Source organism: Magallana gigas, chromosome 5 (assembly GCF_963853765.1).
Source record: "Magallana gigas chromosome 5, xbMagGiga1.1, whole genome shotgun sequence".
Taxonomy (NCBI): Eukaryota; Metazoa; Mollusca; class Bivalvia; order Ostreida; family Ostreidae; genus Magallana; species Magallana gigas.
The window spans coordinates 35,693,780-35,810,586 of NC_088857.1; the positions used below are offsets into that span (position 1 = coordinate 35,693,780).

Genomic DNA, 116,807 nt, shown 5'->3' on the forward strand with positions numbered 1-116,807 from the left:
TCTCCTTAATCTCTTTATCGGGGCCACATAACAAAATCTTTATGATTGAATTTTGTTAGGAACATCATTTTCAGCATCGTTTATTCTATATTGCTTTTCAAAATAATGCTTTTCAACATATTTGTTGATATTTGTTTGAGATATAAGCTATCAAAGTTTTGGATATCTCGCCCCTTAAAACGCATGATAAAATAATTATAATTTATTGTTAAATAAATGTGAGATGAACATTTTTGCTTCTTAAACATATTACAAAATATTTCTCAGTAAAGTGCTATGAAGGAAAGGCTTTAGAGCCCCTTTGGCCCCTAAATTTAAGGCCAGCCCCTTTTTCTTGACATCATGTGAAAGGTCTTTTAATATTAAATACATTTTCAACAACTGTGTAAAAATTCGTTACCGTTTTTAAGCTATCTGGGATAGGACGTTTAAGGGGCCGACCCCTCATTCCTTTTTTGGGACAAATAACGAAACGTTTATGGTTAAATATTGTTTAAAACATCATTCTAAGCATCTTTTATTCTATGTTGCTTTTCAAAATATCAGTTCTTTTCGTGATATATTTAATCAAAATTTTTGACTTCTGGCCCCTTAAAATCCTTAATTACGTAACGGATGGTATTTTTTTAATAATGTATAGTTTTATAAGTGCAAGATAGACATTTTTGCTTCTTAAACATATGGCAAAATATTTCTCATTAAAGTTCTATTGAAGAAGGACTTTGTAGCTCTTTTGGCCCCTAATTTGAGGAACTAGCCCCTTTTTCTTGATATTAAACGAAACTCCTATAAAAAGTAATTTTATTTGCTATATATGTTATGTTAAAATATTTTCAAGAAAGGAGATAAAGAACGAAAACCATTAAAACAAAATTTTCAGGTCCAGGCGAGCTCCGACGCCTTTGAAACCAAACAATTAATCAAAAATGCCTTTAGACACATTGACAATCTTGAAAATTTGAACCCAATATCTCTTTTCGTATAGGAGTAGATAACAGGACAAGCATGCCGCTAAAACATCGATATATCACGAACGGAAATGACGTCATTGAAATAAAAAATTACATAAAAGGTTTTTATCAAAATCTACAAGATCTAAAATTTTCACGAAAATCGGTCGAGTCGTTTTCAAGAAATCGCTTGTACAAAAAAGCATAACAAAAATAATAAAAGGGAAAAAACAATAAGGTCTTCCGTTGGAAACGGAATACCATATTAACAGTTATAATAATCATTATTATTAATTACAGTTCAAATGTACGAAATATGCATAAAGCTCATTTTTTTCAATAGCTCATAAATTGCTTTAATATGTATGAAACTCTGGATGGCACGAATACAGTCATAATTTTATCTCTTTTTTGGAAATAGAAGATTTTTAGGATGTCTTCATGTCCTCGTAATAGGTTTCTTGATCTGGACAATCAAGTGAAGTGTAAATCTCCTCAGCATTTGTAGGTTGCATCATGTCTTGAGCCTCTAACTGAATATCTTGTGCGTCAATGATGTTTTTTCTACGTCGGCTTTTGTAGATGACACATACAGCCATTATAAGCCACGTCAATCCCAGAACAAAGGAGTAAATAAATATAATAACAAAGATCGTATTTTCTCCATATGTCCTGTTCTCTAATCAAATAAGAAAATAATATATATATATATATATATATATATATATATATATATATATATATATATATATATATATATATATATATATATATATATAGTGCAGTTCAATTAATAAATACACATTTATATGAATGTCAATTCCATTATGTTTGTATTTGAAAATAGAAGCTTACGTTTTTCTTGATCTTCATATTTCGTATCTAAATAATATATGAAATAAAATGATAAATAGTGTGTACATGTTCAAACAATGCAGAGTTGTTGGGTACCTGTGTTAATGCTACTTTGTTAAGGGATGGCACACATTTAGTTTGATAACAAATGCGTTTTAGGTTTAATCTTTATGAAGATCTTTATTTTTTATTTGCGCGCACACACACACCCCCACTCACCCACCAATATTATATAAATTGTGCCTGTTTAGGAGGATAATTGTTGAAATTGACACCCCGAGAAAACCATTGTCTACCGACGCGAAGCGGAGGTGGACAATGGTTTTCAAAGGGTGTCAATTTCAACAGTTACCCTCCCAAATAGGCACTATTTATTTTATTATACTGAATGTCTTAATTTTTAAAGAAAATTATACTGCTTTTATACAGAAATAAAGTGAATTCTACGGCGAACCGGTTACAATTCGTTGTGTTACCCGTTGCCAAGTGTGTTGCTAACGCTGAGGGTAATAGAACGGATTACCAACTGCATCTAAACCAATCAGATTTCAGTATTTAACATAAAAGTATAATAATAATAATTACCGCAGGATTTTGTTGTAATGATAATGTCATCAATCATTATAGAAGTATTGCTGAATGGATTTCCAATGAAATGAATCTACAGAAAAACAGGTATATCTTGAAAACTTGTAAATAAATACATTTTTGTAAATATTATTTTTTCCCGTAATGTTTCTAACAAAGATTATTCATTGTTATTCCCGTAACATATGTATCATGCATATACCTTCATATTTGACATTGCATTCAAAGTAATCCGGGCTGTTGACCAGTCCTTTCCTTGAAACAGTCTGTCAATCAGTTGGTTGTTTTCTTTTTCTACTTTAATTCTTAACCTTTGATTCTCCTGATCATGAATAAAGTATTTCACCTGTAGGCAACTCTCCAGCTCTGAAAGCAAAGCAAAACTCGTGCCATTTTCACAAATCGCTTGCTCTTGAATTCAACCCACACAAAATTAAATTTTGGTTTAAATTGTGGAAAACGTACAGTATATGGAGAAAAATGAGCAAATTATCATCCTAAGACACACTGCATAGTGCATTATCAAACTGGTAATAATGCATGATTAATCATGTACAGTTACCATGTGAAATATTAACAGTAAACACATTAAGTATAAAGTAAAAAAAAATGTGTATGGGGGAGGTGGGGATGGAGGGGAAATGTTATTGATAAACAAGTATTCTTGACCTAAAACAAAAGTTGAGCTCAGAAACTTTCAACTTTTTCATAAGATTTTTTCTTTAGAGATATAACTGATAGTGTTGAAGGAGGATTTATGTATATGTGTTTCTGGTGATGCTATAATTCAAATTGTGTGGCCCCGTACCTTATTAAAAATTCCTTTTTACAAAAACAAGAATAAATGTTAATCTATTTTCTAATAGTATAATCAATTATATAAGGGATTGGGTTGGTAAGTGGTGTAGATTACTAGCCTCATACTCGTAAAAATGTCAAATTTCATATAAACACCAAAAAACCCAAAGAAAGGAATAATTTTTCAGGAGTAAATAAAACCCAACGAAAAAAGGTCCATAAAAATTAAATGTACATGCAACTTTTGTAGTGTCTTTAGGTTCATCCTTGCCATGCAGGCATACTGTATGTCTGCCTGTCGAACGTCCAGAATTCAAGAATATTTATAAGAGAATTTAATAGGGGTAAATGTGACCCTGCACTAACACCAGAACCTATGGCCCAGAGGTAATAGTTTAAAAGGGGAATGGTCACTGTTTTATTAAATGACTATATTTGATTTGAGCCTAAAACGGCCCCTTAAAATGAACATCATCATTTTACTGTCATTTTCTGTTTAATTTGTACAGATATACATGTATTTTTTTTTCATAATTTCCATTTTGGTACAAGTTCCCATATTCTAGAAATATGACATCAAAAATTGATCTTTTCCCGCCATTTTCGCAATTATAGCATAAAACGGTTTGCTTTTAAGCAGTTTTTCTTTCAGAAAGCATTAAGCACATGCTTGAACAAACCAAATATTTTCATTATCTATCCAAGACTGATAAGTGAAAAAATTGCTTGTTCAAAGCTGCGCTCTATATTTCCAATTCGAAAAGATTTTGATTTTGATTGAATTATAAAAATACCGTCACTTTTGACATCATATACTGCCAGTGAGTGCAAATAAATAAAAAAAATGGGTGAAAAATATATCATATCAATTCTCTTTAAAATAACATAATAATTCAATATACCAATTTTAATGTCTACAAAGCCAAACTGATGTATTTTTAAGGTGAATCTAATCTTTTACCTTCAGTTGTCAAGATATAAGCCAGATACAGAGCTCAAATCTGTCTATTTGGTAAACAAAAAAAACTTGTGCCATGTATTTGTTTACATAAACGGTAAATCTTTTTTCCTCAGATTTTTCTAGCTGCAAGTTGATAATGCACCTATTTAAACAGTTTAGGTTTTCAATTCTTATTTTGTTTTAAATAATGTATTTCCTATACCTAGACGTAGACAAACCAGGGCACGAACCAAGTTTACATTACAAAGAATTGAGAGCTCCCTATATTCCTGGCGCTAAAAGTTTGGTTGACCATTGAAATTACCTTACTTAAACACTGTATATATCAAACCTTAAAAAATAATTTATCGTTAAAAACACGGCAATTGCATAGTTTGCCTATTATATGTCCTGGAATATAACAGTTTTTAAAGAAGAAAAATGTATTTTTTTTTATGAAAATATCATTTTCCTGAAGGTCAAGATCTAGTAAATAAAAGGTGCTCACAAGTTAATGAAATTCAAGATATAAATTCTTTTAATGATGCCTCATAACAATATCTTTGTTTCATAGGGTCTATCAGGCTTAAATGTTTGGCAGACACAATGAAAAATCATGTTTCAAACAACCTTTTTCTATGAAATATGAAGGGTAAAAGTAACAAATCTCGGAGATTTGTCCATTTTTGACTAATGAAATATATCTCGAATGCCTACAATCTCTCCAAAAACGGCATTCAACAAGCTATTAACCTCCTTTTTTAGATGAGGTCAAATTGAATATAGGTACCGGGATTACTTTTCCTGTGATTATAAAATGTCAAAATATTGTTTTATTTTCTACATAATTCCTTTAAAGCCGTAAAATTTGGAAAACGAGTCATCAAATCAATTATGACGTCATAATGGTTCTAGCGCCAAAAGGACAGTCTGCATTCATTTACTAGATCTTTACCTTAAATCATGATTAGATTGACACCGTCCTGACACCAGAAAGCGAGACTCAGAGGTCATGAATTTTGATAGAAGCCTTTGTTCTTATTTTTAATACATTATGCAGCAAGTTTGCCTTTTAGATCTCCTGCAGGAAAACATTGTCCTTTTAAAACAATATATTTTTATTGGTCAAGTAGTTTACTAGCATAAGAGGCTTTAAATGCTCCAAAAGTACATCTGATGCTCAGCGGCAAACTTAACAGGTAGCAAAAAGGGATCTCAGGTAGCATAAAAGAACAAACATTTTTATTCCAGTAAATTAACCACATACTCACCTACGCTAACATTTTGAACAGAAAATAACAAGGAGCTGTTAGAAGATAGTAATGACTCCCCTGACTTCATGGTTTTCAGAAAGCGGTTGTTCTCAAGGTGAAATACATTGTCCATGTTTTGTTCCAAATTCTTTTAAAAACAGAAAACAGTAGACACGAACTAATTATATCAAGGAAAAAGGATGTTTTGGTTGTAGTAACGTAGCTTCTTTTTAAAAGCCCTTTTTGTAATAATTTATCAATTTCGTGGAACCTTATTAAGTACTGAGCATTTATGAAGTTTAATCATAAAGTAAATTGTGTTATGTGTACATGTTGTTCACCTAGTTTAGATTAATAACAATCAAGCTAAATATGTCTATAAAACAATGCCGCAGTACCTTTCATTTTACCAAACATAAACTTGTTTTTCATTTATGCTTTATGTATATTTTGCTTAAAAATAGGAGCTTATTCTTTAAGAACTTTATTTTGATGTGAAACGTGCTTTTATAGTTTTTTTTACATGCTGTTTAAAAAAACTCATTTTGATAAATAAAATGGACTCTTAATATTTAACAAATTTAAGATAGGTTTTTAAACACTAGACTATGTTACAATATTTAAGGAGTCAACTATTATATGAAATAATTATACTGAATCGTGCTCTAATTTAAGCCTCGAAATTTATTTTCTGACTCAGATATGAATTACACACGTTTGTAAGAAAATTTCAGTCATTGAAATAATAGAGTAATATTTCAGTTTGATTATCCGACATAAAATTGTAACTCATACTGTATTAGTATTGGTCTTGCACTTTAGAAAAAAAACGTTTCAAAACTGACGTGGATTGAAAAAAGTCAGACAATCGGATAACAACAGATCATGGAATCTTTAGTTTAAGGATATTAAATGAGATGGAAATCAAATGTAGAAGTTTTACGCAAAAATAAAACAAGATATTGTTTTTACAATATTTTTATTTATAATCTTCAAAAGTATTTTCATTTCTGTACTAGGGGCAGCTAAGTTGTACATAATTTCTAAAATTCATTTCCATCCCCAATACTCACTGGACAGCATTATAATATTTTTGGTTTACTGCTATACCCCATACTCGAATGAGGTTGTTATGAACAATTTAATACAACCTAACATACCTCTATGATTTCCCACTGCACTTGTTGCAGTTTTATATTGCATCGTTTCAAACTGTCAAACATATCAAATCCACAGAAATATGTGACGTCAATCAAGCCTGCAAAATCGTATCATAAACTAGCAAGTCATTTAACATTCTACGCTATAACGTATACGTTATAATTACCGGCCGCCAGAAGGCGGTCGGTTATATGATATGAAAATAAAATGTAGTCGTGCTTTGTTGCGGAATTATAAGAAGATCTAGTTTAACGACGTTTTAAAAAAAATATTCGATTTAATTGAAAAACAAATGGTTTGCAGTCGTTCTTTTGACACTTGCAATACTTTTTAAAAGTGAATTAGATTGACTTAATTGTATAAATTTCGAATTGACTTTATCTTGTTCTTTCGAAATATTGTTTAGCTTAAATACGAACCTGAACAATTCACACCGTTGTTGTAGATTCCATCTTTACACAAGCACCGGTAACCATGACAATACGAATATGCTGAATGACAATTGTCAAGTGATATCCGACAATTACATGTTTTTCCACTCCACCCTTGTTTGCACATACATGTTCCACTCTTGTTGTCACAACTACTTGAGCTTCCTCTTCTGCAGTCACAAACTTTTTCACATACTAGTCCAAATGTCCATGATTCACAACCTAGTGTTAACATAAAACAATACTTTTCTCTTCAAACAATTGAAATAACTAGACAAGATCTTCTTGCGAGCAATGAGGTATTCCGTCCAATTTTTTAAAGAGAATGTGACCTTGACTTTGATATTCGTCATAGAAACATGATATACAAATGGGAGCAGAGTCATAAATGCCCTTGAACATCTAAAGAATGCTTTTCAAGACAAATCCAATTGTTTTTGGAAAAAAAGGATCAAAAGTTTTGGATCGAAGTCCTTTTATATCTCTAATTATTTAACAATTGGGAAATTTTTAAGGTCATGGGCAAATAACTGCAAGATGAACATTTTTCCTTCTTTTTATAACATATAATAAAATATTCCGTTGTAAAGACCTATGTATGAAAGACACGAACCCTCTTGGTCCTTAATTTAAGAGACCAGCCCCTTTTCTTGATATGTAATGAAAGATCTTTTGATATTAAAAACATACTCTTATCTGATATTTCTATATCTTTTTTTATTGAACTTTCACATAGTATAAGCATAGCGCATAAATATAGAAATATACTTACAATATATACATATATACGTATGCATTTATAGTATTTATTTGATACATTCAATATTAAGATATAATGTATATTTATATATATATCAATATACATATTACAAATGTAATTTAAACAAGTGGTGGTATAAAATATATGTGAGTTTCTTTTTTAGAAAAAGAGAAAATTTTAAGATATAAAAAAGAGACAGTGATATAAATGAGAGAACGTAGATGGTGATGAACGTTCCAAACGTTAAAATATATCTTTTCAATGGGTGTCAAACGATGACAATTACAGATTTTCAGAAGCAAAAGTTTTTCTATAAACAGTCTTCTGATTACAGATTTCTTATATTTACATTTGACCTTGATGTTTTCATTTTGCTCTGCAGAATTTAATTGTTTTGTGAAAAGAATGACTAAATATTTTAACCTAGGAATATATCTATTTTCATATTTTTCAAAAAATTCAAACAAATCCCTAAAAACTGCTTTAATGACGATTTTAATATCTAGACTAAGTTATATTGTTATAAAACACTTCTATCCATTTTTAATTGAAATACTCTAAATTTAAAAAAAACAAATTTCCAACACACTGAATCGAATGCTTTTTCAAAATCAATAAGCAAGATTAGACCTGGTATTTGTTAATTTTCAGTGTAGTTAATAATATCATATGCAAGTCTGATAATTTCCCAAATAGACTACCCTTAACTAAGCCTGTTTGATCATTACTAATTAATTTTTCTAAAAACTGTTTAATGCGTTTTGCTATACAACCTGTTGCTATTTTATATACAACTGTTATTAAAAGTAATGGGACGCCAATTTTTCGAAAAATAATTTCGGTTTATCTTGCTTTGGATTACAAGTGATCATTCCTAACTCATTAGAAGTAGACAATTCGCCTATTTCATATGACATATTAATTGCTCTAGTAAAAAAGTATTTCAAATCAGACCAAAATATATTTTTAAAAACTCAGCTGTAAAACCATCTGCACCAGGGCTTTTATCATTTTTCATATTTTTTGAAAAAATTAAGGACTTCATTTTCCATTATAGATTCTTCGATACTTTCTTTTTCTTCCTCTGTAAGTTTTGTTAGGTCCAAATTAGTTAATTTCAAAGTTAAATTTTCATTTTAAACTCTTTTTTTTCAAGTTCTTATAAAACATTTTTGTTTCATTTAAAATATATCCTTGATTGTGCAGAATTTGGCCATTTTCCTTTCATAGTTTGTTTAATTTTTTGTTTACTGATAGAGTTTTGTGATTCTAAATTACAAAATTATTTCAATTATAACGATAATCTTTGATGGAATTTCGATGATATTACTATTTTTGTTTTCATTTTTTTAAATATAAAAATCCCAAATGTATTGGGATTTTACCTCTTAAATTTCTTAATTGCATGGGCAAAAAGCTGTACAAACAACACTTTTGCTTCTATAACGTATAAGGAAATATCAAATTTATCAGTATATATCAATATATAGATATTTAAAAAAAAAATAGAGGACTTCTTTTTGCCCCTTAGTTGAGGGGTCATCCTCTTTTTCTTGATATCAAACAAAAGGTCTTAACTTCGATACTAAACACATTTTGTTCAACGGTTTTGAAATTTGTGTTTTGTGAGCTATCTGGGAAAGAAGGATTTCGGGATTGACTCCTTATCTCATTATCGGTACTATTGAAGGAACTTTTAAGGGTTTAGTATTGTTTAGCACATCATTCTAAGCATCTTCTTTTCTAAATTGATATTCGAAATATTTGTTCTTTATGAGATATAAATGATGAATGTTTTTGACATCTGGTCCCCTTAAACCCCTAATAACCTAACGCAGACATTTAAGAAAGTTTTTATAATGTTTAGTTAAATACAAATAACTGTAAGATGAAAATTTTTGCTTCTTTAACATAATACAAAATATTTCTCAGTAAAGTGCTATTGAAGAAAGACTTTAGAGCTCTTTTGACACCTAATTTGGGGGACCAGTCACTCTTTTTTGATACCAAATGATAGGTCTTTAGATATGAAACACATTTTATTCAGCAAGTGTTTAGAAATTTGTTACCGTTCTTAAGTTAACTGAAAAAGAACAATTAGGAGCTGGCCTCTTATCTCCTTATCTGGGCTATTTAATGAAATTTTGATTTATAAATATTGATGAAAACATCATTCTAAGCATCGTCTTCTCAAAAATGCTTTTTAAAATATTTGTACTTTTTAGATATAAGTGATCAAAGTTTTGGATTCTGGCCCCTTAAAACCCCCTAATTACGTTACACATGAGAAAAATGTTTTTAATATATATGGGCAACGAACTGTTAGATGAACATTTTGCTTCTATAACATACCGTATATCAGGTTTTTTTTGCGTGTATCCAATTTCCGCTTTGTTCGCGACGATTTCCGAATCGCGGAAAGTAGATCAGCGTAAATTTGATACAAAGTTTGTTCATGTAATAGAGTTCTCCCTTTCCTGATAAAGGAAACAGGTAAGTACATGTAAAAGTACGGTGAACTATTTCAGTTAGAGGTACAAATTGCGGCATCGGAGGACAAGCGCCAGATAATAGATTTGTATAAGCCTCGTTGTTTATCTAATAATTTATTGACATAATTTAAACGGTCGCTTTCCTAGCGTAAACAGATGTCTAATTATACCTGAGCTACTGGTATATGTAACGGTACATGATCTATTTATTTATGACTCTGAAAATAATTATCGGTAATTATTTCACATTAAAGAAATCGTGTAAATGGTTTCATTGTCAAAATTGTTCATTACAAAGAGCGACAATTTAGATACTTTTCCCCTTTTACCTCACAGGTTTAAACAATCGTGAATTATGTTTACAATGTTATATTGAAATAGTGAACATTTGATTCGCGTAAATATTATATACCGTTCTATGCTCTGATTCGCGGAAAAAAACATGACGCGGAAAAAATCTGATATACGGTATTAAAAAATATCTCTCAGTTAAGTGCTATGGGTGAAATATTTTAAACACGTCTCGATCTCTAATTTAAGAACCCAGCCCTTTTTCCTGATATCAGACGAAAGCTTTTTATTAATCATATTTGCTCTATATTTTTAAACAAAATACTATAGAGTAAAGAGATAAACAAAGAAAACCTACAAGAAAATGACATCTTTATAATTTCAATTTCCGGGTCCAGGCAAGCTCGGACGCTTTTGATGATAGGTATGATTTTAGACCTTCATGCAAAATATCAGTCTTTCGTCTAACATCACTGGAAATTTCAAGGTTATATCAATTATAGTTTTAGAGGAGTACTGCTCTGAAACACGCTAAAACGATATCGCAAAACTGGAAGTGACGTCCTCAATAAATAAAATAAGGTTTAGATTAAGTTTCATGAAAATCGGTCGAAAAGTTTCCGAGAACTCGCGTGCACCAAATTTACAAGGAAGAAAAATAATATAGAAAAATAGGGAAAAAGAAACAAAGCAACAACATTAATGTCTTCCGTCGGAAACAAAAGACCTTAATAATAATAATAACTAGACACGATCTTTTTGCGAGCAACTAGTGGGTCTTCCGTCCGATTTTTGAGTAAATGAGATAAAATCATTCACTTTAAAGACAAAATTGTTAATCTCCGCAAAAAAATTAGAATTTTTTTTTCGGCACCCATGGCTTAAACCTGGGTCGCCTGGGCACATGTCCACGACTCTCATTTGAATGCTAAAACATTTGCCATGAAAATTTAGAAGTTAAAAAGCACATGCTAAGAATAATATCTGATTTTATCTTTAATTTCACTGAGATTTTTTTTCATGTGCCATCACATTTTAATTTGTTCAAATTTAGAATAAAACTCCCAAATTTAAAGTGCTGATTTTAGCAATATAATGCTATATGTATGTAAAGAAGCCAATGATGTGAATAATTTGAAATTTGTTTCCGTTCTTAAAAAAAATGTATATAATTTGTAAATAAATTCCATATATGAAATAACTATTGAAGAAAGTTGAAAATGTCAAGAAAAATTCTAAATGTCAAAAGAACGGGACAATCCCTATCAAAATATCTCCCTTGCAAAGTAAGAAAGTAGTCATGGAAATAACTTATGTTGTAGATGACATCTAATGTTGATGTATTTAAAATAAAACAAAAAATTCATTGACAAATAATTTTACACTGCAACGTCTTTTCCCCCTTAAAATTCTTAATTACGTAACAAAGGAATAAAAAATTGTCATGCATAGGTAAAAAACGCTACGATGAAGATAATTGCTTCTATAACATATGATTATAGATTACGGACATCATATCACACGTTTTCAAATACCAAAGGTGTAAGCAATTTCTCTGGTGTAGGCATGTCGTAGTTTATTGGCGAAATTTTTTAATTCAAAAGTTTAGATTTGTTAAGAGGAAAAAAAGTTTACAAAATGTTTGAAACTTTGTATCAATTATTTTTTTATAGTCTTAGAGTAAACTACAAGATATTTTTAAATGTAATTCGTATATATTGTTAATACAAATTAATCAATTGAGACTCAAATTAGATCTCAATTATTGAACTGTAACTTTTGTCTAGAATCTTTCTAATTTCTAACCTTTAATATTCGTCCCTGGACGACATTTCCCTTTATATCTTACATTTATCTAGACAAACAGTGGCGTTTTATAATAAAATACAATAAGGTTATTTATAGCAATAACAATCAGATATGAAAATGTTTTTCAACTAAGCCGTTTTGAGAATTCGCTTCCACAGATTTGCTCGATCAAAATAATGAAAAATAGTAAAAGGGGAAAGGAAAAAAATAATGAAGAGAGAAATGGTATTTAGCAATAAGCATACACATTGGTACACTAATGAGAAATCAAATGAATGAAATAGCGCCTTAAAATATTTTCTGATTGAAAAAATCTGCCCACGGTGGTAAGCGATTCTGGGATCCTTTAATGTGGTGTCGTACACCCTAACGAATACGCCACATCGCTTTATACTTTTCTGTGTTTCTAATATTCTTTCAAACTTGCTTCTAAAGTTAACTATAGACGGAAAGAGATACTTTCGTACTAAAGACCCTTAATTTCTTAAAAATTGAGATATACGATGTTTAATATGATATTTAATGAAGAAAAAAGAATATGATAAATATCAGGTGCATTTCCTGCGTTGAAGAGTGATCATTGAGAAAAGGGATGCGCAACATGCGTTGTCACTGACGCATACACACCTTGCTGTGTTTACCCGAAACGTGTGTGAATAAATTGAAATTGGTCTCCTAAAGAGGTTTTTGTTTTGAGAACATCATTTATGCAAATAAAGAGCTGAAAAGGGTGCTACTGCGTGCAATATAGATACGCTGCGTGTAAGTCTCGGCGTGAGCTGCTAATTTTGTATGCTAAAAGCGAACTTCATTACGATGTAAACAATTTATATTCACAATCTCTGTGTTTGCGATTGACACACAGAACACTTTAATGCATGTAGAAAATGTAAATCAAAATATTTAGCGAAGTTTGGGAAAACGGGAAATAGATAGAAAATGTAAATTAATTTTAAATGCAAATGGAAATCCGTAAAACAAAATTATTTCAATTGTCAGAGTTTCATTAATTACGTGTAAAACCAGACGGAGATTTTTGATTGGGGGGGGGGGGGCAACCCTCGAACATACGATTGTACAATCAGAATTTATACATTACGGACGGAGATTAGAGCATGCACTGCCGTCTGGACTTGATTTTTTTTGTAGGAGAGTATTCTTTTAAATTTATTATTGACTGACAGTTGTTTATGGTGTAAGGAGGACTACCTCAACGTTTCATTTCGTTTCATATTATGACTTGCGAGTAAGAATTATTTTCTAGAGGCCATGGCTAAAACGTCAATTGAAATATAAAAGAGCGGAATTATTCTAAACACTGTAAAAATTATTACAAGACTGAGGCCGTTCGCACGATCTCCACTGAGAATAACATGATGAATTAAGGCCGTCAATTGTCAAAGATGAAGGTCAACATAAGGCCTTTTTCTTAAATTATCTCTAGTGTTTTAGCATAATCGGAAAACGATTACAAATCTAATTTTAATGAAATCTGGATTTACATATTAGTACCAACTCTATATGTAAAAATAATGTTTAAAGCTCTTTAGGCCCCTTATTTAAAGAGTAAACCCTTTCTTTGGATGAGAATTGATTACTCATTTAATTTGAAGTTTATTTTGTTTTACAAGTGTTTAGATTTTTTTTTCATGATCAGTTCTTGAGATATATGGAGAACAACGTTAAAGGGACTAGTCCGTCATGTACTTATTGGGGCTGTATATTGAAGATTGAAAGGAAGAATTATGTTAAGAACAGAATTCTGAGCATTTTTTGTTCAATATTGCTTTTTAAAATATTTCTCCGTTTAGAGATATGATAGAGCGAGCAACTGGACGTCTAGCCCCTTCAAAACCCGAATTACGTAAGATTTGAGATAATTTTTAAATGTATAGGCGTATAACTTTAAAATCAACAGTTTTTCTTCTTTAATGTATTACAAAATATTCTTAGATAAAGAGCTATCAATGCAAAACATAAGACCCCTCTGAACCCTTCATTTTAAGGGCCAGCCCCTTTTTCTTGACGGCAAATGAAAGAAATTGGCTGTATAAACTTTTTTTGTTCTACACGTCTTAAGAAAATAATTCAGAAAAAAAGATAATGACAGAAAACTACAAAAAATCACGGCGATCCCTGCCGAGCTTCGGCACTTTATGCGTCAGACAGAATAGGATGCCAAATGGAACATCTACAATATTCTGACAATAATCCTTTCAACTCAATACCTTCAATGGTTTAGGAGTAGATCCATGGCCAAACCGACCCTCTGAAAATCGCTAAAACGTCAAAATCTTGAAACCGGAAGTGACGTCATCAATTAAAAAAAAAAACCCGGTATAAGGTTCGGATGGGTACATTGTAGCTATCAGATCTGAAAGTGTCATAAAAATCGGCCGAGCCGTTTTTGAGAAATCACGTGCACAAAATTTGTAAGAAAAAAATAAATGTGCGAAAATGCTCCCGAAGAATAACAGAAGGGTCTTCCGTTGTTAATTATGAATGTGGCAATAATACTCACTACAATGTCCTTGGAAAATTTTAAGATCGTCTAAAGCGATATCAGAAGTAAAGTCGCTACCTCTACGTCCTGTTACTTTTATCTAAAAATATAATTATTACAAATTAAATTGTGTCTATTCATCGAAAACATATAGCATAAAGCTTTTTTGACTCTAAGCCCTTTATAAAAACTCAACGTAGAATTGTCAGTTTAGCTTCCCAATCCATAGAAACCCCCCAACATTTAACAAATTATACAAATTAAATGTATACTCCTGCATGCATATTATTAATCATTGTTGTATAAAATTAACCAGAATTTTTTTAAATACTTTGTTTCGTATAAAAAATATTTAAAAAATCAACATGAAAACATACCATTTCTGCATTAGCCGGAAATGATACGAAACCTCGTTTCCATTCCGAGTCTACATGTCCCGACTGTGACCATCGGGAGATTTCTGATCCAGATTTGTCATGGATTATGACATCTAAATTTCCCATTTCACGTCCTCTCATGTGAAAATAAAATTGGAAGCAAGCATATGTTGCTAGAAAATATTAAAGATTACGATTAATCAAGAGGTTAAACTGTCATAAAATTTAAACGATTAAATTTACCCAGTTAAAAAAAACCAATGGTTAGGTTTTATTTTTATGTCAAAAATCAGTATAGAGATAACCCCCCCCCCTCCAGAAATTTGTAACTTGTTTTTATTTTCTCATCGGTATGACTTTTGCAAAAAGCAAGTGGATTATTTAACCAAATACAGAGAACATCCTGAGGCTTGCTGAGTTTTTTTTTATAGTCAGTAAGTACAGACCAGACACAATCTACAATAATTGGACTCCGAACAAACATGTTTACTATGTAGAAGCTATTTTATAGCTTCTTTTGTAGTTTAAGTTACTGTGCTAGTCTTTTGTTTTTATTTTCATATTATGTAATAAAGTTTTTAAGTCTTCAACAAGGGATTGGTTGTGCCAAAAACACGAACAATTATATTGTCCACCATTTGGGACAACCAGTTATTACACCAAAAAATAATTTATCGAAAATGTAACATATCTCTCTTGATATGAGCTGTTAAAAAATTACATTTTTGACGGACACATATAAAAGGAGAAGACAACAGCTACTTCTCGACATCTGGGTCATCTTGCTGAATCTTAACTTGATTGTATATTGCTATACCCCTGTAAAACAGTTACTATTTATTTTGACTGTTGGACTGAAACTGTTGGATTGGAACTGTTAAATTCGATTGTTAAAAAAGACTATTGACCGGTGACGTCATAAGAAGACTGTTGACCGGTGACGTCACATTCTGCGAAACGAGTTATTGATTAGAAGGTGTATAACAAAACAATTGTTGACTGTTTCTCGGGCAGCAGTTGGTCCGTCGGCCCCCGGCCTTGGACAACAGTTTGCGAGCCGGTCCGACAGATATACTGTTACCCTTGACACTAGTCAACAACTGTATTTTTGAAAGCATACGGTAATTGTAATCTAAGAACATCAATATGTTTGAATGGCTTTGTTTTTATTCTTACATTTTATAAAAAAAAGAGCCATTAATTTAGTTTCATATATCAATTAAATCAAAATATCGATTAAATCACATGAGAAGTGCAAAAACGGCAAGCCCTCTCACTGTCCGTTTAGTATTCATATTACATGTAATCAAATAGTATGTATATTAGACAACCTAAATTAGGAAAAATGACTATCAGCCCAATATTTTATTTATATCCCACACGATTACATGTATAGGGGTGCCCATGCCCCAAGTGCCTATAGTACATTGATATTTCTGCTCAAAATATATAGTGTGATATTGTGTGGGATATACTACCACAATACGACTTAACAATCGATTTTCAATTTCTTAAACATATTAAATATTATTGTTGTACGGAAAAAAGTCATTGTGACGCCACGATTCTCACAACAAAGTCCATTAAAAATAGGACGCACTTCAGATTTTCAACAGACTTTGCTTTCGATTTTCGACTTAGGTGGTCACACGGTACGATGAGAAAATCGGATGGAAAATCGGACACAAAATTGAATGAATCCTGTGACCGCACCTGTACATGCTTAGCCTGGAAAAGACTAATACAATGAAAGTATCCTATTGGAATAAACAAAGGACTGGGACGAAGGAAAAAGCCAGGTCATTGGGTTCGCTTTAGCGGAACCTAGGCAATCGTAGTGCAAACCCAAAACAAACACATCTTTTTGCAAAAACAGACCACAATACGAACCACGAGCAAACAAATTTCAAAGCTAGCTAAGGACCGTATTTGGTCTTACATTGTGTCCTATTGTAATTCAATAATGTATTTTGATGATTTATTTTGATAAATTTTGCGTGATAATTAAAGATGAATTGTATACTGTAAAATAATGTAAAAAACATTGATTATTCACCCATACAATATACTAACATGATTAGGTACTAACATGATTAGGTATTCATGTTCAACTTTCGAGTCAACAACTCCAACGTCTGCAGGCACGTATGTAAAATTTTCATGCGCTAGTATTATTATTTGGTCAAAGAAATTGTAGTTTAAAGGCTTAAGAGAGAAGTTTGGTTATGGTTAGGGTATTTGCCTAAATCTAGGTTCAATAAAGAGTTAAAGATTGTTGTATTTGCTAACATTGTTTGCTAAAAATAATGTACTGAGTCAGACTTGCTTATGGTACGTTGAAATAAAAAAAAAAGATTGTGTGCTTGCTCAGATTAAAGTTTGCTAAAGATATTTCCATCACTCCTTCATCCCCCGCAGACACGCCAGATGCTTCTGTATAAACGTAAAATTTCCCATCCTTAGCTGAATATGGTCCAGTATCATCACTAGGTGTTCCACGCTTAGAATAAAAATGATGATGTATTCATTTGACTAACATTAGCTAAATTACACGTATTTATCAGATTCTGTTCTTTTTGTAAAATATCATTTGATACAATAATTTAAAAGTGAATTCCAATTCAATGAATTAATTGTCATATTCCTCAGTTAAATTTTTCGATTCTCGCATATACCAACAGATATCTCGTTACATTGCATCATGTATTCACTTTCATTAATCATTTTATTAATTGAATAATTATATTTCGTTTTACATACACTATGCTTTCTCCATTTCATTTCCCCCTGAAAATCTATGGAACATGCTTTAATGTATGTTTCGAAGGAACAGGAATACAAAACAAAATCTTCGTCTGAAAAAAAACCCATGAAACTGATTACTGTTACCGGACACGTCAAAATATAAACCTCAATTCGTCAACAAACTATTGGAAATTTCATCTGAACGTTAAGCCGAATCAATTCTAAAAATATGATGTTATTTCTAGTAGAAACAAATATAAGGAGATTTATTCACCTTTACTGTTTGACTGACTAAATACAATAATATTGTATCTGATTTTATTATATGATATACTAACTCTTTGTAGGAGAAAATAGTTAATCTATGCAAGTAATCTCTTGAGAATTAGTTATTTTCATAACTTTTTTAAAGTGGAAACTTATTTGTAATGAAAGCAAATAATGTAGAATCAGCATACCAGTCTTAAATCTCATTATGGCATTGCAATGATTGATACTATACATAACAAATCAACGAAATCGTTCTTTTTTAAACACGAGATAAGGATAGTGTTTCAGAGAGAGACTGTCTAATGCACATGTTGGAGAGTAAATCTAACCTGAGCAGTTTGTAGGTTTGATAAAAACACCATCGTTACAAAAACAAGTGTTGGCATCACAGAACGAGTGTTCGTCACATTCTGTTTTCTCTTCACACGTACACTTAACGCCACTCCATCCGTTTTTGCACAAACATCCTCCGGTATCCGTGTCACATGATATAGATTTATTTTGATCGCAAGCACAAGATTTATCACATTGTGCTCCAAATGTAAAAGGTGGACAATCTGGAAGAAGAAGATACATATAAAAACTGACCTACGAAAATAATACATTTCAATACTATTACTTTTGTTAAAAACTTTAACATCTAGGCCAAAAAATTGAAGATAAAATTGTTGTATCACTTTTTGAGACCTTTTTGCACTAATTTTTCAATAGAAACAATTTGATAGGAAATTAAAACTTTCTGAATATCAAGATTTTTATGAACTCAATACAGTGGGTCTAGTTGTGTCTTCAGTATCTAATTAAAATAATAACCCATTGGGACCAGTGATGCATTTTTTTTTCGCAAAACGGCTACAATGGCATAATTCTTGCAAAATTTGTCTAAAATTTTCAGATCTCTTCAAAATATTTGCATGTTTATGCGCTGATGTTCAATCAAACTCTGTAATATTGATTTTTAAATGTGAAACAAGTCATACATAAAACGTTTCTTCAAAAATATTACCAGTTTAAAGTTTGCCTGCTTAAAGAAGTAAAATCAAATGCTAAGTGCAAAAAATTATCATTTATTGTGTGGTTTTAATGATTTTTCTCTAGAAAAGAGTTCTCGGCAAAACTTCTCGGTTTATTGACTTTATGTGAACTTACTTTATGAATGTTGTGTAATAATGAAATAATAACATGTTTGTATTATATAAATAAAAACATTGATAATTATTTTAAAGATAGTGGTTACATGCACAGTAAACTTAAAACGTGACGAGCGAGATACCTTAAGCTTCTATTCTTTTAAATTATTTTGATCCCCCTATGTGTTGTGTAAAGAAAGTTTGATTTAATGGGGCCCTACACTCAGTACCATGTGAGTTCAAATATGATACAATTGTTTTTAAATGTACTTCCTGACAATGGATTAAAATATTAAGATTTGTTTTTCTAAATAATACATACACTGATATTACAAGGAAGGAATATTTGCCAGTCGTACCATAAACCTTCGATTTTATATTTTCAGTACTTTGATTTAATAAACCGCCAGGTGGTTAATGAAATTGTATGAATTCTGCAGATATTGAATTAATTAGTATAGTAATCTAAGTAATTTAACAATTTAGGAACGTAAAATTAGCGTAAAACAGATTTTTCATCACTATTCACGGTGCTGCTGTTTTGTAGTTAAACGTTTTAAGGTAAATCCAGAGTCCGGTTCGTTTTAAATAAAGTGATTTATTTACGGTTAAATCTTTGGCTCACATCGATATTATCGATCATACGATCATTTAAGACGACATGTATTTGATTTAACGTATTGTTCAGATTTGGCTTGATGACTTTATTACAAACATACCTATTTTTTTCAAAAGGAGAGAAAAGCCATAAAATGGTCCAAAAACTTGGGGGAAGGGGGTACGTAACGGCAAAGGGGATGTGCTTCTGCACCCTTTCTATGTATTTTTGCCAGTTTGGCCCATTCTGCCTAATTGGTACATATCAGATTTTTTTCTCCAAAAAATTGCCAAAAACAACTTGTTTAACTTTATATCAACAATAGGGCAGTATACATGTTCAAGAGACCTTAATGCAAAAATAGCTGGTTTATTATGATAAACTTTTGGGGTTTTGTTAACAAAATATATATTTCTAAATTATTTTTTAAAAATGTATTTAAACGGTATAATTTTTTTTTGGAAATTTCCAAAAAATATGCAATTTTGTGATGTTTTGGAAGGCCGTATGAAAAATCTAACATTTTTAATATATATTTTAACAAAAATCAATTTGACTGTTTTCTTTTGATATTTGTTAATTGATTTTTCTTAAGTTATTACCTAACATGTCGTATTTTGGTGCATTATTTAATAAATTCTTCATTGTCAGATCATTCTTTATTTTAAAAATATTTTGTCAGTGTTAAACAGGAAAACAAACAAGCCAAAGTATAAACATTTCGGCTTTTTAAGTAAGTTTTATAGTTTTTTCTGTTCAAATATAGAGAATTTTTGTTTCACACAAATTGATGAAATTTCTCGATCTAACTTAAGATTCATGCATAATTGCAATATTACAAAAATGATCAAAGAAAAACGTGTATACCATTTAAACAAGAAACGTAATTTGAATCCACATATGTGATTATATACTGAACAATAAGAATAATTATACTTACTACAATGTTCTTTGTAAATTTTGAAATCGTCCAAAGCGATATCTGATTTATAGCCGCTACCTCTACGCCCTGTTATATTTATCTTAAAATATAAAATTTTATAGTATTTGTCTCTTCCAATTAACATAAAGTTGTGTACTAATTTATACGATAAATTAAACTAATTTTTTCCTCTAAAAACTGCAAATCTAACAGCTTACAGAACAAATCGTCCAACAACATATATTAAAAGTTTAGTCCAAAATTAGATATGCTAATTTATAACTATGAGAATATTTGAACTTCATTTATTCTCTTTGTAATCAATTTAGCATTTGAGTTTGAATAAACCATTCGATTTTCTGAAAATTTACTTTTCAAAGCTGTAATGTAGTGATAATTTTTATATTTCAGAACATAAAATTGTACCATTTCTGCATTAACCGGAAGAAATACAAATCCTTGGTTCCATCCCGTGTCTACATGCCCTGACTTTGACCATCGAGCGATTTCTGATCCAGATCTGTCTTCCACTATCACATCTAAATCGCCCATATCACTTCCTCTCATGTGAAAATAAAATTGGAAGCAAGCATTTGTTGCTAAAATATTAAGAATTGTCAATAAGACTAAACATAATTAAACATTATTATCATTATAACAATAATTGTTTTATCTTAGGAAATAGTGAAGTGAAATCATCATAGAAATCAATAAAATTACGAATATAAAGTTTTCAGGTAATTTGATTCATATTCTTATTCTCGTTTTTTTGTAAAGACCACCAAAACTATGCGGTATTGCGGACCTTGATTAAAGACAAAAACATCAGGAGTCGTACAAAGTCGTTCAACGGCAGCTATTGTATCCGGGCATTGATTGATGATATCGTGAACTTTTATGATTGTGAATACAATGTAGCTAATAGTGAATAAATAGTAGAGGAATACATGTTATGGACAGTTGCACTACGACGCATAGCATATTAGGTATGCTGACGAAAAAAGAAATAAGAACAGGCAAGTTGAGAACATGTGTCATTCTTAAGCTATTTTAACTCAGTAACGATTGTAAAATTTTAGGAATTATCGTAAGCAAAATGCAAACTAAATAGTTTTGTATATGTGTTGCTTTTGTGTTTTAAGAGTTATCTTTCTTTTGATTTTGTTTATAGTTTTTGCCCTTGTAGGGTATTTCGTCAGCCATGTTTGCTGATCTGTGTTTTTAGTTCAAGGCAATTGTGCCCTACCACAGTGTTAGTTAAATGTTTTTATTTGTCTTATGCATTGTGTAAATGATTATATATGAATGTAGGCTATCTTTTGATTCAACCTTTTGTATGCATAGTGTCTAATTTCTGCAAAGGAAGTGTTCAATGTTTTATAAACATGTACTGTACGTGGCTGATTTAAGGAAATCAATCTAAGGAAAGTTTTACTTATTAATTTTTTCTTCCATTCTTGGTAAGTGATTAAACTATTATCTATAGGTAATTTAGCAAGATATTTCTAGGAAGTTTGAATTATTTACACACTACCCCTATTTGCTCTAAAAATGTATTGAATACTGTTCATGTCATAAATCATTTTATTTGTACTCTATTGTCACATTGCTGTAATTGTATTTGTATTTTTCAGCTTTCTACCTTACACACAATAAAGGTTATACTACTGTCTCTGGGACAAAACAGTATACATAATATGTCCACGGATGCCAACGTTGAGTTTTTAAGTTTGTCGTACATTAATTTTGTAAGTTTTTGATGCACAGGTCCAATCGTGTTTCTCGAATGCTTCTCATACATATTGAAACACCTCGGCAATCTGCTGGAATATTATGCAGCTCTTTCATGTTCGGTAAACAAAAGGTGATTAGTTTTCACTTAACCTATTTTTCGGGCGATACAAAGACTTGTATAGACTTTTATAACGTTTGCCTCGGAACCCTGGATTTCTCTGCATGAAAAACGCATTAAACGTGTTTATGTTTTACATGAATCAAATTTAATTAGAAATAATTGGTGCGACTTTGAAAAGGTACTTGCTATGCAAACATAAAATTGCAATAAAAACAGTGTATTTAGTCATGCGTGCTGATAACACGTTGAGTTAGAAATTGGGTACTTGCTTAGATTTAAGTTTGCTAAGGATATTTCCATTACTCCTTCATTCCCCGTAGACAGGCCAGTTGCTTCCGTATAGGCGTAAAACGTCCCCTCCTTAGCCGAATATGGTCCAGTATTATCACTAGGTGTTCCGTTCTTAGAATTAAAAAAGATATCACCGTTGCATTTTAGAAGAGCGTATTAAAGAAAGAAGTATTAAAAAATCCAATAAATATTCATTTAGATAAAATAAAAAGCTAAAGAATTACAGAAGCAGTAAACATACACTATGCTTTCTCCATTTCATTTCCCCATGATTATAAATTGAGCATGTTTCAATGTCTGTTTCGAAGGAACACGAATACAAAACCAAAACTTCATCTAAAAAAAAAACCCCATAAAACTATTAAATGCTGCACAACACGGCCAGAGTATTTATATTCAAAATGGCAACAAACTGTAAGAAATATTATTTTGAACATTTCAACGAATCAATTCTAAAAATATGATGCAATTGCTGTAACAACAACTTTTTTCAATTACTGTATGGCTGACATCATAATTATATTGTTCTTGATTATAAGATTTTATTTCTTAGCTCAGGACTAGTAAGTAAAAGCTCTTTTGATAATTATTCTTTTCATACATTTACATGTACATATACAAAATCTTCTTCAACGCAACCATCATCTAAATGTTAAACACCTACGTAAATGTAAACGAATTCTCTAAAAAAATATTTTGGTTAAATGGAAACTAGTCTGGAGGAATTATCTCATTTTCGGTTGAGTCTTTAACTAGATTTATTTAAACTGAAACGAATGACAGATTAATATCAACAAAGATAATAAAATTAATTGATGTTTCTAATCAAGGAAGGGTATGTTTATACTTTATAGATGGAATTGATTGAGGGGCTTCGTTTACAGGGGATTGGATTGCAATAGTTACAACCCCCTTTAGAAATAAAGAGAAGAGATAGAGATTTATACTTGGTTATAATTTGAGTAATTGGATATTTTCTAATTAACTTTTTCGTCAGGCGATGTGTTTCATGTCAAAACTAAAATGAGAAATGTTTTGGTTAAGGAAATTAAAAACGACCAGTAACAACAAGAGGCCCAGAGGTCACATCGCTCACCTAAGCATCACAGTGCAACATTAACCATAACCCTGACTAAAGCAGATTTATTAAGTCCAATACATTATTTGGGACACTTTAGTAAAGTATGACTTGTTTAAAAAGATTTTTTTTGCATATAGATTTATGTTAAAAATGAACCCCTTTTGTTGTTCCAACAATTTAGAATCAAATTTATCATGATGACTTCTCATAATGTTTTAATATATGATAATATTATAAACTGTAGAATTGTTCTTATTAAAACAAATATTATTTTTAAATATTTTTCAATTATATTCCTATACTGGAAATATCCCAAAGACCCCCAACTTTGTTTAGCGTTATGTTTATAACAATTTAAAATTTAAAGAATATATCAATTTCAAAATTTGAAACCTCCTTAGGGCCCAATTAAGGGTGCAGAATTCAGAGTTTGAACGATTTAAAATGTACACTGTAACACGATGATTGCATAGCTATATTACATATGAATTTCCTTGCATTTTTAGTAGAAGACTATTGAAATAAATGAATTTATATATGAATATTGCGATGTCCAAACAGTTCTAAATTTTCTAGTTAAGTATGGCAACACGATTTTATAACCTTTCCTTGATCAGTATTATCTATAGTCTGTTTATGATGTTGAATGGTCTGATTTTGATTAGGAATGATGATATTAACAAACAACTTTGACAATTCTTTTTCGAATTAGAAATAAAGATATATACTTCATCAAAGTCTTTCCAGTGCATCGAGTACCCACTATATCTAACCTGAGCAGTTTGTAGGCTTGTTCAAAACACCGTCGTTACAGAAACAATTACTTCCCTCACAGAACGAGTTTTCGTCACATTTTGTTTTCTCTCGACAACTACACTTAACGCCAGTCCATCCATTTTTGCACAAGCATTCTCCGGTATCCTTGTCACACAATAAAGACTTACTTTGATCACAAACACAAGTTTTATTGCAGTTTGTCCCAAATGTAAAAGGCGGACAATCTGTGAAAAAAAGTATAAAAAGTATTTGCTGTAAAAAGCACACTTGGCTTATAAAGAAATGTAAATATTGTATAACCAATGCTACTTAATATTAAACAAGTTAAAATCTAGAGTGAATATCTATCTGTATAATTATAATTTTCTGTTTAGGTGTTGTCAATACTAGTTTATAAAAGAAAAGTTGGCATTTGCGCACAACCAGGTAATTCAGAGTCAAATGATAGAAAAAAATTATAAAATAACCATCTGTATTATATATTTGATATAAAATACAGAATTTTAGCGCCGCTGATATGAAGAAAGAAACGCCTTTAACACGTCCCCTGTATCGGATTTATACATGTATATATGGGATGTGATACAGAATTTGACATGTATTATTCTCTAATTAACAAGAAATATTATGGTGGCATTCTGCCATCCACATAATCCTAGTCAACATAGCATATCTCGTCAAGTCATGACAACTTTCTTTCTTCTTAACAAACTCCGACTTCTTTTTTGTCTTGTTTACATAAGCTATTATATTTTGTTGCGATAACTATTTCGACAAGATCATTTATCTTTTATTTTGACTAAAGTTTGTTGGATTTGCAAATGCTGCCATCCACAAAACGAGATAATACATGTATAAGAATTTCGAAACTCATTACTCAATTCCCTTACGTTTATAGAAAGGCCCCTCTGATATATATGAAAATATAAATGAAATATACCAAATTGCCCGTCAATTAGTGTCTGGTTAATTATCTTTTAATATTTGATCTTCAGTCGCAATTTCATATCTGAATCTGTAATTAACATGAATATATAAATATGCTGACTTAAAGAGCTTTAGACACCTTGAATGAAAGACAGATGACGCAAGGTTGATATTGAACTACATGTTAATAAAATTAAGTCATACGATTAAAGATTAGAATAATACTAGTACTTTTAAAAACCAATATCCAAAAAACTATTTATTATCTTTTGATTAGTTATGAAAACAAACAAATTCATTAAGATAAAGTAAAATTTACCAAAATAGAACAAAAGGTAAAAAGATGGTTATTTCAATTCTTAGCACAACACTTTTAATTTCAAGTAGTTTTTAAGACAGTGCAACTTTATTAATATGATGAAATGACGCAAAATACAGTGTATTAATGTGGAAAATAAAAATTAGCATAGTATATATTTTGAGGACGGCCTTATAATTTTCATTAATGATCTTCGATGTAGATCAGAGGTGTCCCTGGTAATGAGTTCTAAATGTCTATTATCAAATATCTTATCCCAACTTATCTTGTTTTGTGAATGGCAGTATTTGCAAATGCCACGAATTTTGGTCAAGATACAAGATAAATTATCGAGATTGCTATCCCCCAACAAAAAGTCGGTTTAGATTGAGAAACTAGATAGTTATCTCGATTTGACGAGATAGTTATCTTGACCAACGTGATATGCTATGTGGATGGCAGAAATATGCCACCATAAAATATATATAACAAATTATGCAAATATTTTGGAAACGATATCTTTCGATATTCAGTTATTAGGTAAACAGATGTTGCACTGTAAATTGGATATTTATACAGTGTAATTAATTAATTTTAGCGTGATGAAGTATTTTAATCAAAATCTAAAGAACGAGAGCGCAGTTGCATTCAATATAGGAACCCAAGGTTAGCTACCATTTAAACAAGAAATACTCATATCATCTGAATAAGGAAACGTGATTATTTATTATACTTTAAAATAATGATACTTACTACAATGTCCTTGGTAAATTTTGAAATCGTCCAAAGCGATATCTGATCTAAAGCCGCTACCTCTTCGTCCTGTTACGTTTATCTAAAAATATGAAGTTTGATATTGCATGTCTCTTTCATCTTTATACTGCCTTTTGACTATAGTTTGCCTATGAAAACGTCTTAAATAATAAATCATATTCACATACTGTAAATATTTTTCATAACACTTGTCTTTTCCCCATAACTCTTCTAAACTAAAAGATTATAAAATTAAAATGGCGAGGAATACATACATATCATTCAATTTCAATAAAGAAAGATGACACTTGGCATTATTAATTCCATAAACACAACAGGCCTTTTCTCTGTAATGGATATTTTTAACATTGTAATAGCACTAAAATGCTTTAAATGAAAAAATAAATGAAGTATAACTCAAAGTGAAGTCACAATTTTCTGATCTAGGTTATATACGTTATAGTTGAGCAAAAAATAGAAATTCGATTCTAAATGAAAAAAAGGTTGACTTATTTCAAACTTCCAAATTTGAGTATCCGATGTACATGTAGCTATTAGCGTTTGGTCTTACATTTCAAGCATGATGTTTACAATTTATATTGTTTATTTTACAAGTCGCTGTACAGTTTGGTACGGAAGCTCATTGAGGCCAGCTTAGCAGAAACAATAATTTCTTTTGCGGTTAAACGCAATAACGATTGCGTTTAATCGCAATCTTTTGCGTTAAATCGCAATAAGTTTTACGTTTAAGCGCAAAAGATTGCAATTAAACGCAATAACTTTTGCGTTTTAAACGCAAAGAACATTGCGTTTTAACGCAAAGGATTGCGTTTAAATGCAAAGTTTTGCGTTTAAACGCAAAAAATTATTGTGTTTAAACGCAAAGCTAATATTGCGTTTAAACACAATTATTTTTGCGATTAAATGCAATAATTTTGCGATTAAACACAATAATCGTTGCGTTTAAACGCAAAAGGTATTGGGTTTAAACGAAAAAGTTATTGCGTTTTATTGCAAAACTGTTTTTTAATTTGAAAATGACTTTTTTATTCAGACCGAAAGAAGAGGGTTATGTTGTTTGGACATACTAATGTTATGCAACAATCATCCGTCAATCTGTCCATCAAACGTAATGTTAGACATTTCTCGCTTTTCTCGTCGTGCTCTCTCCTCTATTTCTAATGGTTTTTCATATTGTTTCTCATAAATCGAATCTTAATTATTCAATAAAATCAAATAGTCCGCTCATACACTGTATAACTGCCATCCATAATGCTTTATTATATCATTGTCAAATGAAAGTGAAAATGTTTAAGTCTGGTCAATCTGTCAAAATTTCAGCAAAACCTCAAGAAAATTGCTACAAAGCTAATTACTACTGAAATCAAAGGTGTTTGTATATACAAATAACATATTAAAAATATACATTTGTATGATATGCGGAAAAAAGTTTTTTGGGGGTAAAAATTAAAAACATGGGTTTTCATTGAAAAATCGCAGAAATGTGGAAAAAATTAATAACCAAATTAAATCAATGAGTATCAATTTATGCTGTTTTAAAATGAAATGAGTTCATATGTACAACTGATTAAAGCGCTTTTACAACAAATATTGAAGTTATTTTGGGGTAAAAAATAGCATTTTTATTGAAAAATCGCAGAAATCTGGAAACATTTTATAAATTGGTATCAGCTTAATCTAAACTCCATTTTAAGTTTTATTTTGTCCGAGTAATACATGTAAAACAATTTCACGAGAAATACTTAAGATTCTTTGAGGTCAAATATTGCTTTTTTATATATTGTTATTAAAAAATTGTGTAAATGTGGGAAAAAGTAAAAACAATGTCAAATCAATTTGTAACGACTTTCCTTCACTCCAAATTACAAAATAGTATTTGAACAATTGAAATAATAACATAACATGAAACATTGGTCAAATTTATGGCAATTTTTTTTTTATTTTTTATTTTTATTTTTTTTATTTTTTTGAATCATGGTAATAAACAAATCATTAATAACCAAATCAAATCAATATGGTATCAGCTTATTTTATAACTTGATAACAAGATTGAATATGTACAATTGATGCAAATTGTTTACATCACAACCATGAAAAATAAAATGGAAATGGAATTAATATCCTTTTATTGTAAAGGAATATAACAGTTTTCTAATTTTAAATTTCGTTTTCACTCTCGTCATCAGATTCTGGATTATTTCTTGAATTGGAACAGTTGATTACTCTTCATTTTCCACATCGATCTGAACACGCTATGCCATTTTTTCGACAGCTACGTATACATTTCTTATTGTTGCAGTTGGTTTTACAATTACAGTGGATGATTTTCAATAGGAAGTCGGGTGCAGGTGGTTTTCACATTTCAATAGGTAGAAGTTTGCCAGTCCAACCCCATTCTGTAGGATCAAGATCTGCCACTGATTTGCCTTTCCAGTACTGACATTGTAAGTAAACTCGCATTGAATGAAATATGGCAGAATCATATGTTAGTGGAAGTGACTGCACTTGGACCACAGCATTCTTCTTAGATGACATTGTTTTTGTCGTGAACTTTCTCCATCTGAGAATGTCTAAACCCTCTAGCGGTACCCCACCATACAAGTTTACTAATGCTTCTTCTCCCGCCTTTATTATATCTTCTTTGCTAGAATTTTCTTGCAAAAATACAGCTCCTTGTGATTTTAGATAAATGTCAGTCATTATCTTTTTCAAGGCAGCAGGTTTTCCAATGCCATGCAAACGACTAGTTGTGTCACACCCTGTTAAAGCATGAATAAACAGGAGCTGACGACAACTATCACTTCCAAGAACTGACTTTGCTTTTGATATATCCCAAACTCTGTGGTTTTTCATTGACGTTTGTTTGTCAGTGGTGAAAAAGATTTGTCTGCCTTCTTTTGCATAATGGCACAGCTGAACTAGCAAATCAGTGTCTTCTCCATACGCAACCACTGTGTGATCGTCTGCCTTATCAACAGCTGTCTGACATATCAACAAATTTGCATCACCCTCACTTTGTATAGCTTCGATATTGCTCTCTTGCAGTTTTCGTACAAGGAGTTCAGCAAAGCGTTGCTTGCTTGATACATTCAGAAGAAAAGTTTCCTTCTCTATTCTCAGTGGCATATTCTCAGTAAAAGTGATTGTGTTTGTTTGAATTCCTTTACTGCGCCTCATGTGAGTAATATCTTTAGAAGACGTACCGATGTCACCATCCATTACAACGATGGGATTTTGAAAGCGCCTTTTGACATGATCAACATATTTTGAGCAAATCTGGGAAAATGTCTCGCCTTTGGACCATGGTATTCGATGCAGTAGAGATACTCAATCGATTACATTTAATAGATTTGTTGTTGGGAGTTCTTCAGCATGGCAGTCACCTGTACTCCATATAGCTTCACCAAGCAATGTTTTTGCTGCCTGCTTTAAAAGACCATTTGCTTCAAACTTTGATGACGGAAAGCTTGAAAGTTCATATTGAAACAACTCAGCTGTTGTGTTCAGTGTTTCTGATCCAACAGTTGTCAACCTCTGAAACATGAGCTGAGGATCAATTTGCGAGAATTGTGTGATATTACTGTTCGATGTTCCTTTTATATCAAAAAGAACCGCTTGATCTTTCCTTTTAAATGAAATTTCTGATACCAATTGTCCAGCCATAGACTGTATAATTTTTTCGCCTATACTCTTTGCAGCACCTGCATTTGCGTCGTTGTCAGCAATCATTCCGGTTGCATTGCCTGATTATATTTTGCTAATGTTGGCATAGACAAAAACCATTGCGCCCTCTGAGCTTCCCCCATTCCTCTTCCACATGTTAATCCGCCTGTAGATTTCATGCTCCTCATCAATACCTGCTCTATAATCAAATCAGTAGACAAACCTGACCAACACCGATCGGTTCTTCGTAAAACATGATTTCCTTTCATGAAATGGTTATATAACCCTGGGTGGACTCTGTCTAGGTCCTGCATTTGAGATAGATACAAATACACAGATTTAGCATACAGATTGTGACTTGCAGCTGCATAATATGGCAACATTTCCTGCAATGTGGAAAGATAAAGCTTCCAATCCCCTGTCATTTCTGCAACCAAGAATCGTTTCAAAATGGCAACCATCTCACTAAATAAAAGCCATACTTTTGCTGTTCAAGATTGTTTGATTTCATTTGTTTTGTCTTGAATGCGCTTCTCCAATGCAGTGAAAGCAGGATCATCAATAGCCTGCTTAACAGAAATGTCTTTCGAACACATGCGACTGTAAAACTCATCTGCTTTGTCCAAAATGGGATTTGCTTCCTCAAAGTCACTTTCAACTTCATCACACTGATTCATATCGAATATATGTTCGTTAAGCGTGCATTGCATCGCAGTGTCTAAAATCATCATTGCTCGAACTGCACGGGAAACTGCCTTCCCACTTAACATATGACTAACAGCGTTTGGGGCATATATGTGTTGTAGTATTTTTCTAAGCCCAGAGCCTGACATAATTCTACCGATGATGCCAATAAAACTCATCTCTGCGTGGAAAGCTCCCAGACGTACGACAACGTTGCTACATTCCTCAATATCATACAGTAACTGCTTTACAGTATAAGGGTTGATCAAACGTTATGATTGGAGTTCGATTATATGGTGAAGCTTCTTTGGAAACAAACATCAACGTTGAAAAATACAATTCAAATCACTTGGGTTCAAATCAATCATGCGCAAAAACGTTATATCTGAAACACTTTGATTATTGCCTTTTTGAACCATTTGCATCATCCCAGACCAACCGGGCAGAGATGATCTTAAAAGCAATAAAACATTTCTCAAGGTGTCGATCTTCCAAGAAAAGTTCATGCTTTTAAGAGGTCTCAGCTCTTGGAATTTAAGTTGCGTGAACGTCTTATGTTTTTTCCGCATTGAAGTAAAATAAGCTAATATGGCCAGATGCAATTAAGTCATCAGTTGTAACATCCAGGCGTTGAATGCGTAGAGGGTTTTTTCTAACCCGGGAGACAAACAAGATATAATCCCCATACCATGAAAGGTGTTATTTCCATCAATGGTGTCGATGTTATGGTCTACATTATCTGCTACAAATTGTAGACAATGTGATTCGTCTAAAGGGCATGTCTCTTGCTTTGATGAAATGACAGCAAAGATTCGAATTTCTTGACTTCAGATTATGATGAACAAAATCCCATACTGTTTTGGGCATCTATTAGAAACCTGGACCTAAACATATGATGCAGTTGCACTGGTAGTTCAATTTGAAGAGGTTCCATCACTATTCTTGGTCTTGTGGCTTGTATGATAGCTTGACCAATTGAATTAATTTTGGTTGATGAGACATTCTCAGAAGTTACTACTTTCAGAAATGATGATAAACTGTCTGGTAAATGACCCTATTTTGACAGAATATCCTGAACACTTGGATAAAATGTTTTATCTACCGGCATGTTTCGTATATCATTCTTGATCAGTGTTGCCGCTGTTTAATCAGAAACCTTTTATTCTCTTCGTCAGACTTAAGAACTGATTCCTTATAGAAAGTATGCAGTATGGTTGCGGCATTCTGGCGAAATGTAACTACATTTTCTTTGCCGTTTAATTCAGTTATTATGATTGAATTACCATAATGCTCCTTTAATTTTATTTTCATATGTTGATTGGAATATGCCTCATCTTCTGAAAGACTTTTCATGTGGTTTACTAGATCTTTGATATTTGTCTGTTTGTCGTCATTTTCTTCCAAGTATTTTGTCACTTGTAAGAACAATGTGTGGCTAGTATTTGGTCAACATCGTGAATAAGATGCATTTTCCTTACGTTTTGAAAACACCTCTGGCACTTTTTTCTCTGATGAAAAATTACCACCACAGGTACTGTGATAAACAGCATCAGCCGCATGAAGGTCCCTAGCAAATTCTATCCTACCTTTAACTTCGACTGCCCATTCGTCGTTTCTATCAGTGCATATCTGTTCTAAAGTTGATTGAAACTGAGTTGTTTGAACCGAGTGTACACCATGTTTTTTTTTCGTTTTGCATTAACATTTACCGGTTTTACCCAAAAAAGACAGTCTTCTTTAAAATGAAATTGCATTTCTGATCTAAGTGATTTGGATGGAATAGGGATTACCGGTGATGTTGACTTTCTTCAAACTTTTTATGACTATAGGATTGACATAAGTGCGTCGGCCTAGATCTTTCTTGCAGAAAACACACAAATCCATTTTCTATATTCATTCGATTCATAGTGTTTTAAGTTTTTAAATCACGTGAATCGAAGAATATTATTTTCAAAAAATTGTTTTATCCATGTATGTGCATAAATTTTAAATATAAGGCTTAAAGAATTATAAATCAAACTGAATTTCAAAAACTGCTTAACTTGTATGCGTATAGAATGCATAAAATTGTCACACGGCTGACCGTTGATGATTTTTTCAAACAATTGAAGGCGATTTCCCTTTCAATAAAAAATTGTTATTTTGGCATCTGTTTTGAAATATTTGATTTCAGATTATGGAACTTATGTTAATCTACAGTCAAATATCAAGAATCGGGCACTGGGTGATTGTTCTGGTGCGCAAGATTAGTTAGTCGCCTACTTGGTCTGAATTTATATCGTAACCTACTTACGCAAAGCAGCGAATAAAAAAAAAGTTACCTAAGAATCCAATTTTAATGAACTGATGTAACAGGAATGATCATTGCAGCTTATCTAATATCAATGACCAAGCTTTCACAGCGTCTCAGGGATTTGTGAAGTGATGCGTCACTGTCTTGTGTCATCATGACGTCATATTTTCTGTGTATGGAGGACAAACCGCACCATAAATTGAAATTGAAATTTTACGATTTGCGGTCACATTAAAGATCCTTTTTTCAACGTCTTCCGCAAATAATATTTTTGTATATTTTTAATATGTTATTAAGACTGTATTATAGTATAACTTAAAGCAGAAAAACCTTTTGTAGCAATTTTCTTGAGGTCATTTTGTATATTGACTAGACTATTTATTCAATATGACGGACTGATTTGGCATTTATTGTAATTGTTATATCACTGATTTGAATAAGTGATATCACCTATTACAAAAGTGATAGCATTTATTAGAATGGGTATTATCACCTATCAATCACCTATTTATCTTGTGATTTGAACAAGGGATATCACATATTTGGAAAAAAATGATACATGTATCACTCTTTGAGTTCGAATAGATGTAATCGCCTATTCATCAAATAAATAATTTTACTTTTTGAAAAGGTGATATCACCTATTCAATTTGGTAATATCTTGGAGATAATAAATTTTCATAGTATAGCACCATCAATGCAACTGTTTGTGCAAGTTCCATTTGTTTTAATTTGTCACGCGAATCGACATGCCGTCATTAAAAAGGCCCCTTAGTATAATGCTCTTTGCGAAGGAGTCTTTTCCGTTTTTTCAATTCAACTGTTTCTCACAGTCTAGATACCAAGTATCTGGCAAGCAAACATCACTGGTGCATCCATCAATAGCCATTTTGCATGTTATCATTTAGGAAGAATTTGAAAACAAATATAAGCAAAGACTTATTTTTTCTCGTGTATTTATTTATAGCGCGATCCTTCATTTAAGTATACGTTTGCTTAGAAGTGCCTGATGCTTTTAAGTTATGACAGCTTAATATTTATTATAAGTTAATCAAAGTGAAACCAGAAATTGAGTCTTTGTGATGTGTCAAGTGTTGCCATCAAATCAAGGACTTAGTACATATATTAAGTGTTTATATAAACAAATGAATTGATTGCGATTTAACGCAAAAATCAATGCGTTTAATTGAACAATCATTGCATTTAATCGCAAAATCATTGCGTTTAATCGCAAAATTATTGCGTTTAATCGCAAAAACTTTTGGTTTTAAACGCAATATTTTTTTGCATTTAAACGCAATATTTTTGCGTTTAAACGCAATAATTTTTCGATTAAGCGCAATACTTTGCGTTTAAACGCAATCCACTTTGCGTTTCATCGCAATACTTTTTGCGTTTTATCGCAATCTTTTGCAATTAAACGCAAAGTACATTGCAAATAAACGCAAAAGATTGCATTAAAACGCAATAACTATTTACTGAACTGGTCTCAATAAGCTTCCGTACTATCCGTTTTCACGGATCTTTATCTATACCCGAAAGGAAATCTGTTAGCCAAAGGATAATGAAATAAACAGATCGTTAGGATGGAGAAACAAAGCAAACATCGTTATGTGTATTGTTAACACATTATTTTAAATAACCATTGTGATATATTGTGTACAATCTTGAGTCTCAGGTTATACAATAACTGACGCAATAAACGTTTTCCGGTTTACAAACAGTACAGATTGGAAACGAAGTTATCATGGATAGTCCATTTATTTAAAGCTATTCACGCAATAAAATCACGAATTCTATATCTGTAAAATAAAGTTGCGTAAATTGAGAGAATTGTCGAGTAGTATTAGAGAACACCTCAATAAAAGTATTTCCAAAAAAATTTCATTCTGATAATAAAAAATTAGAATTATTACAATTAGGAATCGTTGCATTTTCATAGACATGAATGACTGAAGAGCAAAACCAACCTCGCATACCCGCAGAAAATCAAGAAATTGTTTTGTTTGGTTTATTACATGTACATATCTGTTACGATTGTGTAAGTGTGAATTTTAAACTAAAAAAGGTGAATTTTACACTTTAAAGTGTAAAATTTACAGATTAAAGTGTAAAATTTACATATTAAAGTGTTAAATTTACAGATTAAAGTGTGAATTTTACACTTTAAAGTGTAAAGTTTACACTTTTAAGTGTGAATTTTACAGATTTAAGTGTGAATTTTACAGATTAAAGTCTGAATTTTACATATTTAAGTGTAAAATTTACAGATTAAAGTGTGCATTTTACAGATTAAAATGTGTGCATTTTACAGATGAAAGTGTGAAATTTACAGATTAAAGTGTAAAATTTACAGATTAAAGTGTGAATTTTAAACTTTAAAGTGTGAATTTTACAGATTTAAGTGTAAAATTTACAGATAAAAGTGTAAATTTTACAGATTAAAGTGCAAATTTTACAGATTAAAGTGTGAAATTTACAGAATTAACTCTGAATTTTACAGATTAAAGTGTAAAATTTACAGGTTGAAGTGTGAATTTTACAGATTAAAGTGTAAAATTTACAGAGTAAAGTGTAAAATTTACAAATTAAAGTTGGAATTTTACAGATTAAAAAGTAAAATTTACAGATTAAAGAGTAAAATCTACAGATTAAAGTGTGAATGTTACACTTTAAAGTGTGATTTTTACAGATTAAAGTTTGAATTTTACAGATTAAGGTGTGAATGTTACAGAGTAAAGTGTAAAATTTACAAATTAAAGTTGGAATTTTACAGATTAAAAAGTAAAATTTACAGATTAAAGTGTAAAATCTACAGATTAAAGTGTGAATGTTACACTTTAAAGTGTGATTTTTATAGATTAAAGTTTGAATTTTACAGATTAAGGTGTGAATTTTACAGATTAAAGTGTGAATTTTACAGATGAAAGTGTGAAATTTACAGATTAAAGTGTAAAATTTACAGATTAAAGTGTGAATTTTACACTTTAAAGTGTGAATTTTACAGATTTAAGTGTAAAATTTACAGATAAAAGTGTAAATTTTACAGATTAAAGTGTAAATTTTACAGATTAAAGTGTGAATTTTACAGAATTAACTGTGAATTTTACAGATTAAAGTGTAAAATTTACAGATTAAAGTGTAAAATTTACACTTTAAAGTGTAGAAAATAAGAAAATGTGAAGTGTATATGTGGCACTAATACGCTTCCGTAAATACACTTCCCTATGCCTGTCTTAAAAGTATAACACTTGTAAAAACTAAAATTACCCTGAGGGGGAAAACATATGTCCAGTTATGTATATACGACCCTGATTGCTCATACACGTTTAAATTCAATAAAATTTTATATCGCGATCAAATTCAGCATTGTAATTCCCAACATAAAGGTAACTTTAATAAATAAACAAAAAACATGCGTTTTCAACGTCATTCATAATTGAAAATATTGCGTATTTCGCTTTAAAATCAATGATATATATTTCTGCATTTATTTAAAGAATGCGGAATCATTCATTGAGTATCATGAGGTGATCAAATATGGTCAGGGTGATCAAATCCAATAAAGCTCGAAAGGATTTTTGATAGATTTGATCACGTCCGATCGTATTTGATCACCTCATAATATTCAAAGAATGATTCCTTATTACTTATATTTATATAATTTTCAACAATTGTACTTGTATTAAATCATATATTGATGAACTGTATTGGACATTACATTACAAAATCAATGCTTAGTGTTATCACAAGCAACGACACTGTAATATGTGAATTTTCTGACATTATCTGTTTTATTATATAGAATGAAACTATAAAATAGTCAAATGTTGCAAAAAACTAACTTTAATTTAAGCTTGATGAGATGATAGAGTAGGGTAGGATGAATAGGATCTATGGAATAATTTCTGTTTACAATATGATGTATTGTTTATCTTTTTCCATACGGCATTTTCATCTTTCAATTCATGAATTCCTACCATTTCTGCTTGAACCGGAAGTGATACAAATCCTTGGTTCCATCCCGAGTCTACAGACCCCGACATCGTCCATCGAGCGATATCTGATCCAGATTTGTCTTCCACTATCACATCCAAATCGCCCATTTCACTTCCTCTCATGTGAAAATAAAATTGGAAGCAAGCAGTTGTTGCTGAAAATATTTTAATTTTTTTTTATCATAAAAGAGCTTTTATCAGAGCCATAATTTTAAAAAAACGCAGATGGTTTAGGTTCAATCACACAATCAAAGGAAAGTAATATAAAAATGAATGAACTAAAAATAATAAGATGTCACTTAAGGTAAGGTTTGCGACTTGCGTTCCTAGTTTAATTTTTGAAATTGTAGCAAAATTGTAATACCATTTTGTTCATTATATTAGAATATTTCTACTTACAAAATTCAAATGATTTTGCCGGACCCGTTTTATAACTACAAAAGGTCAAAAGGTCAAAGTCCATGACTTCAAACTCTCATATAAATATATATATATATATATATATATATATATATATATATATATATATATATATATATATATATATATATATATATATATATATATATACTTAGTAATAAATACAGGCATATGTGATACAGATGACATCCCACAACTAATATCGGCCTCCGGGGCTGATACAGGTTATCAGCCCTAGGGCTGATACGGATCCGTATCACACCCCTTGCGGAACTCCTCTGCCATTTTCCGTTTCGGCATTTGTGCATGTTTGCAGATGAAAAATGAAACATTTTTTGCAGTCGACATTTTTAAATGCAGTTAAAAATTCAGTTTTGGAACATTTAATTTTACTTAAAACACGAGGAAATTCCAGTTCTGTATCTACATGTTGGTAAAACAATAAGATTTCATATTTTTATTTAATACATGTGCAGACTACTTTCAGATAATATTTGAAATCAATTGGTTCAAGTTTTTACATAATTTATTACTAAGTATATAATAAATATAATAATAAATACAAATGTACCCTTTTTCCATATCACAGCCTGTATCAGCCCTCGACCAATATCACCCCTCAGGCCTTCGGCCCTCGGGCTGATATTGGAGTCTTGGGCTGTTACAGGCTGTATCTCTTTATATACAGCACAAAGAAATTCACCTTATTGGAGCCCAACCCTCCGCCCTGCCCAGGGCTTCAACTCACGACCTCTGGAACCCATTCTCCTAGCAGTGAGCGGCCACCGCGCTAACCACTACCACTCGACCATCAAGGCAAGACAAAAACTTGCTTTCGATGACGAACGGAACCTAGAGCGCTGGTCTATCTATCTATCTATCTATCTATCTATCTATCTATCTATCTATCTATCTATCTATCTATCTATCTTATTAAAACCCATTGTTGTGCAAATCTGTGAAAATTGACAAAGTGCGTGTGTCCTTTTACTTTTTCACGAAATACTACAAAACCCCATGACAAATTTCAAAAATTTAAAGTCAATTATTACGTCATATAAATATTGACGTCACATCTAAAATAAAGGGTAGTTTAGGTCACGTCACAATCAAGTTCTGTGTTTTCTACCTGTAACCGCAAACCTCACCTTAATAATTTTTCTTAGTACACGTATTTTCATCTAAGTCGCCATTACTACACTAAGAAATGTAGTATTATTAGTTTGCCTTAACTATATACAAAAAATAGGCATGGAAGCGCTGATTTGTAAAATGTCAGCAAATTAGTTGTTTAATCTTGTAAAATGTTCATGATGCTTGAAAATCACATGTTGCTAAATAGTAAATAAATAACTAGAGCCGAGCTCGTTGCAAAGCAACGAGCAGGTCCTCCGTCGCAACTTCGTGTCACGAAAGGATTGTCCATCAGTCTGATTGAAACACCTCCTTCTCCTAATACTTGTTAGAGCCTGACGGACCCTATATTGATAATAGGTCATCTTTACAGGACCATTTCTTCTTACCAATTAGAGCTTTAGAAAATTGATCGGAACTTTTCAAATGGAGACAAAAAAATTAATTCATGCCTGTTTTCTATGTAACCTTTATTGAGTATTGCACCACTCATTAAACAGATAAAGGCATATCTTTGCTAAGTAGGAGTTTATTTAGATTGTATTTAAATGTGGAGGTCAAGTGGAGATGATCAGTTATTGATACAGGTCTATCAGCACTGGCGTCGGAAGCAAATTTAAAGGGGGGGGGGGTTTAGACTAATCCTCAGAAATATTGAGGTAAACAAAACTAATTCCCCTAGCCCCCCGGTTCCGACGCCTATGATCAGACCATGACGAGTGTAAGGAGAAGGGAAATGGTTTTAATGAGACTGGATTATCAATATGATAATAGTAAGTTCCAAAAATCGAAAACGAGACTCAATTTCAAAGTATTATATTCATACTAGGTAAGTTCTTCGTTTAACTTGCTTCACGTTTAGGGTAACTTTAAAAATGACATCATATATGTACATGTATATAATTAATTTAATTATAATAAAAGTGTGTGTGTGGCGGTGGGGGGAATGACCCCAAAAAATCAATTTTCTAAACGTTAACTTAAGGGAAATTTTGGTTGCGAGAAAGAGTGGGGGGGGGGGCATTACTTCCACTGGACCATCTAAAAGGTACTGTTAGCAAACTCACAAATGATACCCCGGCTAAGAAAGAAGTCATTACTCACGTATTTCTCTATTAGAGAATAATGGATGCTTCTTTTTCTTATAGTGAGTCAGACAAGGCAGAGTATATTTACAGGTCACAATATCTTTATGTCAAACTTTAGCTTTTACTCATTTCCATTAATACAAGATATGACACATGTTTAATATGACTTTGTACATGTGCAACTGACCCTTGGTCAAGTTCATGACACATCATCGGTCATAAGGAATCTTTACATGAAATAGAAACTCCCAATGTTTCACCTTAAATGACTTAGGGACAAATCATTACACACTCTCAGGTCATAAGCAATCTTTGTGTGAAGTAAGAAATTCCAAAGTGGACCGGAAACCAATTTTGCACATTTCCTGCCAGTGACCTTTACTTGGGTTAAGGTCATGACGCTTCGTCAGGTAATGAGTAATATTTCTATAAAGTAAGAACACTACCAATGTTTCTTCATCAGAACGATATAGACCGGACACGACGGACGGACGGACGGACGGACGGACAAGGTGATTTTTAGTTACCCCCCCCCCCCAATTATTTTCGTCGGGTATAAAAATCCTGTTTGATCGTTTTATGCGGCACAAAAAACGACCTTTATTTTTCAATTATTTCTATTATATCACATATAAATATTGTGTAAAAGTATGATTTGTATGCACATTTGAGTTCTTCTCATCATCGTCGGAAAGGATAGGAAACCCTTGGGTTCCAATGATGTCTTTTCATTGACATTTGTCAATTTGCATCACTAAGTGATTTCCAAGTGGTAAGGTATCAAAGCTTTTGAGATGTTACATGTAGATACTGAATTTCTATGGATCTAAATTTAAGGTTAAAAAAACAGCACTTTTTTTATATAGTAAAACAAAATCTAAAATACTCGTACTCGTACACATAAATAAGAAGATATAGCGAAAGTCATTAAGACTTTATTTATTTCTTCTGTTCTAGACTTTTTCAGAGTTAACAAGCTACAAGTTAACAATCTCCCATTTTGACAAGTCAGATTTAAAATAAAATATTCAGCTGAGTGTTAAGTCATTTAATTTGCATAACAACCTCCTATTACACAACTTCAATGATTTTTTTTTATCAACGTGCATATAACAATAAGTAAAATCCCCAAGAACACATATCTATCGCAATTAAGTGCATACATTTTTGGGAGGCAAAAACGCTGCTATATTATAGTCTGCAAGTCAATTGAACTATGGTCTTTCAAAGAAATAAGAAACTGTCGACACTTACAATACTCTGATGATTTCTTTGACGACCGACTTCATTGCTTAATGTAGTCGTATATCATTACTTCTAATCATTAGAACAAATTTTATTTAATCTTTGACTTAAAACTGTTAACTTATACAACCAAAGACATAAATAACTTATTAAGTTATTTATGTCTCTGATAATTTATATTTTATTCTAACTATAGAAGTTTAGCGTGTTCAACAGGTTAATCTTTTAGCCACATTCTCAGATGACGATATCGCACCTTTAATGTGAGGATGATTGACATCGAATATTTAGATACTTATTGTTTAACAATTGATCACTGCAGTGAAAGCATACTTCAAAATGTTACTCAATTATATAACAATTGCTGATCTGCAGCGGGGGGGGGGGGGGGGGGCAATATTCTGAGCTATGTGCGCTGACGCGACACGAGATTTTCGGTCGCACGTGGAGCGGATTAAATTAGCATAGACTGACCGAATAAACACACGGGTGGGAAAGTGACACACATAAAAAAATTAACACAAGTAAAGTAGTCGCCAAAAATTGGTTTTCGCCACATTTTGAAAAAAAGAAAGTCCTTGCACTGTGATCATGTAACCGATAAAATCTAAACAAAACTTGTTTAAAAACTCATGTGAACATTCTTAAAATAATCACTGAATCCCTCAATTCCGGACAATTCTTTTATCGTGGCAGCCTCTATCGCATGTGTTAATTTGATATTTGATTTTTTATCCTGCCTTGAACGCTTGGAGAGTGTTTTATGTTCTAAATCCTCTCTCTCTCTCTCTCTCTCTCTCTCTCTCTCTCTCTCTCTCTCTCTCTCTCTCTCTCTCTCTCTCTCTCTCTCTCCTTTAGTGCAACCCAATGAAAATGTCCACTACTTCCTACGATATCTGTAAAACCTCTCAGCAGTATTTAGCGGAAATATTCGTAGGTAAATAAAAAAAATTAAGTTGAAACACAAGTCAATAAACAAATAGTTTAGATCGTACAAAATATCAATACACATGCACGTGTGATAACGTACATGTAGAAAAACATGAAGCTACCGCAGATCACTTGTCAACTCGCGCAGGATCTCCTTGGCTATGTGCGAGGGGTGATCATGCATAATAATAAGAAACAGTACGAAAACAATAAGGTCTTCTGTTGGAAACGGAAGACCTTAAAAAGAATTAGTATAAGGTCTTCCGTTGAAAACGGAAGACCTTAATTAGAGGATTTCAAGAATCTGCTTTTACACTACATACTATAGCACACATATTTCTCGACGAAAAATAAAAAGAAATAAGGAGAGAAACGCTGCCACCATATTTTAAAATGTGTTGTGAAAATTTATTAAACGAGTAAGATAGAAGACGAGGTACGCTGATATCTAATGTCATAAGCAATAAAATGTTAACGCTTGCCAAAGCATAGTTTTCAACCTGTTGAAATATCATGTAACTTGATCGCTTTTGTCTGACGGGTGATATCACAAGGGAAGTAGCATTTTCACAATATACTTCCTACTTATCAGTTACACATTTCAGACTATATAATAACCTAGAAGATGTTTAAATCGCTCGCCTCACAACATTAAATTTAAAGGACTACATGTGGGTGCGGTAATATGCATTTCACCCCAAAATTAATTATTTTAAAAAGCTTTAAGAATAAGGTGGCAGATAGTAGAAATCATATTGAAAATAAGTGTGTAAAAGGTTATCACCACAATGACGTCATAATGTAGAAATGACGTCATGAAAATTGTCTAATTGTCTAGTTTTTGCCCTTGTAAGGTATTTCGTCAGCCATGTTTGCTGATCTGTGTTTTTAGTTCAAGGCAATTGTGCCCTACCACAGTGTTAGTTAAATGTTTTTATTTGTCTTATGCATTGTGTAAATGATTATATATGAATGTAGGCTATCTTTTGATTCAACCTTTTGTATGCATAGTGTCTAATTTCTGCAAAGTAAGTGTTCAATGTTTTATAAACATGTACTGTACGTGGCTGATTTAAGGAAATCAATCTAAGGAAAGTTTTACTTATTAATTTTTTCTTCCATTCTTGGTAAGTGATTAAACTATTATCTATAGATAATTTAGCAAGATATTTCTAGGAAGTTTGAATTATTTACACACTACCCCTATTTGTTCTAAAAATGTATGGAATACTGTTCATGTCATAAATCATTTTATTTGTACTCTATTGTCACATTGCTGTAATTGTATTTGTATTTTTCAGCTTTCTACCTTACACACAATAAAGGTTATACTACTGTCTCTGGGACAAAACAGTATACATAATATGTCCACGGATGCCAACGTTGAGTTTTTATGTTTGTCGTACATTAATTTTGTAAGTTTTTGATGCACAGGTCCAATCGTGTTTCTCGAATGCTTCTCATACATATTGAAACACCTCGGCAATCTGCTGGAATATTATGCAGCTCTTTCATGTTCGGTAAACAAAAGGTGATTAGTTTTCACTTAACCTATTTTTCGGGCGATACAAAGACTTGTATAGACTTTTATAACGTTTGCCTCGGAACCCTAGATTTCTCTGCATGAAAAACGCATTAAACGTGTTTATGTTTTACATGAATCAAATTTAATTAGAAATAATTGGTGCGACTTTGAAAAGGTACTTGCTATGCAAACATAAAATTGCAATAAAAACAGTGTATTTAGTCATGCGTGCTGATAACACGTTGAGTTAGAAATTGGGTACTTGCTTAGATTTAAGTTTGCTAAGGATATTTCCATTACTCCTTCATTCCCCGTAGACAGGCCAGTTGCTTCCGTATAGGCGTAAAACGTCCCCTCCTTAGCCGAATATGGTCCAGTATTATCACTAGGTATTCCGTTCTTAGAATTAAAAAAGATATCACCGTTGCATTTTAGAAGAGCGTATTAAAGAAAGAAGTATTAAAAAATCCAATAAATATTCATTTAGATAAAATAAAAAGCTAAAGAATTACAGAAGCAGTAAACATACACTATGCTTTCTCCATTTCATTTCCCCATGATTATAAATTGAGCATGTTTCAATGTCTGTTTCGAAGGAACACGAATACAAAACCAAAACTTCATCTAAAAAAAAAACCCCATAAAACTATTAAATGCTGCACAACACGGCCAGAGTATTTATATTCAAAATGGCAACAAACTGTAAGAAATATTATTTTGAACATTTCAACGAATCAATTCTAAAAATATGATGCAATTGCTGTAACAACAACTTTTTTCAATTACTGTATGGCTGACATCATAATTATATTGTTCTTGATTATAAGATTTTATTTCTTAGCTCAGGACTAGTAAGTAAAAGCTCTTTTGATAATTATTCTTTTCATACATTTACATGTACATATACAAAATCTTCTTCAACGCAACCATCATCTAAATGTTAAACACCTACGTAAATGTAAACGAATTCTCTAAAAAAATATTTTGGTTAAATGGAAACTAGTCTGGAGGAATTATCTCATTTTCGGTTGAGTCTTTAACTAGATTTATTTAAACTGAAACGAATGACAGATTAATATCAACAAAGATAATAAAATTAATTGATGTTTCTAATCAAGGAAGGGTATGTTTATACTTTATAGATGGAATTGATTGAGGGGCTTCGTTTACAGGGGATTGGATTGCAATAGTTACAACCCCCTTTAGAAATAAAGAGAAGAGATAGAGATTTATACTTGGTTATAATTTGAGTAATTGGATATTTTCTAATTAACTTTTTCGTCAGGCGATGTGTTTCACGTCAAAACTAAAATGAGAAATGTTTTGGTTAAGGAAATTAAAAACGACCAGTAACAACAAGAGGCCCAGAGGTCACATCGCTCACCTAAGCATCACAGTGCAACATTAACCATAACCCTGACTAAAGCAGATTTATTAAGTCCAATACATTATTTGGGACACTTTAGTAAAGTATGACTTGTTTAAAAAGATTTTTTTTGCATATAGATTTATGTTAAAAATGAACCCCTTTTGTTGTTCCAACAATTTAGAATCAAATTTATCATGATGACTTCTCATAATGTTTTAATATATGATAATATTATAAACTGTAGAATTGTTCTTATTAAAACAAATATTATTTTTAAATATTTTTCAATTATATTCCTATACTGGAAATATCCCAAAGACCCCCAACTTTGTTTAGCGTTATGTTTATAACAATTTAAAATTTAAAGAATATATCAATTTCAAAATTTGAAACCTCCTTAGGGCCCAATTAAGGGTGCAGAATTCAGAGTTTGAACGATTTAAAATGTACACTGTAACACGATGATTGCATAGCTATATTACATATGAATTTCCTTGCATTTTTAGTAGAAGACTATTGAAATAAATGAATTTATATATGAATATTGCGATGTCCAAACAGTTCTAAATTTTCTAGTTAAGTATGGCAACACGATTTTATAACCTTTCCTTGATCAGTATTATCTATAGTCTGTTTATGATGTTGAATGGTCTGATTTTGATTAGGAATGATGATATTAACAAACAACTTTGACAATTCTTTTTCGAATTAGAAATAAAGATATATACTTCATCAAAGTCTTTCCAGTGCATCGAGTACCCACTATATCTAACCTGAGCAGTTTGTAGGCTTGTTCAAAACACCGTCGTTACAGAAACAATTACTTCCCTCACAGAACGAGTTTTCGTCACATTTTGTTTTCTCTCGACAACTACACTTAACGCCAGTCCATCCATTTTTGCACAAGCATTCTCCGGTATCCTTGTCACACAATAAAGACTTACTTTGATCACAAACACAAGTTTTATTGCAGTTTGTCCCAAATGTAAAAGGCGGACAATCTGTGAAAAAAAGTATAAAAAGTATTTCCTGTAAAAAGCACACTTGGCTTATAAAGAAATGTAAATATTGTATAACCAATGCTACTTAATATTAAACAAGTTAAAATCTAGAGTGAATATCTATCTGTATAATTATAATTTTCTGTTTAGGTGTTGTCAATACTAGTTTATAAAAGAAAAGTTGGCATTTGCGCACAACCAGGTAATTCAGAGTCAAATGATAGAAAAAAATTATAAAATAACCATCTGTATTATATATTTGATATAAAATACAGAATTTTAGCGCCGCTGATATGAAGAAAGAAACGCCTTTAACACGTCCCCTGTATCGGATTTATACATGTATATATGGGATGTGATACAGAATTTGACATGTATTATTCTCTAATTAACAAGAAATATTATGGTGGCATTCTGCCATCCACATAATCCTAGTCAACATAGCATATCTCGTCAAGTCATGACAACTTTCTTTCTTCTTAACAAACTCCGACTTCTTTTTTGTCTTGTTTACATAAGCTATTATATTTTGTTGCGATAACTATTTCGACAAGATCATTTATCTTTTATTTTGACTAAAGTTTGTTGGATTTGCAAATGCTGCCATCCACAAAACGAGATAATACATGTATAAGAATTTCGAAACTCATTACTCAATTCCCTTACGTTTATAGAAAGGCCCCTCTGATATATATGAAAATATAAATGAAATATACCAAATTGCCCGTCAATTAGTGTCTGGTTAATTATCTTTTAATATTTGATCTTCAGTCGCAATTTCATATCTGAATCTGTAATTAACATGAATATATAAATATGCTGACTTAAAGAGCTTTAGACACCTTGAATGAAGGACAGATGACGCAAGGTTGATATTGAACTACATGTTAATAAAATTAAGTCATACGATTAAAGATTAGAATAATACTAGTACTTTTAAAAACCAATATCCAAAAAACTATTTATTATCTTTTGATTAGTTATGAAAACAAACAAATTCATTAAGATAAAGTAAAATTTACCAAAATAGAACAAAAGGTAAAAAGATGGTTATTTCAATTCTTAGCACAACACTTTTAATTTCAAGTAGTTTTTAAGACAGTGCAACTTTATTAATATGATGAAATGACGCAAAATACAGTGTATTAATGTGGAAAATAAAAATTAGCATAGTATATATTTTGAGGACGGCCTTATAATTTTCATTAATGATCTTCGATGTAGATCAGAGGTGTCCCTGGTAATGAGTTCTAAATGTCTATTATCAAATATCTTATCCCAACTTATCTTGTTTTGTGAATGGCAGTATTTGCAAATGCCACGAATTTTGGTCAAGATACAAGATAAATTATCGAGATTGCTATCCCCCAACAAAAAGTCGGTTTAGATTGAGAAACTAGATAGTTATCTCGATTTGACGAGATAGTTATCTTGACCAACGTGATATGCTATGTGGATGGCAGAAATATGCCACCATAAAATATATATAACAAATTATGCAAATATTTTGGAAACGATATCTTTCGATATTCAGTTATTAGGTAAACAGATGTTGCACTGTAAATTGGATATTTATACAGTGTAATTAATTAATTTTAGCGTGATGAAGTATTTTAATCAAAATCTAAAGAACGAGAGCGCAGTTGCATTCAATATAGGAACCCAAGGTTAGCTACCATTTAAACAAGAAATACTCATATCATCTGAATAAGGAAACGTGATTATTTATTATACTTTAAAATAATGATACTTACTACAATGTCCTTGGTAAATTTTGAAATCGTCCAAAGCGATATCTGATCTAAAGCCGCTACCTCTTCGTCCTGTTACGTTTATCTAAAAATATGAAGTTTGATATTGCATGTCTCTTTCATCTTTATACTGCCTTTTGACTATAGTTTGCCTATGAAAACGTCTTAAATAATAAATCATATTCACATACTGTAAATATTTTTCATAACACTTGTCTTTTCCCCATAACTCTTCTAAACTAAAAGATTATAAAATTAAAATGGCGAGGAATACATACATATCATTCAATTTCAATAAAGAAAGATGACACTTGGCATTATTAATTCCATAAACACAACAGGCCTTTTCTCTGTAATGGATATTTTTAACATTGTAATAGCACTAAAATGCTTTAAATGAAAAAATAAATGAAGTATAACTCAAAGTGAAGTCACAATTTTCTGATCTAGGTTATATACGTTATAGTTGAGCAAAAAATAGAAATTCGATTCTAAATGAAAAAAAGGTTGACTTATTTCAAACTTCCAAATTTGAGTATCCGATGTACATGTAGCTATTAGCGTTTGGTCTTACATTTCAAGCATGATGTTTACAATTTATATTGTTTATTTTACAAGTCGCTGTACAGTTTGGTACGGAAGCTCATTGAGGCCAGCTTAGCAGAAACAATAATTTCTTTTGCGGTTAAACGCAATAACGATTGCGTTTAATCGCAATCTTTTGCGTTAAATCGCAATAAGTTTTACGTTTAAGCGCAAAAGATTGCAATTAAACGCAATAACTTTTGCGTTTTAAACGCAAAGAACATTGCGTTTTAACGCAAAGGATTGCGTTTAAATGCAAAGTTTTGCGTTTAAACGCAAAAAATTATTGTGTTTAAACGCAAAGCTAATATTGCGTTTAAACACAATTATTTTTGCGATTAAATGCAATAATTTTGCGATTAAACACAATAATCGTTGCGTTTAAACGCAAAAGGTATTGGGTTTAAACGAAAAAGTTATTGCGTTTTATTGCAAAACTGTTTTTTAATTTGAAAATGACTTTTTTATTCAGACCGAAAGAAGAGGGTTATGTTGTTAGGACATACTAATGTTATGCAACAATCATCCGTCAATCTGTCCATCAAACGTAATGTTAGACATTTCTCGCTTTTCTCGTCGTGCTCTCTCCTCTATTTCTAATGGTTTTTCATATTGTTTCTCATAAATCGAATCTTAATTATTCAATAAAATCAAATAGTCCGCTCATACACTGTATAACTGCCATCCATAATGCTTTATTATATCATTGTCAAATGAAAGTGAAAATGTTTAAGTCTGGTCAATCTGTCAAAATTTCAGCAAAACCTCAAGAAAATTGCTACAAAGCTAATTACTACTGAAATCAAAGGTGTTTGTATATACAAATAACATATTAAAAATATACATTTGTATGATATGCGGAAAAAAGTTTTTTGGGGGTAAAAATTAAAAACATGGGTTTTCATTGAAAAATCGCAGAAATGTGGAAAAAATTAATAACCAAATTAAATCAATGAGTATCAATTTATGCTGTTTTAAAATGAAATGAGTTCATATGTACAACTGATTAAAGCGCTTTTACAACAAATATTGAAGTTATTTTGGGGTAAAAAATAGCATTTTTATTGAAAAATCGCGGAAATCTGGAAACATTTTATAAATTGGTATCAGCTTAATCTAAACTCCATTTTAAGTTTTATTTTGTCCGAGTAATACATGTAAAACAATTTCACGAGAAATACTTAAGATTCTTTGAGGTCAAATATTGCTTTTTTATATATTGTTATTAAAAAATTGTGTAAATGTGGGAAAAAGTAAAAACAATGTCAAATCAATTTGTAACGACTTTCCTTCACTCCAAATTACAAAATAGTATTTGAACAATTGAAATAATAACATAACATGAAACATTGGTCAAATTTATGGCAATTTTTTTTTTATTTTTTATTTTTTTATTTTTTATTTTTTTGAATCATGGTAATAAACAAATCATTAATAACCAAATCAAATCAATATGGTATCAGCTTATTTTATAACTTGATAACAAGATTGAATATGTACAATTGATGCAAATTGTTTACATCACAACCATGAAAAATAAAATGGAAATGGAATTAATATCCTTTTATTGTAAAGGAATATAACAGTTTTCTAATTTTAAATTTCGTTTTCACTCTCGTCATCAGATTCTGGATTATTTCTTGAATTGGAACAGTTGATTACTCTTCATTCTCCACATCGATCTGAACACGCTATGCCATTTTTTCGACAGCTACGTATACATTTCTTATTGTTGCAGTTGGTTTTACAATTACAGTGGATGATTTTCAATAGGAAGTCGGGTGCAGGTGGTTTTCACATTTCAATAGGTAGAAGTTTGCCAGTCCAACCCCATTCTGTAGGATCAAGATCTGCCACTGATTTGCCTTTCCAGTACTGACATTGTAAGTAAACTCGCATTGAATGAAATATGGCAGAATCATATGTTAGTGGAAGTGACTGCACTTGGACCACAGCATTCTTCTTAGATGACATTGTTTTTGTCGTGAACTTTCTCCATCTGAGAATGTCTAAACCCTCTAGCGGTACCCCACCATACAAGTTTACTAATGCTTCTTCTCCCGCCTTTATTATATCTTCTTTGCTAGAATTTTCTTGCAAAAATACAGCTCCTTGTGATTTTAGATAAATGTCAGTCATTATCTTTTTCAAGGCAGCAGGTTTTCCAATGCCATGCAAACGACTAGTTGTGTCACACCCTGTTAAAGCATGAATAAACAGGAGCTGACGACAACTATCACTTCCAAGAACTGACTTTGCTTTTGATATATCCCAAACTCTGTGGTTTTTCATTGACGTTTGTTTGTCAGTGGTGAAAAAGATTTGTCTGCCTTCTTTTGCATAATGGCACAGCTGAACTAGCAAATCAGTGTCTTCTCCATACGCAACCACTGTGTGATCGTCTGCCTTATCAACAGCTGTCTGACATATCAACAAATTTGCATCACCCTCACTTTGTATAGCTTCGATATTGCTCTCTTGCAGTTTTCGTACAAGGAGTTCAGCAAAGCGTTGCTTGCTTGATACATTCAGAAGAAAAGTTTCCTTCTCTATTCTCAGTGGCATATTCTCAGTAAAAGTGATTGTGTTTGTTTGAATTCCTTTACTGCGCCTCATGTGAGTAATATCTTTAGAAGACGTACCGATGTCACCATCCATTACAACGATGGGATTTTGAAAGCGCCTTTTGACATGATCAATATATTTTGAGCAAATCTGGGAAAATGTCTCGCCTTTGGACCATGGTATTCGATGCAGTAGAGATACTCAATCGATTACATTTAATAGATTTGTTGTTGGGAGTTCTTCAGCATGGCAGTCACCTGTACTCCATATAGCTTCACCAAGCAATGTTTTTGCTGCCTGCTTTAAAAGACCATTTGCTTCAAACTTTGATGACGGAAAGCTTGAAAGTTCATATTGAAACAACTCAGCTGTTGTGTTCAGTGTTTCTGATCCAACAGTTGTCAACCTCTGAAACATGAGCTGAGGATCAATTTGCGAGAATTGTGTGATATTACTGTTCGATGTTCCTTTTATATCAAAAAGAACCGCTTGATCTTTCCTTTTAAATGAAATTTCTGATACCAATTGTCCAGCCATAGACTGTATAATTTTTTCGCCTATACTCTTTGCAGCACCTGCATTTGCGTCGTTGTCAGCAATCATTCCGGTTGCATTGCCTGATTATATTTTGCTAATGTTGGCATAGACAAAAACCATTGCACCCTCTGAGCTTCCCCCATTCCTCTTCCACATGTTAATCCGCCTGTAGATTTCATGCTCCTCATCAATACCTGCTCTATAATCAAATCAGTAGACAAACCTGACCAACACCGATCGGTTCTTCGTAAAACATGATTTCCTTTCATGAAATGGTTATATAACCCTGGGTGGACTCTGTCTAGGTCCTGCATTTGAGATAGATACAAATACACAGATTTAGCATACAGATTGTGACTTGCAGCTGCATAATATGGCAACATTTCCTGCAATGTGGAAAGATAAAGCTTCCAATCCCCTGTCATTTCTGCAACCAAGAATCGTTTCAAAATGGCAACCATCTCACTAAATAAAAGCCATACTTTTGCTGTTCAAGATTGTTTGATTTCATTTGTTTTGTCTTGAATGCGCTTCTCCAATGCAGTGAAAGCAGGATCATCAATAGCCTGCTTAACAGAAATGTCTTTCGAACACATGCGACTGTAAAACTCATCTGCTTTGTCCAAAATGGGATTTGCTTCCTCAAAGTCACTTTCAACTTCATCACACTGATTCATATCGAATATATGTTCGTTAAGCGTGCATTGCATCGCAGTGTCTAAAATCATCATTGCTCGAACTGCACGGGAAACTGCCTTCCCACTTAACATATGACTAACAGCGTTTGGGGCATATATGTGTTGTAGTATTTTTCTAAGCCCAGAGCCTGACATAATTCTACCGATGATGCCAATAAAACTCATCTCTGCGTGGAAAGCTCCCAGACGTACGACAACGTTGCTACATTCCTCAATATCATACAGTAACTGCTTTACAGTATAAGGGTTGATCAAACGTTATGATTGGAGTTCGATTATATCGTGAAGCTTCTTTGGAAACAAACATCAACGTTGAAAAATACAATTCAAATCACTTGGGTTCAAATCAATCATGCGCAAAAACGTTATATCTGAAACACCTTGATTATTGCCTTTTTGAACCATTTGCATCATCCCAGACCAACCGGGCAGAGATGATCTTAAAAGCAATAAAACATTTCTCAAGGTGTCGATCTTCCAAGAAAAGTTCATGCTTTTAAGAGGTCTCAGCTCTTGGAATTTAAGTTGCGTGAACGTCTTATGTTTTTTCCGCATTGAAGTAAAATAAGCTAATATGGCCAGATGCAATTAAGTCATCAGTTGTAACATCCAGGCGTTGAATGCGTAGAGGGTTTTTTCTAACCCGGGAGACAAACAAGATATAATCCCCATACCATGAAAGGTGTTATTTCCATCAATGGTGTCGATGTTATGGTCTACATTATCTGCTACAAATTGTAGACAATGTGATTCGTCTAAAGGGCATGTCTCTTGCTTTGATGAAATGACAGCAAAGATTCGAATTTCTTGACTTCAGATTATGTTGAACAAAATCCCATACTGTTTTGGGCATCTATTAGAAACCTGGACCTAAACATATGATGCAGTTGCACTGGTAGTCCAATTTGAAGAGGTTCCATCACTATTCTTGGTCTTGTGGCTTGTATGATAGCTTGACCAATTGAATTAATTTTGGTTGATGAGACATTCTCAGAAGTTACTACTCTCAGAAATGATGATAAACTGTCTGGTAAATGACCCTATTTTGACAGAATATCCTGAACACTTGGATAAAATGTTTTATCTACCGGCATGTTTCGTATATCATTCTTGATCAGTGTTGCCGCTGTTTAATCAGAAACCTTTTATTCTCTTCGTCAGACTTAAGAACTGATTCCTTATAGAAAGTATGCAGTATGGTTGCGGCATTCTGGCGAAATGTAACTACATTTTCTTTGCCGTTTAATTCAGTTATTATGATTGAATTACCATAATGCTCCTTTAATTTTATTTTCATATGTTGATTGGAATATGCCTCATCTTCTGAAAGACTTTTCATGTGGTTTACTAGAGCTTTGATATTTGTCTGTTTGTCGTCATTTTCTTCCAAGTATTTTGTCACTTGTAAGAACAATGTGTGGCTAGTATTTGGTCAACATCGTGAATAAGATGCATTTTCCTTACGTTTTGAAAACACCTCTGGCACTTTTTTCTCTGATGAAAAATTACCACCACAGGTACTGTGATAAACAGCATCAGCCGCATGAAGGTCCCTAGCAAATTCTATCCTACCTTTAACTTCGACTGCCCATTCGTCGTTTCTATCAGTGCAAATCTGTTCTAAAGTTGATTGAAACTGAGTTGTTTGAACCGAGTGTACACCATGTTTTTTTTTCGTTTTGCATTAACATTTACCGGTTTTACCCAAAAAAGACAGTCTTCTTTAAAATGAAATTGCATTTCTGATCTAAGTGATTTGGATGGAATAGGGATTACCGGTGATGTTGACTTTCTTCAAACTTTTTATGACTATAGGATTGACATAAGTGCGTCGGCCTAGATCTTTCTTGCAGAAAACACACAAATCCATTTTCTATATTCATTCGATTCATAGTGTTTTAAGTTTTTAAATCACGTGAATCGAAGAATATTATTTTCAAAAAATTGTTTTATCCATGTATGTGCATAAATTTTAAATATAAGGCTTAAAGAATTATAAATCAAACTGAATTTCAAAAACTGCTTACCTTGTATGCGTATAGAATGCATAAAATTGTCACACGGCTGACCGTTGATGATTTTTTCAAACAATTGAAGGCGATTTCCCTTTCAATAAAAAATTGTTATTTTGGCATCTGTTTTGAAATATTTGATTTCAGATTATGGAACTTATGTTAATCTACAGTCAAATATCAAGAATCGGGCACTGGGTGATTGTTCTGGTGCGCAAGATTAGTTAGTCGCCTACTTGGTCTGAATTTATATCGTAACCTACTTACGCAAAGCAGCGAATAAAAAAAAAGTTACCTAAGAATCCAATTTTAATGAACTGATGTAACAGGAATGATCATTGCAGCTTATCTAATATCAATGACCAAGCTTTCACAGCGTCTCAGGGATTTGTGAAGTGATGCGTCACTGTCTTGTGTCATCATGACGTCATATTTTCTGTGTATGGAGGACAAACCGCACCATAAATTGAAATTGAAATTTTACGATTTGCGGTCACATTAAAGATCCTTTTTTCAACGTCTTCCGCAAATAATATTTTTGTATATTTTCAATATGTTATTAAGACTGTATTATAGTATAACTTCAAGCAGAAAAACCTTTTGTAGCAATTTTCTTGAGGTCATTTTGTATATTGACTAGACTATTTATTCAATATGACGGACTGATTTGGCATTTATTGTAATTGTTATATCACTGATTTGAATAAGTGATATCACCTATTACAAAAGTGATGGCATTTATTAGAATGGGTATTATCACCTATCAATCACCTATTTATCTTGTGATTTGAACAAGGGATATCACATATTTGGAAAAAATGATACATGTATCACTCTTTGAGTTCGAATAGATGTAATCGCCTATTCATCAAATAAATAATTTTACTTTTTGAAAAGGTGATATCACCTATTCAATTTGATAATATCTTCGAGATAATAAATTTTCATAGTATAGCACCATCAATGCAACTGTTTGTGCAAGTTCCATTTGTTTTAATTTGTCACGCGAATCGACATGCCGTCATTAAAAAGGCCCCTTAGTATAATGCTCTTTGCGAAGGAGTCTTTTCCGTTTTTTCAATTCAACTGTTTCTCACAGTCTAGATACCAAGTATCTGGCAAGCAAACATCACTGGTGCATCCATCAATAGCCATTTTGCATGTTATCATTTAGGAAGAATTTGAAAACAAATATAAGCAAAGACTTATTTTTTCTCGTGTATTTATTTATAGCGCGATCCTTCATTTAAGGATACGTTTGCTTAGAAGTGCCTGATGCTTTTAAGTTATGACAGCTTAATATTTATTATAAGTTAATCAAAGTGAAACCAGAAATTGAGTCTTTGTGATGTGTCAAGTGTTGCCATCAAATCAAGGACTTGGTACATATATTAAGTGTTTATATAAACAAATGAATTGATTGCGATTTAACGCAAAAATCAATGCGTTTAATTGAACAATCATTGCATTTAATCGCAAAATTATTGCGTTTAATCGCAAAATTATTGCGTTTAATCGCAAAAACTTTTGGTTTTAAACGCAATATTTTTTTTGCATTTAAACGCAATATTTTTGCGTTTAAACGCAATAATTTTTCGATTAAGTGCAATACTTTGCATTTAAACGCAATCCACTTTGCGTTTCATCGCAATACTTTTTGCGTTTTATCGCAATCTTTTGCACATAAACGCAAAGTACATTGCAAATAAACGCAAAAGATTGCATTAAAACGCAATAACTATTTACTGAACTGGTCTCAATAAGCTTCCGTACTATCCGTTTTCACGGATCTTTATCTATACCCGAAAGGAAATCTGTTAGCCAAAGGATAATGAAATAAACAGATCGTTAGGATGGAGAAACAAAGCAAACATCGTTATGTGTATTGTTAACACATTATTTTAAATAACCATTGTGATATATTGTGTACAATCTTGAGTCTCAGGTTATACAATAACTGACGCAATAAACGTTTTCCGGTTTACAAACAGTACAGATTGGAAACGAAGTTATCATGGATAGTCCATTTATTTAAAGCTATTCACGCAATAAAATCACGAATTCTATATCTGTAAAATAAAGTTGCGTAAATTGAGAGAATTGTCGAGTAGTATTAGAGAACACCTCAATAAAAGTATTTCCAAAAAAATTTCATTCTGATAATAAAAAATTAGAATTATTACAATTAGGAATCGTTGCATTTTCATAGACATGAATGACTGAAGAGCAAAACCAACCTCGCATACCCGCAGAAAATCAAGAAATTGTTTTGTTTGGTTTATTACATGTACATATCTGTTACGATTGTGTAAGTGTGAATTTTAAACTAAAAAAGGTGAATTTTACACTTTAAAGTGTAAAATTTACAGATTAAAGTGTAAAATTTACAAATTAAAGTGTAAAATTTACAGATTAAAGTGTGAATTTTACACTTTAAAGTGTAAAGTTTACACTTTTAAGTGTGAATTTTACAGATTTAAGTGTGAATTTTACAGATTAAAGTCTGAATTTATATATTTAAGTGTAAAATTTACAGATTAAAGTGTGCATTTTACAGATTAAAATGTGTGCATTTTACAGATGAAAGTGTGAAATTTACAGATTAAAGTGTAAAATTTACAGATTAAAGTGTGAATTTTAAACTTTAAAGTGTGAATTTTACAGATTTAAGTGTAAAATTTACAGATAAAAGTGTAAATTTTACAGATTAAAGTGCAAATTTTACAGATTAAAGTGTGAAATTTACAGAATTAACTCTGAATTTTACAGATTAAAGTGTAAAATTTACAGGTTGAAGTGTGAATTTTACAGATTAAAGTGTAAAATTTACAGAGTAAAGTGTAAAATTTACAAATTAAAGTTGGAATTTTACAGATTAAAAAGTAAAATTTACAGATTAAAGAGTAAAATCTACAGATTAAAGTGTGAATGTTACACTTTAAAGTGTGATTTTTACAGATTAAAGTTTGAATTTTACAGATTAAGGTGTGAATGTTACAGAGTAAAGTGTAAAATTTACAAATTAAAGTTGGAATTTTACAGATTAAAAAGTAAAATTTACAGATTAAAGAGTAAAATCTACAGATTAAAGTGTGAATGTTACACTTTAAAGTGTGATTTTTATAGATTAAAGTTTGAATTTTACAGATTAAGGTGTGAATTTTACAGATTAAAGTGTGAATTTTACAGATGAAAGTGTGAAATTTACAGATTAAAGTGTAAAATTTACAGATTAAAGTGTGAATTTTACACTTTAAAGTGTGAATTTTACAGATTTAAGTGTAAAATTTACAGATAAAAGTGTAAATTTTACAGATTAAAGTGTAAATTTTACAGATTAAAGTGTGAATTTTACAGAATTAACTGTGAATTTTACAGATTAAAGTGTAAAATTTACAGATTAAAGTGTAAAATTTACACTTTAAAGTGTAGAAAATAAGAAAATGTGAAGTGTATATGTGGCACTAATACGCTTCCGTAAATACACTTCCCTATGCCTGTCTTAAAAGTATAACACTTGTAAAAACTAAAATTACCCTGAGGGGGAAAACATATGTCCAGTTATGTATATACGACCCTGATTGCTCATACACGTTTAAATTCAATAAAATTTTATATCGCGATCAAATTCAGCATTGTAATTCCCAACATAAAGGTAACTTTAATAAATAAACAAAAAACATGCGTTTTCAACGTCATTCATAATTGAAAATATTGCGTATTTCGCTTTAAAATCAATGATATATATTTCTGCATTTATTTAAAGAATGCGGAATCATTCATTGAGTATCATGAGGTGATCAAATATGGTCAGGGTGATCAAATCCAATAAAGCTCGAAAGGATTTTTGATAGATTTGATCACGTCCGATCGTATTTGATCACCTCATAATATTCAAAGAATGATTCCTTATTACTTATATTTATATAATTTTCAACAATTGTTCTTGTATTAAATCATATACTGATGAACTGTATTGGACATTACATTACAAAATCAATGCTTAGTGTTATCACAAGCAACGACACTGTAATATGTGAATTTTCTGACATTATCTGTTTTATTATATAGAATGAAACTATAAAATAGTCAAATGTTTCAAAAAACTAACTTTAATTTAAGCTTGATGAGATGATAGAGTAGGGTAGGATGAATAGGATCTATGGAATAATTTCTGTTTACAATATGATGTATTGTTTATCTTTTTCCATACGGCATTTTCATCTTTCAATTCATGAATTCCTACCATTTCTGCTTGAACCGGAAGTGATACAAATCCTTGGTTCCATCCCGAGTCTACAGGCCCCGACATCGTCCATCGAGCGATATCTGATCCAGATTTGTCTTCCACTATCACATCCAAATCGCCCATTTCACTTCCTCTCATGTGAAAATAAAATTGGAAGCAAGCAGTTGTTGCTGAAAATATTTTAATTTTTTTTTATCATAAAAGAGCTTTTATCAGAGCCATAATTTAAAAAAAACGCAGATGGTTTAGGTTCAATCACACAATCAAAGGAAAGTAATATAAAAATGAATGAACTAAAAATAATAAGATGTCACTTAAGGTAAGGTTTGCGACTTGCGTTCCTAGTTTAATTTTTGAAATTGTAGCAAAATTGTAATACCATTTTGTTCATTATATTAGAATATTTCTACTTACAAAATTCAAATGATTTTGCCGGACCCGTTTTATAACTACAAAAGGTCAAAAGGTCAAAGTCCATGACTTCAAACTCTCATATAAATATATATATATATATATATATATATATATATATATATATATATATATATATATATATATATATATATATATATATATATATATATATACTTAGTAATAAATACAGGCATATGTGATACAGATGACATCCCACAACTAATATCGGCCTCCGGGGCTGATACAGGTTATCAGCCCTAGGGCTGATACGGATCCGTATCACACCCCTTGCGGAACTCCTCTGCCATTTTCCGTTTCGGCATTTGTGCATGTTTGCAGATGAAAAATGAAACATTTTTTGCAGTCGACATTTTTAAATGCAGTTAAAAATTCAGTTTTGGAACATTTAATTTTACTTAAAACACGAGGAAATTCCAGTTCTGTATCTACATGTTGGTAAAACAATAAGATTTCATATTTTTATTTAATACATGTGCAGACTACTTTCAGATAATATTTGAAATCAATTGGTTCAAGTTTTTACATAATTTATTACTAAGTATATAATAAATATAATAATAAATACAAATGTACCCTTTTTCCATATCACAGCCTGTATCAGCCCTCGACCAATATCACCCCTCAGGCCTTCGGCCCTCGGGCTGATATTGGAGTCTTGGGCTGTTACAGGCTGTATCTCTTTATATACAGCACAAAGAAATTCACCTTATTGGAGCCCAACCCTCCGCCCTGCCCAGGGCTTAAACTCACGACCTCTGGAACCCATTCTCCTAGCAGTGAGCGGCCACCGCGCTAACCACTACCACTCGACCATCAAGGCAAGACAAAAACTTGCTTTCGATGACGAACGGAACCTAGAGCGCTGGTCTATCTATCTATCTATCTATCTATCTATCTATCTATCTATCTATCTATCTATCTATCTTATTAAAACCCATTGTTGTGCAAATCTGTGAAAATTGACAAAGTGCGTGTGTCCTTTTACTTTTTCACGAAATACTACAAAACCCCATGACAAATTTCAAAAATTTAAAGTCAATTATTACGTCATATAAATATTGACGTCACATCTAAAATAAAGGGTAGTTTAGGTCACATCACAATCAAGTTCTGTGTTTTCTACCTGTAACCGCAAACCTCACCTTAATAATTTTTCTTAGTACACGTATTTTCATCTAAGTCGCCATTACTACACTAAGAAATGTAGTATTATTAGTTTGCCTTAACTATATACAAAAAATAGGCATGGAAGCGCTGATTTGTAAAATGTCAGCAAATTAGTTATTTAATCTTGTAAAATGTTCATGATGCTTGAAAATCAAATGTTGCTAAATAGTAAATAAATAACTAGAGCCGAGCTCGTTGCAAAGCAACGAGCAGGTCCTCCGTCGCAACTTCGTGTCACGAAAGGATTGTCCATCAGTCTGATTGAAACACCTCCTTCTCCTAATACTTGTTAGAGCCTGACGGACCCTATATTGATAATAGGTCATCTTTACAGGACCATTTCTTCTTACCAATTAGAGCTTTAGAAAACTGATCGGAACTTTTCAAATGGAGACAAAAAAATTAATTCATGCCTGTTTTCTATGTAACCTTTATTGAGTATTGCACCACTCATTAAACAGATAAAGGCATATCTTTGCTAAGTAGGAGTTTATTTAGATTGTATTTAAATGTGGAGGTCAAGTGGAGATGATCAGTTATTGATACAGGTCTATCAGCACTGGCGTCGGAAGCAAATTTAAAGGGGGGGGGGGGGGGGGGTTTAGACTAATCCTCAGAAATATTGAGGTAAAAAAAACTAATTCCCCTAGCCCCCCGGTTCCGACGCCTATGATCAGACCATGACGAGTGTAAGGAGAAGGGAAATGGTTTTAATGAGACTGGATTATCACTATGATAATAGTAAGTTCCAAAAATCGAAAACGAGACTCAATTTCAAAGTATTATATTCATACTAGGTAAGTTCTTCGTTTAACTTGCTTCACGTTTAGGATAACTTTAAAAATGACATCATATATGTACATGTATATAATTAATTTAATTATAATAAAAGTGTGTGTGTGGCGGTGGGGGGAATGACCCCAAAAAATCAATTTTCTAAACGTTAACTTAAGGGAAATTTTGGTTGCGAGAAAGAGTGGGGGGGGGGGGCATTACTTCCACTGGACCATCTAAAAGGTACTGTTAGCAAACTCACAAATGATACCCCGGCTAAGAAAGAAGTCATTACTCACGTATTTCTCTATTAGAGAATAATGGATGCTTCTTTTTCTTATAGTGAGTCAGACAAGGCAGAGTATATTTACAGGTCACAATATCTTTATGTCAAACTTTAGCTTTTACTCATTTCCATTAATACAAGATATGACACATGTTTAATATGACTTTGTACATGTGCAACTGACCCTTGGTCAAGTTCATGACACATCATCGGTCATAAGGAATCTTTACATGAAATAGAAACTCCCAATGTTTCTCCTTAAATGACTTAGGGACAAATCATTACACACTCTCAGGTCATAAGCAATTTTTGTGTGAAGTAAGAAATTCCAAAGTGGACCGGAAACCAATTTTGCACATTTCCTGCCAGTGACCTTTACTTGGGTTAAGGTCATGACGCTTCGTCAGGTAATGAGTAATATTTCTATAAAGTAAGAACACTACCAATGTTTCTTCATCAGAACGATATAGACCGGACACGACGGACGGACGGACGGACGGACGGACAAGGTGATTTTTAGTTACCCCCCCCCCCCAATTATTTTCGTGGGGTATAAAAATCCTGTTTGATCGTTTTATGCGGCACAAAAAACGACCTTTATTTTTCAATTATTTCTATTATATCACATATAAATATTGTGTAAAAGTATGATTTGTCTGCACATTTGAGTTCTTCTCATCATCGTCGGAAAGGATAGGAAACCCTTGGGTTCCAATTATGTCTTTTCATTGACATTTGTCAATTTGCATCACTAAGTGATTTCCAAGTGGTAAGGTATCAAAGCTTTTGAGATGTTACATGTAGATACTGAATTTCTATGGATCTAAATTTAAGGTTAAAAAAAAACAGCACTTTTTTTATATAGTAAAACAAAATCTAAAATACTCGTACTCGTACACATAAATAAGAAGATATAGCGAAAGTCATTAAGACTTTATTTATTTCTTCTGTTCTAGACTTTTTCAGAGTTAACAAGCTACAAGTTAACAATCTCCCATTTTGACAAGTCAGATTTAAAATAAAATATTCAGCTGAGTGTTAAGTCATTTAATTTGCATAACAACCTCCTATTACACAACTTCAATGATTTTTTTTTATCAACGTGCATATAACAATAAGTAAAATCCCCAAGAACACATACATGTATCTATCGCAATTAAGTGCATACATTTTTGGGAGGCAAAAACGCTGCTATATTATAGTCTGCAAGTCAATTGAACTATGGTCTTTCAAAGAAATAAGAAACTGTCGACACTTACAATACTCTGATGATTTCTTTGACGACCGACTTCATTGCTTAATGTAGTCGTATATCATTACTTCTAATCATTAGAACAAATTTTATTTAATCTTTGACTTAAAACTGTTAACTTATACAACCAAAGACATAAATAACTTATTAAGTTATTTATGTCTCTGATAATTTATATTTTATTCTAACTATAGAAGTTTAGCGTGTTCAACAGGTTAATCTTTTAGCCACATTCTCAGATGACGATATCGCACTTTTAATGTGAGGATGATTGACATCGAATATTTAGATACTTATTGTTTAACAATTGATCACTGCAGTGAAAGCATACTTCAAAATGTTACTCAATTATATAACAATTGCTGATCTGCAGCGGGGGGGGGGGGGGCAATATTCTGAGCTATGTGCGCTGACGCGACACGAGATTTTCGGTCGCACGTGGAGCGGATTAAATTAGCATAGACTGACCGAATAAACACACGGGTGGGAAAGTGACACACATAAAAAAATTAACACAAGTAAAGTAGTCGCCAAAAATTGGTTTTCGCCACATTTTGAAAAAAAGAAAGTCCTTGCACTGTGATCATGTAACCGATAAAATCTAAACAAAACTTGTTTAAAAACTCATGTGAACATTCTTAAAATAATCACTGAATCCCTCAATTCCGGACAATTCTTTTATCGTGGCAGCCTCTATCGCATGTGTTAATTTGATATTTGATTTTTTATCCTGCCTTGAACGCTTGGAGAGTGTTTTATGTTCTAAATCCCCCCCCCTCTCTCTCTCTCTCTCTCTCTCTCTCTCTCTCTCTCTCTCTCTCTCTCTCCTTTAGTGCAACCCAATGAAAATGTCCACTACTTCCTACGATATCTGTAAAACCTCTCAGCAGTATTTAGCGGAAATATTCGTAGGTAAATAAAAAAAATTAAGTTGAAACACAAGTCAATAAACAAATAGTTTAGATCGTACAAAATATCAGTACACATGCACGTGTGATAACGTACATGTAGAAAAACATGAAGCTACCGCAGATCACTTGTCAACTCGCGCAGGATCTCCTTGGCTATGTGCGAGGGGTGATCATGCATAATAATAAGAAACAGTACGAAAACAATAAGGTCTTCTGTTGGAAACGGAAGACCTTAAAAAGAATTAGTATAAGGTCTTCCGTTGAAAACGGAAGACCTTAATTAGAGGATTTCAAGAATCTGCTTTTACACTACATACTATAGCACACATATTTCTCGACGAAAAATAAAAAGAAACTAGAGCAAAGCTCGTTGCAAAGCAACGAGTGGGTCTTCTGTTAATGTCGGAAGTAAAGCTCGAAGTTCCTGTAAGAAGCAGAGCTCTTTAGCCAATTACAAGAGTAACTAAAATAAAAAGATGAAAAAATCGAATTATTCCTGGTACGACTTAACAAAATCCGAATGATTTTAAGTACGAATTAACAAAAACCTTTTTGATTTCAAGAACGACTTAACAAAAAAAATCCGAATGTGTTCAAGTACGACTTAACCATTATTTTTGGTACGAGTTAATTTTACCATAAACATTACGCTATTTTTTAAACCAAGGACGCGGAAGCCAAATTTCCGGAAAAATCAATTTTTAAACCCCGATATCTCTGTAACGCATCGTCCGATTTTTAAACGGATTTCAGTTTTGTACTCAGCATGAAAATTACTGTAAGATACATACGTTTAATTTTTAAAATCAAAAAACATGAAAATTGAAAAAAATTGGTTTTGCTTCCGGTTTCGACCGGAAGTGTCCGAATTAAGTTTCCAGCCTTATGTCATAAGTAAAAAGGTAGTTCTACGTGCTCTGTAAATCTCATAGCTTTATCTTAAATCAAAAAGGAGAAAAGCTCCGGACAAAATCACTTTTTAAAACGTGAAAAACGTCAATATCTGACGAATTTGATGACGTCATCAAATAATTTTTACATATCATAGAGATCTTTCAAAAACACATAAAACCTGAAAATTTCAAATCAATCGATGCAAGCGTTTTTGAAATATTCGAGTTGGAAAAAAAATAAAAAGAATAATAATAATAAGAACTAGAGCAAAGCTCGTTGCAAAGCAACGAGTGGGTCTTCCGTTCATGTCGGAAGTAAAGCTGGAAGTTCCTGTAAGAAGCAGAGCTCTTAAACCAATAACAAGAGTAACTAAAATAAAAAAATGAAAAAAATCGAATATTCCTGGTACGACTTAACAAAATACGAATGATTTTAAGTACGACTTAACAAACACCTTTCCGATTTCAAGAACGACTGAACAAAAAAAAATCTGAATGTTGTTCAAGCACGACTTGACAATTGTTCTTGGTACGAGTTAATTTTACTTTGAACACTACGCTATTTTTTAATCCAAGGACGCGGAACCAAAATTTCCGGAAAAATCAATTTTTAAACCCCGATATCTCTGTAATGCATCGTCCGATTTTCAAACGGATTTCAGTTTCGTATTCAGCATGACCAGCTCTACAAACCTCATAAACATTTAAAATTGAATCGAAAAATTCGAAAATTCAAAAATTTTAAAACACTTCCGGTTTAGACTGGAAGTGTCGGAAACTAAATTCCAGCCTTATGTCCAAATAAAAACGATCAATGCTTCAACACAGAAAATTCCAAGTCTCTATCTTGAAGCATTTTTGAAAAACGCCCTGGACAAAATCACTTTTTTAAAATTTAAAAATTGACGTAACGCAAAAACGGAAGTGACGTTGTAGTTAAAAATTTAACATCTTTGAGGGACAGTGATGCTACATAATCCCTGAAAGTTTCATGTAAATCTGTTGAACACTTTTTGCGATATTAAGCTTTAAAAAGGTCAGAAAAATAAAGAAAAAGAAAAATAATAATAATAAAAAGAAACAATAGAATAACAAGAGGGTCTTCCGTTGAAAACGGAAGACCCTAATAAGAAAAAAAAGAAACCGTAGAAAAACAAAAGGGTCTTCCGTTGGAAACGGAAGACCCTAATAAGGAGAGAAACGCTGCCACCATATTTTAAAATGTGTTGTGAAAATTTATTAAACGAGTAAGATAGAAGACGAGGTACGCTGATATCTAATGTCATAAGCAATAAAATGTTAACGCTTGCCAAAGCATAGTTTTCAACCTGTTGAAATATCATGTAACTTGATCGCTTTTGTCTGACGGGTGATATCACAAGGGAAGTAGCATTTTCACAATATACTTCCTACTTATCAGTTACACATTTCAGACTATATAATAACCTAGAAGATGTTTAAATCGCTCGCCTCACAACATTAAATTTAAAGGACTACATGTGGGTGCGGTAATATGCATTTCACCCCAAAATTAATTATTTTAAAAAGCTTTAAGAATAAGGTGGCAGATAGTAGAAATCATATTGAAAATAAGTGTGTAAAAGGTTATCACCACAATGACGTCATAATGTAGAAATGACGTCATGAAAATTGTCTAATTTTGATAAATTGTTGTTTTGTTGCAAAATATGGTTGTTTTCGATGGTTTTTCGACTTGGAAACATCGAGTACACGCTTCCTCAAGTACCATTTTTAGTATAATGTGTAAAATTATAGGGTAAAAAAACATACGTTTAAATCGTTCTTGAGCAGACCTGCGCTCTAAAATTGGGTCATTTAGGTGACGTCATAGATAAACAGCGAATGGGAAATGATGACTAAATTCAAGATGAAAGTGATATGCATGCTCTGCACAATGATTTATGGAGATTTGAATTTTATACGACACTATTTAAAAATTGGTTAAAATTGGGGGCAGATGTTTACCATACCAGATATTGTCCTTTGTGTACCTAAGAACGTAATTAACGTGTTTATATTGTACACATATTATTAAAAAGAAATAATTGGTGCATCAATCATAAGGTTGCTCCTAAGCGTTTTTAAATTTGCTTAACTCCAGTGTACGTAGTCATCTGATTTTATGAGTTAAAAACAGTGTACTTATTCTTGCTTAAAACATGATAAGTTATAAAATTAGTATACTTGCTTAAATTTAAGTTTGCTAAAGATATTTCCATCACTCCTTCATCCCCCGTAGACCCGCCAGATGCTTCTGTATAGACGTAATATGACCCATCCTTAGCTGAATATGGTCCAGTATCATCACTAGGCGTTCCGTTCTGAGAATAAAACCGAGGAATGAAACATAATTTTTATTGGATAACGCTAACAAAATCACATTTCTGTTCCTATTTGTATAAATTTCGAAAAAATAATGTTCATAGGCGTCGGAACCGGAGGGGGGGGGGGGGCTGGGGGGAGGGCTTACCCACCCACCCCCCCACTTTTTTTGCAAAGTGAAACGTAACCATCAGGCACATAGCAGAATAGAGGGTTCAGCGCCCCCCCCCCCCCCTTTTTTTCGTCGGAAATAAAATTGTTCCTTAATTAACCTTGAAAGATTGTGAGAAGTTGGAGTCAAAGGCATACTAGCGGCCCCCCCCCCCCCCCCCCGCACGGATTAGGAATTTCATGACTTTGGAAAAGAAATATTTTGGTATGTAAGATTTATTTTATTGGCGTAATAGGTATACTCCCCCCCCCCCCCCCCCCCCCCCCGCCACGGATTAGGATTTTGATGATTTTTGGAATTAGGTTTTATTTTTTTATTTTTGAGGATTAGTTTAGCCCCCCCTCACCCCCCACCCCCCCCCCCCCCCACCCCCACACACACACACACTTTCAATTTGCTTCCGACGCCAGTGATGATTTATTCTATTATATTTGTAATGAAAAAGCTGCGCTCAGTATAACTTCAAAAGAGTGACATTCCAAATTTTTATTTAATTTCTTTAAAGTCATTGATCATAGCAGAGTAAAAAATGTTTTAGTAGATAATAAACCCCCCAAAAATAATAGATGCATTAAACATACACTATGCTTTCTCCACTTCATTTCACCATGGTTATATATGGAGCAAGTTTCAATTTCTGTCTCGAAGGAACACGAATACAAAACAAAAACTTCATCTGAAAAAAATCCATGCATAAAACTGTTAAATGCTACAACACAATCACTAACTCATTTCTAAATATTTAAACGCCAAACATTTTTAAGAATCATTTGTATGTTTGATAACTTATTCCAATCTGGAAAGATGTCATTAAAAATTGAAAAGGGGCTATATCTGCACATTTATTTTAATGCATTTTCCGTTTTTGTAGGAGAAATTTATTTGTAATGAAAGTGCAAAAAATGTTATTGTATCATGTTTTTAGTATAATAAGTTCTTAAGCAATATTAAATGTTCTGATTTAGGTTCGAAAAAAAGTGTATATAAATATTGATATTTGTTGAGGATAAAGATACTTACTCATGGAGTTTTTAAAAAAAATAAATTTACTACTGTAAACAGGGAAATATTCGCCCTAGTTTTAGTTTCGTCCCTTCGCCCTCATTTTCAGCGGGCGAATTGAAGACTGACCAAATTCTATGCCGCAAAAAATATTTCTGTTAACACATCTGAATTTGAACGAATTCAAGACTGGGCGAAGCTGTATGCAATTGAAGAATGGCGAAAATAACACGGAACGAAAAATACCCTGTATACAGTACCACCGCCACATAAATCTAACCTGAGCAGTTTGAGGGTTTGTTCAAAACACCGTCGTTACAAAAACAACTGTTGGCATCACAGAACGAGTTTTTGTCGCATTCTGTTCCCGCTATACATGTACACCTAACGCCAGTCCATCCATTTTTGCACAAGCATTCCCCGGTATGCTTGTCACACGATAAAGACTTACTTTGATCACAAACACAAGCATTATTGCAGTTTGTTCCAAATTTAAAAAGTGGACAATCTGTTAAAAAAAAAGCAATACCTGTTAAAAACACACTAGGTTTATAAAGAAATGTATATATTGTATAACCAATGCTACTTAATATTAAACAAATTAAAATCTAGAGTGACAAAGTAAATGTACCTTTGCATGTTTATGATTTTCTGATTAGGTTTTGTCAATATATAAAAGAGAAGTTTACATTTACGCACACCCGGGCAACTTAAAGTCAACAGTTAGACATGATTCTAAAATAACCATATATACTATATATTTGTTATAAATACATAATTTTTTGCGCCTTTGATATGAAAAAAGAAAGGCCTTTAACACGTCCCTTATATTGGGTATACATGGGATGTGATATGAAAATACAGATAAAACAAAATATTCAAATATGTTGAAAACCATTTCATTCAATATTCAGTTCTTAGTACTGGACAAGACAGATGCTGTACTGTAAATGAGATATTTATTCAGTGTAGTTAATTAGAAATAACGCGATGAAGCGTTTCAATTAAAGCCTCACGAACGAGATCACAATTGCATGTAATAGATGAGCCCAAGGTTTATTACCATTTAAACAAGAATTGCTCACTTCAAATGGATAAGGAAACATGACTATAAACTAAACTTTATAACAATGATAATTACTACAATATTCTTTGTTTATTGATTTTCGTGGACTTTCTCTAAGAGTGTTGTGTAGTTATGAGATAATAACATTGTGCTAAACAAATAAAAACGTTGATAATAATTTTAAACATAATCATCACGCGTGCAGTTAACCTAAAACGTGACGAGTAAGATGCCTTAATCTATTCTTTTGAATTATCTATTGCTAGAGGGTTGGATCCCCTATGTGTTGTGTAAACATGCTTGCAAGAAAGTTTGATTTAATGTGGTCTAACACTCAGTAGCACGTGAGTTCAAACTTGAAACAGTTGTTTTAAATGTAATTCCTGAGAATGGACCAGTATATTAAAAAGGTTCTGGAAGTTCGATAAATTAGATAAATTTTCTCAAGACAACAAATACATAAAAATTTTCCCACTAAGTTCTTGACTTTTTATTGAACAGTAAAATACATAAAGTTAAAAAGGACAGTATTATTCGAGATTATAAATATTGGAAATTGAAAATGATTGAAAGTAAGAATTTTATAACTGCACTAAAATCCAAAGGATCAGAAGAATATTGCGATCAAATAATCCATTGTAATAGTGTTCATTAAAAAAAAAAATGAGGATTTTCTTCTGTCTCTGATATTTGTAAGACTTGTAGAAATTATTTCTGGAAGGCTGTTTTCTTATGATGGACTCGCAGTGATGAATATTTCAGTATAAAAATAGAAATATTCGGCATGAACAAATATGAGACAACCTAAAGGTTCAAATAGAAAATAACTGCTACTATTACAACTGTAAGCATCTTTCTTTTATGTCATTTTTATGACCTTGATAGTAAATAAATGAGCAAAATTTTGAAATAAATATAAAAACAAACTTTATTGAATACCGTGGCATTGAAGGAAGTGTCCTCAACAACAAAGCATTTTCTGATAAAGCCGTTGGACTACATATCCCTTTTGCTGTATGAATATTTTCTAACTAGAAAATACAAGGAATTGTTTAACTGTTCTTGAGATATCTGAAAGTTTATTAGGGGCCACCTTTAAACTTCTTACCGGGTCCATGAACCAAAAATTTTAAGGCAGCATATTGATAAGAACATTATTCTGACCAACGTTTGTTCTACATTGCTTTTCAAAAAAGTTCTCCTTTCCGATAATTATGATCAAGGTTTGGACTTTTAACCCATTGCAAACCTTACTTATGCAATCTGTGATATAATTTTAGTACTGTATTGTTAATCAGCTGTACAATGAACATTTTTGCTACATAAGTACATGTAATAACAAATTATCGCTCAGTAGAGAGTTACAATAAAAAATAAAATAAAAAATCCCTCAAATTTTTTTAATACTGTTTAATATCCGAAACCGGGAAGTAACGTCATCATCTTAAAATATAAATCTCTGTTGTACACATGATGTTTTATAAGTCCTAAAAATTTGGTGCAAATTGTCGAATAGTTTTTGAGAAATAACGCCCCAAAAAATCAGAAAAAAACAAATAACGAGAGCAAAGCGTGTTGCAGACCAACGAGTGGCCTGGATCTTCCGGTAATGTAAAAAAGAAAAGCCTGGCAGTTTCTACTGGAAGTAGGATTCTGAAAAAAAGTAGCTATCAGACAAACAAAAAAATCAAATCCGAACGATTCTTGGGGCGACTAAACAAAAAATGAATTATTCTAAGTCTCAACAAATTTTTAAATAGTTTCTGGTCCGAGTTGACTTTAGTTTGAAATATTTACTTTTTTTTTCACTTTTTTCTTAACCAAGATCGCGGAAAAAAATTATCCGGAAAAATCGAGTTTCAAACCTCGATCCTCGCGATGAACATTTTGCTTCTGCAACTGATAAATTTTTTTGCCAATTAATCAGCAACTTTTGCTTTACATTTCTTAAAGCGGCACGGTGACTCAAAATATATGTTTTGCTTTTTGATTATGACAACGGAAATAAAAAGAGCTACTCAAAATTTCATAATACGGAAGGTTTCACGCATCACAAGTCATTACTTATCAATTTACAGGTCATTAAAGCTTATTTGGAAATTGCACATGTAAACAAACCGAGTTGTTTTTGACATTGGTTTAATGTCACGTGATTGCGATTTCTGTCTAAAAATAGTTACAATGGAATTGAAACACTGATGATGAAGAATTTGAATTTGAAGCTATTCGATGTCTGTAGTAAGAAATATGTATTTATAGAGAATGCATCTTGATAAATATATAGTTCTTGAAGACATCATGTTTCAATGAGAGGTTTCTGGCTCATGCTGTATGCCACGCTGCAGTATTTACATTCCCCTGCGCTTTGGCTATGAAGCGGAAGGAAAAAATCAATATTTTTGTGTTGGCCCAACGCGTAATTCTATTTTTCTCTTTCTAATTTGATGTATTTACTTTGGAACACCGTAATTTTTCAAAAGTGCATCTTTTCATATGATATATAAAATATGTAGAAATCGTGTAAAATCTCGATATTTGCTAAACCATGGGTTTTGTGCGTCACCATGTCCCTTTAAGAAAATATTCACACATCCAAAGATAATTCAGGAAAAGTAAAAAAAATTCGCGAAAAAAAACGGTGCCAATTTTCAAGCTCTGGCGAGCTTAGGTTCCTTGCACATTTTCCCGAAAAAAACAATTTTTCTACAGGATATTTGGGATTTCCAACCGGAATAAAAAGCTAGGGATTTAAATTCCGGTAAGATATGAACAAAACTCCCATAAGATTTTGAAATCCAATAGAAAATTTTAATTTCCAATGGGAAAACTACCTGTCTGAATCAAATTCCTACAGGAAATACTTTTTTCTATAAGAAATAAAATAACTATTATAATAGTATCATATGAAAATACTACAGGATTTTTAGCCGGGCTCTGTTGAAAGCAGAGTCCTGGCTATAGGCAGGCAAATCGCCAATGTTACTATAAATAGCACAAATAAACAAAAAACCAAACAGCGTCAAGGTAAAGCTTCCGCTATACCAAATAGTTACACAAAGAGCCACGTTTTGTCAAAAGTGTTGGCATTTTGTTTCTTTTTTTTTAAATTTCGAATGAATTGTCTATCTTTTTAAGTTTTCTTATTAATAACGTGTTTCTAAAACATTGCTATGCATTTTGGACACATACAATGCGCATGAATTTCCATAACTACTTTTTGCTGCGCGATGAAGAAACGGGGATTGAATATATAATGCCTGTTGCAAAATTCAAGACTGCAACTGTTGAAGTTTTTAACTTAAATAGACAGACATATTTTTTGTCTATAGCCGCTTACAAAATTTGGTCGCTCTCTGATGCTTTGCCGACATTAAAAGCATGAGAGAGAGAGAGAGAGAGAGAGAGAGAGAGAGAGAGAGAGAGAGAGAGAGAGAGAGAGAGAGAGAGAGAGAGAGAGAGAGAGAGAGAGAGAGAGAGAGAGAGAGAAAGAGAGAGAGAGAGAGAAAGAGGGATTTTAGTCTTTACTACACAATATGCATAAAGACACACCAAAAGAGCCCGGCTTTCAGTACTTCAGTACTTTGAATAATTTCCTGTAGGTCTATTATTTCTCCTATGGAAATTGATATTTACCAATAAATAATATGAAAAACTGTTCCCGATAATTATGGACCCGCTTAAGATGCAGTTTCATTTACAAAAAACATATAAGACCATCCTCTGGAGAGTATATAGACACTTTTGTTTTTAGTGCGTCAGGTGAAATAATTACCTAGAATCAAAGTACTGCGAGTACTGATAGGCAGAAACATGATTGTTATTAAAATTACTAAGCAAAATTAAGGTGCTATGGGACACCTGTCGATATTGATGTGAATAAAATTCATTATGACCAAAATACTCTTATCGGTTGAGTAATTTCAAAATTTTCAAAATACTTGTCCCAAAAATATATCTTAAATATTTTTGGAAAGGTAAAAGTTATAAAAGCCCCAGCAGGATTCGAACTCACGACTGACAGATTCGCAAATAATGCTTTAATCCTGTGCTCTATACTGTTAGATAAGAATTTCGGGAAAGTAAACACATCGAAAACAGATCGGAGGTCAAACATGAAAGTGTTTCATACCACCTTAATTGCATGATAAAAAAGCACTATTCTTTCCGTAAAGTAAGTTGTTTTCATGCAACCTTATCAGATGCAAAAGTCGTTGTTGGTAATGATTGCTTGTTTACTAGATTAGTTAAATGTGGCAAGTGGACTTTGTATGTAAAAAGTAGTGAAGGATATTTACAAAGGCGATAAAATTAAACCTGCGGTTTCCCAAAGTTCAATCGTATGGCTTTACTGGTACATGTAGCTGAAAATTTATTGAAGTCATTATGACTTTTAAAAATCTTCTGTTACGTGTGAAATTTAAATCCAATAAACCTTCTAAGTCTTATGACTTTCAAGCAAAATGATCAAAGGAATATATAACGATTATAGGTTGTTTTTGAGAGACATTTTGATATATTTACATCCACCAAGTACATGTATGATTCCCTATATTTCTTATTGAAATTGATTGCAATTCATGGCTTTGTAAAACCTGACATCGATTGGTCGAAATCTTTATCAACCTAAGAAAAATCACGTACTGCACAAAATAATCATGATGATATTAGACTCAAGCCCCAATAGAAGACGATTTGGCTGTTTCTTTTATCTAACAAACGCATGGAACGGATGAATATAAACAATAGTTTAAATAACTTTACCTACTTCTTACTTTTAACGATCAATTTATTACGTTAATAAAAGAGATATTTAAATATAAACAGTAATATGTTTTCTTTGATGATTCATGCATGTTATAAAGGTAGCGATAATTGCAGAAAAAGTTACATAACCCACTATATAACACGGGTTATTATGTATTTTTTCGCCAATGACGCCACTCTCATAATCTGCATGAATCATCAAAGATAACACATAAATAAACCCCAGGGTCGCGATTAAACAATACTGGTAACAATACCATTTCTTGACATAACTACACATTGTGAATGGCATACATGTAGTATGCATCATTGTCTCAAAATTCACGGTCCGTAGTCCGCATAGCTTTCTCCAGATGGGTAGATGATCGTATATATTTTCCGTGGTTTGCGAAAATTGGTATGCATTTAATATGATGAACAATTTAATAAAAGGACAAAATTCCTCAAAAGTAATCACATCTAAACTTTTATCAAATTAGCCCACAGCCCATAATCGAGTCCGGTCTGTCGTATTATATCTTTGGCACGTTGCTTTATTTTACTCATGCACTCTCTCCTCTCAGGGGTTAAAATGAATGGGTACCAGGCAAATGTAAACTGTGTACTGGTTATATGGCTTGTGTGCTCAATAGGGAATTGACGATGATATTGATTGTTCAAGAAGCAAATTCTGTTATACTACAATGCATGATTACACCTACTTTAAAAAATATATATATATATATATAGATGAACATAACTGCATACATATGCATGTACCTTTAATAATTTTAATTTTGTTTCTATAACAGTTTTGATATACATGTATTTTTGTTTAAATTTAATAGTTTTAATCGATGAAATGTCTGTTTATTTGAAATTATAGTTCATGCATGCATACATGCACACAGAAGAGACTTTTTATACACAGCAGATCCGCTACCGGTTTAACGGGTTGCTCACTTTTTACATCATTTAAGATCAATGCAGTAATATACGGCAACATTTGATATTTCCATCGCACGCATCAAACTATTATAATCTGAAATACGGATGCGATAATTATATATCCGGGCGAGTAAAGTAGTTTCTTTAGAGGACGCGGGATACTTCATAATGCAACCCATACAGAGTCCTGCTTCGAAATTAAAGCTTCGCAAGAGTGAATTCAACCTCATTAATCATGTTGATGTTTAAGACGTCAGAAATAATATTTCAGTTTTGTGATCACAAGAAGAAAATATATGCGTTCATAAATATAACAAAATGTACATGTATTTATAATAATGTCCTATAACGTTCTCTTTAGAAACATCGAATTGAACTAATTTTCTTTATTTTTAGCCTGCACAAAAGCACCGCTGGGGTCCTTATGACCCCCTCCCATCACCACCTGTTGTTTTAATTCGCAACTATCTGAAATGTGTTAGATTATTGCGAGGAGCAAATAATTGTATCATTCGAACCTTCCTTTTTCAAATAGAACTTTACAAATCGTTGTTCTTAAAAACAATTTTTACTTGCGCATCTATTAATTATTCATGCACATATAATGAACTATCTCCCCAGCATAATATTTATACCACGTGCGTTCCCTTTGTTTACATCGCATACCAAAGCAAGAGTTATCGTTCGTTCCTCTACAGATACATATGTAAACATAAATTCATCTAACATTTACTATATATATCTTAAAGTTTACTATTGCGCATTTTTCACTAGAATTAAATTGATATTGATTTATTAAACGGATAAAGTATTGATTTATACCAATTAATACCATTTATACCAATTAAAGTTAAATTGCTAAAAACAAAACAACTAACATCAATAATAGAGGCGGATCCAGCATTTAGGAAAAGGGGGGGGGTCCATTTGATGAAAACCAAAATTCATCATTTGTCAATAAACAAGGACTTTTTGAACGTTTTCCGTGCGTATACAACTGTATTTTAGAAACATTTATCTCATCACTATCTATTTCACATCTATTTCAACAGCAGAATGCACTGTATTATAGAGCGTTTTGCCGTTTAGGTTTAGGTAAGGAAGATTTGCATACTATCTAGCCACAAGAAGCCCATGCAAGTCTCCAGCAACGAGAAAGTCCGTCTATGCTTGACTGAAAAGAAATACTAAGAAACAAAAAATAACTCAGACTAATTACGACAAACTATTTTAAAAATGGATATTTTGGTAATTTTTTTTATGTCTTTGATGTTTTTAAATTCTGAACTATTTATCGATTTTGAGTTCTATCGATTGCCTTCTTAAATAAAGGTCTAAATGATAGGATATATGACAAAAAAAATGGGGATAATTTATGTGCTGATTAGATGGTAGGTGTGTAATACAATGGGAAAAGCAATTGTCGTCCCAGGGAACTTGATGTAACCTCTGTAATGGCCGGGTACATGTACGCTACATCATTCGGCACTAGTACAGATGCGATCATATTTAGAAGAGTTTTGAAAAGTTTGGCATTTTCATAATGGTTTACATATAAACCCTTTCTACGGTATTTTTGTAACAGAATTTCCGACTTATGGAAACAAAACAAAAAAGGCTTTCTTTTGTGTTTCATGTGGGTATGAAGGTAGCTAGCATTCCAGAAAAATAGCATAACCCGCGTGAGCGGGTCATGTAATTTTCTTTGTATTTTTCCTTTGAAACAAAGTAAAACTCGTCTATTATAAATACTTAAGTTAATTAACTAAACAATACATTTGAAAGCGGCCTTTTAAAGTAAAACGAATGCGTGTACTCATACTTGTACGTCGTTTTACTCGATGGCTTGTCAGTTCAAAACTGTATGAACTATAATAAATTTAAAAAAAAAAGAAATAGAGTAGAAAATACAGTGTAGATGTTATTATAAATCTGTGTTTTTAGCGATACTGCTAAATATTATGTATTTTTTCTTTAATTTTCCACATGTTTACCCAGTGTAGTAAACACCGGATGCTGAAAGGGAGTACAACGTACTTTATTTCGATAAAAAATCGATAGGGTTTTTCACATAAGAACATAATTATGAGACGCAGTGCGAAATTCTTTAAATAAGCAATCTTAAAAACATTTATTTGAGATAATTACAGTATTTCTATTATAAATTGGAAAATTGTCTTTAAATAGGCACAAAACGTTTTCAAAAAATTGATATATCCCAGAGAAAGGGGGGGTTCCGACCCCCGGAACCCCCCTCTGGATCCGCCAATGAATAACGGGAGTCGAACAATGGAAAGGGGGTGTCGTTTGGCGAGTTGTATGCCCTTTGTATGCCCTCCGTTGGCGGTACCATAAAGAAGGGGAGGAATTTGACCTGTGACGTACAAGGTCATGAAAGCAATTGCAATAGGCGCTTCCGCCTAAAAAACGATATAGGCATTGAAGAAATACCTTTCCTACAGGATATATTAAAAATATTGTAGGATTTTCTAATTTAAATCATATCGGCATTCAATTTCCTTTTGGAGAAAACTATTTTGTACAGGGATTTGATTCAGAGAGGTAGTTTTCGTACAGGAAATTAAGATTTTTATCGATTTTAAAATTCTATAGGAATTCTGTTCAAATCCAGCGGAATTTTAAATTCCTACAGGAAGTTCTTTTATTCCGGTAAGAAATTCCAAATATCCTAAAGGAAAATTGTTTTTCCTACAAAAATATTTTCCTGTACGAATTTATTTTTAAAAGGTAAATATCTCACCTGACAGGTGAGATACAATGGTAACAAAGGTAATTATAAACTCCTTAGTCAATGGTCTATCGGATAAAAAATGAATTTGATTTTTCGATACATGCAGCTTAGGCGGGTTCAAAAATGCCACCTTGGCACTGGCATAATTATCCGGCACAGTGTTTTTTGCATCTAAATACAAACAAACGACAACATCATCCCTGTACTTTGATTGTCTAGAGTTAATGATAAATGTAGATGGGTTTATTATAGAAAAACTTTTACTGCTGAAAGACTTATTATGAAGTAGGTATATTTCCACTAGAAATTTTCGGGTTTGAATTAAGAATCAGTAAAAACTGTACTTTAAAAGCATGCTATGAATACATGGTAAAAATAATGACACATGGATTTCAAATATAAGGAAAGAATTGTGCACCTTAGGCTTAGCCGATTTATATCAAAGTACTATGAAAGAATCTGTTATTTTAGATATTATATAATAGAACGTGTGATGTCTTTAAACAAGAAGTTGTTAAAGATATAAGCAATGCATCAAAATGTATATTATATAAATATGTTGTTGATCATTTTTGTTTACAAGTTTATCTAAAGAAACCAATTCACTTAAAATATCGTAAAAATAATTACACGCTTACGGTTATCCTCGCATGACTTAAAGATTGAAACAGGGAGGTATGATAATTTAACACGTGATTGTCGAAAATGTTAACTTTGCAACTTAAATGAAATTGAAGATGAATTTTATTTTTTACTTACTTGTCCATCACTTCGTAGTTTAAGAGATAAGTATATTAAAAAAATACTACTCACGAAAACCAAGTGCCTATAAAGTTATACAGTTATTATCTACCTCTTATTCTAAAGAACTGTGAAATTTAGGTAAATATTTATAATTCGTAATTTATGCAAACAAGCTTCGAACTCTTAATGTGAATTATCAAAATTGATTATGTACATTTTGTATGTCTTACTGTTTTTATAATATGTATATGTTCACTTGGGTAACATATTAGATATTTGTCTCTTGGAATAAAGAACTTAAACTTGAAAGGCTGTAATAATAATGCATAATTATGAAAGACATTGGCAATATATCAGCAATAAATTGTAATTGTATATAATTAAAAGATGATCATTATATACACATTTCATGAAAACTATTTGTTCACAGGATTTTTTTCTCCCGTAGCACAAACATAAACACATTTACTCCCGGGCACTCGATTATCCCTTTTTATCTTTATCCTTTTCATAAAAATGAATTTTGAAAATGAAAACTGCACATAAATACAATGATTTTATACATGTTTACATTCTGTGAATATAATTATATACATGTATGTAAATGTGTACAGTTTCTATGCAGGCATTTTTGTGGATATAATTATCTTTACTATATTGTGTTCATAATTAAAACCGTGAAAATAGAAATTATGTACACGGTTTAATGTTTATATGTGCTTTGACATTGATAAAAACAAATAGATAAATAGATCAATAAATCAGTAAATCAATGAAAAAATAAATAAGGATACATCACTGTTGACAGATGCGTTAAAGTGTAGAACACACTTGTTTTCCTCCACAATTTGCATCAAAGATTCATATTATATTTGTGAATATGACCAATTTAAAATGCTAAAATATCAGCATTTTCCATATTTTCAGCATTTTACACCGGCTCTAAATTAGCATTTAGAACTTTTTTTATTCCACAGCAAAACTTGTATGTCAAATAGTTCCATGATGAGCTTTTTGAATGGAGAAATTAACTTCAAAATTTCTGTTTAGTTACCATGGTTATACTGTATAAAAAAGATTTTTTTTTTTTTTATATTTTTCACTATAATAAATCCCGGACAAACAATACATGTATGTGTTTTTTGTAAATTATTCTAAACTTAAGACAGATTGTAATGATTATAAATGATAATCCCCTTGCACCCTGCCATAATGATGTTTTTTTTAAAAAATAAATTCTACCAACAAAAGCTAAACAGTTGCCCTTAGTCACGACGATCTCTAAAGAAAAAAGCTTCAAAATGCTATGTTCCCGTCTTTAACCTCTTCTACCATGACAACTGGACCACATGGCAATAATTAAATGGTGTTTAGAGTTTTACCTTGTCAAAGTCTATCAAACTGTAAAGTGTGGTCTCAGAAGTTTGATAATTACATAGAATTTATCATTATAGTTTTGAATTTATGACCCCTGGGCCATGCTTCTTGCATAGGAAGGGGCAATGAAAAACATAATGATTACTTAAGCATGTATCCGTGCCTCATAAAAGACACCTTATAATCAGACTAAGTGGATCATAAGGATGATCAAAGAAACTTCTATTGAAAATTGTTAGAATTTGTGACCCTTGGGTTAGTAGTAAGGTGTTGGTCAGAGGGTAAAAAGACTCTTAGAGGTTTTATACTATTAGTGAGTAGGCACTAATTCAAAAGTAATATATTTTCTTCTATTAAACATCTAGAAAATAAACTTTGTACATGTTTAGGATAAAAAGGAGGTTTACCAACTTTTGAAAATCATCACACTAGGTTCTGAATTTAGGGCGTAACTTTACTGGTTATATTTGACGAAGTATGAAATAATTTCATATCGTTGTACACTAGTTTGGACTCGTAAGTTTAATTAAAGTTTACCTAAGGCAACTGAAGAGATTACTAGTACTTATTATAATACTTCTTGTGTAGCAATAAAAATGTATGTAAATTGTAACCACCCCCCCCCCCCCCCCCAAAAAAAAAAAAAAACCAAAAATAAAAAAAACAACGACAACAAACAAACAAAGAAAAAAGAAAATATGCTAGCCTCTGCCTCTCTTTCAACATACCCTTTAAAAATGTTTAAGGTCTAGTTAATCCTACTGCAGAAATAAGACAATGAGTTTTATACCATCGCCATTTATTTTAAAATAATGTTTATTCAATGCTAAACTTATTTTGATAGGTAAACCATTTCATCATATTCTGAATGTTGTATGTAGTACTTACCTGAAGTAAAACATTCTTTAAGAATACACAAGGTGAATGCTAATTGAAACGCACAAATCCTCACTTGACCGTTCATTTTCATGATTTGAGGACAGGGAAGTAAAAACCAAGCTTCAAGCTTCTAGGATGTAAAGTCTGGGTTAAACATTGATTGGATTCAGAGAAGCCTTAACCGGAAAAGAGTCTAAAGTTGAGTTAAACTGTATTGCTTCTCAGATTTTATTTTCAACCATACAGATATAAAACATAACAGGAAAAGAAAAAAAAAGATTAAACTGATAACATAACTCTCTCAAATTACTTTATATTCACATTACCCATTTACTTTGCCTTAAACCCATCATCATCATCATCATCTACAATTTTGTCAGTCAAAAAAAAATCCCAAAATCGATAACCAAGATGATATTGATTCAATTAACAGAAACGTATTTATTAAACACAACACACTTATTAATATTCTTTTTTAGACACTTGCTCAGCAGAACAGACGATCTCTACTAAGCACATTTTAACATCAGTCTTTCAGTCTGTACAGACCGTCTTATATGTCCTGAAAATGACAACGCAGCAAAATTGAAAATAAAAATGTTGTTTGTCAACAGTTTAAATTTTGGACTTTCTTTTTGTAGTATTTTTATTAAAAATCGTCCAAATGTGACGTAAACAGTAACTTTGGACATACTTTAGGTAGCTCTTAGGATACAAGCAAAAAGGAAAGGTATCTCATCTTTCCTTAGAACGTGTTGGTTCATTAAACCTCTGGCTTTCAATGCTCACATATAAGTAGTTTCCCTACATTTTGTAGTTTTTTCAAGCATTTTCCGATAGTTAACCGAAAAATTTATTTTCTATGTGATCATGCCAACCATACAATAAAAGTACTTCTGTAAATGTATCCAAAATGACTAATATTTGAACAAGCCTTGTTTTTATTTTCAATTTTGCTGCGTTGTCATTTTCAGGACCTATAAGACGGTCTGTATAGTCTGACACAAAGTTGGCCTTGGGTGGATAATAGTGTTTTATTGATCCAAGTGAACATGTACATGTACAACAGTGTTTATGGCTGTCCAAACGTGTCCATGTGTATTCCACTGTGTCTATGAGTGTACAACAGTGTCCATACACGTAAGTGTAAAGCAGTGTTCCTGAGTGTACCACGGTGTCTCTGAGTATACAACAGTGTTTATGACTGTACAACAGTGTCTTATAGCGTACAAGTGTACAGCGATGTCTCTTAGTGAAGAAAAAGTGTCTTTTAATGTACAACAGTGTCTCCGAGTGTCAAACAGTGTCTCTGAGAGTACGATAGTGTCTCTGAGTGTACGACAGTGTCTCTGAGTGTACAACAGTGTCTTTTTGTGTACAACAGTGTCTCTGAGTGTACAACAGTGTCTTTTTGTGTACAACAGTGTCTCTGAGTGTACAACAGTGTCTCTGGGTGTATAACAGTGTCTCTGATTGTGTCACAGTGTCTATGAGTGTACCACAGTGTCTCTGTACGACAATGTCTGAATGTACAGCAGTATCTCTGAATGTAGAACAATTTCACCGATTACACAACAGTGTCTATAAGTGTTCAACACTATCTTGGAGTGAACACCAGTGTACAGCAGTGTTTATGATTGTATAATACTGTTTAAATGTGTACAACACTTTATACATGATTTGGTTTTTGTGGCAAAACAAGTACAACTATCTATTTTTAGTGTGCATATTTATACCTAAACACATATCTACTTGATGTTACATATACCTATTCAAAATATCAGGTCCAAAAAAGGAGTTATAACATGGATCTCTAAAAATAAGAAAATTATCTATCTATTTTTTATATAGCAGATTTCACATATCCGAGCCAAATATATAATTTCCCTTATTCTCCATTTCATAAAACAAATTGTCGCAAATTTTCCCACTAATCATTAAACAAGAGGCCCATGGGCCACATCGCTCACCTGAGGAACAATAGGTATGATAAAGTCAGCTTAATGGAGTCATAATACAAACAATCTGGACAATGTACAATAATACATGTAGATCCTGTATAAATAAAATCCATTTTTCCCCCTTAGAAATCGGATAGCCCTGATTGATGCCAATATTTACAAGAGCAGACTTTAATCACCGCTCCTGCACATATATAGGGACTCAACGTTGCGCAGGCAGGGATGACCGCACACCTACGCAACTCAACAGGTACCAACGTTTACGCAAGCAGGGATGACCGCACACTTGCGCCAACAGCTCAACCTAACTCAAGCAGGGAGTGCCGCACACTTGCGCTAGAAAGGCCTGAACACCAGCAGGGATGACCATACATTAGTGCTCCGCCGCAACCACCACCAATACAAGCCGGTATGACTGCACACTTGTATTAATGCGATACAGGGCAGGAATGACCGCACACCTTGTATCGAAGGTTAGAAAACACGTAGATTAAATAGAGCAGGGATTTTCACACACTCAATCTATCCATACCTGTTCAAGTTTAACCCCAAACAGTCGCTCATCGTAATGCAATAGACACTGTCCCTATATATGTGCCGGCCTAAAATAATTCATAGTATCTAAAAATTGGAAATCAAAAATAAACAAACTAATCCGGTCTAACCCAAAACTTATGCAGAACAACTTATATACATTGAATATTTATTATTGTATAAAAATAATCATCACAATAATTGGTTAACAGTGGATGCATTAATTAAAATAATCAAGAATCAATAAATCAAGGGCAATAACTCAATACAGTAATACAAAAAGATTCTAATGAAAAAATAGCTGCCTGCTTCAATTTTATAGTCATATCACATGTTGAGTATTGCAGTTCTCAAAAAGATCCTTTACAATTATTTATATATGGGATATTTAGCTACATCAAACTCTGAACCTTCTTGTGAGGCCGAAGAATTGTCCTGGAGCCAAAGTTTTAACAATTATAAAGAATGATCTTGCTGATTAGTTTCCGAGAAGAAGATTTTTAAAGATTTACTTTATATATTCCTATGTAAAACTTAAACACCCCCCATGTGGCCTCACCCTACCTCCAGGGATCATGATTTTCACAACTTTGAATCTACACTACCTGAGGATACTTCCACACAAGTTTCAGCTTTCCTGGCTGATTAGTTTCTGAGAAGAAGATTTTTAAAGATTTACTCTATATATTCCTATGTAAAATTTCGACCCCCATTGTGGCCCAACCCTATCCCCGGGGATCATGATTTTCACAACTTTGAATCTACACTACTTGAGGATGTTTCCACACAAGTTTCAGCTTTCCTGGCTGTTTAGTTTCTGAGAAGAAGATTTTTAAAGATTTACTCTATATATTCCTATTTAAAACTTCGACCCCCATTGTGCCCCACCCTACCCCCAGGGATCATGATTTTCACAGCTTTGAATCTACACTGCCTGAGGATGCTTCCAAACAGGTTTCAGCTTTCCTGGCTGATAAGTTTCTGAGAAGAAGATTTTTAAAGATTTACTCTATATATTCCTATGTAAAATTTTAACACCCCTCCCCCCCCCAATGTGGCCTGACCCTACCCCCAGGGATCATGATTCTCACAACTTTGAATCTACACTACCTGAGGATGCTTCCACACAAGTTTCAGCTTTCCTGGCTGATTAGTTTCTGAGAAGAAGATTTTTAAAGATTTACTCTATATATTCCTATGTAAAACTTCGACCCCCCCATTGTGGCCCCACCCTACCCCCGGGGATCATGATTTTCACAACTTTGAATCTACACTACTTGAGGATGTCTCCACACAAGTTTCAGCTTTCCTGGCTGTTTAGTTTCTGAGAAGAAGATTTTTAAAGATTTACTCTATATATTCCTATTTAAAACTTCGACCCCCCCATTGTATCCCCACCCTACCCCGGGGGTCATGAATTTCACAACTTTGAATCTACACTACCTGAGGATGCTTCCACACAAGTTTCAGCTTTCCTGGCTGTTTAGTTTCTGAGAAGAAGATTTTTAAAGATTTACTCTATATATTCCTATGTAAAACTTCGACCCCCCATTGTGGCCCCACCCTACCCCTGGGGGTCATGAATTTCACAACTTTGAATATACACTACCTGAGGATGCTTCCACACAAGTTTCAGCTTTCCTGGCTGTTTAGTTTCTGAGAAGAAGATTTTTAAAGATTTACTCTATATATTCCTATGTAAAACTTCGACCCCCCATTGTGGCCCCACCCTACCCCCGGGGGTCATGAATTTCACAACTTTGAATCTACACTACCTGAGGATGCTTCCACACAAGTTTCAGCTTTCCTGGCATTCTGGTTCTTGAGAAGAAGATTTTTGAAAATTTCTCGAAATTTTTCATTAATTTCTAATTATCTCCCCTTGAAAACGGGTGTGGCCCTTAATTTTCATAACTTTGAATCCCCTTTGCCTAAGGATGATTTGTGCCAAGTTTGGTTGAAATTGGCCTAGTAGTTCTTGAGAAGATGTTGAAAATGTGAAAAGTTTACGGACAGACGGACAGACAGACAGACGGACGGACAGACGGACGACAGACAAAATGTGATCAGAATAGCTCACTTGAGCTTTCAGCTCAGGTGAGCTAAAAACCCATTGAATTTATAAGTATAGTCGTGTATTAAAAGGTGTTGGTGTGTCTTTAAAAATCCATCTTTTTACTTCTAAATTGAAACCTTATTAATGTTATGCTAACACCAATAAATTTGTTTTATGACTACAAAACTATAGTTTAACCTTTTTATGTGTTTTGAATTAAGCCCCGAAAATGTCTTCCGATGCTACTCAATAGTGCAAACACTGAGCGCAGGTAAGTAAGATGGATGGATGATAAAAATCAACACAATGTATGATAGGTGATGTTTGCGATTAAAGTTTTAAATATGGTAGGAATATGAGAATATAGGGGGAAATAGTGTGTTGCAGTTTTTAAGTCCGTCAGTACGAAAGCCGAGAAGGATCATTCGAGATTCGAGATTCGAAATACGAGATTCGAAAAATGAGATTCGAGATTCGAAATTCGAGATTCAATATCTAAATTAACCAATCAGACAAGGATCTGAAAATATGTATCCTAGCGACATCAAACTGTTCTAAATAAAAATCATACGTACATGCTCTTATATACAAATAAATGCTATGTTCACTTCTCCCTACCTAACTAAATAATTATTTGTATTTACTTTTACACAGAATATCTAAGTAGACTAGTAATAATGCAGTGTGCTTCGCGGATCTAAGTGATTTTGTTTGCCCTGGTGCATTTCCACCTGATGCGTTTGAACCCTAAGGTATTTCACCACCAGTAATAGTTTAAAACCCGGGTTTATTCACCCCTTTTGTGTAAAAATGCGGTTATGGTAGAGAACTTCATAAGCGTAGCTAATTTTTTCTGTAGGGGGTCCTAGGCCAATTTTAAAAAATTTTACTATGTAAATTTAATAAGCTCCAATTTTCCCGAGGAGGGGGTCCAGATCCCCTGACCCCCTCCTTTCTAGATCCCCGCATGAAGATTAGTACATGTATCTAAATAATCTAAATATAAATAATCTGTCCTGTTTCACTAATAAATATAAGCATTACTTATCGTTTTATGTATGCATACAGTGATACACTAGTACTATGATTATAAACAAATCATTGAGATATTATCACATCATACGGAATTATTTATAAATACATTTTTTTCCTTTTCCTCAGTAAACAACTTATTATGAGTCTTACTTTTGGAATTGTTTTCAATATAGAAGGATACCTACTCTCTACAATTAAAGGTAGGGATGATAGGGTGCCAATTTGTTCACATTGCCGATTTCTTGTGCAGAGAACAGTAAAACCCTTTATTTGATTGTGCATGAATATTTCAAAATTAATTGTTGTACACATATTTTGTTATAGGTCATTCATTGATATATCAACAAGAAAGAATAAAGGCATATGTTTCACAGCCAAGTTAAGTTTCTCTGTAGTTTCCTACCCCCCTACCCCCCACTGCACCAAAATTGACAATAATTACATATAAGTCATACAAATGTTTACTTTTTTGTAAGTAAATCTCTAAAGATGTAATTAAGCACTGCAAACAAAGATGTGTGTATTTAATATACTACTACATTACACTTAGCCAGATAAAATGTAATCAGGATGAAGCTACAGGGGTTAAGTGGTGCAAATTTACCAATTTGTCGCCATACACAGAGAACACCAAATAAAGAAACTGTGAGTGGTGTGTGGAATGCATAAAAGATGGTGGCAAATTATCTCAAATAATCAGTGCAAAATCCCACAAATAGGCTGTTATTTGTTACATATCCTGCAAAAACATTGATAAAAAATGTCATCGTCCCATAACATAGCCGATGAAGTTAATGTGTACATATGGCCAACGTACATGTAATTCTAATATACAAGAAGGCGGACGTATCAGGCGGGGATCCAGAAAATTAAATTTCAAAAATGATCGGTTGAATTACATTAAATGTTTTGAAAATTGTTTTAAACTATTGCACGGGTCAAAATGCGTGATAGAAGTTATGTACAGTGTAATTGGAAACTTTCATATTATATCAATATGTAGTATTACCTATTATAACAAATGAGAGTATAGCACAACTGCCACAAGCAATACATGTCCTTTACCGGCACCACCTCCCTCCCCATAAAAAAATGAAACAATTGTCGTTTTATTTGCTAAAATGTGTGTGGTTCAAGATTTTTCTAAAGGACATACCCGATTAGAATTGAAAAAAAGAGTCGTACGTTTAAAACTAATTTTGTCAAAACTTTTAGATTCATTTGGTTATATTTTGGTCCATTTGGGTAAATATATGCACCAGCGCAGCTCTAATTTATATATAATCTGCAGGCCATAAATTCAAAATATTTTCAAAAATTAATAGCTTTAAATCCAGTGGATGAAAGAAAAGGAAAGCAAGTCGAACTCGATGAGTGCTAATACCTGTGTTGAATGAATGGTACAGTAGGATATGCGCAAAAAAGTCCCGTCTACTCTTTCTTACCCTATAATTATTGGAATATTAAATCCGATTATAAGAGTCAAATTAAAAATCAAGTACGGATATGTACCTGTTTATCAAAAGTAAAACTACTCATAATTTATCTACAGTGCATCGTTATGGAGCTACACAGAAAGTTTTATATTAATTTGCCGAGCCAAATTAAAAAAACCTGGAAAACGAAGAGAAAACAAAGTGGGGACAGAATAACAAATTAATTAGGACTATAAAGCCGCCCCCCCCCCCCTCTTGAAATGTATATACTGAAAACAGATTATTGGCGTACAACATCCGCACACAATTTAAAGAAAATTTCATGTTTTTTTTATCATTTTCGCTAGCTAATGTAAGACATCACAAATACCCCAAGCCCCCTCACGGAAAAGGAAATGCTAGGTGATAGAGAGAGAGAGAGAGAGAGAGAGAGAGAGAGAGAGAGAGAGAGAGAGAGAGAGAGAGAGAGAGAGAGAGAGAGAGAGAGAGAGAGAGAGAGAGAGTCGATGTAAATCACAGGTGCGCTAACACCGTTAAAATTAAAGCTTGCTAGTTGGTCTGCTCTACCCTAGCTACCTCCTCTCTTTTCTCGTTTTAGAGGCTTAATTATTGTCTATATATGCCTGTAACAAATCAAATCAATTTCAAATTCTAAATCAAACTGAATTTGACACTACAAAACTCTCTGTCTGTCTGTCTGTCTGTCTGTCTGTCTCTGTCTCTGTCTCTCTCTCTCTCTCTCTCTCTCTCTCATATCGACAATGGCATTGCCATACCCTACAATACACTATTCTTATCTGGATTTTTGTCTTTGATGTTGTAAACCATTATATCTTCTATGGTTTAAAACTTTATCATAACCTATATTTTGACATGTCGATTATTTTTTTGAGTTTCGTTTCATAGTTAAAACATTTAGATTAAACAGATCTTTCTTCGCGAGCCGATTTTTACACAGTTGGGGCGAATACACTTCGGGTTAAAATTGTTCGGGGGGAAATACATACAGGGCAAACAAAACCACTTAGATTCGCAAAGCCAACAGGGTTATTTCTAATTTAATTGTTTATACTGAGAGTGTGGGGTTAATTCCTCAATGTTGTTTTAACTATTTTATAACCACTATATAAGAGCTATTAAGACATTTATTTGTAGGAAAAAGCATGTACGAATGATCTTTATTTAGAACAGTTTGATGTTGCTAGGATACAGGTTTCAGATCCATGATTTGATTGGTTAATTTAGATATTGAATCTCGAATTTCGAATCTCGAATCTCGTATTTCGAATCTCGAATCTCGAATGATCCTTCTCGGCTTTCGTACTACGAATACATATTTTCAGATCCTTGATTTGATTGGTTAATTTAGATATTGAATCTCGAATTTCGAATCTCGAATCTCGTATTTCGAATCTCGTATTTCGAATCTCGAATGATCCTTCTCGGCTTTCGTACGTCAGTATATCTAAGTAGTTCACTTATGTCGTGTAAAACGGTCGACGTGTCGTAATACGATAGACATATCTAATTTGTTATTACGAAGTTTACTTCAAAGAGCTCCGCATTGGTTGATTTCATACCAATTTTAAGAACGTTCTAAACCTTTTCAAGATCGCAGTTGGCTAATACAAATATGTCATACAATGTATCACTTAACAGATATTCACAACGGTTTTATCTTAAAGTTATATTTAAGGTAACATAAGCGCTGCGCCTTTTTAAAGATAAAAATAAAAATAAAAAATTTTGTTTTTTCTCACAAGTAAAAATCGTTTAATTTTGTATAGACTTCAATGTAAGTTTTCCTCATGAAACCATTGTACATGTATCAGTGTTTGGTCACAGTTTTATTTATTAATTATATGGTATGATTAAGGCTTATGCACATTATAACATTCATGTATAAGGATATAATTAAGTAAGATTGGGAAAAGTCCAGAAAAAAAGTTATTTGAATAAAGAACTCTATTTTTTGGCGGAAAGATTTCAAAAAGAAAATATTTTTGTTGTAGAGTCAATATATTATAGTGGCCTAAGTGAATCTAGTTTTGCTTCTTTGTTTGTAATGCATGTTTTTTTTAACATATTTTAACAACGTTTTTGAATGCTGCGTAGATAAATATTTTGTAAAAAGTAAGAAAAAATAGCTACGATTTAAGCCAAAACGTAATACTTTTTGTGCATATTTTAAAAAAATCAATCATTGCCCAATCTTAAAAAAAATTCTTAATTTTAAAATGTATTAAATCTTACAGTTTTGCTTGTTGTATCGTATAATTATGGCAATAAAAAAGCATTTTACAAATGAGTGCAGAGCAAGCAAGACATAAATCTTATATTATATTTATCTCTTCAGCTTACTCAAATCCTTATTCTCGAAGGAAATATTCTGCTTCATTTACTACGACTTTTTCTATTCAAAATTATCATGCACTCTAATCAAATTCGGGAACACGTTACTGGCGATAAATATCATTTGGCATAAAAAAAAAACCCGCTGTTTTATTTTCAGTTTTCATTCATTGGTGGGTTTATTTTATCCATCTAGGCACTGAGCCAAAATACGTATTTGCATCTGCAGTAAAATGATTAGTTGATCAGTTAACAGATTGGTAATGATAAAACATCCTGCTAACGGAAATCCATACTCGTAGGTTGTTTTCTACTAAGTAGCGACTTCTTTAACAGAAACTGATTTTGTGTAATAGTCAAATTGTTTGCTTTATGACAAAATAAAAAAAGTAATTCAGTTAGATATCGTCATAACTCATAAGGACAGTTCTTTACATCAATTAAACACCCAATTCTAACTTAATTATACGCATCGGCTTATCTCTCATATTATTTTAGCTTAACTAAAAGGCAGAAAGTTGTCGTCGGCATTAATAACTAGAGGTACTGTGAGCAAGCTCACAAATGATACAACCCGCTAAGAAAAAAATTATAACTCAAATATTTTTATATAATTATGGTGGCATATTTCTGCCATCAACATAATTATAGTGACCACAGCATATCACGTCAAGTCGAGATAACTATCTCTTCAAGTCATGATAACTTTCTTGTTTCTTAACAAACTCCGACTTCTATTTTTTTCTAGTCAACAAAACCTAAAATATGGTGGCATATCTCTGCCTCTTGTGTGCAAGTTATTTTTCTATCAAATATGTCGACATGCAAGATAAATATGTTGACATGCAAGATAATTATTTCGACATGCAACATAACTATGTTGACATGCAAGAAAATTGCAATTAGAAAAGAATTATACAAAATCTAAAAATTTCAAATATCGCCCACCTGTGACATCCAAGATACTAGATGCTACCTTTTTATGTCGGCATGCAACTTATTTATGTTAACATGCAAGATAAATATGGGGATATGCAACTTATTTATATCAACATGCAACTTATTTATGTCAACATGCAACTTACTTAGGTTGACATGCGAGATAAATATGTTGACATGCAACTTAGTTATATAATATTTACATGCAAGTTAAATATGTTGACATGCAACTTATAAGTTGTATGTCAACATAACCTAGTTGCATGTCGACATAAATATGTTGCATGTCAACATATTTATCTTGCATGTTAACCTAACTAAGTTGCATGTCGACATAAATAAGTTGCTATTGACATAAAGAAGTTGCATGTTGACATCAATAGGTAGCGTATCTAGCATCTTGGATGTAACATGTTGGCGATATTTGAGATTTTTATAACTCTTATTTGATTGCAGTTTTCTTGCATGTCAACATAGTTTTGTTGCATGTTGACATTACCATCTTGCATGTCAACATATTTATCTTGCATGTCGACATAATTAGTAAAAAAATAACTTGCACACAAGGGGCAGAGATATGCCACCATACTAAAATTATGTAGATGGCAGAAATATGCCACCATTTATAATAGAAAATGATGGATGCTAACTATTTAACCGTCCGTGTTCTATCGAAAAAAACTGCTCTATTTTTTTTAAATTATTAATGCTATATGAATATACAAACCAATTTCTATTCTTTAAATTCTATTTTATTTCAACTTAACTGTTTATGCATGCATACATTTGCATTCTTATGACAACAAACATGACTGAATTCAAACGATAATCCACATTTCAAACAGCCCTTATATGTTTTGAAGTTTTGGTATTATACCGAGTCCGATTTTTTTTCAACACAATTTTAAAAAAAAGAGAAAATGCATCGGAGCAGGCCATATTCAGAAGGACGGGGATGATAATCTAATACAGTACAGCTCACGAGTATCCCGACAAAAACACCGACCACCGTGTTTGAAAGTCCACGCTGAGCGTGGAAGTGTCGGTACCTTTGATCTATTGTTCTCTGTTACGGCCACGAAACGAGAAAAAAACACGGTGAGACACGGTGCAACGCGATGCAACACGGACAGTTACACGGTGTAACACGCGGTATTTACCTGTGAAAAAAGGAGGATTTAGGAATAAAACTTAAAAAGAATAAAATATTAATTGATGTACGTAAGAGAATTTAAAAAAAAGACAACGAAATAGAAATAAATAAATAAAATTTTTAGGCACGCAATTTTCAGACGTATGCGATTGTTACGGTTGAATTTTGTTGATATTAAGAACAAAAAAATCGATATCGCCCACATAAAGGTTTGATCAAATAAAACACTAACACTTTATTTTACTTTTTAAAATTCAAATACACTGTTCCATAAGTTTTTTTTTTTGGTTTAAGTCCGTTTTTAAACGTTGTAGTAATCGTAGTTGCTGTAGATTGGCAGTTTCAATAGTGCATAGAATCATAACTGTGATCTTCTCTTACTTATACTCTATTCAACGATAACAAATATAACGGGTTGTTGAAAACAACTGTACTTTCTCTAAATAATATAATTATACAGCTTTATATTCATATTTTCAAATTTTCTTTCTTTTATACATATGTGTGATGTACTTGTCCATGTAGTACCGCACGGTACATATTCATAGCGCTTAGAATCCGTGGATCGGTACTTGATAATTTTTCATTTCATCTTTATATGCAACTTGATTTTAGAAATTATTAGTGTTCCAAGAAACTACTCAGTATTGCAATAATTACTGTTTGATTGTTTAATGATCGTCAGAGAGAGAGAGAGAGAGAGAGAGAGAGAGAGAGAGAGAGAGAGAGAGAGAGAGAGAATACTGGCATGGGTTTAATTTTAAGTACATTTCACTTGTAATTCAGTGTAATAAGTTAGATTTATAGTTTCCCTTATATTGAACCCTTTTCCTTAAAATTGCGATAGAATCTATGCAGTCAAAGTCCACGTGCTATCCCTGTCAATCAAATCAGCCCGCGAGATAGACCACGTGCTCCTTCCATGCCTTCCATGATAAGGAATAAATGTCGTTCTATTGTTTTTTTTTAAGTCCCCAAAATAGAAAAATGTTTAACAATGAAGTATATAGTGTTTGAATTGTTTAGTTTTTTCATTCCTATACTGCATGTATGAGGGTTGGAATATTGCGATGCAAAATCTCTCTCTCTCTCTCTCTCTCTCTCTCTCTCTCTCTCTCTCTCTCTCTCTCTCTCTCTCTCTCTGCACTTTTGTCTTTTGTGCAATCATTTTAGAATTATAAGAGTTCAATTTGTTTGAATTTAATTCATTTATTTTAGATACATGGTTTTAATAACGATTTCAACACAATGACTAGAAGTTTGTAAAGTATAGGATGTAATAAGATTTTTCGTTAAAATTTCAACGCTATTTCACATCACACATATTAGATTGGTTATAAAGTAAATAAAGTTGTGTTTGTTATAAATGCTTGCAAAAAGTTACCGGTATATCTCATTCATCTTTTTAATCAATCAGGTTTTTTCGTACATACATGTTTGTGCACCCGGTAAATAATTTCTTATCGTAAGTTAATACTTTATAGAGTTGCTGAATTCGGAATTGTTCTCCGGATCCACGCGCCGATAGTCTTACGTTTAGTAGTTTGTGTACACATCTACAAAAAATTTTTTTGTTTGTTAGAGATAAGGAAAAATCAGGGAACTAACAAAGTAGAAGTAAAATATATTCAGACCATACACACGACGGGTTGTGATGAGTTACCAAACTGGCCCCGAGGTTATAAAACTTTTTTGAGTACGATCTCCTACTCCAAATCGTACTCCGTGCTCCAAATCGTACTCCTACTCAAGATATCGAGGTTATAAAACTTTTTCATACTCCTACTCGTATTCCGGCTGAGTACAAAAATGCGATTTTCTGAGTAAGCTTTGAAGCTTTCTCAAAGTCGTACTCAAGACATTTAATCTAAATAAAATGCAGTGCAAACATATAATATTGTTCATATTGTAACATTGCTGTATTATACGCTCTAATTTAATCATATTTATATGTATATGAATTAAAATGGAAAGTTTTTACCATTTTTTAATGACATATCTAGATATAAAGGAGGTGAATTTAAGAGTAAGGGCGAACTGCAACCAAGATTATCAAAATAACTTTTAGATAGTTTGCTTCATTAATTAATGTACATATACATGTATAACTACCTACAAAATACTACCGTTGAATAGCTCGACTTTTTAAGAATTCTGTTTTTTGTCAAATACGACCCATACACCCCATCATTTAAAACAAAGAAATCAATGTACATGTATCGTTATTAATCAATTTCAATCAGATGTACTTGATGGGTCCATTTTTTGATTATAGTGAAAATGTAGGTTAGTTCTAAACATTACAAAGGATGGGGGATGCATAAAAGTCTAACGCTTTCTATTACTTACTTATTATTCAATTATCATTTATGTTGCATGCCACAAAACTTGGAAAGGGAAACATTTTATAGAATAAGCGGTAAATCAGTGGCGGAGTAAAGGAGGTCGCACCCGGCGTCCCCCCCCCCCCCCACAGCCCTAAAAAAATTGTCCAAATAAAGTTAAATCATACTCCTTCTGGCAAAGAAAATGTACAACTTGCGAGTCTTAATTATCTTTTTTTTTAACTTGGGGGATTTCTCTACATTAGACTGTTTCAATGGTGCAATATGAAGAAAACGCGTGTGTTCAATGATGTAACTAATAAAAACCCAGGAAAAAACATTTTGGTTACGCTGTCCTTGGGTTCAAATATGACCAGTCACCCATATACCCACCTTTAAGTAATTGGTTATACTAACAAGTGTTTTAACGACTCTTCCATTGTTATTATAATATAAGCTGGTATATATAGTTACATGTATCTTTTATTAAAACTTCATTAATTTACATTGTCCCATTGAACTTGGTTTTTAAACTGATTAATTTACAGTCATTCGAAAGAAAAAAAATAAAAGGATATGTTTCTTGGATTTCTACAAGACAGAGGAATTTGATGACTGTAGGTCTTAAATCTACAAACCCTTTAAAAATTGTAAATAATTTTATTACTTTAAGTATACCGGTAATCACGAGAAGAAATATCTCAAACGTCTATTTAATTTAAAGACTTCCTTTTTACCCTACAAAATCTCTAGAATCCTGGAGCTTTCGGGGCCGGCTTTGCCCCCTGGGTCACCAACAGGACTTTGCCCTGGACCATCTGGAGGCCACAAAGCGGCCTCTCCAGACTCCCTGTCTTATACTGACGTCCCCTCTAACTTCACATTCTGGATCTACCCCTGGAACTAAATATTTTTAAGAGGAGTTGGCGTTGGTGTGTGTGAGTGTGGGGGGGGGGGGGGGTCGGCGAATCCTACTTCCTATGGTTTATCTATACGATTGTTGTTTTTTTTTTTTTCATAAAACAGTTACTGTCTGCATGTGGAAAATATTGGCTTATAAATCGCCTTTCCTCTGTAGTGTCAAAAACGCTGTGAAATTTAGAGTAATTTTGAACAAGGTTCATTTCTTTTTATCTCGAAATATCGATAATAAAAACCTATTTTGAAAGTTAACAAAAAGCAATCTTACTTGGAAATGTAGAAAGTAATCAAGAATCAGCAGTACGTAATTAAAACGCAGGTTAAAGGGCGTTAGATGTAAACATAAAGATAATATTTCGAATTTTTAAGTTTTGTATTGGCAATATTTTTAAAATTATGACGTACATATTTGGCTTCCTAGGTGACCATATACTACATGTAGCTGCAGAGATCTAGATGTGTTCTTTGTCTAATATAGGCCGCAACTTCTTTTTAATTTTACTGCGGGAAGGTAGAGTATCCATTCCGAACCATCTACCAGTAATTGATTTTTATTTTCCAAATATTAAAGAAATTTTACCATGGAACATCACCTACCTTACGATCTTTATTATTTATTTCGAATTAAAACATCGAGAGCATAGACATGTCTAAGTATACGTAAGGTGAAATGTATTGTTTGGTTTAACATTTGATTATAAACGCTCGAATATAAGGATGGTGGGTCCCGGTGACCCCATAGTCTTAAGTATTATATTAGTATCTTTCTACAAATAAAATTTGGTGTTATGACATCAAATTTTATTCTTATATATATTCTGCTTGAGAATTCGGGTAATTTACAGTTAATTAAAAGCTTGTTTATGTAAAAAAAAGAAAAAGAAAAAAAAGATAACACTTAAATTAATCATAACCCGCAAGATAAAAGCTTGAATTTATGAGAGAGAGAGAGAGAGAGAGAGAGAGAGAGACAGAGAGACAGAGAGATTTGAAGGGGATTATTGTTATTCTATGCAATCGATTGAAAATACATGTACTACTTAAAATAGCTTCTTCGCATTTTCATGTGAGAGATTTTTCTCTATATAGCTTAGCTGTGGGAATATTCATCTCTTAAATTGTTTAATTTTATTAGCAAGTAACTATTTAGATATAAATTCATTTAGCTATTCCTTTTTTATCTAAAGTAACCAAATATCTATGTCAAATGCATCAAAATTAACACATGTATTTCGAATTTTAAAGATGAATAGGAAAAGGCTTGCTCAAAAATATCAATGGACGTTACTTAAGATTAAAAATGACACAGTATGTATATATAAATTCTAAACACACATTTTCAAGCCTTGACTAAGTGAGAAAAACTTGAACCATAAATAAAACCCCACAAAAAGGGTTACAGCAACTTTAGTACACAGTTTCCTTGAACACGTTGTTTCGGTTTAACGTGGTCCTCAAATTGGAAATTTCAAAAATATTTCAATTAGTGAATTTTCTTAAACTCTCGTGCACATTCCCAAAAATATTAAAATGAGAAACTTTACGTGTGTCCTTGGCTTTTGGCATATGTTCATTGATGCAATTCCAACACCCACCCCCACCCCACCCCTTCAAGATATTAGATGTTTTTTTTCTCACAAGAATTTTAAAAGGCAAATATAGTACTAAGTATGTTGCAATTACATTGGAATACCCATATAATTTCCTTAGTGTATACTATATGAGTGTAAAAATAAACGGATTTCTCAGTATTTTTGTGATTTTCCCAAGTATATGTTTCTATTTTTGAATTAAACTCTTCCCTGTTTTCCCTAATACAGGAACTGCTCACTAAATATCTTAAGAGATATCCACTTGGGGGCAGTGACTTTCCAGTTTTATATTGGCGTCGTTTCTGACCTTTTCCTGGCATGCAAAATTTCAAAATCGTATAAAAGCCAGGAAAACTTTAGATATATCGAACTAAATTCTATGTCGAAATACTCTCTTCATGTAAATGCTTACTTCTTTCTTTTATATTCATATCGTTCCTTACAACATAATTATACTTAATCATCACATGCATGAATCACTATCTGAGTCTCATGAGAGAGAGAGAGAGAGAGAGAGAGAGAGAGAGAGAGAGAGAGAGAGAGAGAGAGAGAGAGAGAGAGAGAGAGAGAGAGACAGAGAGAGAGAGAGAGAGAGAGAGAGAGAGAGAGAGAGATTTGACATAAACACAATTTGTTGATAATTTTACCAATTACACTGGATTTATCGTCTCTGTTGCTCAAAAATTCATAAGTTATAGATGCAGACACATCTCCATGCTTGCAGATGGAGAAGGTAATATGTACATGTAAATAATGTGTTACATTTTGGTGATGAATAATTAATCTGAATACATGTACAGTTTGCCTACATGCCAGGACTATTTACATGAATTACCGTTCTCTGTCTTTCTTCAGAGACGTAAAATTTCGTCGATCGGCTTTTGGAGCATACTCCAAATAGTACTCAGCGGAGAACGTACTCCAAAACTTTTATAACCTCGGTTTTTAAAGTCGTACTCAGTGGAGCACATACTCGGAGTACGGAGTATGAGTATGAGTACGAGTATGAAAAAAGTTTTATAACCTCGGGGCAGGTGTCCGTGGAAAGGTGTGAATAACGGCATCTCGAGTACACCTGTTCAGACGTCCAAATATACACACAGTTAGTTGTAAATTACAATGACACCTAACAAGACAGACAATAACACCTGTTGTGTATAGAACCCAAGATGAAAGACAATGTTGTGTATCTGATCAGCTTCCGTACAGGTGTATCGCACGAGTGATTTTTTCATGTGAAATCACATCACCAGCTGTACGGAAATAAAGTTGAAAGTTATTTTATGAAATGCGGGTATATTTTTAGTACATGTACAATTCCTGAATATAATTTAACAAGAGTATGTACATGTATTTATCTATAATCTAAAATATAAAAGAGATTTTTTGTTTATTTATTGCTACATTAATAGCTGAAGTCCAAATTATTCGAGTCACCGGTAATGTGGGGTTGTTATTCACTACAGCACATCAACATGTTTTTAAACAAACATGATCTGAAATGTTTTCATTTCTCATTTTTAATTGGTTTAAAGTAAGGCTGTAAATTAATTAATAGATCAGAAAGTGTTTTCAGATATAACAGAAAGTAAGACGTTTAAGCTCCCGATATTTTAATCGGATCGTCAGTTACAACATCAATGTGTTTAGAAAAAAAAACACGATGAATTAAATTGATTTGAATTTTGATTATATATCAATTGATTATTAAATATATTTGGTGAATTTATTTCAATTTATTTAAGAACAAATGAATTAAAAGGTACCCATTTACGTCGAGTTTTCAGATCACAAAAAAATAACTTCACGTTGACAGCCCCGACAATTTTCTGGGTCCGTGCAACTTAAGTCGACATTCATTTTTTTTTAAATATGAAAAGGATATATATGTTTCATCCCTTGTTTAGCCACAATTTATTTATTTCTAAACATACGCTATTTCTATCAACGTCTCAGGTAACAATATCCACGGAGTAACACAGTGGCCACGGAGTTACACGGGCGGCCACCGTGCTACACGGTGCTTTTTCTTGAATTTTCCAATACACATACACAGACTGTTTTCCACCGTGTTTTTTACACGGTGGGTGTCGGGATACTCGTGAGCTGTACTGTAACTATTTTTATGTGACCTGACACGAGCAAGCTTTCTGTCATATTTTACCTTCTAATCTTTCCATTAATACAAGACATGACACAGACAGGAATTGAGGATTCTTATAAACAATGATCTTGAACTTGCCTAATGACCATGGGTTAAGGTCATGACACACCCTCAGGTCATAAGCAATCTTTGTGTGAAATAAGAACTTTTAATGTATCTACATAAAAAGATATAGAGCGGACAAAAATTTTGCACTTTTCTTGCCAGTAACCTTGCCCTTGCCCGATGAGACACCCTCAAGTCATAAGCAATCTTTGTGTGAAGTAGGAATTTCCAATAATTATCCATAAGAAAGATATGGACCGGACATGAATCCTGACAGACAGACGGACGGACAGACAGACAAGATGATTCCTTTAAACCCGCAATACATGTCACGAACACCTGAAATTCATGTACGAAATCTAAGAAAAAAGCGTCAATTTTCTGGACACTACTATATACAAAGGCATGAGGTTTAAAGAAAATAGCATACTTGATATCAATTCATATGTAAAACCAACAAACAATTTTCAATATCTACACAGAAAAAGCACCCATAAGACAATACAGACATACAGGGAATATCAGTGATCCTCTACAATTCTAAAATATCAAGACATACCTATCAAAGAGAGGTTACTCTGAGAAGGAAATAGACAAATAGAAAAAAAGTACTTGGTAAAACGGATTCGAAATGCAAACAACGGCAACCAATTGTCATTATAACCAAGTACAATCCACATTTCAAGAGTCTCAAAAAGTGAATTCTGAAATACTGGAATGTCCATAAAAATAATGCGATATACAAAGAACAATTTAGCATTAAACCTATGATCGTCTACAGTAAAACGCCCTCACGAATATCGGCGAAATGATTTAATCACGCTTACGATAACGTAAAAATCAAACTTAGTAGATGAGGCTGGCAAAATCATAACTCTATTAAAAACCGCCAAAGAACTCTATGCATCCATAACAACAATACTATTGTACATGTATAACGTGTACTCATAATGTGGTCTAGAGTGTCGGGTCTTGATACATTTACAAGTTTGGTTGATTGATGTCGTCTTTTGCCAAAAATGAAAAGATGACCCTGCCAAATCGAAATAACATTAAGGTCAAAGGTCAAGGTCAATTAAAAAATAATAATTATACTGAATCTTTTGACTTACTTTTTTATAAAGAAGCACAGGGAAAACATTTCATCAATTTTATCGAAAAGAAAAATGTTTAAAAAAAAATAAAGGCCCATGAGCCACATCGCTCACCTGAACAACAGTTTCTTGTATCATTCTATTTCGTAGCATATGCTATTTCTATCTTCAACTTTGAACCCCACTTGGGGCCCCAGTTTTGGTCCGAGGGTCACGATGTTTACAATTTAGTCACTATACCGGGTATACACAAGCTTTGGTATAAATATTGGCATTTCTGGTGCAGTGGTTTTTGAGAATAGGATTTTAAAACATTTTTCCTACGTATTTCTATGTTAAACTTTGAACCCCGCCTTGGCCCCCAGTTTTGGTCCGAAGGTCACGAGTTTTACAATTTTGAATCTTTACTACAGTACCCGCAACGTTATTTTTTACAAGATAAACGATAGGATAGGATTCACGCACGATAGGATAGAATTAACGCATGATAGAACAGTATACACGCACGAAAGGATAAGATTAACGCACGATAGAACAGTATAAACGCACGATATGATAGGATTGATACACGATAGGAAAGGATAAACGATGTTCATGATAAACGTATGATCGCTTTAAACGATATTTATATTATATAAGCAAGCTTTCGTGTAAATATTGGCATTTCTGGTGAAGTTGTAAAGATACACAACCTATACTCACTGTTTCGCGATCATCTCCCTTTTAAAAAGAGTTACATGCTTTATTTTACCAATTTAGAATTCCCTTCCCATAAGGATGCTTTATATTAAGTTTGTTAAATTTTGGCCTTTGGTTTTTTGCCATTTTTTACCTAATGGTGGGCTTGCTGAATATCTTTATTTCTTCATTGTGCTTCCGGAATGCTTTTGTTATTTACTTACTCGATTACATTTTAAATATACATGTATGAACAGTTGAGCATTTTAAACAGCAGACGATGATGGCAACGTTTTAAAACTGTTAAAGTTATTTTTAACTAATTGAGAATTAAAAGTGGGGCGTTAGAAATTTTGACCAGTATATATATACATGTATAATGCTGCTGCCTTTCGTCAGCAAGACTAGACCAAGAATTCCATCGACCGTTATATCGAATACCATCGCTGAGATTTTACTAATTTGATAAGGCAGTCTGCTTTTCCATAAAGCAAAAGTGCGTTCAAAACGTTTTGTTCACTCTCCGCAAGTGCCGGGCGTTTTTCATCTGTATTTATATTATGCACCCTCTTTAGATCGATGTCAATATGCACCCGCATCAATCAACGTTTTGACCGTATTCAATTTATCTCAGCTTCGACTAAAATACAAGACTCATATATTATGGTGCTTCATCCTAAATGTCCTTGCACCATGCGTTGATGTCTCTGGCGCAGACTACGAATTCGCCGCGCTTTGCCACCATATTTCTTCCCTGATGCATTTTATCTTTATTCCTTAGTTATGAACATTTCTTACCAATGTGTCCTTTCTTCTTGCAATAATAACAAGCCACCCCATTATTTGTGTTTCTGACTGGCCACAGTGTTGTTCGTTTCCTTCTCAAGTTCTTATCTTGGACCCGATTTTCCAAGTTATTTAAGTGGATTTGTATCCTTGCCATAAATTCAACAGGCACTTTTGAGTATGATCGCACTCGCGCACTTTACCATTAATTATCGGTAAACCACATCGCATTTCTGTTTTATAATATGCATCTACATGTACTTCTACTGCAAGTCGGATTGCTTCATTTAAATTCCTAGGTCTATTCTGTCCGATGTGCAAGCGCATATCCGGATATATCAATGCATCAATGAATGAATCCTAACCCGGTGTCTTTCTTAATTCCGCTGATGCCGTATATTTGATAACCCAGGCACGTCAGTTTACGGATGGTCTGTTTTACCTCGGACAATGTCTCAGGCGTTCTTTGTCTTCTCTCGTTTAACTGCGCCCGGTAAAGTTCGGTCTGACAGGGTAAAGCAAAGTGCCTCTCAAACGCTTTTGACCAACTGTCTTAAGTTTGGAAACATTTCCCAGTACGCCCAGAGCTGTCCCTCTAAATGACACAGCTAAATAAAGACCTTTCTCTTTACCTGACCAATTGTTTATGGTAGGCAAGTATCAAAATGGGACATCTAGTCCAACCAAGAATAAATTCCATCAAATGTCGCTGGTTTGATTGCACAAAGAAACAAAGAGATATTCTACACCGCTAGACAAAGATATATTCTACACCGTAAGACAAACGAGCGCAAGCGCGCGATTCGGGCATTGCGACTTCGGTTTGTGCGATCGGGAACCAGAGTCATGCAACTGTTGAAACAGTAGTATTGCAGAGAAAGGAGCAAAGCGGAAACTGTATTAAAGACAATGTACATGAAATAGTGCGACCAGCGAGAGCGTAACACGCTTATATAATGATGACCATCCAGTTATGTTTAGCGAGCGCCGTCTAGGGCGAATGCTTCTGCCTCATTAGCAAACGTGTCAAATGATAGACAAAGGCATTTTGATAGCGGAGCACAAGCGCATAGTCTGGGGGCAGAAACTAAATACCTGATGAATAAAAATCAACGAGAGGAAATCGACCAAGACAGTAGAGGTTCAAGAGGTGGATTGACTAACTATCGATATATAATTCAGATATTAGATATGAAATAAGATTATTTTAAATGAGAATTAAATTGAGAGATGAATGTTTTTGTTTTGTTTAAATAACTCTTACAATTATAAACCTAAGGATGAACACGCCACATCAGCGAGCGAGTTTATTATTCAAAATATCACCACACACTTTTCTTCATTCTTCATAGTGAAACACTTTTAATCTACGTTCGTATTCACTCCTTCCTCGGCAGCCGAATCTGATTTTCTAACTTATCTTCAATGTTCAAATTTTGAGTTGGAGAACGGTTTGCCATTTAACAATGAAAATGCTGACACAGCACTCAACTGGGTTAACCACTTTACACAGTTTGGTAACATTCCTTATTGGATTAAATTTGTGTGTTGTTTCTTTTTGGAAACTTTTAAAATCTTCAAAATCCCAACTTTTAAAGTACATGTATTGTTGCTTCCCCTTTTTCTTCATAAACACTGACAGTCTTATATTGATAAAATTGCTAAATCTGATTGATTTAAACCTTTTGTTCAGTGATATTGTACCGCCATTTTTCAAAACGATGCCTGCGTGTGTGATGGTGCGGTACTTTTTTTTCTTTCTTTAGAGACATCATCAAAATATGTAGAGGGCTTCTTAGGTTATACGTATTGTGCCCAAATCCCATGTTATTGTATAACAATAAAAAGTTCAATTCAAAGCAAAAGACTTCCTTGAAATCCAAGTTAACGGTTTTCAAATATCTTGTAAGAGAACGTTCTCTTGCATCCTACAGTTAAAACATTGCCTATGCGCAAAACATAAAGTTGTTTGGATTATGCTGCTTACTATATTATTTTAAAGAAATCACAATACCGGTATTATGCAAGATAAATCGTATACTGTAGAGGTGGAAAACATTACGGTGTTTTTAATTTCACTATGTTTACGTTTGGACTATTTTCCGTGAATTTAACAACATCGTAAACATTTTGAGAGTTGAGTTCAAAAATGATGCCTATAAACAGCTTGTTAGTCCCCTACCGGTTTTCACCGGAGGGGACTATAGCTTTCCTCTGCGTCCGTCAGTCCGTCTGTCCGTCCGTCCGTCTGTCTGTCCCACTTCAGTTTTCCACACTTTTTTTCTTTATGCGTTTGAGGAATAATATGAAATTTGCTGAACAGCTTCAAAATGTCAAACTATAGATCAAGTTTACACTTTTGTAGCGTCTGGTTGACATATTTTCGAGAAAATTTTTTTTTTATATTCCAATTTTTTAATGTTCGGGTTCGATATTCTGCATAACAGTGCATTGTTTTCACAATTTCCACAAACCGGTAGGGGACGTGTATTGCTTATGCAATACTCTCAGAATGCTTGTTTTATTAGTCTTGTTCCGTAGCAGTTAGACGACAGACTGTTTTGTTTAATTCTTTCACTTGAATAGATTTCATATTTTAATTGGCACTATGTAAATGATTTATAATTGATCTCAGTATTTGGTCTGCAAAAAGCAGAAAGAAGATATAAACAATATATAGCAATTTATTCTGAAATCTGTTCACCGAAAGACGACAAGTATCGTGAATTTTCCGTGAAGTTAAAACCACCGCGTAAGGTAACAACTGGGCAAACTGTGAAATTTTAGACCCGTGGAATTTAAGTTTACAGTATTAATTTTGGGCGATTATGACAAATCGGCTGATAGACGACCAAGCGTGTACGGGTTACGTAAAACATCAACCGACTATCGGTTGGTATAGCTGCGACCAGCCGACGACGTCACGCTGCATACATTTTTGTTAATAAATTCAAGCAATGCCCACGTGGTAACTGGTGAATATTCAGCAATATACAAACATTTAATGCTTGAGCAGTCAATAGACCATAACTTTTTTCCCGAGGTGCAGGCAATAGATCATACAGAGCTGTTTCCTGCACCAAGGGAAAACATTCTGGTCTATTGACTGTTCGGCATTAAATAATTACCTAATTCCTTTTTCTAGTTAGTTTTCAAGGTTTAAAATTTGCATATTAGATGGTTTTAACATACCCGCGTTCCAAAGTATGTCGTCGGTCCAATAGATCGCAGTGTATTGACTGGCGGCCTTATAAATCACAGTCTATTAACCGGAAGTTCAAAATAGACGCAAATATTTGATTTGTAATAAAACAACGAAACCCCTTTGATAAGGTAATAATAAAAATTATTGCTAACTTGTGTAATATAATCGGCCGACTGTAGAAATTAAACTGTTGCTCAACGTTCGATGATCGCGCGACGATTCACTGAATAAGTAATAAGTATTCAAACTATTGAAGATATCGGTGTTCCTTAAATTTCATGTGACTGCTCCGCGTCGTCCGATACCAGCGTCGGGCGATCATGTTTCTTCAGCCAACGATACGAGGAAAATTTGTTCGCCCGACTATCGGCTAAAGTGTGACCTAGGCATAACTGGTACATGTAATACCTCTTTTGTTCGGTGTATTGTAAGAAGCAGTTGATCAACTGCAAGAAAAATACGAGGAACGATTTAAAACGATATAACAAGTAATTATTAAATGTATAGAAAAATTATAGTCTTTTGATAATCAATGTCTTATATAAATTAGCCATTTGATTGAAGGTTATATGAAACGATATTCTTTGCATATTAAGTGCCTATTTTATAAGCCTGGCACCGTTTTTGGTACAGTATATAATGCAAAGTACTGCCACCATATTCGATCCAAATGAATTGATAAGGAAGAAGAACATCTATTTGAGCGGCTTAATTTCCTTGCGTATGCCGTCAGTAGGACCCAGTCGCCGTATAAAGCTATGTTTTGTCTACAAATATTTATGTCATTTCGCTGTTGATTAAAAAACCGCCACTTTTTGTAAAGATCTCATATGGTTATACAATATTATGCCTTCTGTCAGTTTGTCACTTTATATTAAATACTCATCTATTTTCGCATAGTATCAAAGGATTTATAGAGCGTAAGCATACTATGCCCAAATAGAGCACGGTCAATGTTTTCAGCGAAAATCTTTTAAGCGCCTACAGCGTGATACGAACTCACGACGCTAAAATCATACCAGCTTGAAGCCCAACGCGTTACCGCTACGCTAAATTAACCGTTATTTATACTCACGGTATTTATATATATATAACGTAGATATATACGACTGGCATCAAGCAGTTAAAATTATTCATTTTTCCAAAAACACTTCATTTTTGAGAATAACTTTAAAGTTAAAGTTTCTTAAAAACTTTTGAACATATTGATTGAACATTTTACAAATAAATTCTACATGAGAATAACAAACACGCTTTTTTAAATGACGCTTGATAAAGAATGTACAAGAAAAAAAATTCAATGAGATTTCGTCTGCTAAACATTTCGAGTTTTCTCGGTAAGGTCAAACTTCTTTCATTTCATGAAAAGAACATAAACCTTTGTTGACTTTTTATTGTACAACAACTTGTTGATTAAATAAACAATCAATTCAATTGATTAAGTTGGAAAAAAAACCAAACACTTGCTTTTCCGGTGATTATTTTTAGGGACTTGCCAACACTCGAACGTCACAGCTACTAGCAAAGCACGTCTGTATATTCAACAGTCGGCATAATAATAACAATAGTGTTGTGTTGTGCATGTACTATGCCTAAATAGCACAACACAACACTATTATATAATTCAAACGCGAATGTTTAATTTATTTTTAGAAATCTGAATTTTTAGTGTCTGAGGGCTGTTTTACAAGAATGTTTGAAAAGAAGAAAACACACAGAGAAAAAAAATTAGAATTCAAACTAAAGATAAAGCAACACAGAAACATTTAATCCATATCTACTATTATAATAATTTAACACATATGTTCTGCCAGTCGCCATTATATTCCTTATCTCTACATTTTTTCATAAGCATATATTTTTCGATCAAAAGCCTTTCTGTTAAGACATTTTTTAAATCATGTACATTAAGAGTTGAGTTACTTTTAAAGCTGTTTGTGAATTACATGTAGTTATGACCTTTTTCCCTCCATTTTGATATAAATGTACATTTTCCCTTTTTATGTATAAATAAGTTGTACATTGGATTGCAAGTTTTACAATTATTGTTTAACAGAAGGATATGATAAGGAACAACTAGTCCATATTATAGTATGCTAAGTGTAAATTTTGTGTATGCAGTCTGGTTTTAACTGCAATTCTTAAACTTGCGTGCTTTCTAAAATTTGTCTTTTGATTCATGTGTTTAAATTTCTCAAAACTTATAAATGTTCCATCTATAATGAGTAAATCACGATCAAAATAAATCCTTTGTTGACAAAGTTCTTTAAAAGAAATATTGATTTATTTTTTACTATGATTTTTGGATTGTACAATATAAATTTATGTTGATTTATAATCTTGGGTTAAATCAATGAAGTTTGTTCATCTCGTTGTGGTCAGCGGAGGAACACCTTTTTCCAAAAATAATTTTTAATAATCAACTGTATCAATAATCGGTACCTTTATATTTCTGAAATATTAATTGATTCTAAAAGCTTTTGTCGGCCACAATAAGTCTTTCCAAGTCAGTGGTATCTATTATTTCAAGTTCACTGGGATATATCGAGGCGACGTAAGTATGGAAATAACAATTGTTAATTGAAAATACGTCGTCAATATACCTGAATGTTGAGATGAAGGCCCCAAATTTATTTTTTCACGTACAAGTTTTTGAATAAATAAGAATACAAAAATAGGTCTGCTAACAATGGGGCACAATTTGAACCCATTGGAATTCCAACAGATTGTTGGAAGACTTGATTTTCAAAATCTACATAGATGTCGTCTATCAGAAACTCAAGCATCTTTTTAATGTCAACTTCAGAGTACTTGTGTGTGCAATCAGATTGGTTTTTAACAAAATAATTCTTTAGATTTCCAAATAAAATAAAATATAAAAATACTCAAAACACGCATAAAACGCTTTTACTAAGTGCGTACGTTACGCTGATATGCCAGCAATACTATATAAGAAAAATAAGTAAAAAGTTATTGCTAATTTGCTCGTTTAATCATGTTAATGTTTCACAATTCGTATACATATGATTTTTCCGTTTCGTACTCAACTAATGCCGAATGAATACAATGCTATAATTGATAGACATATGAATATAAATAAGATAGCAACATGTTGATAATCATTCATTAGATATAAATAAATGATACAAAGTAAATCTTTTCTGGCCAGTCTATACCCTTTTTAAGCGATAAACGTGATGATATTTTCCATTCCGTTCCGCTTTCCGTTCCGTGTTTTAGCAACACCCATACATACATGATGCAGAAAAGGATTAGTTAAGATCAGCTAAAGGAATTCATTATTGTGTTTTAATTGGATTATCATTATGATGTTGACCAATTTACGTAAGCATAATACATGTAGTAGCAGTAGCACAATATAATGAGATGCCACCATATACACATATATAAGTTCTACTTTCACTTTCTAAATGTGATCTCCCTTTGACAGCATACTGTATCATCACCTTTTAATATTTGAATAAGCTTATCATCGTTACCTATCCTATCGCATTTGTAAAGTTTCTGTCATTTTAGTTGCAAAAGTTATTTTTTTTCATTTGTCAGACTGCACTATTGAGTTGACCCCATATTGACCCTGTATAAACAATTTCTTATTAAATTTGTGTATTACATGTAAGTTAGTGTAGACACTTATCATTTTTATATGAGTTATAATAGGAAGGAAGGAGTATTTCTTTCTTAATGTATTGCCAATACAATAAATATTGCCAATAACTTGGATAAAGAAAGATACATTTTACATGTATGTTTAAATAGTGAAATACATACTATTTTAAATATTACTGTTAAATTCATCAATGACTGCTTTGAACACAGATGTCAATTAGTCTAAGGAAATGTTAAACTGATCTATATAGATCAGTAAAAATATATATACTGTACATGCAATTATTGTAAACATACAATGATGTTCTTATATATCCATTGGGCCTTTGCCAATTATTGTAATTGTGTTTGTGCCAATAAAATATTTGTATTTGTATTTGTATTATAATGCATCAAATACCATGTAGGTCATGACCTTATGGGACTGTTCTGACCCCACGAAACAGGAAAATACAAAATATCTTCTAATGTCATTATGATGCATCAAATGGTGTAAAGTACATTAATAACCCCCCCCCCCCCCCCCGCCTTTATGAAATAGGAAATGATATGATACACTGTATATTTTGTTAAATTCTGAGATCTGAGATCCTCATCCCTAGACCATTTAATTTATTTTTGCTCTTTGTGTCATTGCGCGTAAAATTGTATATACATTTGTAGATTATGCCCCCTTGGAGACACCCTGACATTTTAGAACTAGAAATAATAATGTATTTTATTTTATTCATATGTTATACAGTAGTGTTTGATCCATGAGGGCAATTCCTAGCCTAATGATGTCACTGCTTTGTTTTGGAGACTTTACAATTGCCCCAAATAGGCGAATACACATGGCAGTAATGCATATAACATTTTGTTTATAAATCTTAAAAATTGAATTAAGCAATTTCCAAAATGTTAATGTGAGTCACGAGAGAAAAAGCAATCAAGAAATGATTTAAAATTTGCTACTGTACACAAATAAGAATGTATTAAGAAGACTGAATCTTTATAACCAGGTTAGATGGGGTGGGGTGGGGGGGGGGGGGTGGTGAATGTGGAGTATAAACATTTATAAATTTGAATCATTTTATTTTATTGTTATTAATTTTAACTTGTCGATGAATACTACTTATTGATCCCAAGGTAGAAATATGACCTCTGATCATATCTCAAAAGATCATTTATCAATTATGCAAGGTGAAATGTAATTTTTTTTAAGAATAACATTTTCTACCAGCTTATAAAAGGTTTTAGACACCAATATTGTATTTTGATTTTAATAGATCATTCGACAAGGGAGGGGGGGGGGGGAGAACAGTTTATATTTGAGTTTGTTTGGGGGTGGGGGTTCCAAGTCATTTATTTGACAATTTTTTAATGTAATTTAAAATAAGACTAAGCCATACTACAGTCATGAACATGAATAGTATACAACAAAACAAAAACTAATACATGTACATGTATATATACATAGGAAGTATTACAAAACAGATGATTGATCTATATCTGGGTTCTTATATTGAATCATATATCATGTATATATTATAATATTATTGTTTCTTTGTTCAAGGCATTTAAGATGGTATGTAGGTCATGATCCCTAATGCTTTTCCTGAAATTATCAAATATCATAAAAACCATTGAGATCCCCACCTTAATCCAAAAATATTATTCCTCCTTAGGTCATGCAGGCGCATCAGATCATTATGGCATGTAAGTCATGACCCTAAGGGGTCATCCTGACCCCCTTAGAATCAGAAATTGTCAATTATCTTTAAATTATTGATGTGTGATGATCCTATCTCTATTTAATCTTAAAAGGTTATTATTAAGTCTCCCAAATGAAATTTGGAGACTTATTGTTTTTGTACGGTTCTTATTACATGTATTATTATTCTTCATCTTCTTTTTCTTCTTTCCTATTCTGAACTTGTTTCTCAGAGATGGCTGAACAGAATTGAACAAAACTCTAGGATATGATAGGCCTGCATATGTAGATGTGCACCCTGGTTTGATTTTTCTCATTTTGGGTTAGACAGCCACTTTTCGGGGTAGGGGGGAGGGGGGTGTCAAAGGGTGTGGGGTCTAACATGGAACCTTGTAGGAAGAATCGTAGACTCTATTGTAAATGGTAACTTGAAAACGGACAAAGATAATAATATAGGGTTTTCATAATCATATATTGGCTGTTACTGGCAATATATAAGGTTTATTAGATCTGACCCCTGGGGTCATCCCCATCCCCCAGGAATTTGAAATTACCATATATCTCAGAAACTGTTATAATCATGACCCCTTAACCATAAATATTCATGTTTCCGATGTCAAGGCGCATCAAATGTTATGTAGGTCATGGGCCCTGTGGGTGGTCCTGACCTACTCAAACAGCAAGTCCCTTAATATCTTCAAAACAGTTGAGATCCCCACCCTTAAACCATATATATTCTTGTTCCTTGTGTCAAGGGGCATCAAACGGTATGTAGGTCATGGGCCCCGGGGATGGTCATGACCCCCCTTGAACAGGAAGTGCACGAATATCTCGAAAACGGTTGAGATCCCCACCCCTTAACCATATATATTCTTGATCCTTAAAGGGCATCAAAAGGTATGTAGTATGTACCGGTAGGTAATGGGCCTCAGGGTTAAATTTGATTTTTCAAAACCGTAATGCACATCTATGGAACAGTTCCTATCATATCCCAAGATATGATGTGTCTATCCATTAAATCATAAAAGGAGTTCTAGGATCTATGTTTTTTTGAAGTGATAAACGTCAATTTTCTGCTACTTTTTGACTCCCTGGATGAAATTTAAATTTTTAAAACCTTACTGCACACCTATCATATCCCAAGATATGATTGTCTATCCATTAAATCATAAGAGGAGCTCTTGGATCTATGTTTTTTTTAGTGATAAACGTCAATTTTCTGCTACTATTTGACTCCCTGGATGAAATTTAAATTTTGAAAACCTTATTGCACATCGAAAGGACAGCCCCAATTATATCCCAAGAGATAACATAGCTACTCCAAAAGTTGTAAGAGGAGTTCTGGGAACCATGTTTTTTTTTGCAAAAAAACGTCATTTTTTGTTGCCCACTGATCCCCTTAATAAAAAAAAAGTTCTGGAACCTGATCACGCCTCAATATGACACCCCAATCATATTCTAGAAGATCATTTGGCTACTGCCCCCCCAAAAAGACGTTTTTGAAACCAGTTTTTTGTAGAAAAAAAAAACAAACATCATTTTTCAGCCATTAAATGACCCCCAGGACAAAATTGAAAATTCCGAAACTTTATTGCGCATCTATAGGATACCCTAAAACATATTCCAAACGATGATTTGTCTACTGTTGAAAATGTAGGAGGAGTTCGAGGAAGAAGGTTTGTGAAAAAAACGTCATTTTTTAAAGTTTTACCAATTATTTGACCCCCAGGACTAGCAGAGAATTTTTGAAACCTTTTTACAAAACAACATGATACCCCAAATCAAACCCCAAGAGTTCAGTTTGCTGGTATATAAGATGAACGAGCAGTTTGAGAAAGTAAAACGTGACAAACGGACGGGCGGACGGACGGAACAGGGTAACAACAATATACCCGAACTTTCTTTAGAAAGTGCGGGTATAATTAATCCGATATAGTACTGTCTAATTATATTTTCTAATGCAATGTTTACATTTATTAGTGGGCCTTTGGGACATCATTAAAACACAAAATCAGAAACGGTACGCGGGGGGATTTTTCATTAGATGCTGAGTTTTTGTGCTGATTTCTCAGTAATACTTATGCCAAAAAATACGTAGTTCAACATTGTTTGATACCAAGCTTTGTAATAATCAATGTAATACTCACCGATGGTAAAACACTCTTTAAGAAAGGACAAAGCGAATATATACGCATAGATTGTCACTTGAATGTGCATCTTCATGGTCTAAGAAGGGGAAGAAAAACCAAATCTTTTTGTCCAGAACGTCAGTCGTTTAACACGATTGAGTTAAATGGGTTTTCCGGATAAAGTTTAGCATGGTACATGTAGTTGAAGTGATGACATATTTAATAGGGAAAACACAAATGATAACTACTTAAGATCCACATTTAGATTTTGTTGTTTACTTTCTCTTTGTTATTAACATGATAAAAGTATGCAATGTTTGGTAGTGTGTGACTGTTGCTTTTTTTCGGAATATCATACATTCTGAAAACTTTAACACTAAAATTTTTTTAGGGAAAACATCGCCACGTATTTTTTGGTTTTTTATCAGATTGATCTTTTCAGGAAGCAATTCAATGTCTTTATCACCCTTTTTATATCATTAATTTTCTTTAAATGTCTGTCGAATCTTTTTCGAACTGTTTTACATTAGATATAGTTTAAAAATTTGTATGTACAAGCTTATCATTTGTATTAACAAATTCAAACAAATGGAGGGTTCTCATAAAGATAGCTAAAATATTCGTAAACTTATCGTTATCAAAAAAAATATTTATGTTTAATAATCCTGTTATACGCGTTTATCGATCGTACATTAAATTTATTTATCTCAATATGTCCGATGATGTTAGGATTTTAGTTTCGCTAAAAAACCTGTAATGTCTTTCAATATTTTATGACTCATATAATAAACGAAAGCTACTGACAAACAAGTTGATAAAACAGGACTACATGTATCAACAGTCTCGTTTGAAGCCATCAATTTGTAAGTTTTATGGTCGATACAACGACCATGTCGGCAAATACAATCTTTTACTGTGTCGCATGCTGACTGACGGTTTTTATACTAATTGCTAGACCTTAATTAATCATACAATTGTCTACGGACTTTTCCATTTTTTTCGAATACGACAAAGAGCACACTGTAGGTGTGACCAGTCAGCAGAGGATGCTCACTCCTCCTAGGCACATGATCCTACCTCTATCTTTTTAGGGCCGGGTAGCTCTGCCTTGAATTTGTATTTCGTTTTATGGATTTTTGAGATGATTGACAGGTTGTTTTTGTCATTATTCATCAAGATAGACGAATAGCGTTTTACTGGTTTGCAGGCCGATCCCTACAAGTAGCAATCAAGAGATATGGGTTTTAGAGTCAGTGATACCGTTTCTTGCTCAAAATATATAGAAATCCAAACCTATGTTTGCTTATCATCAATAATTTCCTATTAAAATTACTTACTGGTAGTTTCCTGCGCGTCTGACAATTTAGGAAGCAGTAAAAGCTTGAGTTGTTGAGATGTGAGAGGTTGTGACTGTTAATGTGTACAGATACATCTACTTGTGCATGTAGGCGAATCCCCTAAAACATTGTGTATTACGTCATAATTTCCCGAATCTTTATCGTTTCTTCATGTTTAAAAAAAAGTGTAGCGCGGCATCTACACGTGGTTACTTAAGAATTAATCACGAAATGCTTATTTTGTTATGTCGTCGGGCCAGTGCAAAGAAATTAAATACCGCACTAACGCGAAGAAATGAATTAAATTAGCAATAGCAATTGTTTTTAAGTGTAATGTTCGGCATTTCGTAACTGATATGTCTTCTCATCAGTAGCACAGATAAAATAAAACAACACCGATTGAAATAATTTACCCCTGACGAAACGTCAAAACATATAATTGGTATTTTTCTGCGCATGCTTAGTATTATAGGCATTATTTTACGATTGCTTTTAGTCTTTGGTGATAGTTTAAAAATAAACCCACATAACATGGCCAAAATGGTCACGACATACACAGCCAGATCTGTTGGAATATTGGTGTTTTGACCTCGACATTGTTTTAAATAGTAAGCAACCCGAGGGAAACGTTATTTTGATATACGTTTTTCTATTTCATAACCGTAATATCAGTTTAACCGGCAACTTAAAGTAATCCAAAAGCTCTGAGCAAAATTCAACCAAACCGGAAGTGTTAGTGATATTTGGCAAAGGTCAACATCTCAGGTCGTAACCTGAGGTGAAGATCAATGCATCGTTTTAACAATTAGAAAGCTAGTGGAAATCAGTCACCCTGATGACAAAACCAATGAATATGCTAATCTCATATATGAATACATTATACTGGGTGAACACTTAGAAGTTTTGTTGAGTGTATATGTAAAGTCGTTATTTTAACAATTACAGAATACGCGTACAGGTAACATAGATCTCAACCACATATTAAACCTTCCTTTTAGTTGTTCCTGTAAGTATTTAGTAAGTATTTTACTACTGGTACATGTACACGTACCTTAACACGTAGAAAATATCGACCTCTCTGTTATTTATATGGTAAGTTAGTATCATTATATCCTAGCCAACACTTTTGCCATATATTATAAACGATATTCAAAAAGTCCTAATGAAAACTACATGTACGTGTTTTACGTGAATATTAGTTTATAACCCACCTGAACACTGGATACTTTATGTTGATAGGCGAAACGCTTTTGAAGTCCATGAGAAACCTGGTTCGGGGGGGGGGGGGGGGGGTTGAAATATTGTACGATAACTTAAAACACCATTCAAATGTAATCAAGCCTTGATCTGAGAAATAGTACGAGTTTCCTTGCACTGAAATTGATTGTCTATAAATATGTTTACAAAACTTTTTATTGGCGTAAACTTTTTCTGGGTGTTTCTTGTTCATAAGCTCCCACCCTCTTGGATTGCCTTGCTCCGTTGTGAGTACATACACACATTACAAGCTTTTATGTGGCCATTTGGCTAGTATACATTAAAATATATAACATTTGATTACCATTAAGATGTTCCTTAATTATTGATTATTTACAAAATTGTGTGAGTTATAGCTGTCGCTGATTTCAACTGTGTAAGTCATCGTTTGGTTTCTTTTTACCCTTTATATATGACATTCAATGGATTGTCATTGACAAATGTATGATACAAGACACTAAAAACAATGCCAACATTAATTTACAGACGTTTTTTAATAAAGGTCATGATTTCATCAGCAAAAAATGCATTTAAATACAGTTTTTATGAAAAGTACAAGAAATGCGTATAAAAAAAATTTAAGCGGACAAATTTGTTTTTAAATATTTTATCGTGGTATGGTATTTTCATGGCTTTATGCAAAATATGAATTTCAGAAGTTTCGTGGAGAATATACCCAGAAACTGTATATGAAATATCGGCATCTTTTACATCCGATTACTTTATATTTATATATTTATCATTGATAAAAACTAAAAGGAAAAGGGGGATGTTGTTTATAAATATACAAAAATATAATTGGAATGAAACATTTAGGTATACACTGATGAAATAGCTCAAATTTATACAAATCGGTATGACTCAATTTTATTCGCTACTCGTTATGCTCAAGATAAAAGTTCGACTTTATCAACGGTTTTATGTCATACCTTGCCCATTTGGCACTAGTGTATTATACGGTCGCTACCTTTTATGAAACGAGAATGCGCAATCTCAAGTGATTTATTTTGATATTTTGTCTTAAAACCCCTCGATTTATCTATGTTTACTCTCGTTCAACTTTTTGAGTTGTTTGCATCTATTTTGTATTTTTGAAAAAAATCCGACAAATAAAGAGCAGCGCATGTCGCTTTTATGAGGATGTGAAATACACAACTTATCACGAACGACCACAAACGGAAATACATACTTTGTGTCATTGGTTGTTTCCTTGTTAACGTATACAAGCTACAAGCCTTGCATTTGGAAGTCTAACTTGATACATCAATTATAAATGTAGCAACTAACGCAGTATGATAAAAATGTAATCAATCGAACCCCTCATGTATATCTCTACATGTATGTAGCGATCCACGTAAGCGGATCTAAAGATCCTATTTTAATTAGATTTATGATCTGATTCTACAGTCATCTAATTGAAACATATAACATTTAAAATTTTTATATGCAGGACGAAAATGTGGTCTCTGGTATAAAAAAGTGTAGGTTAAGCGTTGTTAAGCGTATCCCTCTCTGATCACTTTGAATTTGTTTAACATACCTCTGTCATAGAAAAACTTTAAAAAACTGCTATGCTTCCTGTGTTACTATTGTGTGCTCAGTTAGTATATCAACTTCACACTCCATTCTAAAGTCATAATCATCATTGTTTGAAACTATACAAACGTGTGAAATAAAATTTTCTTTCCAAGTGTTAACAATATACATTTACATTTTCCAGTGTCTTTGCCTGTGATAACACTACGTATCGATTGTGTACTATATAACCCATAATAAGAATGACGCCAAATTGATGCGCCAGCGGGATTTGCTTATTTATTATACAGTTGTTGACTGGGGTCGAGCTAGGGCAACAGTTGATCTGTCGGACCGGCTTTGGGCAACAGTTTACGAGCCGGTCCGACAGATCAACTGTTTCCCGAGACACAGTCAACAACTGTTTTGTTATACCCCTTCTAACCAATAACACGTTTTCGCGGAATGTGACGTCACCGGTTAACAGTCTTTATTAACAGTCGAGTTTAACAGTTCCAATCTAACAGTTCCAGTCCAACAGTCAAAATGCTGGACTTTTTTTTTCGTATAGAGTTTTATAGTAACTGTTTTACAGGGGTATCAC

The 116,807-nt window shown here is 32.7% G+C and overlaps 2 protein-coding genes across 2 annotated transcripts; both read right to left on the bottom strand.

Annotated features, from left to right (window-relative positions):
- Nucleotides 1-1,373: 1,373 nt before the first annotated feature.
- Nucleotides 1,374-37,663, bottom strand: LOC117684818 (MAM and LDL-receptor class A domain-containing protein 1-like). The gene is made up of 19 exons (XM_034458507.2): nt 37,497-37,663; nt 26,856-26,937; nt 24,874-25,101; nt 23,261-23,355; nt 22,998-23,130; nt 21,300-21,472; nt 20,892-20,973; nt 18,553-18,780; nt 17,969-18,063; nt 17,576-17,708; nt 15,209-15,381; nt 14,850-14,931; nt 6,965-7,198; nt 6,545-6,642; nt 5,403-5,532; nt 2,596-2,759; nt 2,391-2,466; nt 1,806-1,832; nt 1,374-1,629 (listed from the first exon to the last, which is right to left on the bottom strand). Exons 1-19 carry the CDS (start codon nt 37,635-37,637, stop codon nt 1,379-1,381), a joined length of 2,625 nt encoding a protein of 874 aa, XP_034314398.2. The 5' UTR covers nt 37,638-37,663; the 3' UTR covers nt 1,374-1,378.
- Nucleotides 37,664-44,364: 6,701 nt separating this feature from the next.
- On the bottom strand, nt 44,365-112,290 carry LOC117684820 (cell death abnormality protein 1-like). The gene is made up of 8 exons (XM_066085222.1): nt 112,113-112,290; nt 68,139-68,366; nt 67,438-67,532; nt 66,551-66,683; nt 58,621-58,793; nt 47,981-48,062; nt 45,999-46,226; nt 44,365-44,480 (listed from the first exon to the last, which is right to left on the bottom strand). Exons 1-8 carry the CDS (start codon nt 112,186-112,188, stop codon nt 44,365-44,367), a joined length of 1,131 nt encoding a protein of 376 aa, XP_065941294.1. The 5' UTR covers nt 112,189-112,290.
- Nucleotides 112,291-116,807: the final 4,517 nt, after the last annotated feature.

Coding starts and splice junctions, on each gene's coding strand:
- LOC117684820 (XM_066085222.1), bottom strand. CDS start 112,188: ATGAAGATGCACATTCAAGTGACAATCTATGCGTATATATTCGCTTTG. Junction 67,533..68,138: donor CAAACCCTCAAACTGCTCAG/GTTAGATTTATG, acceptor GATTTTTTTCAG/ATGAAGTTTTTGTTTTGTAT. Junction 46,227..47,980: donor AATTTACCAAGGACATTGTA/GTAAGTATCATT, acceptor TTTTTTTCACAG/ATTGTCCGCCTTTTACATTT.
- LOC117684818 (XM_034458507.2), bottom strand. CDS start 37,637: ATGAGAGGAAGTGAAATGGGCGATTTGGATGTGATAGTGGAAGACAAA. Junction 26,938..37,496: donor TTCCGGTTCAAGCAGAAATG/GTAGGAATTCAT, acceptor TCATATTTTTAG/ATAAACGTAACAGGACGAAG. Junction 1,630..1,805: donor ATATGAAGATCAAGAAAAAC/GTAAGCTTCTAT, acceptor TTATTTGATTAG/AGAACAGGACATATGGAGAA.